At 39.3% G+C, this 123,658-nt stretch overlaps 3 protein-coding genes across 7 annotated transcripts; all 3 read right to left on the reverse strand.

The window, feature by feature from the left end:
- Positions 1–2,313: 2,313 nt before the first annotated feature.
- Positions 2,314–53,901, reverse strand: osbpl5 (oxysterol binding protein-like 5). 3 transcript variants are annotated; one of them, XM_085166562.1, is made up of 23 exons: positions 53,675–53,901; positions 43,353–43,414; positions 26,481–26,636; positions 26,197–26,270; positions 25,042–25,122; positions 24,701–24,802; positions 23,174–23,377; positions 22,695–22,779; positions 22,429–22,591; positions 15,515–15,728; positions 15,225–15,409; positions 14,185–14,266; positions 13,176–13,274; positions 11,897–11,993; positions 11,629–11,727; positions 9,191–9,288; positions 8,985–9,074; positions 8,340–8,476; positions 7,864–8,043; positions 6,457–6,586; positions 6,115–6,229; positions 5,916–6,018; positions 2,314–4,097 (listed from the first exon to the last, which is right to left on the reverse strand). In XM_085166562.1, the coding sequence occupies exons 3-23, from the start codon at positions 26,614–26,616 to the stop codon at positions 3,962–3,964; spliced, it is 2,610 nt and encodes an 869-aa protein (XP_085022688.1). In that variant the 5' UTR covers positions 26,617–26,636; positions 43,353–43,414; positions 53,675–53,901; the 3' UTR covers positions 2,314–3,961. The 3 variants fall into 3 exon arrangements, with proteins under 3 accessions (XP_085022688.1, XP_085022687.1, XP_085022689.1); XM_085166561.1 differs by lacking the exons at positions 43,353–43,414; positions 53,675–53,901 and having other exon boundaries at positions 26,481–26,742; XM_085166563.1 differs by lacking the exons at positions 26,197–26,270; positions 43,353–43,414; positions 53,675–53,901 and having other exon boundaries at positions 26,481–26,633.
- On the reverse strand, positions 14,273–15,218 carry LOC146515811 (uncharacterized). The gene has a single exon (XM_085166606.1). The coding sequence runs from the start codon at positions 15,123–15,125 to the stop codon at positions 14,364–14,366; it is 762 nt and encodes a 253-aa protein (XP_085022732.1). The 5' UTR covers positions 15,126–15,218; the 3' UTR covers positions 14,273–14,363.
- Positions 53,902–60,954: 7,053 nt separating the features above from the next.
- On the reverse strand, positions 60,955–109,347 carry ptprjb.2 (protein tyrosine phosphatase receptor type Jb, tandem duplicate 2). Of its 3 annotated transcripts, XR_014875114.1 has the most exons (40): positions 109,025–109,346; positions 92,700–92,721; positions 92,368–92,568; positions 91,970–92,227; positions 91,323–91,577; positions 90,690–90,950; positions 89,659–89,913; positions 89,026–89,286; positions 87,995–88,249; positions 87,362–87,622; positions 86,715–86,969; positions 84,916–85,170; positions 84,274–84,534; positions 83,289–83,546; positions 82,624–82,899; positions 79,361–79,630; positions 78,607–78,867; positions 78,214–78,468; positions 77,591–77,857; positions 76,973–77,233; positions 76,633–76,884; positions 76,158–76,427; positions 75,411–75,671; positions 72,879–73,139; positions 72,272–72,532; positions 69,597–69,857; positions 68,989–69,249; positions 65,917–66,177; positions 65,310–65,570; positions 64,625–64,888; positions 64,102–64,359; positions 63,600–63,743; positions 63,263–63,461; positions 62,767–62,888; positions 62,581–62,668; positions 62,426–62,479; positions 62,128–62,215; positions 61,634–61,724; positions 61,285–61,361; positions 60,955–61,083 (listed from the first exon to the last, which is right to left on the reverse strand). XR_014875114.1 is itself a non-coding variant. In XM_085166545.1 (37 exons), exons 1-37 carry the CDS (start codon positions 109,088–109,090, stop codon positions 62,314–62,316), a joined length of 8,196 nt encoding a protein of 2,731 aa, XP_085022671.1. In that variant the 5' UTR covers positions 109,091–109,347; the 3' UTR covers positions 62,235–62,313. The 3 variants fall into 3 exon arrangements, 1 of the variants encoding a protein (XP_085022671.1); XR_014875115.1 differs by lacking the exon at positions 61,285–61,361 and having other exon boundaries at positions 60,968–61,083; XM_085166545.1 differs by lacking the exons at positions 60,955–61,083; positions 61,285–61,361; positions 61,634–61,724; positions 62,128–62,215 and adding an exon at positions 62,235–62,326 and having other exon boundaries at positions 62,435–62,479; positions 109,025–109,347.
- Positions 109,348–123,658: the final 14,311 nt, after the last annotated feature.

Here is a 123,658-nt window from a genome sequence, read left to right on the forward strand (position 1 = left end):
ATCATCCTGCAGGTTCACCACCCGGAGTTGGGTGCAGCCAGGTGGTAGGCAGTACTGATTCCCGGCTATCAAGACTGGCAATTGGGACATGAAATGTCACCGCTCTGGTGGGAAAGGAGCCTGAGTTAGTGCGTGAGGTTGAGAGGTATCGGCTAGATATAGTTGGGCTCACCTCAACATTAGGCTTAGGCTCTGGAACCAGTCCCCTGGAGAGGGGCTGGACTCTGCCTCAGTCTGGAGTTGACCCTGGTGAGAAGCGGCAGGCTGGGGTGGGTGTCTTGGTATCCCCTCGGCTTGCTGCTTGTTTGTTTGTGTTTCTCCCGGTGGATGAGAGGGCGGAGGAGGACACCGGAAAGACCTGGCATGCCAAAACTAATAGTGAGGGTGTGCTGGGAACGCTTAGCAGAGGCCCCCTGGTCTGCGAAATCTTGGCTTCATCAGGTGATGGCCTCCAGCTCACTTTGGAATGGTTCACAGAGAGTTGGAAGAGGAGAAAGGAGAATCAGAACCTCCGAATCTGAGGCCATGGTCTCTTGGCTGGGCTGGGAACGCCTTGGTGTTCCCGTGGACAAGCTGGAGGAGGTGGCTGGGGAGACCCAGCCGGATGGATGGAGCCACTTTTTATTCTAGACTACAGACCTTACTATCTTCTTTTTTTTTAAATTATTATATCAAAAACAAACAGCAACCACAACAATTTGAAGACCATGTATTAGCAAGCACTACAGGCTACAGTGGGAAAGTAAAACTCCCTTTTAACAGGAAGAAACCTCTGGCAGAGCCAGGCTTAGGGAGGGGCACCCAGAGTTTAGTAATTACTATTGGTAAAACATCCTGAGACTAATTATATAGATATATCTATATCAAGGTATAGATATAGATATGTCTCACCAAATAAGTGTCCACTAAGGTTTAAACAATACACCGATTCCCCAAAAGCTCCATGTATGTGTAAAAAAAAAAGAAGCAAATAATCTACAATGAAAAATAAATTATCAAAGTTTGAAATTCATTAGGACATAATTTTTTTAATTGTACTATATGGAATATAATGGCTATAACAGCACAATTAGATGTCGGCTTATCAAACAAGGGGATTTTCAAATGAATTTAATTATTATCATTGACAAAAAGTTTATTTCACATTGAGGCACACCAAATTGTTTTGTCCAGCAACTGAGACTTGTTTTTAAATTGGCATTATGTGCAGTGAATTCAAACGGAATAAATCAAACTAATTTCTGAGCAGTAACCACAACAGCAGTATTAGTATTTTCATACTATTTTAACAAACGTAGTTTCCTTTAAATAAGTAATTGTGCTTAATAATCCTGCCTCTTGAACCCCAAACAATTCAGGTACCCTCACTGGAGAGAGTAACTGACTTCAGTGTGGCAGAGATATAAATACATGTGGTTTCTAGCTGAAGACTTCTACTTCGTCAAGTTGTACTCTCAGGCCTGAGCTCAGGCCTGAACATAGTTAGTATCACAGATGCGACCCAAAGTTTTTGGTACCCCTCCCAAACACAATGAAGCAAAGAATCTCTTAAAGGTGAAACTGAGACCTTGGTTTTGATTTGCGGTGAGATGCATCATTTTAAATATGTCTGTGAAGGTTCTCAGTCATCCAGGTCATCGTAGTCAAAGGAGCTTGCAAAGAAAAGCGTCTGGACTTCTTTAAGTTACTTGAAGTCTCTCTGCCATCTATAATCCAGTTTTGAGTTCCCTCCCCAGACGCCTTAATGCCCACTCACACCCTGGGCCATCTGACCTCAGGAATTCGCATGATAAGGTGGGGCCAGGTTTCACAATGAGCTCACCCGAAACTCTGGCTGATTGGGACCCACACCCAGTTTCACACCTTGGCTCAGGCGATTAGAGGATCATAAGGGGGTCCATTTGTCCCTCTGTGGGGGGAAACTCCCACTAGGTTTATATCTGGGACTCCCCACCATTTGACCTTAGAACTGAAGAAGCTTCTCGGATGAGAGGTGAAACATCTTCAAGTAACTTAAAGAAGTCCAGACGCTTTTCTTTGCAAGCTCCTTTGACCATTTTAAATATGCTTTAGAGTAACAAATTAAAGGAGCTGCGCTCACACAGTCCGCAGTCATTTAAAAGATTAGCATGTAAAAGCTAAATCAGGCTGACAGCTCAGCCTAGTTACATAAAAGGAAGTTGCTTTGCGATACAGTCCCAGTTGAAATTTATTTACCTACATCAACATCGCCCTCTAGTTGGAGAATTGCAAATAAAACTATTTTTGCAACACTGGATATGATTTTAAATATTAACGAGGTAGAAGCAGAGGCAGGGTTAAAACATTTTACTGTAGTGCTACAGTAGTCAACAGGTATGAATGAAAACAGGCAATCATCATGTTTTCATCACATTGTTCCATATGACAAAGAGAAATCTGGCATGTAGAATCCCACAACATGGCAGCAGTGTAGAAAAGAGGATAGTAATGAAAAGAAAAACAAATTAATGTTTAAATAACAGCATTCAAAGAGTCGACTACCTTCTTCTGCTTGTCTGTCATCTCCTGCTGTGCCGATTGGTACTGGTGATGAGGCTCAAATTCAAGGACTAATATACCAGTAAAAAATCAACATCAGACATGGCTTGGTTTAGCGTGGCCATACAGGCGTCCTCGCTCTTGTGTGCTCCATCACACGAACACACGCACATACATGCACTCACACAAATACATATACAAAATGACAAACCTACACAAGCCCCGGGAGATCGATTGTCACCCCTGGTCTCTGTCGTCCAAGCTGATTTAGATTAGGAAAGCCAAAGTTAATCACGCAATAAATACATTCTGAAATCTCTTTTTGAAATAGACAGACAAATATATACAAACTGATTAAAAGATTTAAAAAAAAAGAACAACTCATTACTAAGCGTTTACATCTAAAACAGACACTTGAACATGTTGAAGACCGAGATGCACACACAAACCCCTTCTATTAGGCCAAAGTATTAATTATGTTTTCCTCTCTCTCTGTCTTTACTCCCTCTGTTTCATCCTCTGCATGCTTCTTCATGTAACTGATTGTACACACTAGTGTCATGGTCTAGACCAATAGGTGCTGTCCTATCATCCCTTCAGTTACCGCACTACAGGCACACAAACATAAAGACACTCAGTTTGGCTCTCAGCCCTGCCTCGTTCCAATTCTCCTTCCTACAAACAGAAGCAGTGCTGCCTGTAAACAAGTACTCTTTGTCCTTTCGGATTATAAATACTGTTTTGGTAAATGCATCATCAATAAAAGACGAGACGGAGTGCATTTTAGTGTACACCGATACAAAACACACAATTGCACTGTGAGAAGAGTTTCCTTCTTCATTTGTATTTCTTCTGGTTGGTTTTTTTGTTTCGTTTTTTGTTTTTTTCTTATTTTGGCTTCAGCATTAAGGCCCAAAAATCTGGAGTGTTAGGGAAGAAGTAGTCCAAGTGGTGATCTGCCTGTGCCCAAAGGGCCTATTGTAGGTACAGACAACACGTGTACAGGCACACTCACAGATAAACAGTATTGCAGGGGAATATAAAAGACACTAAGGAATGGTGAAACATCCTCTCTGTCATTTGTTCTTACTAAATCATTCTCAGACTATTCTCAGTCATACATTTCTTCCTTTATTTGAAATCTTCTGAACCGTGCTCGTCCTTCATTCCTCCTCTCCTGTCCAAAGTGCTTGGGTGCCGGTGCTCTTTCAGTCTGGCTACACTAGGGGGTGCCGTTTCTCTCTGCTGATGACTGACAGGCGGTGGCTGTGTTTATTGCTGTAAGGTCCAGGCTCCTTGAAGTGAAAAGAAAGAGACAAAGTTGCCCTCCCAGCACTGATCTGAAGTCCCTGCCCTCCTCTGTTAATTAGAGTTTGTGCTTTTCAGAGGGCTCTGATGCCAGATCAGTGCCAGTGGGAAACTCCTTCGTCGAGGAGCTGGCTCAGGTGAAGACGTAGTTGAGGAGGAGCTGGGAGAGGAGCAGAACGCAGAGGATGAGACACTGACGGCCCGTCAGCGACACGCTGTCGTCTGTTGTCCTCTGACGAGCCATCTGACGACTCAGAGCCACCAGGTTCCTGTAGAAAGACAAGGATCAGGATCAACAACAGTTTGAACGAATTTCAACAGGAATTCATAAAAACAACATGAATCCCAGCCAACATTCCTCAAGATGTCCCAGGGTGACTGAAGTCGGAAATAATACATATTCATTTAATGATTTTTTTCTTAAACATTTGCTTAACTGTGGTTTAGTTTCTAAATACTTTAGGAACACCCAAGTCGCTCTAGTCACATCCTGCATACGTTTTAAGGGCCTTAAAAAACTATAAACTATATCACAGCCAACTATGTTTACAGCTATTTGTTGTGCCTGAATCATCACTACATCTGTCACTACATAAACAGCTACACGAGTGCTCCAGAGAGGTGTATCACGAAACAAAACTAATGGTTAGCAAGCATAAAATCTCAGTTTCTGTGTCATAAAAGTGGCTCTCTTTTCCTGGCTAAATCACCATGGTAATTTGCATGTACTCATTTAGTGATGGAGAACATGTGGAACTGTTCTTAATCCCCGGTTCTAATATGCTGCGGTCTCTTTTATACTGCAGGAATTGCAACTACTAAAGGAAGTTTAGTAAGTTAAAATTAATTTCACTTAAGCTGTAATGTTTAAAGTCGTCGTCGCATTAGAAATAAACACCACCAGTAAAACATAACTTCTACCACTCTGTGTTCTTTCTTATTTTAAGAATTTCTTGTGTATGTTTGCATTTTACTGTAAAAATCAATATAAAAAAACAGAAAACATAATATTATCATCATAAGCTGATAATGTTTGATTGGAGTAGGTGGAAAGGAACAGTTCTGTACGTGGGATTCATTAGATAACACTAAGAAGTGAAACATTAAAAATAGTTTATTAAAGCAAATATTAGACTCCATTAACACAAATAGTTACACAGCTGGACTGGGACTAGACTGTTGCCAAGCAACACATTAATGTTTTCCAGAACAGCAGCTTGCTCCCGACACATTACTGCCAGTCAGCTGCGTTGTATTGTGTGCATTTACGTGAACCTTTCAATTTACTGTGCAAACAGTTCTGCAGCGGCTTCAGATGCACGTGTGCTTCTGATGAGTTACAGCTTCCTCCGAACATGAATTGTTTCATCACTTCCTGAGCTCCTTGGATGGTCTCGCTGTATTCAGCGGTTTTTGTTAACATTTTTTTTATCTTATACATCGCTTTTGTGTTTATTTAAGGCAGCTCACCTATTCTTAATCACTGCTATGAGCTCTGTTGCCTTAAGTCTCGCATCACATCGTTTCAGAGAGCACTGGCTCTGGATTAACATGGTCTTGGCATATGGTGTCCCTTATGCAAAGAGGCTAATGCAGGGGCCCAGGTTCCAGTCTACCCCAGGCTCTTTGCTTTATGTCACTGCCCTGCTCTCTCCCCATTGTCCTATATGCCAGTGGTCCCCAACCTCCAGGCCACGGACTGGTGTTTGGTACAAGGCCACGGGATTTGAGGCTCTCTCTGTGAAATTTATGGTTTGTTTCCCTGGGTCTTTTCCCGTGTGTTATGAATAAATCTTCTTTTTTTGGTAACGGTTTTATTTTGTTATATTTATCCACGACACCTTAACCTCCTAGGACCTGGCCTCCACATATGTGGACATCACAATTTGGGTTATTTAGACCAAAATACAAAATTTTGCTCTACAAGGGCCTGATATCCACTTACGAGGACATTATACTGCCACTGTTCTATCAACATTTAAAATGAATGTCCTCATATGTGGATCTCATTTCTCTCAGAAAGAAAAATCAGGTAAAAAATTTCATCAGGTCCCAATCAGTCCAAATAGTAGTTGGTTTACTCTCACCTCTGGATATCCTGCTGTGTCTTCTTTATAGATGTGATGGAAGCTTCTAACATGGCGATGTCCTTTATCTCTTTACTGCACCGGGCACACTGATTAGAATAGCCTAGGTACATAACAGACAAGAGACCAATGATAAGACACCAGAAGGTTAGATTTATTTAACTATTTTATTTTGGGGAGGGGGTCACATACACCTCACCTTCATTGTCCGAGGACTCGTGTGTGGGTTCCGGCGTAGTGCTGCTGCTCTCAGTGTTCTGGCTGCAGCTCGACGGCTGACTGCTCGCCTTCCTATGCTTCCCGTTAACCTCAGCCTGAGAGGAGAAGTGCAACAAACTTCAATTCGGAAAATTCCCAGCATACTGCACGCTGACACAACACTGGCTATCTGGGTAAACTGCAATGAATATCAAGTGGCTAAAAATAAGGGGCTTATGTCAGTGACATTGCAGCAACAAAGTATTAATATGAAGAAAGAAGCTCAGAGATCATTCTGATAAAATGTCAGTGAAAGGCTCATCAGTAAATATTTCAGTTTAACCTTCTGTTGACTGGCCCAGCTGTGGCTGTAGGAGAGTCCGTTGTGTTGTCTCTGGCTTTTCTCCTGCGTCTGAATCACGCCATCCTTCTCAAACTGAACAAAACAGCGCTCAGGTTCCCACGGCCGCGTGCTGTAAAAATAAACCAGTGGAATTTAAACTTCCTCACATCCTTGTTTGCTTGTCCCCACTTGCTGATACCACAAAAGGAGATATGCATGAGCGTGCATGAAAGCATTTGCGAAACAACAACCAAAGGACTATAAATACTATGAATAAACCATAAACTGCAGTACTGCGTCGTGTCTGAGATATGGTGAGCTAGATCACAGTGACTCATTTGATTTTTTTCCTGTTGTAAAGTTTATTACAGTAATTAGCAACAACCTGTGACTGACCAATAACCCCTGTACCAGTTTCACTACTGGTGTCCTGTATTATATACCTCATAATACTCTTACTCTCATTATATATGTCATCCAGGGAAGGACGGCTGTTGTTCTGCTTTGCTGTGTTTTAATGTGAAATGTGCTTATTTATTTTTTAAAATGCATGTTTTGGTTATATCTTGTGGAGTGTTTTATTTATACTGCATGTTTTGGCTGCATCTGTCAATTTGTCCTGGAGAGACTCCGCCCTTTTCCAGTTTTTACTAATTTGACACACCTGAGAGGAAAGGGAGTGGTAATTTACAGAGAGTGCTCAGTGACACAAGGCTGGACAGGCTGGTGCCGATTGGCGGTTATAAAGAAGCGGCGGGCAGAGTTAAGAGCTCTGCCCACCCGGGGTAAGTCTTTTGACTTGTCCCCTTTTAATGAATGAAAGCTGCCTAAAAGAGTAGTGATTGCCGCTGCCTCCCTTCTTTAGCGCACCGGGGCGCAGAACGCGGAGAAGAAGGCGAGGACGCCGCCGGGTTTCCCTTCTGCACCGCTTCACTGGATTTTTTTATACCGTGGCGGACGCCACTGGACTTTTAGTGTTGTGTTTTATTGATTTTTATTGTGTTGTCCCCTGGCCAGGGTTGTTTTAATTCATTTTACATTTTTAACTATTTAAATATAATAAATTATATTTATACAGTTTTTAATTTGTGTGCTTTCCCTTGGCGGCTCCACTGCTCTGTCCGTTTGGAGGAAGGTTTCCCTCCTTTAAAAAAACACTGTGGAAATAAAATCACCTTCGCTCCGTTACATATATAATATAACTGTTTGTTATATTGGCACAAACTAAAGCCAGCTTATCTCAGCTTTCAGCACCTGACTATTTCAAGTGACATGTATTGTGGCACATCACTATTTATTCTCACACCATTTCTGACCCCTTCCTTCACAGGTCACCTTTTACTACACTTATAACCTGAATAAAAAAGGCCCTAGTATGTTTGTGTGAGACAGAGAGTGTGCTCATACTCCATGTGCTTGTAGGTCCACTCAGAGGTGACAGAGTGCGGATGGAAAAGCTGTGGAACCCAGGGTTTGTCTCCTCTCTCTCTGGTGTCTCTCCGCTGAGCTTCCTCCAATACAAACTTCTCCTGGGTGGCACGCACTTGGTCCCTATCCATGATAGCACTGGTCACATGCCGCCACAGTCTGCCACGAGCATATTACAATCAGATGCAAATGGGGAAAACACACTGGCCAATGAATTGTCACTAAAAAGTCAAAAGCAATTGTGTATAATGAGATATAATGACATCCCAGCCACAACCTGGTCTGGATATCTAATAACGTCTGCAGTTAAAGCTTCTGAGCATTGGGTCACTGACACATGTTAAATGGAAGCCACTATTACAGTTATCAGTTATCATGCTAGCACAAATGTTTTGCATTTGTTTACTCAATAACACTCAAATTAAGAATTAACACAGATGATCTTTGTGCTTTACCTTTCGGACTCAAATTCTCCCTGCTGGTCTAACTGGACCACTTGTCTCTTGAGGCGACCGCTGCGAATTTCTGGACTTGGGTTCCACAAAATCTCCTGCTGGCCTGAGCGCTTCTCGTGAATAAATACCTCGTTGTCCTGAACAAAAGTTTAGCGCTTTTAACGTTTTTTTAAAGTTAATTGACCACAACCATCCGTAAGACTCTACATAAAAATACATTGCCCTTATTTTCAATCCAACCTGGAAACTACCAAGCTAAAATCTTCCCTTTCTGGAAATCAGAACTTTTCTCAGATTATTTTGACATAAAAAAAATATAAAAAAAATATTTAAAAAAATAGCGATTAATTTTTAGCTTCCCAAATTTTGGGATTCCTATTCCCAAAAAGTCATCTAGAAAACAAAATAACAATACTGAATTTCTTTACTTTTGCTTTTTGATGCTCAAAGCCACTGTGAGAGCAATACAGAGGAGATCCTTTACTTTATGCACCTTCCGGCTGCTCCTAAATCTATGATTATCTATTTTGTACTACAGAGTATTACTAATTGCTAAAGAGTGGTGTGTGTGGTAGCAAATGATGCTCAAAGATGTATTCAAGCTCCTTAGACTGCATACGAGATCAAGAGGATTAAGGTTCTTACCCAGTGTCCATCAACAGTGGCCAGTACTTCCTCTCCGGCAAAGATCTTTCCATTGATCTGATTTACAGAACCAGAACCTCCAAGAAAAGGCTGAAGTGAACAGAATGAAAATGCAATACCTTTACTAAAACAGCTGTAGTGCAAACAGTTGACTAGATAAACAACCAGTTAAACAAATGTTTCATTTCTTTTTTCTGAAAATATACCTTCAGTTTAAACTCCAGCTCTGCTACGCATTTGGTTTTCTCACACTCGATGGTAACTTTCCCTCCCAGCTCTAGTGTCATAGTGCCGTACAGAATCCCTACGAGAGAGAGACAATATTGCAGCATCAGACAACAAGTTCAGCAGAAGGAAATTCATAAATTATTGGTAGAGTTTATCATGTAGGCAACTGCAGTGAGTGCATTCCTGGGAGACGAGATGAAGGAAACAATTTTAAAAATCCTGAAGCAGACACAAAATAAAAAACTTAAACCTGCCTTGATTCATATATCTCACCCATCATCCGTCTCGAAATCTGACTGTCTGCCATATTAGAGTTTGTGCTCACAGTGAAGCAGAGCTTCATTTGATTTCCAGTACATCAGACATATTGGCCAGAACAGATGGCTGTAATATTTACAGCCCACACAGATTGTGTCAGTTTGGTCAGATTTCATTGTAAACACGGTAGATGAGCTTGTGTTCTAGCCTCCTGTCATGTGTGTGCTGTTGCAATGATTGGTAAATTATATTGTGAGAATGAGGAGCTCAAACAGAATTGGCTACAATCAGCGTGGTTCAGCAGAACAAACATCAGAAGCAACAAAAAGTATCATTTTCAGACAATACAGATCATTTATTTGTGAATTCCACTTCTGAAACCCGACTTATTAGATGCCCTGCACATTACAGATCCACTAATATCCTCCAGTGCTCACTCATTCACACTATCCCAACTGATCTGTAGACAAAGTTGAGCCTTGAAAAACTGGAGATGATCCAGTATCTGTGTTTACTGCAAAACTATAAATTACTAACATCTCATATCTTCTTTGATTTAACTGCTTATAATTATAATCGCACCATAAGTACCGAACATATTCTAACCATGCACTTGGATGACTCAAGGTTTGTGAAGGTGTTCTTAATTTAAATTATCAATAAATAGCTGGACCCTTTACTAGAGATGGACCGATCTGATATTACGTATCGGTCCGATACTGACGTAAATTACTGGATCGGATATCGGAGAGAAATAAAAAATGTAATCCGATCCATTAAATATCAAAAAAGCACCTCACAAAACTTGCTACACGGCGTAACTCGGCTCATAAACGTAGCACGTGGGAGCTGTGTGCTCACGTGATAGAGCGACTGTGTGTATTTGTAGCCTCGCTACCAATCTGGCATTTCATGTCCGAGGAAGTGATCCCAGAGAGAAGTAAAGCAAGTGTGTAAGTTCATCTCTGAATGTTTGTAAATGTTAAAGCATTCCCACGTTAAGCTTAACAACCGATATATGGAGCGACTGCCTCTTTCTCCCCTTCCTTTCCTGTTGTTACTTCAATCATGAAACTGCTTAATGATCAGCTGATCGTCTCTCTTCTTTGTTTTTGGCCCACTTCTCACCAGAAAGAGGAAACCAGCAGATGAACAACAGCAGCACTATTAAGCTTGATAAGCTGTTGTTAGAATTTATTTAATATTACTTTCTACACCAGGATCTTTTTCTACGTAGCTGACGGCTGGTAACTGTGCAGGGGCGGATCTAGCAAAGTTTAGCCAGGGGGGCCGATAGGGCATGAACAGGGAAAAGGGGGCACAAAGACATACTTTTCTTTCTTATTCTCATTTAAAATGTCTAGCTTTTAATAATTAATTATCTGAATCTTACACCCAAAGTTTTAATCTGATCTAAAATGTATAGAAGTCCATTACTGTATATAGTAACTGTTAAGTCTAATATACCCTAGTAAGCTATACTACTTTTTCCTTTGGGAAGGTACCATCTGTGCAGTCTGCAATTCTGTTGAAGAAAGATGTTGAATCTATTTAATTATTCTTGAAAAATAATTTCTTTCTGTGCATTTTTTTTTTTTTTCACACTGCATCAAATCAAAGTTGATTACGTCGATTAAGCATCATGAGGCAGAGGGTGGGGGGTGGTTCCCTATTTTTTTTTTTGCTGGGAGTTTGCAACCCTATTAGTTAGGTTGCTTAATATTTCTGCTAAGTACTCTTTAAAATCCCAGAATAGAGAGGATGGAGCAGGTTTAAGTTTATTAGATTGATCAGTATTGCTGAACTATGAAATATTTTGGGTGCAGTGTATTTTTTACATACAGGTATAACAGAATAGCTTTAGTGTTGTTGTTTATTTAAACTTGAGTATGAACTTATACAAAATGCAGCAAGATATTAAAAAACCGTTTTATTGATTAACACACTATATCGGATTCATATCAGTATCGGACATAAAAAAGTGATATCGTGCCATCTCTACCCTTTATAATAATAATTTTTGGCACTGAAAACATGTTACTTATTTCCAAAGAGATGTTGCGGTATTAAGAAGATTATGGAAAGATACTGCTCATACTAACATACCAACAAGGACATGGAACAATTAGTGGAGTAGAAAGTAATGCATATTTATTACCTTTGCAGTGAGCATAGGGCATGGTGATGACATACTCCTCATCCCTGCTCAAGAACAGCAGCCGGGCTTTGCCATCTAGAATAGCTGAAAGAGAGTTACCTACAAAAGCAGGAAAACAGAGAAATATGTGGTTAACAATGCTTCTCATAGACTGGGCTTCATTGTGACGCTGTCCTTGCATGCCTTTTTATAACCGTACACATGTACTGAATCCGTACCGATCATCTGGCTGAGACAAATGAATTAGATTGTGAAATATTGACTGTACCATAGAATTTGGACTTGGCCAGGATGCTTCCGCTAATAGAAAATCCATCCTTCCTATTGCAGACATAAAAGGCAGAGATGGGTGGATGGTGCGACACCTGGCAGAGGACAGAGAGAGAAAATGAAATCTGAGCAGCAGAGCAAGGCAAAAACTGTCAGACACTCTCTGGCCAATGTTCCCTCTAAACTGCGCAATTGCGCACTGCTGGCACGGTCTCTGCACACAGAAAATCTGCGTTGCGCACAAAAAGTAATCTAACCTGAATTGAAATTACAATTAAAACTTTGTTTTGCAGTGTTAGTCAGTGAGTGACAGTTGTTAGTGGTTTAGGGAGGGGGAAGTTTTAGGAGTGACGGCGGTGTTTTGAGATGTGAGAGATTTGCGACATTTAGCGCAAATCTTGTGTAGTTAGTGTGTAGTGTAGTCAATAGTTTTGTTGTGTGTGTCAGAACAATGAGGCGACTGCTGAATGTTACAGGTGTTACAGCAGTGATACATCTCCTGTTGTCAAGCCTGCAGGTATCAGGCTGTTGTTCTCCTTCATCTCATAGTGACAGAAATTATTTTTGGAGTGACACAAATAATTTGTGTGGCATCAAATTTGATGCAGAACAGCTGATTGTTCTGTAAATAGTTTGAAATGTTTGTTTAAAAAAAAACACCTTGGCTGCATCTTTAGGTAAACAGCTGCAAAAAACTTTGTTGTTTGCATAACTCAGTTACTTTTTTGAAGAAGTAACTATATAATTAATTGCCCAACATTGGGCATTATTTACTGTATTTTGCAGACAGAGTTACAGGACTCTCTCCCAGACCACAGACTCATAATACAAGTCAGAGCTTTAGTTGTGTTTTCAAAATTGGAGTTCAAGTTATTTTTACTTCCAATAGTGTTAACATGCTACACAGGTCATGAACAAGATTTTCTTTTAATTTTCATTGTAAGTGGGCTAAAGCAGTTAATTAAAAGTAGTCTAACATAAATGTAAATGCTGTAATTTGATTATTTTAATAAACCATGTAACTTGAATGGATTCGATGCTGGCGTGACCACAGTGCACACGTCTGCTGTCGCTCACAGTGGTCCAAGGGTCGCTCAGGGAGTTTGTTCGCTCAGACACATGAAAAATTAGAGGGAACATTGCCTCTGGCACTTATTAATTTTACACTTGCTGCATTTCATAGGTGTTTGCTCAGTATGTTTGTGCAAGATATTTCACACGAGACATGAGGTCATGTCCAGTTCTGGTTCGCCACTTATCTACGAGTCTGATTTAACCTGTTCAGCTATGTAGAAAGTGCAGCTGTTGGTCTCTGGATGGAGCCAGCAGCAGCGAAATGTCTCCCCCAGGATTGGATTGTAAGGTTTTTTCAGACCCTGTAAATGCAGACACACAGAGAAATGTTAGTGTCACTTTAAGCATCATCCAAAACAAAGAAGCTTTATTTCCCAGATTAAACATCAAGCTACTTTAATTTTTTGTTATGCTACTGTTGAGCACAATTCTTAAGTAATAACTTAGCATAATAAGCAATATTATGGAGTGCAGCGCCACTTATCCAGAGAGCTACAACAGACAGTTCTATAGATGTTATGCAATTACTCCAGCAGCGGAGCAAAGTTTTTGTTTGGTAGCCTTATGATGAGAGCTTCTCAAGAATTTATCAGTCTACAGTTTCACAAAAGTAGTCAGCTGAAAATGTGCTGAGCAATGCCAGATTAATCGACACACATTATCTGCTGGCTCAGATTCCCAGAAGCTCTGCTGCCACAGAGGAAATAAATTTCTAACCAGTGGGAAGTGCGTCCTGACATTTTTACAGCACAAATGGACCCTGAACAGAGACATTTGTCAAGCAGCCAAGAAATAAAGCGTTACTGAATGTCCTGTTAGATGATGGTGCGCCCACAAAACTGAAAACTGCTAACACTTAGAAAATCTTCCAGTGGTACTGGTAAAGCCACATGATAGAGGTTGATGGGCTGTGCAAATCTATCACTGAATAAAAAAAAGGACTGATGAGTGTCCATTCAGACTTTAAAAATTTAGGAAACACTAAATAGTTGAAGCTTTAAGTTTTTAGTGATTCTGCTCTGATTCATGGTGCATTTTATTTAATAGTAGTGATGCACTGAAAAGCTTTCACGTTACTTCTAAAAACAGGATGTCACTGTAGTCTCTAACAGGCACTGAATGGATGTGCATCTTGTAATCAGGTTTGTCATACAGTACAGCTAATGTGATAACAGAACTATATAAGCTTGTTTTGGAGTGAACGTAGCTTACCTTGGGCTTCTTGTAAAAACCTGATAAGTACCACCTCAGCACCTGCTTGATCCGACCATATGCACTCTCTTCCAGTGAGGCTCTGTAGTGAAGAAACAAAAAGAAAAAAAAATAAACAAGACATGCATACAATCTATAACTGCGAAACAAAACAGAGAATCAAAAAGAATCACCTGATTTCAAAAGACTATATTTTTTGTAAGTAATGGAAACAGAAGAGTGCAGTAAATTTTAAAATACATGGCTAAATATAAAGCAAACACACCACTTTGCATTATGTGTACAATGGGTATTATAATAAAGCACCACAAAACTTGGTGTTCAATGTGTCTTCCTCTAGATTCAAGGCACGTGTCTGTACTATAGTCAAACTCGGCCCATACTTTTGCAAGCATGTCTGGAATGACTGCAGCCACTGCGGCTGTTATGCTACCTGCAGCGACTGCGGCAGTTATGCTACCTGCAGCCACTGCGGCAGTTATGCTACCTGCAGCCACTGCGGCTGTTATGCTACCTGCAGCCACTGCGGCAGTTATGCTACCTGCAGCCACTGCGGCTGTTATGCTACCTGCAGCGACTGCGGCGGTTATGCTACCTGCAGCGACTGCGGCGGTTATGCTACCTGCAGCCACTGCGGCGGTTATGCTACCTGCAGCCACTGCGGCGGTTATGCTACCTGCAGCCACTGCGGCGGTTATGCTACCTGCAGCCACTGCGGCAGTTATGCTACCTGCAGCCACTGCGGCAGTTATGCTACCTGCAGCCACTGCGGCAGTTATGCTACCTGCAGCCACTGCGGCTGTTATGCTACCTGCAGCCACTGCGGCAGTTATGCTACCTGCAGCCACTGCGGCTGTTATGCTACCTGCAGCCACTGCGGCTGTTATGCTACCTACCTGCATGAAACTCATGCTTGTTCTAACAGTATGTGTTTTGATCATTATAGTTGAACAGCTGCAGAATTAAAGCACTTTGAAATCAGGTGATTCTTTGTGATACACCCTGTATGTTCTTAAGTGAAATCACTAAGATTTACTGACTGTGAGAGCAGATCTGCATGATAGTAGTAGTCAGACAGCTTGTCCAGGAAGGAGCGCGGCTCCAGGATAAAGGTTGGAAGCACCACCTTAGACAGGTCCATGCCTGGCCGCAGCTGCTTCAGCAAGCTCCAGATCAGGCCCTTGTTCTCCTCTGATACAGTCTCCACCTGGGATGCCTCGCCAGCCTAAAGGAACATGCACAGAAGGCAGGTAGTTGTGCGTAAGTAAGATTAGAAAAGTAATCAGGATGGCGAACAGAACTGCAAGGCAAACATAACAATCAGCCTCACCTCAGCCATCTCCTCTGTGCTCTGCTCTACATAGGCTGTGGCCTGTGGCCCGGGGGACAGCTCATCTGATTGGTCCGCATCGCTCTCCTCCGTCAGTCTTCCACCGTTCTCATTGGCTGCACCGTCCCAGTCGTCGTGAGCTTCGCGCTCCGATTTATCTGAAAAGCCGTCATGCTCCATGTGGTGATTTCCCAGCAGCACTGTGTCATTCAACCTAGTGAACAGATAAGCAAACAGGTTACAACTACATTAATAATAATGATAAGCAGCCGTTTTATCGCTGCTGTATGCCGGCTCTTGAACAGCCCTTGCAGAGGAGAAATCTGATAGCATCTCACTGGCTTGATCTTTCACTTGTGCATTATGATGCATAAGATCAAGTGACTTCTCAAAAGTCACTTGAGCCAAAGTTTTGATGACTGCCTTGCTAGTGGAGCCGTCTCTAAAGAACAAGAAATTACCTATGATGTTCTCTTGTATCCTCCTCACGTCTGCTACTTTAGAAACTATGGATGTTAATAACTTTGTTGACCTCAAGGGTTGACAGGACATCCAGATTACAAAGCCTCACGTCCACATATCCCACCCCTTAAACATTAGGTTTGAATTTACGTGGCTACAATAAAGATGCACAAACAAGTTAATATATAAACATGCAAGTATTGTATATACAGACAATACTCAACTACTTGTAGGCTCTGTGCTTCAGCACATTCATTTTAAAACAACAATGGATATTATAGTAAAGCACCACTGCAACTGAATCACGTGCATTTTAACAGCGTGCACAAATTTTAAGGGCCCAAAAGTAATTGGACAATCGCTTACTAAGTATTTGTCAGCGCACAATGTAAAACGATGAGTTTTTAGACTCACTGGGGTTTTGCCAACAAGATCATTTACAAACATGTAAATCAGCAGCACTCTCACTATGGCACACCTGCGCTGACTTCCTTATTGCCGTCGGCAGCAACAGGATGAGGAATGAGGTATACAGGAGATTTGTGTGTGCTCGGATTCACATGGAAAAAACAGGAAAGAAAACAAACAAAAAAATCCACATTATACAGCATTTTATTATCCAAGCAAAAATCCCACATCAAGAAAGACAGATTCTGCTGCTGACTAAGACTGAAGATTTCACACCATTACCGACTACATAATTCCCCCCAAGATAACTAATTTGATTGGTTTTTAAGGGTTAAGGATTACATTTTCCCAACAGTGAAATTCAGTCACAGAACTTGTACATGTACAGAACAAAAACAACATACAACTATCCAAACACATATGGTCTGTGCAGCAAATGCTTACACGAACCCAAAAATAAACTCGAGAAAATAATCATCTTAAACTTCATGTTGTGCCGAGTTAGTGTTTTCAAGCTGTGTGATTTTGCAATCTGCAATAAAAAAAGGCCCAGACCTGAGACCTGCTATCACTTAATCAGAAAAAAGGGAACAAAATATGGAAAACGAAAAAGAAGAAAGTCATACATCAGCTTGTGAACTGTCAAAGAAGGAACGAGGAAGAAGTGAGAGTGAGGAGCGGGAGGGAGGGAGAGATTTATGAGGTTGGTAGCTTAAAAGGAACAGCCTACAGCCATTTTACAATTCAGACAGTGGAAGTCTGTGGAGTGAGACTGCAGAGTCCTACATCGTGCAAAATCAATGCCATCAATTTCCAAAGCTTTGTTTCCTAACAAACATGAGCAACCGTTGGGACAGTGGAAAATAACTGGATTGTGCTGCAAGCTTCCACAAGAACATATTAGGATTGTGGTCACAGCATACAGGGAAATAGCCTGTCCAACAACAAAGATAGTTACAGGTTCAAAATGCCCCAGGGTTTGCCAAACCTGAACAGTCACATTCCAGCTAACGTTAATGTTACTTATTAATCCAAACACACCCAAAGGCAAATAAGCTTAATAAGCTTTCCTTACCTCAAAGTCTTAAAACATACAGACAAACTCTTCCTCAACGATCAAAACACCACCAGTAAATCCAATCACAGATGCAGCCTGTCCTTGTCTCTTCTGTGTGCGTGTGTGAATGTTTTCACTCTACTCCCTAAAAGAAAAAAAGGTGACGCTCTGTTTCTTCGACTCTGGCAAACCTGCTTCCTGAATGCGTGTGCGCTCGTGTGTGTGTGTGCATACGTGTGTCTGTGTGCATGCCTGCAATGGCTGTGCTGCTACCGTCTCTGTCTGGGTGGTGTATGGCTCATATTGTGCTCCATCTTCCTGCTCCTCTGTCAGTCATGTGACTGGTTGGGCTTTTGTGATTGGATGGGAGAGGAATTGGAGAGGAGGTAATGCTGGGATGGATGTCCGGAGGGAGGAGGTAAGAGGAAGGGGAGGTGTGAGGGGAATGAGGCTTCTAATGTTGGATGTAAACCGTACACAAACAGATCAGAATGAGGGCTGCATAACCAATTAAACACACAGGATTTCATCAGCAAACAGGACACTTTATGATTTCAGCTACTGATTAACTTCATACAAAGTCCCAACTCTGCTTTCTTGTTTCACAGCAAATACTCAAAGTTTTATACTGATTACGCTCTATTGTGTGTAAGCTGTGAAATTAAGCCTATCAAGTCCAATGACTGTCTTTCATAGACTTTGATCAAGTCTCAGAATGCCTAATAATCATAGTTACTCTGACAACATAAATGGGAAATGGAAGGCATTTCCCACAATCGTCATTGTGGGAAATTGTGGGGGCGATCGTGGCTCAAGAGTTAGCAGTTCGTCTTGTAATCAAATCAAATCAAATCAAATTACTTTTATTGTCACATCACGTGTGCAGGTACACTGGTACAGTACATGTAAGTGAAATTCTTGTGCGCGAGCTTCACAAGCAACAGAGTTGTGCAAAAATACAATAACGTAAAACAAGCAAAATTTAAGAATAAAATGAAATGTATAACAAATATACAGAGTTGGTTGAGACATGTGCAAAACAGTGGCATTAATTGGAAGGTTGCCAGTTCGAGCCCCGACTCCGACAGTCTCGGTTGTTGTGTCCTTGGGCAAGACACTTCACCCGTTGCCTACTGGTGGTGGTCAGAGGGCCCGGTGGGGTCCATAGAGACTAAGTAAAGCACTATACAAATACAGGTCATTTACCATTTGTATCCTTCCCTTTTCCCCATTATACCCAAATCTCATCAAAACACATTTTTTTAACCACTTTTACAAGGTCAGACTGTATCCACTCACACGAGCAAAATGCCAAAACTTAGCAGAATCCAATTTTCCAGCTTTATAAAGGCTGATAACATGTCAGTCACAATCAGGACATGCTCAACAGACTCTGACATGTCACAACAGAAAACGCAAGGGTGGACTATTGATGGCTGTATGCCATCATATCCTGCTATTGTGTATGCTGGTAATGAGCCAGAATTATCGTTATTAGTCGTGCCCACACTTTTCCTATGGCACAATGCACTGCTTACTAAGCAAAATGTACATTAAATGCAGAGACTGCCACCAACAAAAATACATTTTTATTTTTTTAAAATATAGCTTACACAACAGTTGAAGTCTATTTAATTTTTTTCCTTTTTTGGTTCTGGAAACTGCTTGGTTATGATTCAATGATGATTTAAAAATAAACTGTCCCAAACATTGTGAAGTTATCCAACGTTGGATTCAGCAATAATGTCTCCAGAGAATCGATGTTTCTTCATCCACTGTTCTGAGCTGACCACCAGAAAGCACAGAGGCTGTATGTGACACAGCATGGAAAAAGCCAAAGAGGGTAATGGTAAATGGTAAATGGCCTGTATTTGTATAGCGCTTTTACTAGTCCCCCCTAGGGACCCCAAAGCGCTTTACACACCCAGTCATCCACCCATTTACACACTGGTGGAGGCAAGCTACAGACTGGGGCAGACTGACAGAAGCGAGGCTGCCATATCGCGCCATCGGCCCTTCTGGTCAACACCAGTAGGCGGTAGGTGAAGTGTCTTGCCCAAGGACACAACGACCGAGACTGTCGGAGCCGGGGCTTGAACCGGCAACCTTCCGATTACAAGGCGAACTCCCAACTCTTGAGCCACGATCGCCCCTTGAGAGACCACAAATCCCAGTTGTGGTCAAAAACAGCCAAGCAATGACACATCAACCAGCATTTTATCATCCATGTGATGATGTATAATATCTGCCTCAGTCCAATATTTCCAGTCTCTTCACTGCTTGCAAGTAGCTCTGAAAACCATGTCTGAAAAATGTAGCTCATTAAACAGTTTGATTCAAAAACTAAACACTAAACTAAACAGAGCACTATTTTGCCCCAGGTCCTAGTCCAGCAAACCTCTTATCTATAAGGTGAGATCCTGCCCTCAGTTCAGCCAAGCATACTCAGGGGTATTTGTATTTGGTATAATGTTGTGTGTATTGTGATGAATCTATGGTTTCTTATAAGCCTAGCAGAGTTTTTAAATAAGGTTGATTACATACAAGTGCACTAAAAGTGACTTTTTCCCTAGCTGCATTACAAAACTACGATAATTTAAAGAACAGACAGTTTGAAATTTCCTAGTTAAAAATGTATAGAGAATAGGGCTGCCACAAACGATTATTTTGATAGTCGACTAGTCAGCGATTATTTTTTCAATTAGTGGACTAATCAGATCATCATCCATTGGACGTAAAACTACAGCTTATTGCACCAGCATGCATCTGCTCTTATATAACTATCATTAGCTTACAGCTTTAAGTGTTTAACCACTTAAGCCCCACGGTACTGGGGCAAAAAGGAGGAGATCACGTTTAATCGGTTATAACAGGAGTTGAGAAATATAAGTCCAGACATGTGTGGTATCCACAGAAACCTCAGAATCTCAGCTAAAATGTGATATAAACCATTTCTACAACCACCAAACACACCGAAAAGAAGCCGTGATTAAACGAGCAGATACGTAAATGCGCAGAAGTCCGCTAAACAAACAAAACCCGAACCAGAAATTCTTCAGACTTCATGTAACCTGGTTAGCTTCCAGGGCTATCACTGACTCCACACACCAAGTTTCACCACGATCAGACCAAAATTCACTGAATGAGCCGCAAAAGAAGACCACAAAAACACACAGCGGCGCAAATGCGCTAAGACAGAAATTGGCTTACTGTCCGGATTTCCTCCATTATTTTCACCGGTAGCCACGTGACTAACAGTAGTTACCATGCCTACCTAGTGCATCAGAGCAGTTTTCTGTCAACAACCTCCATTTTAGACCCACCTACAGACACGTGACTGAACAGACGCCACAGGCAGTAAATTTGGGCCCACGTGGGTTTTGGCAAAAGAAACCCCCTCCCATTTAAAGGGCCAGAGGCCAATCAAACGCTCTATGCACGCTGCAGAAAAGGGCCATTGCCATGTAAATGTGTGGTTAATTCTTCAAAAATATATATATAAAAAAAAAAAGCATGTTTAGGCCTGTTAATAAAATTTATTAATTTCTGCTCTTTAATACCTAAAAAAAATCAACTGGCATGGTGTCCAATTGTGTGCCAAAATTGGACATTTTTGTACAACATCTGGATATTCATGTATTGACAGCGCTGTAATTTTTCACTGTTTCACTTTAGAAACATAAATCTTTGCACAGATGATGTTTATATGCTGGTTACTGAATTTCTGGAACCAAATGTGGTCTGAGGCATATTTTTCAAAGGGTTATATGCTAAAAATTAAAAAAAAAATAATTAGGCGAGGATAAAATCTACTTACTTTTTCTGTGTTCCAGTCTCAGTAACTTTGACACAGTAATATCTGCTTCAATATTTACACCTCTGATGAAATTTCCCAAGTGTTAGCTTTATTTTGATACCAAGATTGTAAGGACAGAGTTTGTAATTGCAGAGAAATAATCAATTAAATTTGGGCATTACATTTTCGAGCAGGATGCTCAGAAACCTCCTTGGGGCTTAAGAGGTTAAGGTAAGTGCTAACTAAAAAGCCAAACCAATTTACTCAGGAACAAATAAAATACTAAAAAAATCCAAACAATAACATTTTTAAGTTATCTAAGTGACTTATATATGTTTAACCTGAGTAGCGAAAGACGGCGGTGGATTTGAAAACGATTTGCCGGGAGTCCGGTGTTCTCACTGGTTAGTGAACCTAGCCCCCGGCTAGCTATCGAGCTAGTGGGTAACAGACGTCTCCGAAAACGTCGGAGCGCTTTTGAAAATATGTGGTGTCTTGATAAACTGAGCAGATATTTGAGGTTTACACAGTTACATTGTCGCCTGAAAATATGTTAAACGTTTATTTTGTGACCCAGAAAGAATAATAAGAGTTATATTAAAACTAACTAGCTGCCGCCATTGTTGGAAACTGAGCTGGGCTGCGCTATGAATTCTGGGACAGAGCTACTGCTTCTTCTTCGGGGTTTAACGGCAGCTGGCATCCTTGTACATGCAGTGCTGCCATCTTCTGTTTCAGTCCGTTATTACACTCTTAAATCCTACTACTTATTCCTGCGTCTTTTGGGATCTTACAAAGCTTCAAATGACGTGTCGACTATTAAATCAGTCGTCGACGATTTTGATAGTCGACGTAATCGTGACTAGTCGACGTAATCGTGGCAGCCCTAAAAGAGAATAAATAAAATAAATAAATAAAATCTGGATTTGACATTCTTGGGCTTTAGCCTGAATTTCAGCTGTTTTATCACATAAGTGAGAGTACCACGGGAAATTCTGACAGTGATATGAAAAAAAAAATGGGGCAAATGGTCAACAATCAGAATCGGGATCAGAATACTTTATTAATGCCTAAGGAAATTATGCAAAACGTGAATAAAGGAATCATCGGTGATCCAATAACAACAAATTATAAAAGAAAGACTGAAATCAGTCATATGTCCATGGATCTAGCTGTGAGTTTATGACTTACTGCAGCAGCTCTGTATCAGTGAGTGCCGTGGACTGCAGCAGGTTCAGTATATGGGAGGACTCTGAAGTTGTGCTGATATCTCCTTCTTTCCCAGCTTTGGCCGTCAGCTTGTAGAGGCTGGAGCAGCTCAGAGCCAGCTCCAGGGCATCCATCCAACACCGACCTGGAGAGCAGATTTTTTTTTTAAGGGGAAGAAGGGTTGATCAGTTTGGTTGCATATATAGTTTCATCAAACATGCAAGAAGCTGCACCTTCAGATGCCTCACCATCAGACTCAGATGCAGCTCTGAAGATCAGGTAGTTACTGGGTAGAGGCTGCGTGATGGAGCCAACGTTCTCTCCTTTGGGACCCTGAGGATATGGATCAAATACTGACTCATGCTTCATGTTGTGTATTCATGTTGCACCAATTGAAACAAATGGCTCTCCCAAGGGCCATGAGAATTATGCAGCACTAAACGAGATAATTATCATTTAGAAATAACATTTACGGTGGGAAAAAAAGAAGACAGCCAGTTTCTTTTTAATACAACCACTAGGTGTCACCCAAGACAGATTTTTTTCCCCACACAAAGTAAAATGAAATAAAATTATTACTACACAAACAAAAATAAAATCAGATTAACTGTCTAAATACACAAAATATTAAATTGTCCTAATGCTGAGTGAACTTGTCAATTAAAATCTAACTGTTTTTGATTACATAATTTTAATTGGACTGAATAAACCTACAAATATGTCTGACCTTGACAGCCCAGATTGATTTATCCAGTGGGTGGTACAGCTTGAAGCAAAAGCCGTCCTTCTTGGAGGGTCTCTCGATCAGCTTGCATGCACTGAGCAGGATGGTACCCACCCAGTGATCTGTTTTGGGGGTCTTATAGATCAGAAGAACCCCAGGCTTCAAGGCACACCACAGTCTGGTCCAACTTTTTAAAGAGCCACGGATCTAAAGAAGCATAAGGGATGAGAGTGGAAGCAATTTAGAGTACAACTAAATAAAGTAAAGAAAATGAAATATGTTAATTCACAACTGCAGCATATTAAATATTAAGAGCATTAAAAAGTAAGAGGGAAACTGGGAAGTCAATATGTAATGACATCAGTTTAACATCAAGGTTATTGACTATGTGCACATTAGCATTTGCTACTTCCGGTGCAGAAACTCCTGTGGGGAGCTTTCTTTCCGGTGTCCTATTCGCGCCTGGTTTACGGTCCAAAACAAGTTAAGCAAATGAATGAATCAAGCGGCGATTTACATTTCTATAGATGTCTCGGGCATTTACACAATATATCTGTAAATGATGTTCATCGACTTGTCGATATTTTTCCCCGCGCTTCAGGGCAAAAGAGAAAATAGATTCAAATGTTATATTTCTCAGCTGTCCTTCGTTTATCACGGGTGTTATGTTCTAAAAATAACCAGCGATAAATGAAATCAAGTAGCCAATTTTATTTTTTGACGGTGCAAAACGTTTCGTGGACATCGTGGACATACAGCACTGCACTTCAGAGTCACACTGCTAGTGATTGATGCAGTGATTCTGTACTGTACAGGAGAGACGTCACGGAGGAGATCGTCTGCAGCGATCAGGACGCAGGACACAATGTGACATAAAAAAAAGCATGCAAACTTGCACTAAACAATCTGCGAAACAGCGAGGTGAAAGGTGAACCGCGTTATAGCGAGGGACCGCTGTAATTTTTAAGGTAAGTCACAACATACCCTTCGTAAATACTAATGTATAGAAACCGTTACCAGCAATCGTTCATTTTTTGTGTGGCTTTTTTCACGGTTTGTTAACATGCTGTGTAGGTGTGTACTTGACTAGCTGATCTCGACATAACGGGGGAAACATCTGGTTTGACTATTCTTCACCTGTAGTTTGAATGCTGAACATTTGCCTGTTTAAATCATAAGACCAGTCACTATACAGAGATGTGCTTCTGCTGCAGTGATGCAGTTCTGCTTGTGTTGAGTGATGTAAACAACTGATCATCTAAACTCTTTAAACGTCAAAATTGATCATTAGATTTTTTATGACACAACAGTGGTGAGTGTTCCCACCTTCTGCTCTTTGTAACTTAACGCGATCTTTCCGTTTTCGAGTTTTGGACGTGATTTTGGAGTATATCTTCGCAGTAGCGATTGACCGCAAAGTAAAGCTACCGGAAATGTACAACCCTACATCCGGTCTCAAACCAGGAAGTTAGCATTTTCTCGTGCACAGGGTCAATTATTATCCTGGCTGTTACTGCCATAGTGTCACACCTTTAACCAGTTGGACATGATGATGACGCTGGGGTCCTTAAGTGCAGTGGACAGTTCTTTAGCTGCTCGCTTCTTCTCTTGCCTATAATTCTGCTTTTGGACCTTTAGAACATTATAAAAACAAAAGGAAACAATAATGAACGATCAGAACTGAACAAAGGACTGATATCAAAGTTTTAACACTAGGTGGAAGCAGAGTCAAACTAACTCTAGCATTCAACATTCAAAGACTTCACATCAAAAGTAAACATTTAAATATTTGAATACTGCAACGTTTAAAACGAGCATGCACATGAGTCAACACAGCTGCTGACCATCTCAAGCAAGGATGTGACCTCTACCTTGAGCGACTCCTTCCGGGCCAGCTTCTCGGTGGGGGAGGGGCAGTCCTTCTCAACACCATTAAACATTCTGGACTCAGACTGGAGGCGGGAGTTAAGACAGAAAGGAAAGACAGACTTAAACGATGGACAAATAATCCTGTTGGGAGGGATTTTAGTTTACGTAAATCTGTGGTTAATAAAAGTTTAAATAACCTTATTTGTTTTAGTTGGAAACGGCCCAATATCTTACTGTTTTCAAAGGTTTGTAAAGAGGGGTGGGTGGCCCTTTCAATCAGCAAGGAAACTTGGCAGACAGTCATTTGTGGTGCTTTGACCACACACCCACTAACTTCCTTGGTTAAACAACAAAGGGTGAACTGAAGTAAACAGACATTAGAATCACAGTGGTAAGTAATCTGCAATTTCACTGTGATGTGCAGTTACTTAACCACTTGTTCTATATGCACTAACCCAATATTATCATCGAGCCCACACAGGCGTTCTGTAACATCCGAAGAGAAAGCCATTTTTCAAATGTGGTGCACGACGACAATCCAGGGTAAATGACATCATTCGAGGGGAAGGCTATTCTCAGTATTTTGGGGTGACGCAGCTGTGCATGTGAATTATTGCACATATAAAATGGCAATCTTGCAAGACGAGGCAAAGCGACATGAGGAGAGGAGACGAGACAGGACTATTACCCACTGCCACTGGAAATGTTTATTTACCACTCCTAATTCATATTTATAAGGATGGAAACGGATAGGATAGTTAGCACTAATACAACATAAACAGCACCGGGGCAAAATAGGTCTGGGACTCAAATACATGGCTTGTGGTCCTAAAGCACAGTTCCCACCACTGGCCTGAGATTTCAAATCCCACAGTTTTATATTTATTCTTGTTGTGTTGGTGCTGTTTAAACACAATGTAAAATTTTCACTTCCTTCTATATTTTTTAGTGACCCATTTGTTAACCACCCCCCGAAAATAAGCCTAAACAACTGCTGGATTTCCCTATAATAAAATTCCCACAGATGTCTCATTCTGCTACCACTATGAGCAATCAGAGAGAACTAGTCATCACAAAAGGCAACAATGTGCTCTCACCCAATGAGACATTAATAGTCAACTGTTGAGGACCTGCCCAATCAGGAACTGAGTTCTTACCTTGCTGCCTGGTGATAAGACAGGACTAAGTTCATTACTCAGCATGGAGAGACCGTTCCTGTCTGTCTCACTGCCTGGTGGGAACCCACAACACACAGTCACATATAAATGAAAAAACTTGCTGACAAACAATTAAAGCATGGCAGTGCACAAAGCAGTTAAGAAAGAGCAGCTGAGGTTTGCTGATTAATACGGCATAAGCATGTTTCACCACAGCCAGACGCTGGAATCCGCTATTTCACAAAATATCCCGTTTTGTCACTTGTGACATCTTGACCTTGTACCTGGGCTGAGGTTGTAGAAGTCGTTGTCTCCTCCATAAGAGAGGTTCCTGGTCAGGGTGCGGGGATCAATTTTGGGCGGGGAGGTGGCACTGGGGCACAGCGAATACCTCCGATGAAACAAATTCTCCTCCTTCATCCTGGCGGCCTGCTTCTCCTCTGCAGGGGCGAGACGCATAAAAGAAAAAATGGAGATGTAAAAAGGAAGGAAGAAAAAGATAAAGAAAGAAATCTGTAGCTAGAACAAACGAGAACTTTCAAGTTCTGAGCCTGCATGCATTAGTTCAACCAATAGTGAAATATCCTGTCTTTACAGATCCCTCTCTTTTGAATCGGATCTTCAACCCGTTCCACTGACTCTCAAACTCCATATTTATTCACTTCTTCTCTCCGTCTATGTCAATCCATAAGCGCCCCCACCCTTTCACTTGTCTCCTACACTAACAAAGACCTACTGTACGAGGACATGTAAGCCTGTTCACATAATGCCACTGTGCATGGCAGTGACAAGCAGTTCACACTGTGTATTGTCAGAGTAAATGACAGATGGAAGCCTCAAGAAAGTTCAGTTAGTCTGACCACAGACATCTACTGTGTCCAGCCACACAAACGCTATTCTTATTTGCCCCATTTCAAAAACACAGCTTCATCAGTCCTTCCCTAGATATCCACAAAGAATTATCTTCTACACAGTTGCACATTTCCACCCACAAAAAGGGACAAATGCAGCAACTGCACATGTGTACAGGATCAAGCTGTAGCTTCAAGTCGTTGTAGTGCTGTTGTTAATTTATAGCAGTGAGTGGATGAGTCATGCTTACAGACCACCTAGCCCACATAAAGAAAAAACACACACACACGAATCTATACGGGTGTACACATGCTGCATGCATGCCCTGTTGTCGCCACCACTGAGCTCAGAAACGATTGACAAGTTGCAAACTATTCTTAGCACGTTATTAACGGCTGCCGAGGGTCACAGCGGTTTCCAGAAAGATCGTTATACTCGACCAAAGAGATGTCGAGCAGATCGTAGCGAATCAGAGCGGACTGTAAAACAGGCAGAGCGGAACCACCTGGGTCTGTCTGAGCAGCTACACTCTGTCCCACTCAGATCAATATAATCCCATTCATTTTCTCTCAGTATGCAAACACATACAGTAGACTCCCCACCTACATAGCGGTCTCGCCTACAAGCCTCCAATTACACCACTGAAGAACAACAGATTATATAAAATTCATTCAAAGAATGTTTTCACAGACTGATTCATCTTTAACTCTCCCACGTTATTCCGCTGCGATTAGACAGATGCAGGTGCAACAGGAGAAAATGTACATATAGGTATTACAGACTCCACCGATTCACCTGAATCTATAAAAATGAGTAAAACTGGAAATTAGATTAAGTGCTGGAGAACTACTTGAGGACCTCCCGCTACATTCTCGCACATATTAAAAACACAAACGCATTCACATCCGTGTGCTCGTCAAACCACTCCCTACTTCCCTCTATTGCCTATTCTGCACCACTGACTCATTCCTTCAACCTCTTGACTCCCTGCTGCTTTCTAATCATGCAATCTCTTCTACTCGCTTTATCCCCCACCTTTGCATCATCGCTTTAAAAAAAAAAGCAGGTATGAATGAGCAAGACATGACACAGAAGAAGATCAATTCAACAAGAAGCTTTTTTTGTCCTTGTGGGTCAGAGCTATAAATAGCTAATGTTTTGCTGCAGTGCATGCGTGCATATGTAGTACACCGCTGAACCCTGAGTGGGGTGCAGACTGCATGGAAAAGAGCTTGAAGCTTGAGCATTACACAACAGCAAAACACAATGGCCTGCCAAGCTGCACGGTGATGGACACACACACAGTATTAATACCACTTACAGTACGTCCCCCGAGTCAGACTAACATGTAGGCAGACATGAATACTGACAGGACAAACCGATCGCAGCTAGCTGTCACTGTTGCAGGGAAGGATTAGTTAGGAAAAAGACTTGAGTATGAGGACAGTGGCAGAGCAGACGGAGCATGGGTGTGGCATCCTTGCATGCTTAATGTGTTTGTTCATGTCACCCTGTCAGTGAGGCATATATGAGACAGTAGTGCTAATGTGTGTTTCTTGAATGAAGCAAGTTAAAAAAGAGAGAGAGAGAGAGAGGCTACGCATACGTGACTGCATGCGCGCCTGCCTTACTGCTGCAAACTGAAGGGAGGATTACATCTGCACATGATGTAGTGCCAAAGGAGAGATAAAAGGCTCCTCTCCAACAAGCAACTCGAACACTAACGCTGACGCACTGTGAATTACACAAAGCACCCAAATAAGTTAGGAAAAGCATTGTTTTCATTCACTTGTATAAAAAGACACAAAAGTATCAAACCAAAACACTGACCGTATTCATTCTTTAGAAGGTTCCAGTAAGGGCCTCTCAGACCCCTTTAAGACTGAACACTATCTGAACACAGCAGGAATCAAAGCGTTTATAGTTGTTCTGAGAAGCAGTTGGAGCGAGTCTAGTGAGGTTGGAGTATTCTTCAAAGGGCGTTTATACAATACTAATAATCACTGGGGTTCTCAAGTTACTTCTGGCACGATGACAAAAGTTTACAGAACACATATCAAAACTTCTTTCAATAACAATTTTAAAAACATTGAAGGAAATTATTGCTAAATTCCCTATAAAAATAACAACAAACAAACAAGTGCATTGGGTAGATCTGCCCACTGCCTTCTCAGTGGAAAGAAAGAATGCTTCACTTTATTGTCATTGATATTTATATTTAAAAGTGCAATACTGTAATTTTCTGCTGCTCATTCCTGTGCAATATCCCATCTGCCCTCCCGTCATATTTCTTTACAAGATTTTCTTATTTAAACACTAGTGTACATATATTTATATTTATAGATACATATATATATATATATATATATATATATATATATATATATATATATATATATATATATATATATATATATATATATATATATATATAAATATATATGTATATATATTTATATACATATATATTTAGTCATCTTTTCTCTTTTACCATGTCTCTCTAATATTTTGCTCCTTACTATTTTTCTATTTTATTTTATTATATTTTATTATATTTTCTCCTACTGTATCATGCTGCTGAGTGACTGCTGCTCGTCAAACACATTTCATTGCAATGTTGACCCTGTGCTAACTTGCACATGACAAATAAAACTGAAAACTGAAAATGCAAAGGTTTTTTTGTTTTTCTTTTGGGGTTTTTTTTGTGCGTACACACAGACACACGCACGCATTTGCCATTTACACCGAATGCTCGTTTTATTTTACAGTAAGCTTACCCACTGCTGGTGCACTTCCCTAGTCCACTTCTCTATTCTCATTTCACTTTTTTTCCCCCTCTTTAGTCAACAGGTTGGTATACTTACAAAAAAAAAATCCATGTCAAAACACAAAGACCAAATAAACACCCTCCCAAATGTAACTGAAAAGAATGACAGGAAGAAAACAATCCATTAGTCTGGTTGATGTGCACTTGCTGCATTTCAGCACAAAATGCTGAGCTCTGATTGACATGCGGGCCAGTCTCCCCTTGCCCTTCAGAAGTACTAATGCCACAAAAATATAAGTGTTGCTTACACTGATACAGTATCTCAGAGACAACAGACAAAATGTCACAGGATCAGAACCCATGAGAATACAAAGGCAAAGGGTTTTCTTCACGCTTAGCCTGTTCTAACCCTTGACTGACCTTCATTATACTTGAACACAGCACGCAGCTCACCTCTTAACACTCACCAACGCAAAGTTTGCCAGGCTAAGCTAACATGAGGTTCAGTTATCACAAATGCTACACCGGTGCTAGACTAATATTTACACACTAATATCAACATCTGGAAAAGATAAGAGTAAGGCAACAGCACCGGGCCAGTCAATGACACATATTCCAGTGTCATACATTAACCTTAAACTAAGAGAAGGACAGATTAAAAGAAAACAACAACAACAGAAGAGTCTGACCCACAGTTACCTTGTTGAGATGAAAGCACATGAGGCCTGTTTGTTTTTAGTAATCATGCCTGGGAAGGCAGGGGAGTGGAAGACGTATACATGTTCTAACCTGTATGTTATTAATTTGCTCGACTGATATAACAACCATGAATCGCACATAGAAGTCTCAATGTGCTCACACGATGCATTTTCAGAAATGATCAGCTCGGTTTTCCAGTAGCCACACGCTTTGTTTTTTAAGTGACAAGAGATCCTGTAACTTACTTGCAGTTTGAGAGAAATTGTAAAGTTTAACTTCTTTTATTATGAACCCGTTATTCTTCAATTAAGAAAGTTACTCAGTTGTCATTCTTAGAAAGAAAATCAGAACTGGCAAAAAAAAAACTGTATCGGTAGGTCACACTTTGGAAAAAAACTGGAACTCAGAATTAGCCAAGAAAATTGCAACTGGTCCAAGCTCTAGTTTACGGCATGTTAGAAAAACAGAGTAAACATTCCCTGAGATAGACTGGTGACGTGTGCAGGATGTAACATACCTTTTGAATATGACAACTGGGATAGGTTCCAGTGTCCTGTGACTCAGAACAAACAGAAGTTAATAAAGTGCATGGATGGATGATTGCAAATACTTGAGCTACACTGAGAACTGTATGTCACCAGACACAGAGATACACCTTAAATTTCACAACTTAAGAGTGGCCAGTCAACAACAGCAGCTACATTATTAGAGAAGGAAAAATGTTTCTGGAATTAATAAAATGAAATAGCCAAAATTCAACACAGACACATACAACAGTGGTTCGACCCACTGATGAAGGACAAAACAAGGCTTCTATTTTGGTCCATATAACTTCCAGTAATCGTAAATTGTATTCCAACACCTCAACACACATAAACGCAGAAAGCCAGCATCAAACCAGCTGTTCTTAATACGATGGCACAGATTAAGTCCATACACTCCCCCATCTTTCCATTGCTCTATCCATCCTCCCTTCACTGCCCCCAGCAATGTTAACCGTCATTTTCCTGTAACAACTGGATGACCACGTGACCTAGATATATGAGCCGAACATAACATGCTTTGACCTTTTTTTCTTTTACTCCTGCTTAGGGACTGCTCAAAAAGTTTACATTCCTATTATTTGAAAAGAATATGTATAATTTCTCATCCTCAGCCACATCACGTGAAAAAAAAAAAACACTGCTTAAAAACCAAGTCATGAAAGATGGTGAGGTATAAGGTCACATTTTGTCCAAATTCATTCTGCATATTCAGCAAAAGTGAGAAGAAAAAGTTATTAAAAAAAAAAAAAAACTTCTTAAATGTTGCAAAGCTTAGATTTAAAAGCGCTCTGTAATTTCCATCCTCAACTACAAGCTGACCCGGATATTTCAGCATCAATCAAGCATGTTTAAAAAAACATATATAGTCAGTGGTCAAAAGCTTCACGAACATTTAGAACTTCTTCCTGAATACAAAACACAAGGGTGCCTTAGAAACTGCTGATAACTACACACAGACTCTTTAAACAAACAAGTTTAGCTATTGTGTTTAACAGCACATGAGAAAGGTAGAACTACTGCAGGTCTTCTGTCACTGTAGGAAACAAACAGAGACAGTCTAATTTTGTAACTGTGGGAGGATGTGTGGTTTAGTGTTCTATTCTGAGTGTTGTGGGGGTGCTGGCATATTTTAAGGAACTGAAATGGAGAAAATGCCTCCCAACCAGATTTCCCATCTGATCTTACCTTAAATAGGAAAGTCCACTTCGGTCTACAAAAGACTGGGGTGGTCCCTACCCTATTTTAAGCAGCAAGGTGAACAGCTGCACCCTATGGTAGTATTTTATGTGCTTATATTATTCTTCCCGATCACTTCAGTTTATGTTAAGCTCGGGAAAGCTATCAAACATTATAAGTTATTTCCCTGGCCTGCTAAGGATTTGCCAGTTAGTCAAAGAGTTTCAAATGTTCCCGGTGCTTCAGGTTCGACTGGCAGAACATCAAACTTTCCATGATAAACACAATTTAGAACAGAGGCTTCTGTCATGAAGGAGTAAACAAGACCAGGAGTCCCTACAAAGGGGATGGCAGCAAACCTCAGAGACTTAAGAAAGATTAACCCAATAGATTTATCTGTAAATTGAAATTGAACCACTTTTTTGGTTTTATCAAAACAACTACAGATCCAAAACATATTCAGTGTGAAAAGTCAGACTCAGGTCAACAATCGCTTTCCACATTTCCACTCTTTTCACAGACGTATTATTCTATAGAAAAATGTAACCTCTACCGACCTCTACCTTTCAAAACAACAAGTAAATGAACCCTGTCTTCTTGTTGCTTAGTGTGTATGTGTGTGCATGCACGTGTTTTTAACATGACTGACTAAAAAAATAAATACATTTAAAAGATAATCATTACAATAATTCAAAGAAACGAGGTATCTAAAGAACACTAACTAGCAGTTATTTCTTTTCAGAAACTCCAGACTGACATTATACAAAAACAATTGCAGTTTTTGTTTTTGCTTTCACAGAATAAGTCTGACTAAGAAAGCAGGCCCTAAGACAACACACTGGAGCCATATTTGACCTGGCAGACAGATCAAGCCAGCTGGCTCCATATATGCTGGATCCAGGCCAGGGGATGCAGTGTGTGAGAAGTAGCCTTAGGCCAGCCTAGCCAGACTGAGTTGATGGAGAGAGGAAAAAATGTGGACATCAACAAGCATGCAAACGTATATGGACATGTGCATGTACACAGAGGGCCTAGCTTACTATTTCAACTGTCAGACGACCTCAATAATTGACTGTGACGTGCTGCAGTCTTGACTTTGACTTGTTCTGACACGCTCTCCCTTGCTTTCTTTTTTCTGATGTTCCTCCTCTTGAAGCTCATGTACAATGCTGCTTTAGCATGATTAAGGATGCTGTTGGTGACGGTGAGACTAACCTGACATATTAATGGATCTGGAAGTATGTGAAAATTAACATCTGATTAAGATTTATTTTAAAGAATGAAAGCAATCATAGCATTTTAGAACCGCTAAAAAGGTTCACTTCAAGCCCTCTTTAAGTAGCGTTCAAGTTTTACCGCCTTATGTACAAATCCTTCTGTTCAATCTTGTGCCATTTAGTTTCTGCTGTTTGTAAACACCGAACATTCACTCGTCATACTGTATGCAAAACTAGCGCATGTATTTTAAGATATCTGTGTGTGACCTATTAAAAAAAAATACAAATAACTTAAGTGAGAACTACGCCCAACAAGCAGTGTTGGGAAGGTTACTTTTTAAATGTATTCCACTACAGATTACAGAATACATGCCCCAAAATATATTTTGTAACGTAATCTGTTACGTTACTCAATGAGAGTAATGTATTCTGAATACTTTGGATTACTTAACATATTATCATGCTTTTTACAACTACTGAATGTACTATTGCTGTGATTTATTACTGTTACTGAAGGTTACTCACCATACCAATAGCAACTAGATTTTTAAATCTTAATATAAAATGAGTAACAGTAGGTGGACATTAGGTGAGGCTGCACTTTTTGCAGCGATCTCGTATAGAAAACTGTTTCACGCGTATATAAAACAGGTCCGCGGCTCCGAACCATAGTTAAGGGACCTCTGGCTAATACGTCGGGTTCGTGTCGGGCTCGTGTCGGGCTCGTAGCTGAAAACTAGCTTTACTTTGTTGTCTGGGTCAACTTTGCCAGCGAGAGACAGACAGAGGTGTTGAAAGGCTGCTCCAACGGAACTTATTGTTTTTGGAGAAAAACACGAAAAAAGTGTACAATCGAGTCTTAAGCTTACTTACAACTGGGCTCGTCAGGCACTTTTTTTGGCTGCAGTGGTTATTATTATATTTACATGCTTCCATCTCCCGCTTATGGTCGGTGACAACTCGTACTTTTCCACTCTCCTTTTTCTCCCTCCCTTGCGCTCAAACACATAACAGGTATGGCAGTCCAGTCTCCCTGCTTCACGGACTACACTGCCCATGAAGCTACATTCTTTAGGGCGATGCCTGTAACACTCTGCCTATTGCCTTCATATTAAATCATTTTTGTGAATAACTTTTAAAAATATTTCTTCACGTCATTATGCGAGCCGCAAGTAGGGGTGACATGGGCCACGAGATTGAGACACAGGCATTAGAGCGTCTTAATGCATGTTTTGTTTGGGGCGTGGAAACCAAAAATAGAGAGGGCACAGCCGAACATATGAAACAGGAAAATACCACCGTGTGAGCCCTTTATATCAGCAAAGCAACTGTATTCTAAATACCACCTTTTTAAATGGTAACTGTAACAGAATACAGTTACTCATATTTTGTATTTTAAATACATAACGGCGGTACATGTATTCCGTTACTCCCCAACACTGCCAACATGGGATTGCATTGGTAATCCACAGATGCTATGTGTATTACCTGTGCCTACGTGTTATAGCTGTGTGTGTTGTCACCATATGGCAGTGTGCATATGGAGCTGGTAATAGGTGCTACTTTTGTTGTCTGTGCTGGTGTTGCTACGTTAGCTTGGCCCGTGCTACAGAGAACATCTTTTTAAGTCATAAAAGACAAAGAATCTTTCATTGAGTTAACACTCAACTTCCCAAAACCTCTCTCAGAATAGCCATCAAAGTTCAACAATGAATCCTGCATATCTAGCATAGTTGGGCTGCTAACATGAAACCTGGTGGGTGATGTTTTCAGTCACTGGGAAGATTTGCTTGGGGGAGATACTGTACTGCAGCGGTCTCCAACCTTTTTTGCGTCACGGACCGGTTTATGCCCAACAATATTTTCACGGACCAGCCTTTAAGGTGTCGCGGATAAATACAACAAAATAAAATGAATAAATAGTGTTATGTGTTATGAATAAATAAAAAATTTATTCATAACACACGTGAAAAGACCCAGGAAAACCGAGTTAAGGATAAAAACATAACAAAATAACTCTGAAAACCGATAAAAACCCTGAAAACCATACATTTCACACCTGAGCCTCAACTCTCGCGGCCCGGGAGTTGGGGACCGCTGCTGCACTGTACTTTACCAGCCTTTGCTAGCAAGAGCCATTTCAGGTTGATACAATGCCAGACTATGTCTGGGAAGAAGATGGGTCAACAGCATTTTACTTTGAAACCAACCCCAGTTTTAACTGTCCTAATGTCTTAAGATGGAATGCAAAGCCCAAATGCTTTGTTTTTCTCCCTTCCTAATAAAGCAGGGTGAAATGAGTGAAGTGAAACAATGCTGAATGTTCTTTACCTTGTTGCTAAAGGAGGGATGTCAAACTCATTTTACATCTTTGATCTTAAGTGGTCCAGATTAGTGAAATTCTCCTTTCTGTCAATATCAGTAAGTAAGCTTAATCTCTGAGATATGTTTTGTATAAGAAAAATATGTGCAATTTTAACCTTATATCTCAGTTTTCAACCTAATATAGAAACTGCTATATTTAAAAAAAGAAAAAGAAAAAAGAAATATGTCAGCACAACTCTTTGGGCTTAAATGTTGACTGTAATATAATTATAAAGCATGAAGGTTTTGGTAATTCACAGAAAATAGGCTTTTTAAAAAGTTTTGACCCATTGTAATAAAGATATATTTTTATAGTTGATTATTTTTTCCTGTCATTTAATCTATTACTAAATTCCTCTGGTGTAGTTTGAACAATCATGGGGAGAGAATTTAATTGTAGAGACTGAGCAAGGCAAATTTCACCCCCCGGACCTTATGTTTGACACCCATGGTGTAAAAGCTACAAAAACACTTGAGTGTAGTTAAGTTTAGTGGGCTGTGTGGTAGTAAGTATGATAAAACAAGTAAAAAAAGCAATGGGTGCATAATTACTGATAATAAACGGGATAAGAAGTACAGACAAAAAAAAATGACCCCACATATTAACACATATGTATTCTATATTTAATCTAAACTCTGGCTATGGGAAGCCAAGCCTCCACCACTGCAATCTTATAACCTAGGTCCTTCTTCACATTGTTAAATAAAAACTAAAATTAAAAAAAAAACAAAGTCATGCAGTTCAAATGAGAAAGAATTTATTGTCAGTGGCATTCTAATCATATCTGTCTTTGCCTTCTGTTCGGTTCCAAGTCTCTGCATTTCCATTCCAAAAAAAGAACTAAAGCCATGAAAAAGCAGTCAGTGTGAGCCAATTTTCTTATCCCGTTGCATCTTGAATTAAATATTACTGCACCACAAATTAGATACAGTCTTTTGCTCTACTTCAACTTGCTGTGGTGAATTAAATGCCCTGCGGCTTTAGAACAGCATTTTTATAGCACCAAACCCTTTCCTGTACGAAAAGGTAACGATAAGCTGTAAGAAACCTCAAAAATTAAATGAAGAAAAAAGATAAGCCAGCCTCAGTCGCTAATTTGTGCAAAACAGTGTTCTTATCTTATCTTGCACCCAAAAAACGTGTACACTAACTTTTTTTTGGATTCATTTAATGTGTGCATTGGCTAAATTTTCTCTTATCACTGCATGTAATCAATCAGAATCATGCCAACACATATTTATATATAGGAATCTATTTAGCTCAAGCTGTAACATAGAGAAAGTGGTTAATTTTAGTAGCATCGGATTTTTGTTTCCTTTAATTAATTTCTTGATATGTTATTTATAACAACGGCAGAGTTTGTTTTTGAGCCTAAATGAACCTGTGTGATAAATCCGCACAGGTTATGAGCTTGGCTAAGTGTGGTCCTCAGGGGAGACTGTCTCTCTCTGCTGGAGAGACAGAAGGTGTGAGGGACTGGAACAAAGATGCCTGCCAGCAGAGAGAGGGAGGCTGCGTGGCTTAAGATGTCAAAAGATAACGAATGACAAGGTGTCAGATAGATAACGGTAATGCAAAAAACAACCCAGAGAGCAGATGAGGGCAGAAGCTGATTGCAGATTCCTTGTATTATAATAATCCAAACACCAAATTATGTCTCATACTTTCTGCAATAAATAATCCATTTTCACTGGAATGTCTGTTTTCAGCCTGATAAAACTCTCCTACTTCTGCTGATTTCTTACCAGCTTGGTATGTCATGGCCAAAAGATGAACCGACTGATAGTCAGTACAACAATTAAAAGAAGTGTTAGAGCTACGTGACTTCATCAATGAACAAACAGGAGAAAGCTATATGTACTGCTGTGCAAAAGTCTCAAGCCAAAGGGAAAAAGATGTAGCAATTTATTGAAATGTGCAAACATAAATGGAAATAGCGTGCATAAGGCAAAAACAGAGTTTGTGCAACTCTAACAGACTTGAAAGTCAATATTTGGCACCTTTATTCTTCAACACAGCCTGAACTGTCTTAGGGAAACTTTACTGTCATTTCTTTTAAGTTGTCTTCAGGAAAGGTTCTCCAGACTTCTTGAAGGATATTCCAAAGCTTTTCTTTGGATAGCGGCTTCCTTTTGCTCCATTTTCTGTCAAAATGATCCCGTGTTGGTTCATTAATGTTAACTTCAGGCTCTTGGATGGCTGATTTATTACTAATAGAAAAAGACACAATGGAACACTATCCAAGTATGCTTTTAGTGCATTGGCAGCATGTTTCCATGGCTCCTTCGAAGGTAAATATAAAGAAATGAAGGGTGGCTTCAGACTTTTGCACAGTAGTGGACACATGAAATAAGAGATTTTGTTTACATCTATGAGCCAACTTTCAGGTATTGCATAATTCCTTTTGCTTCAGGCAAAGCAGTTTTTATGTACTTCCCTGTCCTCTACGATAAAACTAAGAAGCAACCTTGCAACCAAAAAAACCAAACAGTTTTTCTTAAACCTCCAACAGTACAAATGCTGAATGAGAGCCCTGTTTAAATGAATCAACACTGAATTTGTTGGAATCATCTTCACAAAACTGAGTTACAAAATCCCTGACCTGCTACCCTCCTCATATCAGCATGGAGCTCCTTTAATTCTTCGTTCCAGCAGTGAGGAACGGTAAAAGAGAACAACAAGCAGAGTTCAAAACAACTTTTACAAGCTGCAAAACTCGTTTTCTGGGACAAAAAAAAAATGCTGCTTGCAGTTCACTCTGTACTGGACCGCTGGGTGATCTTATATGCATACTGAATGGACAGTGCCACAGCTTGTGGTTTGCAAAGCATTTAATGAGAAGTAATTGGGTCAACCTGCTACAAGTTCCTCCCTTTGTCCAAACAGTCACTTGATAGTCCTGTCACATGAGGAATTAAATTAACATAGTGTAATGAGGGCAGACTACACTTCTGTTCATCCTGCCCAGTATTTAATTGAATTGTACTGAGAGACCAAAAAAAGGAAGAAGAAGAAAAAAAGAACAGTGTTGTACAGACGCCATAAATAAAAATGCAATTTACTGTACGAGACCTCATTTAACCAGTTTGTCACGGATAGAAATCCCACATATGACACAAAGGACGGTAAAAAGCAAGACTATGCACATAACTGGAGAAGAACTGCATCATGTTATAGTCAGGAGGTTTGTCCTTTGAAAGACTTCAGGGGAAATCAACACTTCTCACAGATCGTCCATCCACTTTGTTTTCTCGTCTCTCGTCTGTCACATGCCCTCTTTCTGTCTCCCCATCAATCCCACAACAACGAACACTTATGATGCTGGCAGGAGCTCTCAGCTATTCACTGACACAAACAGCCGGAGTACTAATCATATCCTCAAGTCTTTGCTGTAGATACATAAGACTAATGTTTTATAGTAATACTTCAAACTCTTTACTTCGATAGTTTTACACATGCCTTAATTATGTTTAGCCTTGTAAACAGTTTCTGTTTTATTTGCCAATGTGCAAGAACCTCAGCCACTTAGATTTGATTGATTGAATCTTTATTTTGAACATGTTGAAAAAGTACAACAACATAAAATTTAAAGAGACAAATGAACAAAGCGAAACAAAAGGAAAACGAGCAACCACAACTACAAATAACTTTCATGTTCAAAAAGGAGCAGGAAGAAGCATAAGCTTATTTAATCCCACCCCTTTTCCACTATCTAGTAATCAATAGACTACAGAAATACCTCCTTGCAATTACATTATATGTCATGTGTATTTTTTTTATTCATTTTTTTATATATATATACATATATGTTTCTATCTATCCATACATACGTATATACACATACGCACATATACACATTTTCAATAACCCCAGTAACACCTCAAAGGATACACAACCTACAAATATATATACACCCATACCAACATACCCGTGCACCCGCACACACATGAAAATATTGGACAAGAACACCCTATCAAATCTCTACCTCTTCCCTGTACCCTGTAAAAACCATCTCCTTAAACCGCTTTTTAAACTGCGCCATGCTCGGACATTGCTTCATATCTTTACTTAGTCTGTTCCACAGCTTCACTCCACACACAGAGATGCAAAAACTTTTTAATGTTGTACGGATACGAGATGTGTTAAATTTAATTCCCCCCTCAAATTGTATTAGTTCCATTTATAATGGCACTGTAACTGAACTGTGTGCACACAGTGGTGCATCATTTCTGCTCATATTATGCTGTTTCATACCCAGTAGGCAGTTCTTACAGGGCTCCACGTGTCACCAATACTCTGGCCTCTCTTCAAATCACAAGAAGCACAATAAATATACATCACATTTACTGAGTATTGTTCTCATTAACTTAGGTCTTATTTTGTTTATTAAACAAGACTGCCGGGTGCTATTTTCTCTGAATGGTGTTCTACAATAGTCAATGCAGATGCCATTATCAGCTCTCCTTAAATTTATTCTATCTGACAACCAATTTGGATTTTATTTGTTCTTTAATTACTGCAAGGTCAGCTCCTGATTGTATAACTATTCTTTGATGAAATGACTCCAGGCAAACATTGTGTAACACTGAAGCCTACTCTAAGTTAAATTAAGTTGTATTGATCCCTGCAGAGAAATTCATTTGATGCATTTAACCCCTCCTAAGAACTAGGATGAGTTTGGCACCAGGGGACCAACTCTACTTCTCTAGCAAGGTTTCGTTGAAGAGCACTTTGAAAAAATTAATTTTGCTGATAAAAGGAAAGTCACGCAGGAGACTGAAAAAACAAAACAAACAAGAAAAGAACCCACATGCAAACTACATATAGAAAGGATCGGCAATGGATGGTGATCAATCTCAGGACCTTCATGTTTTGAAAGGTCAGTGCTAACCAATAAGTCTGTGAACGCTAATGTAGAACATTAAATCAACCATGTTATGCTAAATCCAGTAATTTGTCGCTCAAAGCAGCTTGTTTTTAAGCATTAAGAAAGCCTAAATATTGATTTCATCCCACTGTTAACAATTTCCATATTTTTTTTAAAAAAGAAAAACATTCATTGTTATGGTCTTTTGTTATTTGGTTGGAAATTTAGACGATTCGATTTTTGTGTGAAAAATCTAACAGGTTAAATGTGCAGCGTTTGGCATTTCAGTACTTTCCTACAACACATCTTCATCATTCAAGCATAATTAACTTTAGATTTGAACTGACACAGATATTGGATACAGAATATTACAACAGTCTGCCTTCTCCCCACTTGAGTAAACAAAAATGTGATCACCGCCCTGCGTTCAAACTGGTGTGTGTGGAATGACTGAGACAAACAAAGCTGAGGTGGCAGAGTGGAAATGTTGAGAAAATTGCATTCATGCTCCACTTCTATGCCATAAAGAGCTCTTGTGTTTCTCTCCTTGTACACTTTACATCTTTACACAGTGTGTATTGTGATGCAATCTGGTGTTAAAATGATAATCATATAGTTTATGGATAATTTAGTATCCACAAAAATAGTTGTCAGAAGTAGGAAATCTTAATTCTACTAAATTATGGTGTAAAAGTGGCTGCATGTGAGTTAATAGATTTCAAATCCAAATTGCAACTGGACTCAATACATGCAATTAAACTGCAAAAGAGCCAAGTAAGTATTTATTTTTTTAGTTTAATTAAGTAACTTGGCCCAATCACATCTAATGTAATAATTTCATGTTTGATTACTCTGTATTCTATGCAAGTCACAAAGACAAAAATAGTTGGTACAATTCTAACCAGTCAGTATTTGGTATGATTATCTTTATTCGTCAACACAGTCTGAACTCTTTTAGGCAAACTTCCTTGCAGTTTCATGAAGGATAAGAAGAAAAATCACTGCTTTTTGTTCCATTCTCTTAAGAAGTCAACACCACACTGTAGGGCTGTGGTACATCATAATGTCTGTGATAACATGGATACATTTTTACATGATATAAAAGTCCCATTTCAAAATATCCATGATATAGCAACACAATTTGATTATTTCCCTAGCATGCCCAACACCACCAGGAATGTCTGACAGCTAAATCCAGGTGTTGCCATGTTTTTGGCTAATAGCTCTTTGGCAATCACCTCACTGTTGCAAAACACTCTTTTCTGCTCGTCAAATTGTGCCATCTTTGGCATTTTTTCACTGAATCAGCTAAAGAAATGGGAACAAATGGGACCACTTTAAAAATTAGAAGAAAGTCTGGCTCCTTGAAAGCAAAATAGAAAGATTGGCTCACATATTATTGCATTACAATGAATACTGAACTAAAGCGTGACTTGAAAAATGCATATATTTCGCAAGTCAAATCATAATTGTGTTATCTGTGAGAGAAATAGTTAAATATTTTCCCGCTGACTGTTCAGCCATGGAGTAAGCTGCTAGGTACCGGATTTGTCTGGTTAATGTGTAATTTGCTGTTAAAGCACACATGCTCCAAGCACATGCCAACGTAAACAACTTTAGCATGGCTGACTCTCTGAGCTTTTCCGTACTGAACCGAGTTGGCCTCTTTTTATAACTACCACCCTGGGGCTACGCAGACACACAAAGCAGTACCTCTAACCTACATAATGACAACACAATTTCAGCACACTGAAAGTAAAGTAAGATTACTGTGTTATTATTATTATTATTATTCCCACAACATCAAAGTGACATTTTTCACAGTAACAAGGCTACATTTGTTAAGTAAATAAAAATCCACGGTCACCATTTCTAGACAGATGTGCAAAAGAGCTAAGTTAAATCTGCAATTTGTACAGCAAACGTGTACAAAGATATTTTTATCCTTCCAGGAGAGACAAAAATACACAGTGTAATACAGAAGACTGAAAAAAGCCAGTAACTAGTAATTACATCCTGCCTCTGTATAAGAGACCACCATGTTCCCCAGGCAAACTGCCTGTTTTAGGGCTTTGCCCATCTCTCAGAAGTATCCATCTGAGGCCAGCTGTCCTTGTGAAACCTCACTTATTCCCCTCTGAACCAAGCGAATCAGACACACCCTGTAACCTGCTGATCTCACTTCTAACGGTTTCTCTTCTTCTAAAGCCACATGGTGTACAAACTCTAGCGCACACAAACACAGAACAAACACAGACTTTACTGCTCTAGCCAACACTTTGATAATTAACTACAAATAGCTGTAGACAGAGAATATTCTACTTAAATGTAATAAAAACTGGCTGAAACAGAGAGTCTGCTTCACACCTTAAGAGATGTGCCCTACTTCTGCTCAGAAAGTGAGTTATCCCTCCTGGCAACGCTGGGTAAAAATGTGCTCGCATTGGTGTCAGATATTGAAAGCAGGGTGATGGACTGAGAAAATCAGTTCACAAATTTAAGTACAGTTAAAGTACTCAAGCACATGTAAGCTTGGACGGTAACATGCTAACAGCACATACAAACCATTTGACTAACTGAAGCTAAAACAGATGGCTATCCAATTTAGCTAAGTGTATTCATTACTAAGAAATTAAAGAGTGGGCCAGCAGCTGAAAGCTCAACTTACCTTTCACCTGAGCCCCAGGAGACACTGCATCCAGAAGCTTTTGTTGAATCAGCCTGTCTCACCTGCAGAGATGCAAAAGTTAGAATAAGGTTTCACTTTAACTCACACAGTACAAACGCTCAAACCTGCCTCACCCCCAACGTCTCTCCCGCTAATGCTCCTCCTGGTCACACCACTGTGTTAGAGCCCCACCCCACTCTTTCCCAGTCCTTACTTCAATAAGTCAGAACAAGCCTGCACCTTTAGCTAAAGTTGACTTGTAATACAATTATGAATCAAATTTCCCCCTCAAAATGAAAAGAATGAAAAGAAAAGAGTCAATGCTGATACTGTCAATCCCATTTTGTTGGAAAGGAGATTGTGTTTACCAGAACATAAGGAAGTAATACTCAAATGTAGACAGTATTTATGGAGAACTACTTCTGTTACACTAGATAAACACACACCTCAGTAGGATGTGAATCCAGGAAGACGTGAGGCAAGATAGCAGGAATATGACTGCAGACAGTTCAATGTCCACATAAGTGAACTTAATTTGATGTTACACATTTACATTCACTCTCATTATTTACAGCTAAAAATTGTGTTTTCACCTCCCATTCTTACATTTGTTTTCCCTTTTAATCACTTGAAAAACCTGTCTATTCACACACAACTGGGACATGTGATAAGCCACAAATCTACAAAAGAAAACACACACAAACATCAGTTTGCAAAGCAGCACTGCACCCCTAATACATGCAATAAAAAACTGAGAAAATGCATGTATCTGTGCAGATTACACCAATGTTAATAGACCTAATGGTAGTGCAACAAGTGAAAAAACAGGGTGGTCAGGAGTGGTGGAATCTGCGCCTTTAAAATCCTGCTGCTTAGCAAACGAGGAAGCCATAACACTTGAGTACATCTAACCTAAATAAGAAGTGAACTGAAAGAGAATCGCTAACAGCACTTGAGGGACAAAGACAAAGAGGGGGGCAGTGCAGGAGAGATCAGGTCAAACACACACAGCCAATACAAATAAAGTTGAAAGAAAAATACACAAGGAATGAGTAATTTAGCTTGCCCCCTTTTTTTTTTGCTTAAAAGACAAGAATCATGAAATGCACAACACGTACAAACAATGCAAACCACAAGTGAAGTACGACACCGTGACCCAGAATGTGTCACGGTTTCAATGGAAGAGTATTTGTTCTCGGGACCAATTCACAGTGCAATAAAGTTAACTGCATAACACATAAAAACGACACTATTACAACTTGGGATTGCACTTAACTCATGACCAAAGGCCAAGAGAAAAGTGTAAAGAACGGACAGTTTAAATGCAACACTCTTACTAAAGAGACTCACAGTGTACAATGTACTTCTTTGTTTGGCGCATATCACATTCATACATAGTGGGCCAAATATAAGCCAGAAAGAGAGCAATCACTATCCCTACAATTACAAACAAACAGTGCTGAATAGAATCTAACCAGCAAATTGCATGCTAGTCTTCACAGAAGCAGCTAATTAACATTTGTTTTAAGGCATTGTTGGGCTCGTAAGCAATGATAGGAAGGTAACATGTGTAAGAAAGAGATTACAGATGAAAATAATGCAATTAGTGATGGATTTGAACTAAATCAAATGATTGTTGTCTTGCTTTAAACATTTTAAACTAAATATTTGAAACTACATTAAAACACCACAGCAACATTCATGCATTTGTCTATGAAAGTCCTCAGTCATCCAGGTCATTGTAATTGAAGGAGCTTGGAAAAGACCTTGACTTGACATTAGAACTGAAGAAGCTTCTCAGATAAGAGGTGAAACGTCTTCAAGCAACTTAAAGAAGTCCAGACGCTTTTCTTTCCAAGCTCCTTAGATTCATGCATTTGGTTTTTACAGCACTTCCCTCAGGAAACAACTTTTACACAGTACAGTGATATTAAGCCTCTGTTGTGATTTTAGAAGGGAATATTTTAAATTTCCCTAATGAAAACTGAAAAGATTTCCAATGACATAGCTGTCTGCTTTGGCAGCTATGTCAAACTGCCAAACTCAAGTTGCTTAGCAACTTGAATTGAGTTGATTGGTTGATGAGGGGCAAAGATCACTGCAGTGCAAAAAGATGCAAAGCATCAATTATTCTGATTCCAGATGCTTTACATTGCACATTAAAAATGTTTGATTCATTGCATTCATCTTGTAATTTCATAGCATAATTCTGTTGCATGTAACCAGTTCTCCAGATCAGCCCGACTTGCTTCAAATCAATATAAAAATAGGAACAGTGTCAATAATAACTAGACTAGAAATAGGTTTTCCAACTTGATATAGTACTGGCTGTAACATTATAGCCAACCCATGAAACATTAACAATGTCTGCCATTCCTGAAAATATTTTATTTATCTTTGCCCAATAAACCAAAGTTCTGGACTTACTGTAACAGCTGTGCTTTAAAACCCTTCACTTCTTCTAGGAGTCTAAAACTCCACTTTTTATCCTGTCACATTGAACTGTCTATCCTGTAACAATCTTGAACAGTTCTTCTGACTTGAGGTCATCATTTTTCTAAAGATTAAATGGATACAAATTGTCCTCACTTGTACTTGTGTTGGTGCTTTTATCACGTCAGACAGCCTTCGTAAGGAAAGCCTCTTATCAGCAGCCTCCTTCAACAACCCTCATCTCTGACCATGCAAACCCACTTAGCTAAACATAAGGCCACGAAGGATTTTGCTGTGACCGTAGCTAGACATTAACAGTCAGATATAAAGTTAGCTTCTGTCTTTTAAGTGAAATGTCAATTTGACAAAGACTTTCACTTAACGTTGAATTTGAGACTATGATCCATATGAGCATCGGGTAATAGAGGCAGGTATTTAAAAATGTTCTTTGGTATACGGGAACTGTCTGTCCAGTGAAGACAGATAGCACAGATAAACAGAACATAACCTTCTATCAACACATAAAAATCAGTCTGCTGAGACACAAAGTGAGGACTCACTGTCTGTTATGGTCACAATTTTAACTCAATGCAAAATTTGGCTCTGGGTCTAAGGCCACTTAACATTAAGTGTATTCATGTCCCTTAAAGACCAATGTACTAATCGCATGCCCTCCTACTTTGGGGTCTATTGTTTGAGCAGTCCGGTATAAATCAGGGGCATCGCAAACTGGAAAAATCACAGTTCAATCCAGCAAAATGGGACCAACAGTGAAGATCAAACTGTCTTTGAATATTGAGCCAAATACGAATATTAGTTGACGGTGATGTTGGGGAGATATGTTAGTATATCTATAAGAATAATGTTTAGTTAAAAACGAAGCAGTCTGTGGGATACTCCCCTTTTGAGTGACTAATCAGTAGGGGTGGGGGAAAAAAATCGATACTGTGTAGTATTGTGATATTTTGTTTGCTAATAATGTATCGATACAGGGACAGCAGAAATCGATATTTTGTTACAAAAAAGGTTTTTGTGCTCTGACTTCAGAGCATGTTGATCCTTTTTCTGAGCAAGAATCCTGACATTCCTTCACTGTCCAAATGTGTTTAACTTTTTTTTTGGCAGCAATAAACATGACAGTTTACTTATTTTAATTTAAGACATGTTTTATTTTAATTAAGTTTAAAACTTTTTTATTTAATGTAAAATTATATTTTGTTTTAATTTACTTTCAAATTCTTCAGTTGCTGAAGGGGCTGCATAGTTTTCATAAACTGCATAGTTCAGAATAGCTATAATTGTACCAGATGGTTGCGTTCAGTTAAGTTGGACTAGACTGTAATACAAACCGTTCAGTTTGTCAACAATAAAACTGAAATGAGAGAAAGACTGAGTGCGAGACTTTGTTATTAGATAAAATGAATATTGATAAAGTTTACCTTTATGTACAGAATCTGAATATCGCAAAATATTTTTAAAAATTACAATAATTTCGTATCGTGCGTTAAGTATTGTGATAATATCGTATCGTGGGATGTATGGTGATTCCCACCTCTACTAATCAGTCCATCTTATTTTCTCTGCTCACAAACCACTAATTTCACAAATAATTGCTTCTTTTTACTACTATAGTAGATGGTCTAGTTTTAAACTCTCGTTCCAACAGTGAAATTCACACTGTTAATAAATGCAAAATTTCTCCCACCAGCAAGTACTGCTCTGACAAAGCCCAATTATTAAATCTTAAATTGTGCTGTGAATGGCAATTCATCCTCACAAGTGAACTGCAGCTGTGGGAGGCCTGGTTTTTAAATGAGAGGCTGTATTCACCACTTTGAGGAAAAGGCTTTAAACACAATAGCAAAGCAACCTGTTGTACTTTGAGGGCGCCAAATGAGGGATTCCAACACCTTTTATACAGCAGATCGACAGTTATGGTCAAAAGTTTACATACACTCATCAAGGGCATGAATGTCATGGTAATTTTTTACTTTTAATGACTTCTGTGAACTGTTCTTTTCCATGGTGGAATGATTATACACCAGGGGCACATGCATAACCATATTTTAGATTTTATCTAATCCACAAAGGGTTAAAAGTTTACATGCACCCCAACTAACAGGAACCTCTGCCAACTAGTCATGGGATATAGGGCTGTGCGATATGACCAAAATCTCATAGCCCGATATAAGACATTTATCGCCCCGGCAACGATATATATCATAAAAACTTTACATTTTCAAGAAATTCTGTGAATCTCGGGCAGCTCAACTTGCGTGAAGTGTTTTCAGCTCAGCGTCGTGTACCTGGAGTCGAGTGTTTTGACAGATGCATGAAACTATACATGTTTAGACATAAGTTGAAACTGCCGTAATTTTCTATGTGAGTATTTATTACACAGCGTGCTGCAGGGAAAAGCCAGTTTTAAGGTTTAGGTTTTTTAGCTTCTTACGGCTCTTTTTAGCTTCTCATCCGTAAACACTGTGCATACTATTTCACGAGATTCAGTTTACTTTGAAAAACCTCAACAGAATCTTCAGCTTTATTGTGAAAGGTTTATGTGGAAAATGAACAAGCGGACGGCGGAGCCACGCGATGGTTTTACCGTCGTTGTTGCTAACGACAACGCATAAAAACAGTCGCTTGTCCGTCCGTAGTGTGGTTATATTAAATATAAAACAAAGAGAGAACTTTAAAAAATTAATTCTACAGTGACCATCAAAACGATGAAAACATATTGCAGTAAACAGTTTATTTTGCGACACCACAAAACAAACGACAGCGATATTGTGTGATCTCAAATTCTTGGAAAAGAACACCCCTTATATTTGAAAGTCTGTGGAATAGTAGAATAATAGTAGGAAAGGCACTTGTAGCTTCCCTAGTTAATGCAAAAATTAGTAGACCAAAGAAAAATATCAACATTTCAGCTGGACATGGTGGATGTGTCACTGTGAAAACGTAAGTATGATTGGAAGACAACACTAATCAATCATTAAATAAAGCCTAAATGTCAAACGTCGCATCAGCAAAAGCTGCTCAATACTTTAGCACAAAAAGCAACTTAATCTGGAATAAAAGAAAAATATTCCCGTACACATAACACGAGTTAGATGGGAGCGTTTATCAATTTAATCTCTGTGCCTTCAACAAAAAGATGAGAGCAAGATTTGTTTACATAAAGACAGAAAAGCGGAAGCAGAGAGGAATGCTAGAAGCAGAGTCACATAAACACTGCAGGGCGTAAGGCAGCACAGATAAAAGCTGCAGCAGGGATCCAACAACCTATGAACAGCATCGATTTTTTTTCCCTGCGTGACACTCAATCACTGTTGGAAACCACTGTAATGGCATAAATCATACTATTCATGATCAATAGCTTTTAAAGCAATCTCTAAAAGTGGGGTGAATGTTAGAAAGACATTCACCCCAGTGTAGTGTAGTGTCACTTTAAGACTGAAATCAGATGATGGTCCCGTGTCATGGAAATCACCCATCGTCTCGGACCCAATGTTACTTTGAAAGGTGAAGGCAATGCTTGTTTTGTTGGAGTGACTTGGCATGTTCATCTACAGATGGATGTCACAAGTTTCCATTTAGTGTAACAGAGCCACTTTCCCCCTGTTAACTACTTCATTAGGAAAACAGACAACTTAGTAACAGACAGAACGCTAACACTACTGATCCCTAAGGCAAAGCTGTAGAATTACATTAACAGCTATTAATGGATTTGTCTGGCACTAATAAAACGCATGTCATGAAAACACCAGGCAAAAGTTCAACACCAATATCATCCTGCCAGCACAGAGGATTGTGATAACCCTATAAAGTGGAATTTGGCAAACTGATGACGTAACCAAGCCTCTCAGCAACACCTCATTTGTAAAAAGAAAAAAAAAATGCTGTGTTAAAAGTATGTCCGAAATCTACAACGGCCCGGCAGTAAACTCAACACAGATGCTTCAGCTTATCCCAGAAAACTACAGATTATCAGCGTCTGACATGGGCAGCGCACAGTGCCAATCGTTTTCAATGACGGAACAAAATCTCCTTACGAGCCCTGCCACTCAGAAACAGCCATAAAACAAACGGAGACTTTTAAAAGGATATTGCATCATAGTTGATGTAGCTCATTCACAAAATCAAACAAAAACATTATGAGCAGAAAGTCTGAATAGCAGTAGCTTAATCCATATGGCTGCTTATTATTTAATAACAAAACAGTGAATGTAATCCATGTCAACAAAACACAACAGCATCTATAATGGACACTTATTTTAAATAAATCAAGTTTTACACCCACAATATCCACACAGCACTAACCAAAGCTGTCAGCATTTACACAACCACCAACTCCATGTAGTAACCTATAGAGAGGTGGATATTGATTGCAGAGGCACTAGCTGCTGCGAGAATACTCGTTGGCAGTCTGTAGAAAGCTGAGTGGTGGATGTATGGTGTCAAATCTGCTCTAAATACAGACACCTGCTGGTCAGTTTCCTTGGAACAAAGTAAGAAGTCACTTTCTAAGGGTCAGGAGGTCAGTCTCAAATGCTTTATTTCTTTGTGTGTGTGTTGGATAAATCAAGCAGGAGACACGGAGAGAGCCCAGAGTTTTAAAATCCTGGCTGTCGGTTGTTAAATCATATAGCAAAATAATTGGAATGCACTGTTTGATACACAATTCATCAGAAAAGAGAAGAATCTAGTTTTCAGTTCCACATTTAAACGTCATGATCGTGGTTTCACAAGCCTTTGCCTCACTCTGCGGGGTTGATTTCAGATCAACACAAAATGCCATTGTTTCCAGATCTGTAGGGTGTTTTACTCAGTGTTAATATTAGAGGAAATAAAACCATAACTGCAGACATTTACAAATTACAAATTTATAACAGAAGTCCCACTGACTTTTACATAATAATATCTGAGCAAACAATGTGTGCATCTGGATAAAAGCGTTACCCATGAGGGAATAAGAAGACGTTAAACATTTCTGTGTTTTTCTGTGCTCACATAAATACTGTTTCTTCTGGGAAAAAGTGATATTCTGTGACAAAAATGGCCTGTTTTAAAACATAAATGTCAGCTAGCATCTGTAAAGCAACTTGTGATGAAAAATTCTGCAAGGGAAGAGAATCTTGGAACAATATGAGCTACTAAAAGTGCGTTCGCTCTCTAGGGGCAGAGAGAAAAATTCAGTATGGAGCAGTATTAGCCTAGATTCCCCCAGTAGATGTCGGGGAAAGCATTTAAATCTCAGAGGAACTGGAAACAGCACTGAGCCACTTATCAGCCCTGGAATAGGACAATTCCACTTTGAAGACCAGCCAGATTCAAAGTAGCATTTTAAAGGGAAGAGTGTGTTTTGGAAAATTGCCATTCAGATAAACAGAGACAATCAGGATCAGACAAAATATCTGATTTCCAAATAAAAACAAATGAAGCAGCGATTGGCATTTAGACTGGAAGACGGAGAGGACCTAGCACCCGTCATCAACGCCTAGCTGGCTTCTCCTGTGGAGACTGATCTACAGGATGCAGTGAGATGTGGTATTTTCTGCATATCCTTCACAGTGCAGCATGGAAGTTGGGACATCTGTTGCTGTGTCTTCCTGCTAGAAAAAGCACTGATAAAAAGCAGGACTATCCACCCACAGAAAATGACTCAAACGGCTCTTTACTCTTTCCTTCTTTCACTGCCACTCTCCCCCATTTGTGTTTCACAACAGAGCAAAGCCACAGTTCTAGTTGATAGGCTTAGGGCCCAACACCATTAAATATCACCACCTGATTAGAGGAAGGTAGACTGTCACATGACGTGTCAAGGCTTTGGGTGTCAACAGATCAGCACAGAAAAGCAAATGTGATTTTTGTTTTTCTAAAGTGGGAAAAATTGTATTAAGCGTCAATCTGATGAGCGGTGTTAGACTCTATTTAAATCAGATATGCAACAAGACGTGGTCTCTGTTAGTAATGATTTCATGACCTAATTCCACTGCCCACGTAATACTAATGACCTTCTCATGCTTGCCATGGTCCTATCTCAGCTATTTCCACCACTCATAGTAGGACACTCTGCAGTAATTCAATATCAGATCAATTTTTTGTCTGATGGTGAATGACGACAGTGCACGTTAGACGTTTATCATTCTATATGACCCTCTTTAAAAGACTGAGTCCAGTGAATGTGCAGACCCAGAAAGGCTGAAGCAACAACGCAAATAAAGAAGTAGAGATGGTGAACAAGTGACACACTTTAAAACTGCCTCTTCGTCAAGCTCTGCAGCAGTTTCCCACATATTATCTATTTTCACTTCAACCAAGGGTGAAACATTCCACTAAACCCTTTAACTATTAACTAAAGTGCACTCCAGCACTCCAGTGTTATTCTCATCACAAGCAAAGCCAGACCCGACATAATACCACACAATTAAAGATGGATGAGACAAAGTGGCAGTGAAAAGCCTCCACAGTTAGTCATCATCTCATCGAGATCAAATGCCACGAGTATCGTTTGACCCGCACGTATTTTTTTAAAAAGCTTGAAGGAACTCATGATCTTCTGTTTGTTAAGCTGCACTTTTTTCACAAACCCCTAACATGTGCACAAATGCCAATGTGGATCTTTTTAATTACTTTTTATTGTTATTGCTGTGGGAGGAACTCCTTTCAGACAATTTAATGAGAACTACATGACGGAGCTGGCAACGTTCTCAGCGTGGTCTTGTAAACAGACAAGATATGCAATGAAGTCTTTTTCTGAGTGACCCCAAAAACACTCTGTTTTGGCATTTCTGCGCTGCAGCATCTGACTTGTCAATGAATGTAGACTGGCACCAATGAAGGAAGCGCTCGTGCATATACTGATAATCACCTGTTTATAGATTTCTGAAAACAAGATGGCATTTTCTAATGTAAGTGGCCAGTATTTATCTGTTGCTTTTTATCAGCTTTGCTTGGGATTACTTTTTAAACTTGCAGAAAGTAGGGCACCTAAACATCTGTTATTATCAACCCCGAATTTGGCAATCACAGCATTTAATTTCTTGTCAAATTAATATGGTCCTATTAGGAGGCTTGTGTTGGTGCTGGTGAACCCATGAAAAAGGTTACACGTTTGGTATCACACTTGCAACAGTGCAGCCGGCCAACGCTGGCGAGGTCTTGGACTGTCCTGCACATATTTGACATTTAAATGTCTGCCAGCCTCGTCGCTCTGCTTTGAATTATCTGCACGCTGCAGTAAAGTCAAAGCAAAACGTCGCAACCCACGTGGCACATAGATGATACAGAGACTTTACAGACTGCTTGATTAATGACTACAGTTAATACTCCTATGATCCTCTGCCGCATGTGCTTAACAGCACAATAACATGCATTTTTCATTTATTTACAGTTTGTAACAAAAGCAAGTGAACGCAACACTGTAACTGATTTAACATAAAAGCAGCACATACAGGTACGTGCACTCGCTTGTTGCAGCCATCCTGGGCATCGGCGGGGATCGTGGTTGCTATGCAAACGAGTGACAGCAAAGCTGCAGCCGCATGGGGCACGGGCTGCTCCGCTAACGTGGCGATGAGGGGTTTACTTGAGGCAACAAGCTAGTAAGGTTAGCTGCTACCCAACGAGACGCCAAACCAAACACTCAGAATGACGTTACTATAACCACTGAACGAATTCCTTCATATGCTGCGACGATGGGAAGACTAAAATTACAGCGTGGATGCCACGAAAAGCGCAATTTTTTCCCTCATTTTGTTATTCAGCGCTATCAGAGCTAACTAGCCGTTAGCTCATAAAACATGGGTTAGTTGTATAGATACAAGTAACGTTGACTAAAAATAGCAAGTTGTGCTTAGCGGTGTGCTGTAGTAACAGAAACTCACTCTTTGTCGATCAGGGAAACGATCATGCACTTGCTCCTAAGCTTCTTTTCCAGTCCAGCGTCATAGCACGGGGCTGTATGGAGACAGCTGGGGGGTTTAGGGGGGCAGTAGGTGGGCTGTGACGGACGGTTGGAGTCGGTTGGAGAACAAGTTGCTCGGTTCCTCTCAACATGGAGAGTGCGGAGTGGACTGGATCCTTCTGCGGATCATCTGCTGCCCGTCACACACAGGGAGCTATGGCGCCACCTGTGGCCGTAGCAGCGTACAACACCAGCTGCATGTGACCTACAAGATAAACACCGGCACACATTTCCGCTTCAGATTCAGTTTCACGTCTGCTTACATTTACTATTGTCGAAAACGCTTCTATACAAACTGGGACCAGTCAAAACGGACAAACAAAACTTCATAAGTGGGAATTTCCTACTGACATATACATTGTGTATTACGCAATGTGAGTTTTTAATGAAGTGTATTACATAATGTGAACATACTCCATGTAGAAAATAAAAATGTACAATCATAAAATAAGTTTACATGCAATATCAGATACTCTTTAGGCAGCACACTGTTCCCTGCCAGTGTATGTAATTTTGCTGTAATAAAATGACAGATGAAGAGTTTTACTTTTGCGGGGTTGATGTGTAGCCAGAGGTGGGCATTTGAAGTTCATCCAGATCACATATTAGGCATATTTTTATAAATAAAAATCTAAATGAAATTAGAAAAAATAAATTATAAGATCTATACATGCTAATCTGTTTCGATCTCAAATCCAGAGTCTCAGTTCATCAAGATGTTGCAGAGAGAATTTTAGCAACAAATATTCATATTAGATAAATGTAGATAAAGACTCTCAGACTCAGTGAAGTGTTCATATAGCTTGGCAGAAAAATTATAAGAGCAAACATTTTCACACAATTTTTTTTATTATAAATGTATAATTCATATTTGCACATACAGTTAGGTCCATATATATTTGGACAGATTTCCCAGAATGAAATTCAAATGAAACAACTCAGATGCACCTTAAGTGCAGACTTTCAACTTAAATTTTTTGGGTTGAATAAAAACATTGCATAAAAGTGTGAGGAATTTTTTAACGCAATCCCTTAGTTTTAGGGTCTCAAAAGTAAATCGAGAAATTAAAAGACCGAGAATAAAAAATTCATTTCTAAAACTCGAAAGCCTTTTGCTGGCATTGACAGCCTGAAGTCTTGAACTCATGGAAATCACCAGATGCTGGGTTTCCTCCCTTTTAATGCTCTGCCAGGCCTTTACTGCTGCAGCTTTCAGATTATTTTTGTTTGTGGGCCTTTCTGTCTGACGTTTAGTCTTCAACAAGTGAAATGCATGCTCAATTGGGTTAAGATCAGATGACTGACTTGGCCATTCATGAATATTCCACTTCTTTGCTTTAGTAAACTCCTGGGTTGCTGTATGTTTTGGGTCATTGTCCATCTGCATTATGAAACACCACCCAATCAATCTGATTGCTTTTAACTGGATTTGAACAGACAGTATGTCTCTGAACACCTCAGAATTCATTCAGCTGCTTCTGTCCTGTGTCACATCATCAATGACCACTAGTGTCCCAGTGCCACTGGCAGCCGTGCACACCCAAGCCCTCACACTGCCTCTGCAAATCTAGCCTAGTCCAACCTAGCCTTTCTATTCTTGAGACTTATGTGTGGCTTGCAATTGCAGTGGAACTTTCTTGCAGTCTTCTCTTTATGTTAGACTTGGATATTGATTGGTCACTTGGTTGTGAAGGGATTTCTCTTGACCAAGGAAATGATTTTGCCATCATCCACCACTGCTGTCTTCCATAGACATCCAGGTCTTTTTATGTTGCTTGGTTCACCAGTGCTTCCTTTCTTTCTCAGAATGTACCAAACTCTACATTTTTCCACTCATAATATTTCTTGTATGTTTTTCTTTTCTTTTCTATTTTTGCATTTGAAGGATGGCTTGTTTCACCTGTACGGAGAGCTCCTTTAACTGCATGTTATCTGTTCACAGCAAAATCTTCCAAAATGCAAGCACCACACCTCAACTAACTAAACCTACTTCCTAAACCCTTCATCCAATATGAATGTGGATACCCTCAAATGAAAGCTGGGAGTCTGCACATTATGTCCATGTCCATTAACTATATTTGGAAAATGTCTTAGTAAACAGGTAAAAAGCAGAACTTGTGTCCAAATATATATGGACCTAACTTTAATCCCTGGTCTTTACATAGAAATGGCCATATTTAAACTGTAGTGAAAAATAGTGGTCTAGTACCTTTGCTTAGATCAGATGACAAATATTTCATTTTCTCTTTACTGTTGTTTTATATTCAATTTCAGAGAAGGTTAGAAAAAACATCCTAGTATAATCCATTATGGTGGATTTGTGGCATATAAGCATTTGAGGTCATTATTAAATTTGGATCACCCAGTTATCTTTTGTTCTATTTTAATTTTCCAATTGCAGGTCAGGATTTATGTTCAAAATGGATAAAAATCCAACTTATGGACCTGAGAGGCATGAGACAGAAATTATGTCGGGAAGTGGGGGAGAAAAAAGTAGAAGCCTGAGAAACTGCAGGCCTATTTAAGCTGACATGCTGAAAAAATCTTACATTTGTAGAAAAACAATGCTGTGTACCAAAAGTGGTCTTTTAAACCACCTCAATACTGTAAAAAGTCTTGCAACAGAAGGCCTGATGTGCTGAGCTGTAAAACTGTCAAAGTCTCCTTGTGAAAAGCTTTTTCCTTACAAAGTAAGAAACAGACATGGCATTATTTATTCATCCGTTGAGGGTGCACTTATCTACCTGCAACCTCAAATTGAATAATTCAAAGGTGTAACACCTCAATCCTGCTCTGTAGCATGCAGTCATGTATTGGTCCTTTTGATCCTTCCATTTGACTCAAACAATTTTGGAAACTATATACATAATGAGTTTATCAGACATGCTGCAGTAGCTGTGACACAGTGTGATGAGCTTTGTAAATAGATCCAAACTCACAATTGTCCAGAGGTAACATTAAAGCAAGCATATGAATCTTTAATCATATTGAAGCTGAGGGATTTAAACAATAAGAGGAGTATTACGCCTCTATTTTCCAGAATTTATAATCCCATTTCATATGACAGGTTAAAATGTATACAAAATTTGAATCCTTGCCTTTTTCTATATATATTTTCACATTGTAGCATCAAGCATCATATAAAATATCCTAAAACCTTAGTAATTATTATACATATTTTTCATTTAAAATCCAAATGCTTAAAATAGCTTTAAATACACTATGATAAAATAAAAATACGTTTTAAAAAATATCGACAGGCGTACTCTTTTATTGAATTATCTTTAAAAAAGTAAAGTATCTGCCTCATGGAAAATCCTACCCTTTGAGCCTGCACTTCTCTGGCCATTTTAACATCACAGTATTTCCATACAAGGATCGGATATGTAGCAGGAAGTGACATAACATTACAGTTTCTGTGAGGAATGCACAACGTAGAAAATAAGGAAAAAACAATGGACTAAGTTCATCAAAGTACAAACACCATAGATGCTAGGAACATGTTTAGTTTAATTGAGTTCCTGAGCTTTTTATTGAGGCAAGTAAAATTGCAAAAGTAAAATTGTAATAAAAGTATTGTACGTATAAAGAAATAATCCTAACAGTCTACAAAGCACTGGTCAAAATATTAATGTTACAGATAAAAACATCTCCATAGTAGACAGTGTAGAAGACAAATGCATCCAGTGCATTATTCACAATACAGTGCATACATGTGCAAAAGGCTCCTTCATTTAAACACATTGCAGAGTTCATATTGGCTTAAAATATGCACAAACAGACAGCTGAATTTCAGATGTCTGTCTTTTCCATTTGAAGACATAAGAGTGCCACCTATTGGTGAACTGGTGGAAAAAACTCTTTAAAAGGCACACAGTCTTCATAACAGCATTTGTTTTATACAAGGCAAAGGTTATTATAAGTTTTTCCTGATCAAAAATACCTGTACAGCATCCATCACACTACCTGAGCAAAAAGATCTAATCATCAGTGAGTCATATACAGTATTAAGAAGCATTTATAAAACATCTGAGCAATACAAAAATATACAATTATAGCAAAGTGTCCAAGACACATAATCCATATTGCAGCTCTACGTACAGTTTCGTCCACTGTCAACATTCATAAATCTTAACAAATAAATATCAAATAATCTGAGTTTGAATCCAGGAAGCTAGAAGACTGTTATCAAAAGCCTAAAAGGTATAAAAATAAATCCGGGAAAATGTGCTCACAGCCTCTCCTTCACAGATATTTGCTCAGTTTCTTTCTAAAAGTGAAGAGAGATGGAAGAACTGATGGACTTCTGGGCCTATGCGTTGTGGTATCCGTTTTTGGGAGCCCCCTTTTTTGGGCTTATATTTTCATAGATTGCCGCGGTGTTTTGGTAGATTAGATCCACATTGGTCCCCGTTCTCGACCGGATGATGTCCAAAGCACACTGGTTTAAGAACACATACTGGTCCTGCACATATATCAAATGCAAAGGTTCATTGAGATATGGCATATCACTCATCACGTCAAACAACACACTACAGTGAATGTGAACATTCCTACCTCTGTCTGCACCATAAGTGGTCGGTGCATGCGCAGATCATGAACAATGCCGAACACATCCACTGTGTTTTCTCTTTCAATCTGGAAAAGCAGTCTGTCTATGGCTATAAAGGTACCTGTGCGCCCCACACCAGCACTAATCATAAAGAACATAGAAACACAGATATATAAATATATATATATCTAGTTTTGAAAACAGGTCACACTGGATAAATACAAAGTTGTGGGTGTATTTGCATGTGTGCTCTGTCAAACCTGCAGTGGACCACTGTGGGCGAGTGTCTTGAGTACTGGTTCATGTGCTCTCTGACTAAATGTCTGAAGCTGATGAGGAGCTCTGTGGTTTCTGGTACCCCGTGATCTGGCCAAGCTGTGAAGTGGAAGTGACGAACTGCTCGGGTTTCTGCTGTTTTCACCTGAAGGACAAAACAGCGAAGCACCTCAAAACAGCTGAAGATCCTCAAGACACAATAACACATACTAGTGATGGGAATTCCAGCTCTTTTTAGAGAACTGGCTCTTTCAGCTCGGCCCACTACAAAGAGCCAGCTCTTTCGGCTCCCAAGCGGCTCTTTAGGTTGTTTTGTTGCTTTAATTAATTTATTATCAATAACAATATAAAGTTATGCACAAAATGAATTACTAATGTAAAAAATAGTGTTTTTTATTTATACATGTTTATTATATAAATATGCTTTTATTTATTCACTTCACATAAAATGTAAAAAATAAATGTTAAAACATATAAAACATATTACAAAAAACAACTATTTACAATTCAACTTTTAACTATTTAAATTTTCAGCTTTTTCTGTTTCAACAAATTTAAAGTGAAACAACACAAAACACTTCAAACCACAACACAATAAAATAGAGAAGATGCCGTCATTGCTGGAAACTGGAATTGGCTGGGCCGCGCTATGAATTATGGGATAGGCTGGGCCAATTCCAGTTTCCAACAATGGCGATAGCTACTTAGTTTTAATATTACTTTCTGGCTCACAAAATAAACTTAAGATAAGGCAAGAATGTAGTTGTGTAAACTTCAAATATCTGCTCGGTTTAACAAGACATCACATATTGGCAAAAGTGCTCCAACGTTTTCGGACACGTTCTTGCACCAGTTTGAAGTTTTGCGAGTTCATCTTAATTTTTTTTCTCCCATGTCCCTCGCAGGGCTCGATAAGAGAGAGGGAGGGTAAGAGAAAGGAAAAAAATGAATAAATAAATAACACGGCTCGCGACAAGGAGCCGGCTCCCATCGTTCACTTCAAAGAGCCGGCTCTAAGACCCGATTCATACTGGACTGATACATCACTACCACATACCTCAAATGGTAACTGGACAACATGACAAAAATGTGTTGCAAGGATTTATGTTTTAAAGCAAAAGCAAAAGTGCCTTTTCACGACCCTCAAAGATACAAAGTATTAGTTATATAGATGTAAACAGAAAGAACTTCAGTCAACACTGACCTTGTTATTACCATAGATTTGTTAAGATATTGGAAAGTTTAATAGGTAGTCTATTTTGGTTGCAGGAAGCCTACTAAACATGTTAAATATTCAGGGACCATAGGATTTTCCAATCTTAAGGTCTTTCTCGCTTTCCTAAAAATACTTCTGAAAAATTATAAATATTTATTACAAAAATAATTTACAAATATGGATATATGCTGTATGAAGTATGCTTCCTTCCCATTGTTACCAAATGCTTGGTGATAGGGGGTCGTGTAATTGTTGGGCTTTCTTCTATTATTGTAGTATATTTATCTTTAGCACTGACACTATATAGACAAAACAATATTGAAACCAATGTGAAAACCACTCACATTTTTAATGTCAAAGTCCCTGAGGGTCCAGTCCTCAAGTGTTATTTCAGAGGTTGCTTTTACAATGATGTTGTCACACCGCTTGGTACCAGAACTCCAATACTGCTCACATTTTACCTGGAATGGAAATGTTAGCTTTAAAAAAAACCTGCAAACATTGTAAAAAATAACATTTACATTAAAAAAAACACTGTAAAAACATCTATTGTTTCATTTTACGCTATCATTTATTTCGTGGTGTCGCAAAATAAAAAGTTTAAGGCAATATTTTTTCAACGTTTTGTGTCACTGCAGTGGCTATATTAATTTCTTAAAGTTCTCTCTTTCTCTTATATTTAATATAACCACACTACAGACGGAAAAGACCATGTTTTTACGCGTTGTCGTAGCAACAACGACAGTAAACCCATCGCGTGTCAGCTTGTTTATTTTCCATACAAACCTTTCACAAGAAAGCTCAAGATCCTGTTGAGACTTTTCAAAATAAACTGAATCACGTGAAATAGTTTGCAGAGTGTTTACGGATGAGAAGCTAAAAAGAGCCGTCAGAAGCTAAAAAATAAACCTTAAAACAGGCTTTTCGCCGCAGCACGCCGTGTAATAAATACTCACAAAGAAAACGGCAGCCATTACAACTTATGACTAAAAATGTGTAGTTTTATGCATCATTTTTTTATTTCTCTACGATATTTGATACAGTAATTTAGGTCAGTATTGGACCGATTCAGATACGTAATATCGGATCAGTCTATCCCTACTGTCAACATGCTTGTCCTGCTGGTTGTGGTGTTTTTGTTAATACTCACTCGTCCCTGTTCATTACAGCGTGTCAGCATGACCAGAGTCTGCACATTCTTCTCCCAGATCATCCTCCAGAAATCGTTGACCGTGGTGGGTAAAGGACCTTGAGCTGCAATAAACTCCTTCCTCGAGTTGTAACCCTGCCAAATAAAATGTGAGCTCAACCACATGAAACAGCCAGTTGGATTTTTCCGAGGCGTTTTTCAAAGCAGAGTTTACATGAAGGCAGAAATGTTTAACAAATGGCATGTCAAGAAGCAAAGTTATATTGCTCAGTAGGATGCTTGCTGATGGTGCAATGACTGTGGCAGAGAGCTGCTTCAAAAAGTGTCAGTACGCACCGGCATGTAGTTAGCATTGATGTAATCATCAGACGGACTTCCATGGAGAATGGAAAGTTTCACCCTAGAAGAGTCATCTAGGAGGTGAACAAGAGGGTAAATGAAATGTAAGAGATGAAATTAAAGGGAAATCTAATGAGGATGAAAGGAATTAAAAAATATTATTGTTAAAAAAAGTATTAGAAATTATTTTCCTACACTGTTATGTATTAATAGATGCATGCTATTTTTTTGGTTCAAGGCACAAAGTAAAATGGTAGCAGATGATGTAAGGCAGGCAATGATATTGTTTAAAGAGTGAGGGTGTTATGGTCAAAGCAGCAGAGATGGATTTGTTAAAGTGACTCACATGGAAGCACATTGTTGTAGCGATTCTTAGGCTTGTTCTCCACATTCAGTGCATGTAACTTTGACTGAGCTGTGCCAACAACCTTCAGGTCCTTTAAAATACAGAAAAAAAAAGTTGGTGTCTACATGCAGAGTACCAGAGAAGCAAATGAAACTTTTTCCAGGTAGTTTTTCTGTTTTTTTGCCCTTTGCTCTTTTACATTACACTTCAGTATTATTTTGGCTCATTCTGGTAACAGTAATTACATTTGATTTTGTTTCAGTTGCACCTCTCCAAGATGTCTCTTTTCAAGCAGCAAAAAGCTTTTGGAGCACTGTAAGTAATACTGTAAAGCTGTACCAGGAATGATTTATTACTGTTATACTGACATTGATACTGGTGAGTGTGTCTAGAACACAAATGGTTAAAATTAGAAATCAAAATAAAAACGTTCTACTATGAATAAGTATATTTACAAATTAAGAGTCAATGGATATTCAGTTTTGGGGATTTACCTCAAATTCTTCTGCAAAGCCACAGTTGGAGTCTGCTCTCTGCTTCTTGTAATAAGCCTCAAAGTCCTCCACACTCACGGCCACACTTCTGCTCAAACCAAAGTTTAGGCAAGAGTGACAAGGTTCGTTCAGGAAAATATTAACATTTGAAAGATCTGCTCATGTTGTGAGTTAAAGAATTTGTACTTACACTTTGGCTCTATAAAAAAAAAAAAAAAAAAAAAAAAAAGTAGCAATTAGAAAAACAGTTGTTGTCTAGGTATATCATGGATACATTACAATAAAATGACAAACATACAAATTTTACCTCAAAGATTGAATCTGGATGTCTGGTGATTCTTTTTTGGCTAGCCTACAGGAGTAGATAAAGTATATAAATTGTAAATTTAGAATATATTCATATACATGGAGATTTAATTATCTTTTTTTTTATCACTGGTGATAGTGGCAAACCTTTTCCAGTAGATAATAAAGCCGATGAGGACACTGAAGAGAATGAGAAAAACGGCTACCGATACACCAACAGCAATACTAGTGATAGCTACAATGGTTGTAATGGAGAGATGAAGGAAGATGTCATGAGACATTTGTAAAATCACCTTATACGCAAAACAAAAAAACAATACTGTAGTACTGTACCTGGATCCTGAGGGAGTTTAACTGTGTAAGAAGAGCTTTCTATTACTAAAAGTAATGAACCGTGAATCTCCACAAGGTTTGATTGCTGCAGGGTCAGGTTGGTGAATAATACAATGGCATAGCTGCAGGATTAAACAAATCACTAATTTAAAAGATTTAAAATGATTGTGAATATACAAATATCTGTCATTTTCAGTAAAGGTGCATTTTTGTGTTTATAATCTCTCTTAGCAATTACCAAAGGAACTGTACTGTAATATTTTCTAGAACATCAGCATATAGCGTCACTCTAATGCGTCCAAAATGATAAAAAGTCAGTTCATGTATAAACTAGTGTGACACAAGTAAAAAGATCAAATTTAAATCATAGTTTAATGAGATTTTGATAATAATTACACTGTTCTGTATTTGTGTTGTCCAGATTCTGTAACACTAATAATGTTATTTTTGTGTGTTTGCATTTTTTCTATACATAATCAGTTTTTTGTGTTCTTACCTGTATTTTTCATTGGCATCCAGAGGACCATTTCTGTAGCCCTCCCATTGGGATCCATTTCCTATTCCTATAGACAGGGCACCTTCACTACGTAACTGTGGTATATTTCTGCCTACAACTGTAGCCAAGTATGCTGGAGCGCCATTTTTCCAATTATTGTAAGTATTATTTAACCATTGGGTCCAACTAGAGGGGGCATCTGGAAAGAGAAAAACACTAAAAATAGTAACTGGCTTTTGACAGAAAAACAGTTGTCATAAACAAAATAGATTATAACAGCACAACAAATACTACTCTCCTTTGTGTTCAGATAAGGAAAATAGAAGGAAAAACCAACCATTCTTTGACACCAGCACACCAACATTTCTGATTGGTCCATTAGAGTCGTTAAACATCCTGGAATCAATCTGTAGTATGAAACTATTGTATGTGACACCAATCGATTGCACTAAGCTGCCAGAATTTACTGGCATGGGCGGATCTTTGATAGGAAAGAAAGTAAAAAAGAAAAGTATACATAAATATAAGACTGCTGTATAAAGATATACTTTTATATATAAATATATAAAAGTATAACATGTATATATACAAGTCCTACAAAGATTAAGCAGGAACTTTTTACATTTCTGTTTGTACAGTGTACTATCAACTACAGATCAACCAACAAAACAGCCATAGACAAGTGAATGCATAGATGTTTTTGAGTACCATTAAGGAAAAAGGATTATATTAGCAGGTGGTATTTTCTGTAAAAGGCTTCTCTATGTATCTCAAACTGTAGTTCTGAAGTACGTTACAACACTAATATATTCTACATTGTGAAAAGCACAAAGCCTTACCTGTTATGCCTGTCAAGCACTTGTAATACACAGGAATGCTGGGATTTCCATAGCTTAGAGTTATTACAGTCACATTATAATTAGTATAGTGGTTAAGGCCAGAAATTGTATAGTTGCAAGAGTTGTTAGTGATGTTTCTTCCATTTACAGTCATTTGGAAGCCAGTGTATTGGCCACGGGGTGTGGAGCACGACAAAATAATTTGTGCATTTTTGGTGTTTGGACCTTGACAGCCTAAAATTGTCACTGGGCTTGCATCTGTAGGATGAAACAGAAATAAAGAAAAGAAACAGCGCATTTAAAATGAATTGATCTGTCAATTCTATTGAAGTTGAGCAATAATATCAAATATCTAAAGAAAATACAAAATCCGGGCTTATTTGTCAAAAAATGATTTTTCAATTTATTATCTTGGATAGGTTTTGGTCTGAGTGGATTTTAAAAAAAAAACTTTCATATGTAAAACACAGATCAAAAAAAGAGGATAGATGACAAAACTTAAATTAATATCTAGTGTCCGTACTTGTGCATCCGGTGATCATTACTGGTGCACCCTGTGTTTTATCACAGGTCTCTGTGGTGACTTCGATACCGTAGCACTGACCAGGATCCAGATCAGTGATATTATACACAGTTTGTGTAACTGTGAGGTTCTGCATTTGGGATTTAGTTTGATTCCAGGACAAAAAGTATTTATAGCATTCCTTGTAGTGAGGTGGATTTTTCCAATTGACTGTGATGTATGTCTCTCCTGGAATGGCCATGAGCTCCTGCACTGCCAGTGGTCCTGTCAAATATTTGAAAGATGTAAAAGTTAATCAATAAAGAAAAGATGGACATGTCAGTGAAATTGTAACACTAACGATCATCCATCCTGGATGAAGATGAAAGTGATTAGTAGTGACCACTGACTATGTAAACTAAGATATAAGAGGACTGAAAAAAGTGTGACATCAGATGACACACCGCTAACATCAGTCTGACTCAAAAGACAAACATCATCTGAATATCAAAAACATTTTAAACTTATTAATTGTGAGGAAAATGCCACAATATAAGTAATTGTTTCACCTTAAACAATGAAATAAAATTAAACAAAGAAGAAATCAAATAGATTCAAAGAAAAAAAGTGTTTTGTTTGTTGTTGTTTTTTTTAAAAAGGCATGAAAAACAGTCTCGGTCAGCAAAAATAATAGTTTTCATCTTACTTGTGCATTGAGAAATCTGTGCCATGTTACTTTCTGTTCTGTGATCTCCAGCCACTGCTATGACAGTGAAAGTGTAGCACACTCCAGGAGTCAGCTCAGTGACATTTACTTTAGCTTCAGTCACAGTCTTATTCATTTTTGTTGTTCCATTTGTCCACTCTACTCTATAGAACGACCTTTGACCCACTGGGTGAGTCCAGTTCAAAAATATGGAGGATGTCCTGATTTCACTGACAGTAAGATCCCTGATTACTTCAGGCTCTGTGAGTGGAGAGTACATGCATGAGGATGAACATGAAAGCGATTAAAAGTGACCACTGACTATGTAAACTAAGATATAAGAGGACTGAAAAAAGTGTGACATCAGATGACACACTGCTAACATCAGTCTGACTCAAAAGACAAACATCATCTGAATATCAAAAACATTTTAAGCTTCATAATTGTGAGGAAAATGCCACATTCTTCTTTCAAAGTAAATGTTTCACCTCCAGCAATGAAATAAAATTAAACAAAGAAGAAATCAAATATATTCAAATGTAAAAATGTTTAAAAAACAGGGCATGAAAACAGTCTCAGTCAGCAAAAATAATAGTTTCCATCTTACTTGTGCATTGATAAATCTGTGCCATGTTACTTTCTGTTCTTTGATCTCCAGCCACTGCTACGACAGTGAAAGTGTAGCACACTCCAGGAGTCAGCTCAGTGACATTTACTTTAGCTTCAGTCACAGTCTTATTCATTTTTGTTGTTCCATTTGTCCACTCTACTCTATAGAACGACCTTTGACCCACTGGGTGAGTCCAGTTCAGAAATATAGAGGATGTCCTGATTTCACTGACAGTAAGATCACTGATTACTTCAGGCTCTGTGAATAAAGTGTAAATACATGAGTGGCACGCCCCTGTGCAGCCCCTAATCCCATCAGTGTGTGCTGTTGCCAATGGCTGGTGCCAACTGACCACACCTAGTCAGGTGTGGATACAAGCATACCTGAAGCAGGCTTTCAAAAAAGCTCACTAGTCTTTGCCTTGGTGGCACCAGACATTTTAGCCAACTTGCTATACCATTTTAAGATAAAACCTCTTAAGGAGCGATGTGGCTTTAAATGACCAAACGAAGGTATCAAGTATTTAGGAATTCAAATTCCTCACTCATTATCAGACTTGTTTAAAGTAAATTATGAAGTTATAGTTGCAAAAATAAAAAAAGATTTAGAGAGATGGACAGTCCTGCCTCTGTCTTTCTTAGGTTGGATCGAGAGTATACGTATGAATGTACTGCCAAGACTTCTATACCTTTTCCAAATGCTGCCTATTAATATTCCCAACTCTACATTTGATAATTTAGATAAACTTTTTTCCAAATTTATATGGCAAGGCAAACGCCCAAGGATCAAGTTCCAAACATTAAAACTGTCAAAACTGCAGGGGGGATTGGCTGTTCCAAATCTGAAATATTATTTCTGGGCAGCTCAGATGAGACCCCTGACTGCATGGGTGTGGGATTTGTCTGAAACTCAGTGGCTAAACATTGAGAAGACAATGTGTGAAAGATCATTGGAATCCCTGCTTTTTTCTAACATTTCAATTAAAAATTTGCACATGGGGGAATGGACGAGGGTCACACTAAAGATTTGGCGTAGAATCAAACAATCATTTGGTTTTCCAAAAGAAATTTCAATTTTATCAAGCTTTTCCTCCCTGCAGGGTTTTTCTCCTATTGTGGAAGACTCTGGCTTTAGAGCGTGGTTAAATAGCGGGCTTCATAAACTTTGTCATGTTGTGAGGAATGGGCACCTGAGCTCATTTGAAGAGTTGAGAGGTCAGTTTCAGCTTCCTTCTTCTGACTTTTTTAGATTTCTGCAGCTAAGAAGCTTTTTGACAAAACATAAAGAATGGAGGCAAGTTTTGGAGCCCTCACCCACTGAGGAAATATTTCTAAAAATATTTCAAAGTGCAATATGGCAGCACGGTGGCACGGTGGTTAGCACTGTTTCTGCACAGCAAGAAGGTCCTGAGTTCAATTCCACCATCAGGCCGGGGTCTTTCTGTGTGGAGTTTGCATGTTCTCCCCGTGTTTGCGTGGGTTCTCTCCGGGTACTCCGGCTTCCTCCCACCGTCCAAAGACATGCAGCTTGTGGGGATAGGTTAATTGGATAATCCAAATTGCCACTAGGTGTGAATGTGCGAATGAATGTGAGTGCGAATGATTGTCTGTCTCTGTGTGTTGGCCCTGTGACAGACTGGCGACCTGTCCAGGGTGTACCCCGCCTCTCGCCCTATGACAGCTGGGATAGGCTCCAGCGCCCCCCGCGACCCTGAAAAGGATAAGCGGAAGCGAATGGATGGATGGATATTTCAAAGTAATTCCTCCCCAAAATTAATCAGTAGTTTTATAACGCATTCATGAGTTTCAATACAAATGCAACTTTGGATATTAAGGCGAGGTGGGAAGCTGAGACTGGCACTCAAATCTTAGAGGACACCTGGGAAGAGGTGTTTGGTGAAGCCCATCTGGTGACTAATTCTGGGCTGTGGAGAGAATTTAAATGGAAGGTGGTCATGAGATATTTTAGAACCCCAGAGATAATGGCCAAAATGAAGCCTACAAATCCTGACACCTGCTGGCGAAATTGTGGTACTTATTTAGGAACCCACTCACATATATACTGGTCATGCCCAAAACTCTGCTCATTTTGGAATGACATATTTAAAGTTCTCAATACAGTTTTCCAGCAACCATTAACAAAAGACCAACAGCTAGCCATTTTAGGAGTATTACCAAATGGTTTTGCGGGAAACAATAAAAAGTATCTCTTAAGAATCTTGCTTACAGCAGAACTAAAGTGTATTACTATTAAATGGCTGAATCTTGACCCACCTTCATATAATATGTGGATTGATAAAGTAAGAGAAATTTACCAGATGGAGGAAATAACATATGCTTTGCGGATTCAGAGAGAATTGTTTACTGAGCGTTGGCGACCCATACAGGCTTTACTCTTTCAATAATTTAGCATAGGTCTGTTTCGTTTTGTTCATTTATGGCTAGATTTGTCACATGTTATTAAATATTACATAAAGTTTTTGTTTTGTTTTGTTTTTGTTGTTGTCTGTTTGTTTGTTTGCTTGCTTGGGTTTTGTGCTTCCTATTTGCAGTTCTTATTTTAATCTACATTTCTGCATTGCGGTTCCTGTGACTGTCCTACTTGTGAACATTGACAAGTAGCAATGTTGTAAATTATAATAAAAATTGAGTTTAAAAAAAAAGAAAGATAAAACCTCTTCTCACTGGAATTCCTGGGGTTTCATCTCCTTTCTTATGTTGCGGGTTTTGAGCCGGGTTGTATCAATGACAATTAAATAGAAAACTATAAAAAGTGATCACTGGCTTTGGAAACTAAGATATAAGAGGACTGGATGAAGTGTGACATCAGATGACACACTGCTAACATCAGTCTGACTCAAAAGACAAACATCATCTAAATATCAAAAACATTTTAAGCTTCATAATTGTGAGGAAAATGCCACATTACTCTTTCAAAGTAAACGTTTCACCTCCAGCAATTGAATAAAGTTAAACAAAGAAAAAAATCGAATAGATTCAAATATAAAATTGTTTAAAAAGGGGAAGGAAAAACAGTCTCAGTCAGCAAAAATAATAGTTTCCATCTTACTTGTGCATTGAGAAATCTGTGCCATGTTACTTTGTGTTCTGTGATCTCCAGCCACTGCTACGACAGTGAAAGTGTAGCACACTCCAGGAGTCAGCTCAGTGACATTTACTTTAGCTTCAGTCACAGTCTTATTCATTTTTGTTGTTCCATTTGTCCACTCTACTCTATAGAACAACCTTTGACCCACTGGGTGAGTCCAGTTCAGAAATATAGAGGATGTCCTGATTTCACTGACAGTAAGATCCCTGATTACTTCAGGCTCTGTGAGTGGAGAGCACATGCATGAGGATGAACATCAAAGCGATTAAAAGTGACCACTGACTATGTAAACTAAGATATAAGAGGATTGAATAAAGTGTGACATTAGATGACACACTGCTAACATCAGTCTGACTCAAAAGACAAACATCATCTGAATATCAAAAACATTTTAAGCTTCATAATTGTGAGGAAAATGCCACATTCTTCTTTCAAAGTAAATGTTTCACCTCCAGCAATGAAATAAAATTAAACAAAGAAGAAATCAAATATATTCAAAGGTAGAAATGTTTAAAAAAACAGGGCATGAAAACAGTCTCAGTCAGCAAAAATAATCGTTTCCATCTTACTTGTGCATTGATAAATCTGTGCCATGTTACTTTCTGTTCTGTCATCTCCAGCCACTGCTACGACAGTGAAAGTGTAGCACACTCCAGGAGTCAGCTCAGTGACATTTACTTTAGCTTCAGTCACAGTCTTATTCATTTTTGTTGTTCCATTTGTCCACTCTACTCTATAGAACGACCTTTGACCCACTGGGTGAGTCCAATTCATAAATATAGAGGATGTCCTGATTTCACTGACAGTAAGATCCCTGATTACTTCAGGCTCTGTGAATAAAGTGTAAATACATGAGTGGTACGCCCCTGTGCAGCCCCTAATCCCATCAGTGTGTGCTGTTGCCAATGGCTGGTGCCAACTGACCACACCTAGTCAGGTGTGGATACGAGCATACCTGAAGCAGGCTTTCAAAAAAGCTCACTAGTCTTTGCCTTGGTGGCACCAGACATTTTAGCCAACTTGCTATACCATTTTAAGATAAAACCCCTTCGCAGTGAAATTCTGGGGTTTCACCTCCTTATTTATGTTGCGGCTTTTGAGCTGGGTCGTAACATAAGCGGGGGCTCGTCCGGGATATTTGGACATTTTTGTGGAGACTGAATATCAGTGTTTTGTATTAGTTTTAAGTGGGTGACTGATGGTGTTCGCTGTAATTGGGCAGACTCCCTTTAGTAAGTGTGTTTCAGCTGGGTGGCTGTGCTGCCCTTCAATCGAAGCACTTTTTTGTTGTTTTGCTTTGTTTTAATTTGTTGTGTTTGGTGGTTATCCTGGGTAGGGGTACGCTTCAGGGTTTGGAGGGAAGCTTTACCCCTGGTCTGCTGCCTACCCTTGAGTTTGCATTTAAAGTTGCCTCAAGCCCGGTACACCACTGAAGACTAGACAGGTAAAGTGTTGTTTTTAGCATTTTAGGTTGGGAGTTGCTCAAAGTGAATCAGTGGCACCAATCTTGACAGGGGATTTAAACATTCGTTAACTATGGTCTTATGGGTGAGGCAGGTAGGCCGTTTCTAAGTTGGCATAGTGTGTACACCGTGTGTGCATCTAATATGTCAGTGTTGATGGATGCAAATGAGATTCTCGTGTGGTGAGTGTTTTGTGCTGTGGCCTTTCGTGTTGCGGAGAATGTGGCTACTTTGGTTAGATCACTTTTGATGTGATCATTATGTAGCCATAGCTCTCCATTTGTGGTCGGTCACTAGCATGCTTGCTTTACTGAACTTTGGAGATTAAAGTAACTTGTTGTTGTTGAGAATAGATTCCTGTACATCAAAGTTAAAGAGAATATAGTTTGTGATTGCTTGCAACATTATAATATTGCAGTTAATGAGTGTAAGAATACAAAATAGAAAAAAAGGCCTGGGATGGGAACAAAGAACTGAGGTACAGGGCAGGAGGACAACCAACCCCCACCCCCAGGACAGTAGCAAGACTTACTAAGGGTGAGGAGCAGACAACGGGCAAACGGGCACTACCATAAAAGGAGATGGGGGTCAGGGTGTCAGCACCCTTGGCCACTGTACTAGTGTATTTCCATTGTGGGGGTGTTTACTGTAGGGGGGAAGAGACCAGAGGTTATAACTGTAACTGTTGTGTGGAGTTCTTTAGATCAGCCTTTAGCATAGGAATGCAGTGTGCTGATCTCCAGATGCATCTGTAAGAATAATGGGTAATAAAAGGATTGTGTAAAACATGGAAACATCTCAGCGTGATCTCTACCAGGACCAAAAGAATCACAGAGACTGGCGTTGTCTCAACATTGTGGTATAGGGCCACTTGTATGTGACCATTTGTGTGGTGGAGACAACAGATCACTTGGTTGTGGTTATTTTTTGCTAGTTTTGGTTTTGTGTTGTAGCAGGTCAAGTAATCATTTTGGGTTTAACTGTTGTGCTCCTTTGTGTTGGGTCACGTGTTAATTTTTGTGTGTTCAGTATGGCAACTTCCAGTCCTTGTGCAGGGGCATCCATGCTTAAAGATGTAGTAATGAGAACACTGTGCTTCTGCTAGCTTTTACTTTTCTTTTAAGTTTGGAGATCAGGGACCAGAAAGCTTCAGAGTGGCTTGTAATTCATTTTAGGGGTCCTGGAGGAACCCTTTTGAGGGAGGAGGTGTTGCACCCCTCTGCAGCCCCTAATCTCCTCAGTGTGTTCAGCTGGTGCCGATTGACCACACCTAGTCAGGTGTGGATACAAGCATACCTGAAGCAGGCTTTCAGGAAAGCTCACTAGTCTTTGCCTTGGTGGCACCAGACATTTTAGCCAACCTGCTATACCATTTTAAGATAAAACCTCTTCTCACTGAAATTCCTGGGGTTTCATCTCCTTATTTATGTTGCGGCTTTTGAGCCGGGTTGTATCAATGACGATTAAATAGAAAGCTATAAAAAGTGATCACTGACTATGTAAACTAAGATATAAGAGGACTGGATGAAGTGTGACATCAGATGACACACTGCTAACATCAGTCTGACTCAAAAGACAAACATCATCTAAATATCAAAAACATTTTAAGCTTCATAATTGTGAGGAAAATGCCACATTACTCTTTCAAAGTAAATGTTTCACCTCCAGGAATGAAATAAAATTAAACAAAGAAGAAATCAAATATATTCAAAGGTAGAAATGTTTAAAAAACAGGGCATGAAAACAGTCTCAGTCAGCAAAAATAATAGTTTCCATCTTACTTGTGCATTGAGAAATCTGTGCCATGTTACTTTGTGTTCTGTGATCTCCAGCCACTGCTACGACAGTGAAAGTGTAGCACACTCCAGCAGTCAGCTCAGTGACATTTACTTTAGCTTCAGTGACAGTCTTATTCATTTTTGTTGTTCCATTTGTCCACTCTACTCTATAGAACGACCTTTGACCCACTGGGTGAGTCCAGTTCAGAAATATATAGGATGTCCTGATTTCACTGACAGTAAGATCCTTGATTACTTCAGGCTCTGTGAGTGGAGAGCACATGCATGAGGATGAACATAAAAGCGATTAAAAGTGACCACTGACTATGTAAACTAAGATATAAGAGGACTGAAAAAAGTGTGACATCAGATGACACACTGCTAACATCCGTCTGACTCAAAAGACAAACATCATCTGAATATCAAAAACATTTTAAGCTTCATAATTGTGAGGAAAACGCCACATTACTCTTTCAAAGTAAGTGTTTCACCTCCAGCAATGAAATAAAATTAAACAAAGAAGAAATCAAATATATTCAAAGGTAAAAATGTTTAAAAAACAGGGCATGAAAACAGTCTCAGTCAGCAAAAATATTAGTTTCCATCTTACTTGTGCATTGATAAATCTGTGCCATGTCACTTTCTGTTCTGTGATCTCCAGCCACTGCTACGACAGTGAAAGTGTAGCACACTCCAGGAGTCAGCTCAGTGACATTTACTTTAGCTTCAGTCACAGTCTTATTCATTTTTGTTGTTCCATTTGTCCACTCTACTCTATAGAACGACCTTTGACCCACTGGGTGAGTCCAATTCAGAAATATAGAGGACGGCCTGATTTCACTGACAGTAAGATCACTGATTACTTCAGGCTCTGTGAATAAAGTGTAAATACATGAGTGGTACGCCCCTGTGCAGCCCCTAATCCCATCAGTGTGTGCTGTTGCCAATGGCTGGTGCCAACTGACTACACCTAGTCAGGTGTGGATACAAGCATACCTGAAGCAGGCTTTCAAAAAAGCTCACTAGTCTTTGCCTTGGTGGCACCAGACATTTTAGCCAACTTGCTATACCATTTTAAGATAAAACCTCTTCTCAGTGAAATTCTGGGGTTTCACCTCCTTATTTATGTTGTGGCTTTTGAGCTGGGTCGTAACATGAGCTGGGCTCGTCCGGGATATTTGGACATTTTTGTGGAGACTGAATATCAGTGTTTTGTATTAGTTTTAAGTGGGTGAGTGACGGTGTTCGCTGTAATTGGGCAGACTCCCTTTAGTAAGTGTGTTTCAGCTGGGTGGCTGTGCTGCCCTTCAATCGAAGCACTGTTTTGTTGTTTTGCTTTGTTGTTTTAATTTGTCGTGTTTGGTGGTTATCCTGGGTAGGGGTACGTTTCAGGGTTTGGAGGGAAGCTTTACCCCTGGTCTGCTGCCTACCCTTGAGTTTGCTTTTAAAGTTGCCTCAAGCCCGGTACACCACTGAAGACTAGACAGGTAAAGTGTTGTTTTTAGCATTTTAGGTTGGGAGTTGCTCAAAGTGAATCAGTGGCACCAATCTTGACAGGGGATTTAAACATTCGTTAACTATGGTCTTATGGGTGAGGCAGGTAGGCCGTTTCTAAGTTGGCATAGTGTGTACACCGTGTGTGCATCTAATATGTCAGTGTTGATGGATGCAAATGAGATTCTCGTGTGGTGAGTGTTTTGTGCTGTTGCCTTTCGTGTTGCGGAGAATGTGGCTACTTTGGTTAGATCACTTTTGATGTGATCATTATGTAGCCATAGCTCTCCATTTGTGGTCGGTCACTAGCATGCTTGCTTTACTGAACTTTGGAGATTAAAGTAACTTGTTGTTGTTGAGAATAGATTCCTGTACATCAAAGTTAAAGAGAATATAGTTTGTGATTGCTTGCAACATTATAATATTGCAGTTAATGAGTGTAAGAATACAAAATAGAAAAAAAGGCCTGGGATGGGAACAAAGAACTGAGGTACAGGGCAGGAGGACAACCAACCCCCACCCCCAGGACAGTAGCAAGACTTACTAAGGGTGAGGAGCAGACAACGGGCAAACGGGCACTACCATAAAAGGAGATGGGGGTCAGGGTGTCAGCACCCTTGGCCACTGTACTAGTGTATTTCCATTGTGGGGGTGTTTACTGTAGGGGGGAAGAGACCAGAGGTTATAACTGTAACTGTTGTGTGGAGTTCTTTAGATCAGCCTTTAGCATAGGAATGCAGTGTGCTGATCTCCAGATGCATCTGTAAGAATAATGGGTAATAAAAGGATTGTGTAAAACATGGAAACATCTCAGCGTGATCTCTACCAGGACCAAAAGAATCACAGAGACCGGCGTTGTCTCAACATTGTGGTATAGGGCCACTTGTATGTGACCATTTGTGTGGTGGAGACAACAGATTACTTGGTTGTGGTTATTTTTTGCTACTTTTGGTTTTGTGTTGTAGCAGGTCAAGTAATCATTTTGGGTTTAACTGTTGTGCTCCTTTGTGTTGGGTCACGTGTTAATTTTTGTGTGTTCAGTATGGCAACTTCCAGTCCTTGTGCAGGGGCATCCATGCTTAAAGATGTAGTAATGAGAACACTGTGCTTCTGCTAGCTTTTACTTTTCTTTTAAGTTTGGAGATCAGGGACCAGAAAGCTTCAGAGTGGCTTTTAATTCATTTTAGGGGTTCTAGAGGAACCCTTTTGAGGGAGGAGGTGTTGCACCCCTCTGCAGCCCCTAATCTCCTCAGTGTGTTCAGCTGGTGCCGATTGACCACACCTAGTCAGGTGTGGATACAAGCATACCTGAAGCAGGCTTTCAGGAAAGCTCACTAGTCTTTGCCTTGGTTGCACCAGACATTTTAGCCAACCTGCTATACCATTTTAAGATAAAACCTCTTCTCACTGAAATTCCTGGGGTTTCATCTCCTTATTTATGTTGCGGCTGTTGAGCCGGGTTGTATCAATGACGATTAAATAGAAAGCTATAAAAAGTGTTCACTGACTATGTAAACTAAGATAGGTGGACTTTGTTTAATCATAAAATTAAACAAAGAAGAAATCAAATATATTCAAAGGTAGAAATGTTTAAAAAACAGGGCATGAAAACAGTCTCAGTCAGCAAAAATAATAGTTTCCATCTTACTTGTGCATTGAGAAATCTGTGCCATGTTACTTTCTGTTCTGTGATCTCCAGCCACTGCTACAACAGTGAAAGTGTAGCACACTCCAGGAGTCAGCTCAGTGACATTTACTTTAGCTTCAGTGACAGTCTTATTCATTTTTGTTGTTCCATTTGTCCACTCTACTCTATAGAACGACCTTTGACCCACTGGGTGAGTCCAGTTCAGAAATATGGAGGACGTCCTGATTTCACTGACAGTAAGATCCTTGATTACTTCAGGCTCTGTGAGTGGAGAGCACATACATGAGGATGAACATAAAAGTGATTAGAAGTGACCACTGACTATGTAAACTAAGATATAAGAGGACTGAATGAAGTGGGGTATGAAAGGACATGTCAGACTGAGGACAGCGTGGCTTTAGCTCAGGAGGTAGAGCAGACCATATACTGATTGGATGGTTGGTGGTTTGATCCCTGGCTCCTCCTAGAGTCGTGCAAGTTAATAACCCTGAGTTGTTCTCTGATGCAGCTATCGGAGTGTGAATGTTACTTGGTAAGCAGTTAAAAATCTTCAAAAAACAAGGTGAGTGTGACATGTTGTATTACGTGGTACCCTGGGAGATTAGAAAAGTGCTCTTCTTGGTCAAATTGTTGATTAAAAAATAAATCATTTGAATATCAAAAGGTGTTTCAAATTGAAAGACTAAAAAAAAAGGAGGAGTTTGGCAAGATTTGTACAATACATCTTTACAGAAATGAAAGCCTTACTTGTCGTGACCATGTCGACGTGAACCGTCTCACTCTGAAATCCCAATTCCCCCACAGTTGTCACAGAAATGTTGTAGGAAGTCCCAGAAGACAGGGAAGAGAAGTTCCAACTGGTGTTTGTGGTATTTATATTGTTGGATTGCTGGGATGATGTGTAAGTCAGCAGGTAGTAGAAATTAGCACCAGTCATCAGAGGCGCCTCTGCCCATTGAGTTTCAATGGAACTGGTTGTTTTATTCAGGATCTCAATCCTCCCAGGAGGGTTAGGGACTGGAGGAAGGGGGATGCAACATATTATCTAATGTAAGTGCTCACAGTTTTAATAATTTTGTTTTACAGTTTGTTAGTGTAGTGTCAAATTAAACTTTATCAGTAACAGCTCAATTCTCAAAACCTGCTGAAGTAAATAAAAACATACATACATATTAACATAAATGTGACTACACTCAAAATTGAAGAAATGTATTCTACTCACGAGTGGCGTTAGTAACAAGTTCAGATGATGCATTGAAGGGTCCACTTATTGTGGTTAACATGACGCTGTACGCCCGTCCAGCTGACAGGTTTTCAAACTGGTACGATGTATTCAAAGAGTTCAGGGATTGAATAGTTGTATTACGTATTAGCTGCAAACTGTAACGCACCACATTTCCTTTAGGTTTCGTCCATGTCACTGTGATGGAACTATTCGAATGACCTGAGATAGTGGGCTTTACTGTCTCGGGCTCTGTTGATGTGATGAGAGAACAAAATATTAAAACGTGTCAACAATGACAGTCTGATAAATAAAACTTGAAATGGCAGCTGAGTCGTACTCGTGTACTGAGAAGTGCAGATGGTTTGTCCTTCAATGCCATTTGCTGCCACGACAGAAACACAGAAGGTACAGTTGGTCCCAGGGTCGAGGCCTGAGATCTGTATGGTTTCTTGTCCCAGGGTGTTGTTTTTGTAGGCACAGCCTGATGTAGCAACTCGATATTGATAGTCATCCCTGTACTCAGCTGGCTTCATCCAGTTCAGATTTATAGCAGTTGTGTTTATGGTTTCAGCCTTCAACTCAGTAATACCATATGGCCCTACAAACACAGGGGGAATTATTATTATTATAACAACAGCAGTATTATAGGTACATGAACAGCACTTTTCTTATAACTCTCCAAAAGTTGATTCTGTTCATCTGGACGTAGCGTTTTCTCCCAGAAAACGCTACGTCCAGATGAACAGAATCAACTTTTGGAGATTTATTTTCCTGGATGATTAAGAATGCATCAAGACGTTTTCTTATAACAACTCTCTTTCACTGGAATAATGATAAACTACCCAAGCTCAGCTTTTGATGGTAGCTGACTGGTTCTTTTTACTGATTTAGTTTGAGTTTAGAATTGTGGATTTCCAGGAGAAGCAGAGATTCTGACAACATATACTGTACATACGTGTGAAGTAAGACTTTGTCACAGGATCTGCCTGAGTGCCATCTGCTGTCAGTGTAGTGACAGTGAAGTTGAAGTTGCTCCCAGAACGAAGATTTATGATTGTTGCATTTTTTATGTTCACATTTAATTTGTTTACAATAACATTGGACTTGTTGGTGACCTGCACCCAGTAAGAGTAGCTTAATTTGCTCTCCTGCTGTGCCCACACCAAGGTCACTGCATTTGTAGTTATTTCTGTCTGAGTCAGATTGGATACAGGAAATGGTCCTGAGAAAACGAGACAGATGAAAAACCTGTGATTGCTGTTACATGTTCCTCACACTCAGAGGAAAAAGAAATACGATAAATAGTATTTGTAGTATAGTATATGTCTTTTAAAACATTATCACGTTCATACACAGAGAGATTCCAGATATTTTAAAATGTGTCTGGGTGACATTTTGTTGTCACTACATCCAAAAAGCAAAACAAAACAAAGAAAATCAAAGAAACAAAAGTCAAGTATAGCAGTAAAAATAAATTCTGTCAGAGTGAAAGAAAAAAAGATAAACTCAATAAAAAAAAAAAAAATCAGGAAAATCCACCATAACAATCACAATCTCATCAGCTGTACGTCTACTCACTGGTATAGTTTACTGTCGTCACTGATGTACTTTTATATCCCATCACACCCACAGTAACAACAGAGATAGTGTAGGGGCTTCCAGATGGGAGGTTTCCCAGCAGAAACCAGTTGTCTTTTGTCACAAAGGTGTTGTTAGTGGTGGTGACACTAAAGTTGTATTGCTTGTGGTTCATGTTCTGTGGGAGGGCCCAGGTGAAGTTGATGGAATTAACCGTCTGAGATTGCACTGTGATGGGGCCAGGAGGGTTGGGAACTGAAGAAGGAGAAGGATTTGATTATTTGATTGATTAATTCGATTAATTCAAACAATACATGCATTTTAAAAATAGGTGTTGATCAAAATGCTGAATATACAATTTGAGGTAGAAGTCAGATTGTCAATGAAACTCACAAGTTGCGTTGCAGACACGTGAACTGTTACTCTGAAAAGGTCCACTTTTGGTGATCAACTGGACATAGTAAATTACTCCTGGTGTCAAGCCCCCAAAGACTGTGTTTTTAGTTTGATTGTTTACATCCGTGCTGTTCACTAACTGTCCAGCACTATTTAGCACAACACTGTAACTGGAGACCTTCCCTGTCACCAGTGTCCAGCTCACTAAAAGGCTAGTTGTGGTTCCTACGGCTATAATGTTTGAGACTGCTTCAGGCACTGGAAAAAGAAGAAGATTCAAATTAAATGAACATTAATATTGGACTAATAGGGGCTGAGCAGTAACACAAAGAAAATGTTGACCAAATTTACTTATATTCTGACCAAAAAATGTTTAACGATTTGAATCAGGTTATATTTTGGCTCGGGGTTGAGACATTTAGAGAAAGGTTAGAAACTAAAGAGCAAAGGTATCAAGCTAATAGCTGCTGATTGTTAAACAGGGAGGACAATTTTTTATGGAAATTGTCAGCTTCAGCTTTTCTGAAGCTAATATATCTGCCTATAGTGCCTGGAATTTGGCCATTTTTCTCTGTCTCTTTTCTCTTATCAATTCCCTAGTATGAAAAAAGCAATGCTGTATATATAAAAATACAATATCACATATTGCCAGGCTCTGACAGTCTGTTGGAGATCACTATAAATTGCAAGATGAATTAAGAATACTTGACTTTGGCCACATACAAACATAAGTTCACATGTTAGTTCTTACTTGTGTAACTGAATCCCTTCTCCACCGTAGATTCACTTCCTTCTGCAGCTTGTGTTCTGACTGTGACTCTGTAGTTAGTTCCTGGGTTTAGATTCGGTACAGAAATGCTGTTATTGGTGATGTTTGTTGAGTAAATAAGTCCTCCTGTGTCATCGTAAGTGTCAACTAAGTATATATAATACGATTTGACCCCCAGCGGGTTTAACCAGTTCACATTTAGTGAAGTAGTAGATTCAGGGATGATTATTAGATTCCCCACTGGGTTTGGCACTAAAAAAGATGACAAATTAGGAAACAATGTTAAACAATGGAAGTTAAATAAGTTGCACTCATTACATCAATATCCCCGATTTGATGGCAAGCAAAGACCCATGTTACATGTCATACCAAACTTTTTCACACCATATTTCCTGTCTAAGCTTAACTATAAACTGTCCAACACTGACACTGATAAGATAAGATAGGATAAGAAGAACTTTATTTATCCCGAGGGAAATTCTTTTTGTCATCCACATGCTCAGTGCAGCATGAGAGACAGAGGAACAGTGTAATAAGATATACAATATGTACAATAGAATACAAGTATACAGTAATATACAGTAGGATAGTGCAAAATTTAATATCGAATAACTGTAGCAAGTAACAGTATAACTATATCCATCCATCCATCCATCCATCTTCATCCGCTTTATCCGAGGCCGGGTCGCGGGGGCAGCAGCCTAAGCAAAGAGGCCCAGACCTCCCTCTCCCCAGCCACCTCCTCCAGCTTATCCGGGGGAACACCAAGGCGTTCCCAGGCCAGCCGAGAGATATAATCTCTCCAGTATGTCCTGGGTCTGCCCTGGGGCCTCCTCCCGGTGGGACATGCCTGGAACACCTCACCCAGGAGGCGCCCAGGGGGCATCCTTGTCAGATGCCCGAACCACCTCAGCTGGCTCCTTTCGATGTGGAGCAGCAGCGGCTCTACTCTGAGCCCCTCCCGGATGGCCGAACTTCTCACCCTATCTCTAAGGGAGAGGCCAGCCACCCTTCGGAGGAAGCTCATTTCTGCCGCTTGTATCCGTGATCTCGTTCTTTCAGTCACTACCCACAGCTCGTGGCCATAGGTGAGGGTAGGGACGTAGATCGACCGGTAAATTGAGAGCTTCGCTTTTACACTCAGCTCCCTCTTCACCACGACGGACCGGTGCAGTGTCTGCATTACTGCAGCTGCAGCCCCAATCCGTCTGTCGATCTCCGGCTCCCTTCTCCCATCACTCGCGAACAAGACCCCGAGATACTTGAACTCCTCCACTTGGGACAGGAACTCATCCCCGACCCGGAGTGGGCACTCCACCCTTTTCCGGCTGAGAACCATGGCCTCAGATTTGGAGGTGCTGATCCTCATTCCCGCTGCTTCACACTCGGCTGCGAACCGCGCCAGTGCGAGCTGGAGGCCCTCACCCGATGAAGCCAACAGAACCACATCATCCGCAAAAATCAGAGATGAGATTCTGAGGCCACCAAAGCGAAAGCCCTCCGCCACTTGGCTGCGCCTAGAAATCCTGTCCATAAAAATTATGAACAGAACCGGTGACAAAGGGCAGCCCTGGCGGAGCCCATCACCCACCGGGAACGAGTCCGACTTATTGCCGGCAATGCGAACCAAGCTCTTGCAACGGTTGTATAGGGATCGAATGGCCCGTAGCAATGGGCCAGACACCCCATACTCCCGCAACACCTCCCACAGGACACCCCGAGGGACATGGTCGAATGCCTTCTCCAAGTCCACAAAACACATGTAGACTGGTTGGGCAAACTCCCATGCACCCTCAAGTATCCTTGAGAGGATAAAGAGCTGGTCCAGTGTTCCGCGACCAGGACAAAAACCGCATTGTTCCTCCTGTATCCGAGGTTCGACTAGCGGACGAACTTTCCTTTCCAGCACCCTGGCATAGACTTTCCCGGGGAGGCTGAGGAGTGTGATCCCCCTGTAGTTGGAACACACCCTCCAGTCCCCCTTCTTAAAGATGGGGACCACCACCCCGGTCTGCCAGTCCACGGGTACTGCCCCTGATCTCCACGCAACATTGCAGAGGCGTGTCAACCAGGACAGCCCTACAATGTCCAGAGCCTTCAGGAACTCGGGGCGGACCTCATCAACACCAGGGGCTCTGCCACCAAGGAGTTGTTTAACTGCCTCAGTGACCTCGCCCCCGGAAATTGGTGGGTCATTCCCCTCATCCCCAGACTCTGCTTCCTCCTCGGAAGACGCGTCAGTGGGATTAAGGAGGTCCTCGAAGTATTCCTTCCACCGCCTGACAATTTTCTCAGTCGACGTTAGCAGCGCTCCGCCAGCACTATACACAGTGCAGGAGAGCACCGCTTTCCCTTCCTGAGACGTCTGACGGTTTGCCAGAATCTCTTCGAGGCAGTCCGAAAGTCTTTTTCCATGGCCTCTCCGAACTCCTCCCACACCCGAGTTTTTGCTTCAGCCACTGCCCGAGCCGCATTCCGCTTGGCCTGTCGATACCTGTCGGCTGCCTCCGGAGTCCCACAGGCTAACCAGTCCCGATAGGACTCCTTCTTCAGCCTGGTGGCTCCCTTCACCTCTGGTGTCCACCATTTGGTTCGGGGATTACCACCACGGCAGGCACCAACCACCTTGCGGCCGCAGCTCAATGCAGCAGTTTCGGCAATGGCAACGCTGAACATGGTCCATTCGGACTCAATGTCCCCCGCCTCCCTCGGAATGCTGTTGAAGCTCTGCCGGAGGTGTGCGTTGAAGATCTCGCGGACTGGGGCCTCTGCTAGTCGTTCCCAGCACACCCTCACTACGCGTTTAGGTGCAATATATATATATATATATATATATATATATATATATATATATATATATATATATATATATATATATATATATATATATAACTATATCCTGAAAAATAAATAGCTTAGCTTAGCTATCAGTGCAGGTGATTCTAAAAGTCACATAGTATTGTGCAAATGGATACGAGAGTAGCAGCATATGATTGGGAGATGAAACAAACATTCAATGAAAAAACTGTTGGGTAATATTGCATGGTCTGAATGGGAACAGAATAGCTTTGTTATTAATCCTCAGCAAAATCACCTACAGAGTGAGGAAGAGTTGTACAGTTTTATTGCCACCTGCACAAAGGATATTATATGTTGATTAATATGAAGTGTTCTTGCTGGCCAATAAAACCATGCATTAAAAACAGACAGTCTGATGGCTTTGGGGTTTTTTTTGTTGTACTTACAGGTGAAAAAAGAATTCTGAACAACCGTGCTGCTTAAATTTCCAGGTCCAGTAGTTTTTACTGTTACATTGTATTTGGTTCCAGAGTCAAGGAGTGAAAGAAGCAAAGTGTTATTTTGAGTGGAAGTTGTGTTTTGACTGAGACCACCCACAGCCTGATAGGTGATACTGTATATGATGTCTGGAGCTCCGATCATTTCATCAGGTGTTGCCCACTGCAGCTGGAGTGAGGAGTTGCTCCGGGTACTAAAGATGACGGACCCAGGAGGTTTGGGAACTAAAGGGTACAAATAACACCACATTGACATCTTAAAGTCATTTTGCTGTTTTAAAGAAGTACAAAACAGTTTAGTCCCATAAAAATGTAATAAAATAAGTATACTCCTATGTTTCCAGATAGGATGCCAACCTTTATCTACACAGTTACAAAAGGGATCAATTAATTTCAATGTGATGTTTTTTTTTTTGTTGTTGTTGTTTTTAACTGTTTAGGTGTTTCTGCATAACGCATTTAAAAACAGCAATTGAATTTAATATTTTTGTACCCAATTTAACATTTATTATCACAAGAATCTCATTATTCATGTTTCTAATGGTATCCACAGTTGTTCTCAGGGTCTTAAAAAACATGGCGATGAAGAAAAGAGATTAGTTTGTTGGGCTTACCAGTGGCAAATGACACCTGGTCAGATGTATTCCAGAAGTTTCCAGCAAAAGCAGTCACTGTGATATTATAGAGTCTCCCGGGTTTTAAATAGGTAAAACTGGTTGTTGTGGCCATTGTTTGACTGGAGTTTGTAAACACTAAGTTTTCATTGGATATATTGACCTGAAAATAACTAATGTTTCCTCGAGGCAAAATCCAGCTGATGCTTAAGGTGTTGGTTCCTTGTGTAACACTAATGTTCCCAGGCTTTTCAGGCCCTGTAGAATAAAGATGTAAATGCCATTTTAATAACACAACAAATGCATTATTAAAAACCAAAACATTAAAAACAATATTACAAGCTTCAGTCTGTATATAGATTCACAAATGTTTGGACAGCTATACTGTAAATATATTTTAATTTCCTTCACTATTCAAAATTATGGATAGGGCATAAAGTGTAGAGCTTTAATTTGAGTAGGTTTATATTAACAATTAAAGAAGTAGTTGATTGATTTTAGTTGTTTCATTGTTTATGGGAGTTTAAAAGTAACGACACAAGCGGCTACTTGACTTTGCAGTTTAAGCTTCACCTTCATTTAAGTCATAAAAATTAGATAAAGACAATCTGACTAAAGATCAGCACTTGTACAATCTCATCCTCTGTATTATTCAGTCTTTTTTATTTTTTTCTAATCTATATTACAACAAATGTCAATATAGAAGTTTTAAAATATCACCCTATTAGAGATAAAACTATAACCATTATTGGAGCTGTTACTCAAACACAGAGTGAGCACAACTACAGCTGTTATATGAGGACACATCGGTGAGAGATCCAACCTTCTCACTTCAAAGGGCTTCTTCTTCTACATCTGGATTTCTTCTTCTACTTTCCTTTGAATTTAACTTATCTTATGATGAAAGAAGACTCCTTATTTTACCAGATATCCTCAGCAGACAGTCACTAATTCACAGTATGAAAACATTTAAATGCTCGCTTACTTGTGTAGATGGTGACAGTAGCATTCTGTCCTTCAGTAGAACCATCAGCAGCCACTGCAGTGACAGTTACTCCATACTGGACACCAGCAGTCAGGTTAGTAAAGTTCTTAAACGTGTCACTGACATTTACAGAGGCACTTGTTCCTCCACCTGTCCACTGTACTTTATAGAAGAAGCTGTTTCCCACTGGTTTAGTCCAGCTCACAAACATAGACGATGTTGTGACGTTAACAGCAGACAGACTCGTGATTACTTCAGGCTCTATGAGTGGAGAGTACATGAGGAGGAACAAGAAAACAAAAGAACTGTTAGAACAAGAACAATAAGCAGTGACTGCAGCAGGTAAGAATCAAGAGGACTGAATTAAGGAGAACCTGAGAGGATATGTGAATAATTCAAAAACTTAATTTGGTAAAAAAAACAAAAAAACAAACATGTCACTCGTGGATAAAAAGTGTTTTTAGATTTGAAGTCTTCCTGTAAAAACGATTTCATTAATTTTTGAAGTAACTGCTTCACTAGAAAAAAAAATATCCTAAAAAGTTGACAAACAAATAATAAACTACAAGATAAAAAATGAAACAGTGACACAGTACAGAGCACGAGACCCCAGATCAGAAATCGTCATACTCTTCATCTTACTTGTGTATTGAGAAAGTGTTGCTACGTCACTTTCTGTTCTGTTATCTCCAGCCACTGCTATGACAGTGAAAGTGTAGTTCACTCCAGGAGTCAGCTCAGTGAAATTTACTTTAGTTTCAGTCTTATTCATGTTTATTGTTCCATCTGTCCACTCTACTCTATAGAATGACCTTTGACCCTGTGGCTCAGTCCAGTTCAGAAATATAGAGGACGTCCTGATTTCAGTGACAGTAAGATCATTCACTTTCTCGGGTTCTGTGAGTTACAGAGAGGTAGATGCAAAAAAACAAAACTAAGATAAATATATGTTAAACTTAGAAAATTACACCATCAAATATGCTGCAAATTTAGTAAGGAACACCTAAGGGACAGCGTTTGAAAAACATTGATTACAAATTCATTCAGATGTTGAATTCCTGCATATCTTATGTGTATACAGTAAAATTAACTCTGCAGCTCTCATAGTTTTTCATTTCAGTGACAATAAGAACCCTGACTAATTTAGGCTCTGTGAGTAGAGGGTAATTGCATGAGAAGTCAAGTCTATTCAATTTTATTTTCTTTAAATAGAGCCAAATTAGTTACCTCAAAGCACTTTAGTAAAGACCCTACACTAAAAGAGAGAAAACGGCAACAATCAAACAGCCTCCTTTGTGCACTTGGCGACTGTAGGGAGGTAAAACTCCCTTTTAACAGGAAGAAACCTCCAGCAGAAACAGGCTCAGGTAGTGGCAACCATCTGCCACCTTAAAGGCCTGTGTTACATACAACACTAATAGAGACAGATTGATCATTTTTTAGACTGAATCATTAATTCATTGTAGAATTTATTAGAGCAGAAAATGCATGGGATCTAAAAAGACACATTAATGCTTTGGAAGAAGTGATTCATGGAGTTAACTCAGAAGGATCAGTCGGAGAGCAAGCGTCTAAATAAATATCAGAAGCATTGGAAGTAGCTGTACATAATAATACATCAGTCAGACGGTCATGAGTCATTTCTACTCTAAACATTACAGTTTTCTTTGTGGAAAAAATACATGCAATCACCACTAGTTAAGGTTAAAGAAAAGCTCGCTTCAACAGAGCACTCATACGTTACCAGCCCAGCCACAGTAAAGAAGAGAAACATGTGGCTGTTTCTATTTTTCATCAAATGAGTAGCTAAAGATCTGACACACTGAGTAGGAAGCTGCAGGAGAGACAGCTGAAGATGTCAGGGTGATAGCGACTCGGCTACCAGCTAAGCTAAACTAGCAAATACCTACAGTCAAAATGAACAAATACAATTAGTTGGTGTTTTGGCAGAGGGCGTCCTTTGGAAAAGGTGTGTGAAGATTCTGTAATGAAATAAGTCTTTACCTAAATCTCTTTGATTAAATAGGCCACTGAGATAAGTTACACAAAACATCACTGTGTGTTACAGCAGGAATAGGAAGTGATTCTATATCCCAGAAAGAGCTAACACCAAGTGTGAAAACCAAAAATATGACCAATGGCTGTGGCGAATAAGCAACACGAGGACTGAATGAAGTGGGACACGTTAAAAATCAGTTAAAGGTAAAATGTTCATCCTGTTGATTAAAAATCACATCACTGGGATATAAGAATTTTTTTTAAAAAGTTTTGTGTTGAAGACTTTAAAAAACGTTCCACTATTAGAGTTTAAGAAACTGTTACAAGAGAAGAAATTGAAGAAAAGTGCAGTATGAAAATATAAAGACTTCAATGAAGAAACCTAAAGCAAAAATGGTGCCATGATCATTTGGAAGAGAGAAAACTAACAATCTTCATCTTACTTGTGTATTGAGAAAGTGTTGCTACGTCACTTTGTGTATTGTTATCTCCAGCGACTGCTATGACAGTGAAAGTGTAGTTCACTCCAGGAGTCAGCTCATTGACATTTACTTTAGTTTCAGTCTTATTCATGTTTATTGTTCCATTTGTCCACTCTACTCTATAGAATGACCTTTGACCCTGTGGCTCAGTCCAGTTCAGAAATATAGAGGACGTCCTGATTTCAGTGACAGTAAGATCATTCACTTTCTCAGGTTCTGTGAGTTACAGAGAGGTAGATGCAAAAAAACGAAAACTGACATAAATATATGTTAAACTTAGAAAATTACATGCTGACCCTGTAACATTTCATGCAGTTGGAAGTTCAGAGGAAGATCTAAACTAGACGTACAAAAGAAATGCAAACCATTATTGGAGCTGTTACTCAAACACAGAGTGAGCACAACTACAGCTGTTATACGAGGACACATCGGTGAGAGATCCAACCTTCTCACTTCAAAGGGCTTCTTCTTCTACATCTGGATTTCTTCTTCTACTTTCCTTTGAATTTAACTTATCTTATGATGATAGAAGACTCCTTATTTTACCAGATATCCTCAGCAGACAGTCACTAATTCACAGTATGAAAAACATTCAAATGCTTGCTTACTTGTGTACTTGGTGACAGTAGCACTCTGTCCTTCAGTATAATTATCATCAGCCACTGCAGTGACAGTTACTTCATACTGGACACCAGCAGTCAAGTCAGTAATGTTATAAAATGTCTCATTGACATTTACAGAGAAAGTTGTTTCTCCACCTGTCCACTGTACTTTATAGAAGGAGCTGTTTCCCACTGGTTTAGTCCAGCTCACAAAAATTGACGATGTTGTGACGTTAACAGCAGACAGACTCATGACTACTTCAGGCTCTATGAGTGGAGAGTACATGAGGAGGAACAAGAAAACAAAACAACTGCTGAGCCAAGAAAAATAAGCAGTGACTGCAGCAGGTAAGAATCAAGAGGACTGAATTAAGAAAGACCTGAGAGGATATGTGAATAAATCAAAAAATGCTTTTTAACAAAAAACCCATGTCACACATGAATAAAAAGTGTTTTTAGATTTGAAACCTTCAAGTAAAAATTATTTCTATAATTTTTGAAGTAACTGCTTCACTAGAAAAAAAAAACTATCCTAAAAAGTTGACAAACAAATAATAAACTACAAGATAAAAAATGAAACAGTGACACAGTACAGAGCACGAGACCCCAGATTAGAAATCGTCATACTCTTCATCTTACTTGTGTATTGAGAAAGTGTTGCTACGTCACTTTCTGTTCTGTTATCTCCAGCCACTGCTATGACAGTGAAAGTGTAGTTCACTCCAGGAGTCAGCTCAGTGAAATTTACTTTAGTTTCAGTCTTATTCATGTTTATTGTTCCATCTGTCCACTCTACTCTATAGAAAGACCTTTGACCCTGTGGCTCAGTCCAGTTCAGAAATATAGAGGACGTCCTGATTTCAGTGACAGTAAGATCATTCACTTTTTCAGGTTCTGTGAGTTACAGAGAGGTAGATGCAAAAATAACAAGATTGAGAGAAAAACACTAACGGACAGCAAAACATTGATTACAAATTCATTCAGAAGTTGAATTCCTGCACATCCTGTTTGTATACAGTGAAATTAACTCTGCAGCTCCCATAGTTTGCTCATCACCAGCCACTGCAGAAACTCTAAATCTGTACTGCATACAGGCAGTTAGTGCACTGATGGTTATTTATGTGTTATTCACACTGTGATTCTCATTTAAATGTCTATCTGTCCACTCTACAAGATAGAAGCAGCTGTTTCCCTCTGCTTCAGTCCACTTCAGTGACACAGAGGACGTTGTGAAAGCAGTAACACTGAGTAATCTGACTACTTCAGGCTCTGTAAGGGAGAAGTCATTACATGGGTAAGAATTTAAAAATCGGCTCAAGTCTTCTCTGTCTCAAAGTTACTGTAAAAACACCCGAGCAGCAACATGCTGACCCTGTAACATTTCATGCAGTTGGAAGTTCAGAGGAAGATCTAAACTAGACGTACAAAAGAAATGCAAACCATTATTGGAGCTGTTACTCAAACACAGAGTGAGCACAACTACAGCTGTTATATGAGGACACATCGGTGAGAGATCCAACCTTCTCACTTCAAAGGGCTTCTTCTTCTACATCTGGATTTCTTCTTCTACTTTCCTTTGAATTTAACTTATCTTATGATGATAGAAGACTCCTTATTTTACCAGACAGTCACTAATTCACAGTATGAAAAACATTCAAATGCTTGCTTACTTGTGTACTTGGTGACAGTAGCACTCTGTCCTTCAGTATAATTATCATCTGCCACTGCAGTGACAGTTATTTCATACTGGACACCAGCAGTCAAGTCAGTAATGTTATAAAATGTCTCATTGACATTTACAGAGAAACTTGTTTCTCCACCTGTCCACTGTACTTTATAGAAGGAGCTGTTTCCCACTGGTTTAGTCCAGTTCACAAAAATTGACGATGTTGTGACGTTAACAGCAGACAGACTCATGACTACTTCAGGCTCTATGAGTGGAGAGTACATGAGGAGGAACAAGAAAACAAAACAACTGCTGAGCCAAGAAAAATAAGCAGTGACTGCAGCAGGTAAGAATCAAGAGGACTGAATTAAGAAAGACCTGAGAGGATATGTGAATAAATCAAAAAATGCTTTTTAACAAAAAACCCATGTCACACATGAATAAAAAGTGTTTTTAGATTTGAAACCTTCAAGTAAAAATTATTTCTATAATTTTTGAAGTAACTGCTTCACTAGAAAAAAAAAACTATCCTAAAAAGTTGACAAACAAATAATAAACTACAAGATAAAAAATGAAACAGTGACACAGTACAGAGCACGAGTCCCCAGATCAGAAATCGTCATACTCTTCATCTTACTTGTGTATTGAGAAAGTGTTGCTACGTCACTTTCTGTTCTGTTATCTCCAGCCACTGCTATGACAGTGAAAGTGTAGTTCACTCCAGGAGTCAGGTCAGTGACATTTACTTTAGTTTCAGTCTTACTCATGTTTATTGTTCCATCTGTCCACTCTACTCTATAGAATGACCTTTGACCCTGTGGCTCAGTCCAGTTCAGAAATATAGAGGACGTCCTGATTTCAGTGACAGTAAGATCATTCACTTTCTCGGGTTCTGTGAGTTACAGAGAGGTAGATGCAAAAATAACAAGATTGAGAGAAAAACACTAACGGACAGCAAAACATTGATTACAAATTCATTCAGAAGTTGAATTCCTGCACATCCTGTTTGTATACAGTGAAATTAACTCTGCAGCTCCCATAGTTTGCTCATCACCAGCCACTGCAGAAACTCTAAATCTGTACTGCATACAGGCAGTTAGTGCACTGATGGTTATTTATGTGTTATTCACACTGTGATTCTCATTTAAATGTCTATCTGTCCACTCTACAAGATAGAAGCAGCTGTTTCCCTCTGCTTCAGTCCACTTCAGTGACACAGAGGACGTTGTGAAAGCAGTAACACTGAGTAATCTGACTACTTCAGGCTCTGTAAGGGAGAAGTCATTACATGGGTAAGAATTTAAAAATCGGCTCAAGTCTTCTCTGTCTCAAAGTTACTGTAAAAACACCCGAGCAGCAACATGCTGACCCTGTAACATTTCATGCAGTTGGAAGTTCAGAGGAAGATCTAAACTAGACATACAAAAGAAATGCAAACCATTATTGGAGCTGTTACTCAAACACAGAGTGAGCACAACTACAGCTGTTATATGAGGACACATCGGTGAGAGATCAAACCTTCTCACTTCAAAGGGCTTCTTCATCTACATCTGGATTTCTTCTTCTACTTTCCTATGAATTTAACTTATCTTATGATGATAGAAGACTCCTTATTTTACCAGACAGTCACTAATTCACGGTATGAAAAACATTCAAATGCTTGCTTACTTGTGTAGATGGTGACAGTAGCATTCTGTCCTTCAGTATAATTATCATCAGCCACTGCAGTGACAGTTATTTCATACTGGACACCAGCAGTCAAGTCAGTAATGTTATAAAATGTCTCATTGACATTTACAGAGAAACTTGTTTCTCCACCTGTCCACTGTACTTTATAGAAGGAGCTGTTTCCCACTGGTTTAGTCCAGCTCACAAAAATTGACGATGTTGTGACGTTAACAGCAGACAGACTCATGACTACTTCAGGCTCTATGAGTGGAGAGTACATGAGGAGGAACAAGAAAACAAAAGAACTGCTGAGCCAAGAAAAATAAGCAGTGACTGCAGCAGGTAAGAATCAAGAGGACTGAATTAAGAAAGACCTGAGAGGATATGTGAATAATTCAAAAAATGCTTTTTAACAAAAAACCCATGTCATACATGGATAAAAAGTGTTTTTAGATTTGAAACCTTCAAGTAAAAATTATTTCTATAATTTTTGAAGTAACTGCTTCACTAGAAAAAAAAAACTATCCTAAAAAGTTGACAAACAAATAATAAACTACAAGATAAAAAATGAAACAGTGACACAGTACAGAGCACGAGACCCCAGATTAGAAATCGTCATACTCTTCATCTTACTTGTGTATTGAGAAAGTGTTGCTACGTCACTTTCTGTTCTGTTATCTCCAGCCACTGCTATGACAGTGAAAGTGTAGTTCACTCCAGGAGTCAGCTCAGTGACATTTACTTTAGTTTCAGTCTTATTCATGTTTATTGTTCCATTTGTCCACTCTACTCTATAGAAAGACCTTTGACCCTGTGGCTCAGTCCAGTTCAGAAATATAGAGGATGTCCTGATTTCAGTGACAGTAAGATCATTCACGTTCTCAGGTTCTGTGAGTTACAGAGAGGTAGATGCAAAAAAACGAAAACTGACATAAATATATGTTAAACTTAGAAAATTACATGCTGACCCTGTAATATTTCATGCAGCTGCAAGTTCAGAGGAAGATCTAAACTAGACGTACAAAAGAAATGCAAACCATTATTGGAGCTGTTACTCAAACACAGAGTGAGCACAACTACAGCTGTTATATGAGGACACATCGGTGAGAGATCCAACCTTCTCACTTCAAAGGGCTTCTTCTTCTACATCTGGATTTCTTCTTCTACTTTCCTTTGAATTTAACTTATCTTATGATGATAGAAGACTCCTTATTTTACCAGATATCCTCAGCAGACAGTCACTAATTCACAGTATGAAAAAAATTTAAATGCTCACTTACTTGTGTACTTGGTGACAGTAGCACTCTGTCCTTCAGTATAATTATCATCTGCTACTGCAGTGACATTTATTTCATACTGGACACCAGCAGTCAGGTTAGTAATGTTCTTAGACGTGTCACTGACATTTACAGAGAAGTTCTTTCCTCCACCTGTCCACTGTACTTTATAGAAGGAGCTGTTTCCCACTGGTTTAGTCCAGCTCACAAACATAGAGGATGTTGTGATACTAGTGACTGTTAAACTGACCGTTTCTGGCTCTGTGAATTAGAGATACGCCAACAGGAAAAGAATCAGTTCATCATATTCTCATTATTGGCTATAAAAGAATATTAACATCACTGTCATCCAACTCACAGAATCATTAGTTTATATATTTAAGAAAAATAAAATGACTTACTTGTTGTGATTTTTGACACATCGCAGGAGCCTGAACAGTTTAAGACAATTTGATAGACAGCTCCAGGAGTCAGACCAGTTATTAAACCTTTTTCAGACGTATTACTGCCACCTGTTAAGCTGCAGTTTGAGTCAAGTGGAAAGGTGACATATGCTGTTGTTTTGGTGGTTGTTATATTTAAGGTTCCTGTTGCACAATTTGCTAAAAAGAAGAACAAGAAAACCAAGACATTCAGGACAACAGTGAGAAATTCACAAAACTTCAGTTTTGAGCTATAAAAAGTCAAAATATTAAACAGAGAGCACATGAATAAATGAGGAACCAGTACTTACAGATATTTTGTGCTTGGGTGCTCTGCAGAGATTAACACAGAAAAAAAACAAGGTAAATCACTTTTGCACCAGCAGAGGTCAGCATTTAGTTTTGAACAGATTCAAAGCATCAAAACCAACCAGCTGTTCAATGTCACAGGTCACTGCTGAAATTCAAAGCTGGATATGTATGCAGGATTTTTTTGTTCCTTCTGCGTGAAAGGAGAGTGAACCTGCTATCAGGTCAAACCAGCCGAAACTTGATTTGACCTGATGGCAGCATCAAGCTGTTTCTCGAACAGAAATCCTTGCAAATCACACTCATGTACATGTAAACTCCATACAGACAAAGAGGGGAAGGGGTGAAAGGTGGCTTTAACGCACCTACTGATTAATTTAGTAGGTTCCCATCAGTTTATCGCAGGGGTGATTCTAGGATCAAAGCTTTGGGGGTGCTGAGGGCATCCAGTCAGCTAACTAGTTAGTACCATGGGTCCTTCTCTCACCCCAACCGGTCGCAGCAGATGGCCGCCCCTCCCTGAGCCTGGTTCTGCCGGAGGTTTCTTCCTGTTAAAAGGGAGTTTTTCCTTCCCACTGTCGCCAAAGTGCTTGCTCATAGGGGGTCATATGATTGTTGGGTTTTTCTCTGTATCTATGAAGCGCCTTGAGGCGACTTTTGTTGTGATTTGGCGCTATATAAATAAAACTGAATTGAAAATTGAATTGAATGTGGGGAATTATTTAATCTGTACATTTTCCTACACATAATGTGTAACTGTTCATTGACCAGAAATTAAATTAGAAACCTCAAAATGTTTACACACAGATTTGTTTAGGTATCACATTTTCTATTTTGATGGTTAAAAAAAACACACAAAAGCTCAGTACCGTGTGATAAAGTTTCACTGTAACAGCTGAAAAGAACACGATTTTGTGCTAGTTAGTACAAACAAGGAAGTAGACTCCGCTAATAACTAACCATCTGTTATCCTTCAACAGCCCTGAAGGCACGAATAAATGTGGGGAACTGCTGTTCTGAATATTGTTCTTCCTCCTCCTTGGATTTCATGATGATATCTGATTCCTCGGGGATAAAGTAAAGCTGCTCACAGCATATATAAATACAACGTGCACTTCAGCTTTGTATTTCATCTGTATCCTGGTACACACATACCACATACCAAGCTTTGATTCCACATTACTTATTAGCCAAAATTTAAATAGCTCACAGTTACTTGCTGATATGTTACCTTTCAAACTGTTTCCCACTCAGCTAAATATTAAACTCATGGCATCATAGCTCAAACCTGCATCATTTTCTCCCTCACAAGGTTCACAGATATGGCCAATTATTAACTTCTAACAATGGCGGAACAGACCTTACAGCACAATGTTTTAGTGTTCGGTTTAGCAAGTTTTTCAGTCAACTAGTGACAATTTTGGAAGCCATAATGCAATGAAATTATATTGTTTTAACCTAGTTATGAACTACACTAGTAAACTTACTAATTTAAACATTCAGATGCTGAAAGCAGAGGAAATTTGTTTGGTTTTTTTATTCAGTTAAAGAGGCTTTAGATTTGTTTTTTGTGTTTGTCGTCTGTTTATTTGGTTTGATTTGTGAACAGTGTTGGGAAGGTTACTTTTAAAATGTATTCCATTACAGAATACAGAATACATGCCCCAAAATGTATTCTGTAACGTATTTCGTTACGTTACTCAATGAGAGTAACGTATTCTGAATACTTTGGATTACTTAATATATTATCATGCTGTTTACAACTACATGAATGTACTATTGCTGTGATTTATTACTGTTACTGAAGGTCAGCGGCTCCGAACCGTAGTAAAGGGACCTCTGACTAATACGGTGGGTTCTGTGTCGGGCTCGTAGCCGAAAACTAGCTTTACTTTGTTGTCTGGGTCAACTTTGCTAGCAGAGACAGAGAGAGGCGTTGAAAGGCTGCTCCAACAGAACTTATTGTTTTTGGAGGAAAACGCAACAAGGTGTACAGTCGAGTCTTAATAGCTTACTTACAACTGGGCTCGTCAGGCACTCTTCTTGGCTGCAGTGGTTATTATTATATTTACATGCTTCCAGCTCCCGTTTTTGCTGGATGACAGCTCGTACTTTTCCTTTTTCTCCCTCCCTCGCTCACAGACACATAACGTGTATGTCAGTCCATTCTCCCTGCAGCACGGACTACACTGCCTATGATGCTACATTCGTTAGAGCTATACCTGTAGCATTCTGCCTATTAGCTTAGCACAACAACAACAAAAAGGCCTCTCTCACCCAGGAAACACGCGGAGAGAGAGCGTAACCCTGTAACCATGGCAACCGTAACGCTGCCACCTGTAACAACAGAACGTAGCTGTCAAACAAAACCCAAACAGTCCTGACCCGCCACAATATGAAACAGGGAAGTACCGCCGTGTAATCCATTTATTTCAACAAAGTAACTGTATTCTAAATACCACCTTTTTAAACGGTAACTGTAACGGAATACAGTTACTCATATTTTGTATTTTAAATACGTAACGGCGGTACATGTATTCCGTTACTCCCCAACACTGTTTGTGAATATATTGTTCTTGACTGCACAATGAACCTATTTGCTTTTATGTTTTTCTTCATTATGTGAATATTTACCCTGCAAAAAAATCATAACAGTTTCTGTTTTCACAGATCGTGACCCTTCATTACATTACATTCAGTCCAATAATGAGCACAGCTGTATAGGTCTCGTGATCTTTGGTTCTTGGTCACTTGAACAACTTAAAATGATGACTGACTCCAAACATGATTATTTGAGAATGAAGTGGCTGATAAAACACACAGGAGAAAATTGAAACTACTCATTTCCAAGTTCCAGATACTCAGTAAAATGCTGGCAAAATGCTACATGTTTTACAGAACAATTTAAAACCAGACAGACTTAACCAGAAAGACTTTATTAATCCCAGAGGGAATCTTCACAAAGATAAACACGTTCTAAAGACATACTGTATAACCTGATCACAGGTCTTTCTTTAAACTACAAGCTTTGTTCAGCCGATCATACACACATTTATACAAGCACTTTTCTAAACCATTCACGCACAAACTCACACCCCGATAGATGCATTAGAGGCAGGCTCAGAATAAGGTTCTTTCATAATTGTAAACGACAGACAGTCATGGTCGCTGCAAATCATTTCAGCAAGTATTTTATTGCATCTGCCACAGAATTATGAGGTGAATTTTTGTGGTTTTGATATGATAGTAAAGGTTTGTTAAAATATTTACTAACTGTAGCCACAAGTCACATGTAAAAGTACATTTATAGTAGCAAAGTGGGTAACTAAAAAAATGATTAGATCACAAACAAGAGAGGCAAACGACAGTTTTGCGTTTGTCTGTCTCTTCAACATACAACGATATTTCTTTACTACCTATCATCTAAATTATAAATGTGTCTGTGTGAGTATTTCCTTATTTATTCAAAAAAAGCAGTTGTGCCATAAAACTGATAAACATCTTTGTAAATGTTTATCATATAACACAAGATAAATATTTAGGTTTTATCTTAGAAAAGAAATCACATTAAAAAGATGGGTTAACGTACACAAATTCAGTGACTGTTACAACATTAAAACCAATCAAATCCCTTTATATTTAAAATTCCAAATCCCTTTGTGATACCGTGACATTTTCATCCTTGTGGTATTCTTGGTAAATAAAATATTTTAAGTTTGGAGAACTCACTTCTCTAATATTATACAGTGGCTTGCAAAAGTATTCGGCCCCCTTGAACTTTTCCACATTTTGTCACATTACAGCCACAAACATGAATCAATTTTATTGGAATTCCACGTGAAAGACCAACACAAAGTGGTGCACACGTGAGAAGTGGAACGAAAATCATACATGATTCCAAACATTTTTTACAAATAAATAACTGCAAAGTGGGGTGTGCGTAATTATTCAGCCCCCTTTGGTCTGAGTGCAGTCAGTTGCCCATAGACATTGCCTGATGAGTGCTAATGACTAAATAGAGTGCACCTGTGTGTAATCTAATGTCAGTACAAATACAGCTGCTCTGTGACGGCCTCAGAGGTTGTCTAAAAGAATATTGGGAGCAACAACACCATGAAGTCCAAAGAACACACCAGACAGGTCAGGGATAAAGTTATTGAGAAATTTAAAGCAGGCTTAGGCTACAAAAAGATTTCCCAAGCCTTGAACATCCCACAGAGCGCTGTTCAAGCGATCATTCAGAAATGGAAGGAGTATGGCACAACTGTAAACCTACCAAGACAAGGCTGTCTACCTCAACTCACAGGCCAAACAAGGAGAGCACTGATCAGAAATGCAGCCAAGAGGCCCATGGTGACTCTGGACGAGCTGCAGAGATCTACAGCTCAGGTGGGAGAATCTGTCCATAGGACAACTATTAGTCGTGCAGTGCACAAAGTTGGCCTTTATGGAAGAGTGGCAAGAAGAAAGCCATTGTTAACAGAAAACCATAAGAAGTCCCGTTTGCAGTTTGCCACAAGCCACGTGGGGGACACAGCAAACATGTGGAAGAAGCTGCTCTGGTCAGATGAGACCAAAATGGAACTTTTTGGCCAAAATGCAAAACGCTATGTGTGGCGGAAAACTAACACTGCACATCACTCTGAACACACCATCCCCACTGTCAAATATGGTGGTGGCAGCATTGTGCTCTGGGGGTGCTTCTCTTCAGCAGGGACAGGGAAGCTGGTCAGAGTTGATGGGAAGGTGGATGGAGCCAAATACAGGGCAATCTTGGAAGAAAACCTCTTGGAGTCTGCAAAAGACTTGAGACTGGGACGGAGGTTCACCTTCCAGCAGGACAACGACCCTAAACATAAAGCCAGGGCAACAATGGGATGGTTTAAAACAAAACATATCCATGTGTTAGAATGGCCCAGTCAAAGTCCAGATCTAAATCCAATCGAGAATCTGTGGCAAGATCTGAAAACTGCTGTTCACAAACGCTGTCCATCTAATCTGACTGAGCTGGAGCTGTTTTGCAAAGAAGAATGGGCAAAGATTTCAGTCTGTAGATGTGCAAAGCTGGTAGAGACAGACCATAAAAGACTGGCAGCTGGAATTGCAGCAAAAGGTGGTTCTACAAAGTATTGACTCAGGGGGCTGAATAATTACACACACCCCACTTTTCAGTTATTTATTTGTAAAAAATGTTTGGAATCATGTATGATTTTCGTTCCACTTCTCACGTGTGCGCCACTTTGTGTTGGTCTTTCACATGAAACTCCAATAAAATTGATTCATGTTTGTGGCTGGAATGTGGCAAAATGTGGAAAAGTTCAAGGGGGCCGAATACTTTTGCAAGACACTGTAAACAATGTGTTAGTTGCAAATTGTTCTGAATATTGCACCCTCTGAAAAACTTTATTCAGCTTTGCTGACAACAAACCACCAGATCTGTTGAGACTAATTTGCAGCGTTTGCAAAATTATTAATATTTTAAACATTTTCTGTCTTGACTATGTCCATCAGACTCAGTCAGTCCTTAGTGTCAAAAGTTGTATTTTACATTCTCATAAACTGCTAGTTAAGTGCACACTTTTATTTTATTAGCCACGACTTGATATATACTAATCTCTTTCTTAAATTTGTAAATATTGAATCATAGTATGCTAATAATGGGTCTAAAAATCAAAAATCATCAGACTAGGAATCTTAGAAAAATCCATCCCAGTTTTCAAAGTCGCCCCATTCACCTGCCGATACACATCAGCAACCCACCCATTAATGTTTCCTTTTCTATTCACAGTGACCCTGCCCTTTTTCAGTCTTCTTTGCTAGTGTTCTTCTTTCTGAAGACCAAAGGTTTCGCACACTGACGTCAAAGTTAAAGGTTTCAAAAGCCTCACGATCAGATGGAGGGTGTTAACGTATTATTAAAGCTACTTTTGGCTGCTCCCTTATTCACAAAGGGTCGCCACATGTGGATGTTTGATTTTTACGCCAGATGGCCTTCTGGCGCACCCTAAAAAGGATTTGTGTTTCAACCCAGGATCTAATATATAAACATTCAGTAAAGTCTGACTTGCCTGATGTTCTTTTATTTAGTTAATTTTTTTACAATGCTCAGTAAACAATATTTTAAAGCTGCAACTATTTTCTTTTTGACCTAAACCCAAAGACTAACTACCCAACCAACCACTACACTATGTCATGTAGTGTGAAATGAAAACTCAAGCTGGGTGGATTTTGCACTTTAACAGGAAGAACAGAGTGTACGAGGAAGTATATATATGTGCATGACTACACTGTTTCTGCCTAACAGGACAAACACTCTGAGAGAGTGTTAATGTTTTAAGCATCTCTAATTTAGTGACATTTTTCCACCACAGGTAGTTTGTTAGTAATGGAAAAGCATTCCACACCATGCTAATGTTGGGGTTGGGTTTGGACAACCTGTTTAGATAAACGCTTTAGATAAACAGTGATCTTGTGCCAACACTGAGAGTCTTTTAACTTTGTATCTTTCTGTACAGTTACCATGACTTCAAGTTTATACTGAAATGTTTCTTTTCCTGCCATCCTACATGTTAGGACGCCATGAAGAATCTCTAAAGTCTGTATTCTCTGGATGTACTTCATAATGCCACTGGGGGTCACCAAAGTTACACATTAACAGATCGCCTTAAAAATGATCTTAGAATAAATTTGAGTTTTAATAGCTTTATGAATTAGATTTAGATAAGATCATTTGAATTTGGCATGTTACCATGGTGCTGTTGAGGGGTGGGGATTACTGACTAAATGTCCCACTTGGAGCTCATGTTAAAAACCAAGTTTTTAATGTTAGTAACCCAAAAAAGTTCACTTTTAAAAAAGACATTGAAGAGAAGGAAGAGACCCTTAAGAACAGGAACACGTAGAGTTTTATAATAGTGGGTGAAAGCCCTTCAGCTGTTTTAGATGGACACCAGAGATGCTACAAATAGGACTTTGTGGTACTTTTGAAAAGGCAGTTTGTACTTTAAAATATGTTTTCAATGCCCTGGTACAGTAAGTAAATGTAGCAAACACATGTTAAACAGTGCTAAGTAAAACAAAAACGAAAAACTGAACTTCTTCCAGCATCAGAAGAATATGGTAAAGGTCACATACCATTGTGTAAGAGCTGCATCTTAATACTATGACAATCTCACGTTTTCATGCAAAGCTGACCTCGGGGGATGTGACTTTTCTAAGCTATGACTCCCTGGAGTTGTATTTCCCTTGGCCCTCTTCCTAAGAATCACTTATTTTCTCTTGAGTAAATAAACAAAGCATCGTCTTAAGCAATTATGCCTTGACACTGACTCAGAGAGCAAAAATAACCAAAGCTCCAAGTCCCGTTTGGGAAATAGTGCCCGAGAAATGGTTCATTTTCCTTTTGAATCCACAGCGACTCCACCTATCTCAGGTTTGTTTTTCATTATTGGTATTATTTGTGGCTCTTCTATGTGAAAAGTGTAAGAGAACTGTTGTGCAGAAACAGTAAATTTGCTGTTTAAGTCTTTTATTCTACTCATATTACATTTGATGGGTGTTTTAAAACAACTCCAGTGCGACGACAGACTGCCGTTTGAAACCATCTTCAGTTTCTTCTTGTAGTTCTCCATGTGACAATGACCCTTTCACCATGTACACTATCTAGGCCCTTTGACTGGGCCGTCCTGCAGGAGGAGGAAATGGCTGTACTGACCACTGTGTAAACATTACATCACCCCTAAACACGCCCTACCACGTTCTGATTCCTTATGATTCCTTGTACCTCCTGATAACGTCCGAGTTCCTTCCTGCATAATAAGAAATCACCTCTAATCCTGTTTGTTCAAGAATCAGCCTTTTAACACTATACGCTCATAATACTTCACTACTTTACATAATACTGCACAATACTTTGTTTCTACTTCTCAAATTACACAAACTATTAAAAATGGGTCTTGTGCCCTTGCTGACCTGCTGAGTGGAGAAAGTCGATTCCTCTCCAGCTGTAAATTCTGCAAAATCACGTTATCTGACTCTAACGATTATGTGTGCAGGTCTGTGTGTGTTGAAGATTAGTATTAGGTGTTTCGATTGACAAGGAACAAATTAAATATTGATAGTTTCCTCTGATTTTGCTCCTTCTCTGTTTGACCTTTTCCACTCTTGTGTTTTATCAGTTTTTTAGAAAGTGATCCTTCACTTTATTCTTTCTTTTAAAATTATTTTTTCTTCATTTGATATCTCCTGTCCTTAACTGTATTATTATTTATCACAGGCAGGGGTACGCTAACTTCTTGGTACTTAACATGTGCTCTGATTATGTAGTCCTAACAGTATGTGTGAGTTAAGACTTACTATAGAGCAAGTAAGCCAAGCAATGCTTGCCCTATTATATTACAAATTAAAACCTACCTTAAACTGATCTCTTTTTGAATTCTGTCCTATAAAAGATGTCCAATTGCATGATTACAGCCAGTAAATAAATTACTTTGACCTGTTGAACACAATTGGCAATAATAAATATATTGTGGTCATTTCATTTAATTCTGTGAGATCAGATTTTTTTTTTCTTTATCCCAGAGTGTAATAATCAAATCTTCTTCTTATGTGACTGAGCTTGACCTGTAGCTCCCAATACCTTGGTTTGTTGTGTCTGGTAAGGTGAGACAAAGTGCATCCATTTACCATTGTTATTGAATAATAGGTTTGAGTGTGATCTGGTATTTCCTATTATAGCACCTCTTAACCTGAACCTGAGTAGAGGTCTGATTATCCAGAGTAATTTAAAACCTCTGTGTATATAGTGTGTTAGTGGATTGTGATATTAGCCGTTTTTTTGTGATGCAAACATTAAAGTACAGCATGACGTGGACGAGTTTTGTTCAAGCTGCTATTCTAGCAATAAGTTGGCAGACTGTTCTCTATTTAAAAGGTCATTGCCTGCATATGAGTGACCTGCTCATTGTTTCTGTTCTAATGTAACTTCCTGAGCCCACCCAGAGACGCCTGATAACACATTTAGACCATATTAAGGGAGGTCAGGCGTTTGGCTTTACTTCATACCTACAGCTTGTTTAGTCAAGCAAAAGTCTAGAGCCACGGCACAACAGCCAATAAATCAAAACTTCCCCGTGTCTACTTAAAACCAGAGCACTGCTGTTGCCAAAACATCACTTACTTGTGTCGACTAATAGCTTTGTCAAAAGTCAGCTTTATTGTCAATGCCCATATGTACAGTCATACACGGGAATTTGACATTGCAATGCTGCCATGGCCCTCAGTGTACACTAAAACAATATAAAGATTAAAAAGTTAAAAAATTAATTCCTATATTAAACTTTTATTTTTTTCATCCTTGGGATACATATTTTTCAATCACCATAAAAATAATTCAGTTTATCACCATACATACGAGTGACTAATTTTGCCTGCTAACCCTGAACTGTGGTGGGGCGTGGTCTGCGGTGCCGTGCAGGGAGGGCGGACGCACCTGCACGGCATGCAGTGCAGGTGCCTTATTCACGCCACATGAACGTTTGCTGTTAATTCAGCAAAGCTGTAAGTTCACCAACATCCAAAGCACAACATACCTTTAATGAACACTGCTCTTCTGTAAGACTGCGAGATACTTCATTTAACTCTATATAAAACCACAAGTTAAACATTTATAATAAAGATCATGATCCATCAAATTTCGTTGATATAAATGAAGAACAAATGTAACATGCTATAGCTCATGTCAGGGGAACTGATAACCACACTACTTGCCTAATAATATAAAGTGAGATATCATATCATGTGGGAACTAGGCCCACAACATAGCTCAACAAGTAACAACATCTGATGCGCTGCTTATTCTATTCTTTTCCTACATAACTATGATCCTTTCAGACAATATAGGACGATGAATCATAAAATAATGCTGAATGCTGCGTCTAAAATTAGCCGCTGTCTTTTGCTATCAGTGGTGTTTGTCTCCAGGTACCAGCCTCCCACACCGCTGTTTAGCAGCTCCTATCAGAAGCCACATCAGAATATACGGAAATGAGTTACGCAGCATTTACTGTGCTGCACTCTCCCAAGTGTGGAGCTGCCAGCTGCAGATACCCATCTGAGCACAATGCTCTTACCATTAGAGCTTCCTCGTAATGCAACAGGAGGAAACTGTGCATGAATGCATACATACCCACACCCACAGATGCTGGGCACAGAGGGCCAGTGCGTTACACTCATCACACCAGTGTGTGTGAGCAGTTTGATATTTGAAATGTGTGAAAGTGAAACATTGGGTGTAAAGAAACACTTTCTGCGGTTTATTTTATTAGCAAAAGTCTCCTTTTGTGGTCAGCAGTTATCACTTAACAAGCCCTTTTAACCTGTTTAATGGGCAATCCAGTCTATGCACGACAGTAGTTGAGTAACTGACTGACTTATTAAACACTTTAGAGTTCAATAAGTCATGATGCTGATGAACAGCCTTAACTGACTGCCAAAAAACAGGCATCTGTATAGTATTTTCATTTTAATCACTTTTCTGGAAAGACATTATGATGCAAAAATTAAACAACAGCAAAATAATCATATTTTTGTCCTCCGACAGCCTTGTTTAGTTATAACTTGCTCAAATGCCAATGATAAAAAGATAGTTATCTGCTGACAATAAGGCCTTTCAGGCTCGGATAGGAGCCTGCGTCTCATTTACATGGACGGGGAACTGTGACTCTTTGTAATTCAAATTGTACAAGCTGCACTTCGACTCGCAGTGCTGGCTGAATGCAGAATGTCTGGGGATGTCAATTTGAAACTGGACAGTCTCGATGCAGATGAAGGGGCCTGAGAGTGGGTGGAGGGTGCACCATTCTACAAAGGAGGGTTTGATTTGTGACTTTTGCACTTTAGACCAATAATGGGACTCAAAACACTGGAAGGCTTTCTAATTTGTATAAAGCCAGCAAGATGCATCAGGAGAAGGAAACTTATCAGACGTCATTGCGATACCGCGCGTCATCAAACGTCACCCCAATTTCAGGCATAAGGCTTGCAGCTTGCCGGAAAGACAGCCCTCCTCACGCAATGTCCACAACCACAGACGAGCCAGTTCTTTTAGAGTGTTAAAAAACATCACATTTCCTTGTTCCAAGACATTTCTAACTAATAGTAATGCCACAATTCTCTGGTAAGCAAGCCAAGAAAGAGAGTGAGAGACGCAGATGCAGGACATGGGGAGGACAAAGAAATGATGCACACAACCATATACACATGCAAAGTATTATACTTTTCCTGGTTCAGCCAGACTATGACCTCAGATGCAGTCTATATGGAGCAAACCACCTAAAACTATTTTGAATCTCTTTTTACTTCCGTTATAGTTATAAATTAAATTAATAACAAATGATTGCATATTATATATTTTAAGCCCCCCCTCCCAAGATAAAATAAATAAATAAAAAATGTAGGCCCATACAATGACAATGCAATAGTTTGTTAACACACATGCAGCCCGCTTTTACCGAGGCTACCCAAAGATATTTCAGCATTAGTGGGTTCAGATACCTCATATGGTTCAATCAGTAGTTAAACCAAAACTGACACTAGACATAGCTACGGTGGAAATATTAAGTTCCACTAATGGAAAATATCTGTATGCAAAAAAAGTTACAGGGAAGAACAATATTTCCCTTTTTCTACTTTGCCTTTCCCTTCTCTCTTTAGAGGGATTATGTGTCTGAATTTACATTTTTTTACTGTGACTTTTTAATTTTTACCCAGCGCTGCCAGACATGATCATCATTACCACACATTTAATGGAAACGTCATGTAGTTCATGTAACTGCTGATGGAGACGAGGATGGAGACAGATGGAGTCTAGTATTTGATTGTGTGGTTATAGTTGTCTAATGTATGTAAACATACTAGCCTCAGTTACATAATCTTAAGAGCCACTACTCAAGTATGTGCATACATACTTTACATTCCCGATATGTAAACATAAACACAGAGACACGGTACAAATGTAAGTGATGAAAGCTTGTTTTCCCTTTTAACAATAAATAGATAATGAATAAGGTTAGCAAATAATTAAAATAACTGTCAGCATGTGAGTGGGTGTTGTATGTTTTTTTCTTTTATTGTTCATGTAATCACACCTTTTTAAAGGTGTCATACGTAGCATAGGGTTTGACCACACCTTGTGACTTTCAGACCTTTCTTTGCCCATAAACAAGGCCCAAAAGTCATAGCTTAGAAACGTCACATCCTCCGAGGCCTCTGACAGATGAAGTGGGCCTTCATCTGTCAGAGGATTCTTAAAATGTTTGTGAACACGGCCCCAAGTTTATACCGCTGATTCATCAAAAGACCAGGGGCTATATTTGCAATCCTTCAAGCAAAAAAGTTAGTCCTAGTGGCAACATTTCTATGAAAGTTAAAGTTAGGACTAAATGTTGGTACAGATCAAAGATATTATAAAAGCATCATAAGAGTAGATACTTAAATACTAGATACTGTCAAAGTCATCTTTTATCGAGGGCCTCATGCAGCTTACTTTGATGTCTAGCGCACCGGACAAGTGAAACTCCCCTTTCTATCTGATGGTTAATTACACATTAAATCTTTGAGATATCTTAGGATATTAAATACCTACAATTTCAAAATTTCATCTCATGTGTTATATTGCTGGGGTGAATGAAAGACATCTGTGTTTGGGTTTAAAATGTAAGAAATTAAAGACACAGTTCTGCTAACTCATTTCCCAGACTATCCTGTCATTATAAAAACTGATTTATTTTTTGTTGTTAAAATACAGCTAAAAATCCACATTTTTAGCCCTCCTTCACATTTTTCAAAGTCATCCACTGGGCCTGATTGGAGTCCTTGCTTGGCCGATTTTGTCCTCTGACCCTTATGCTTCATATGTTCCAGTCAAGTTTTTAAAAAAATACACAGAATGGTTAAAATTGTAATATCTATATTTGGATGTTGTAGTAAAATGTAAGAAAACTGTTCTAATGGAAGTTGCCAGCAGATGAAGAGAGTCAGACAGAGATTTCGATAATAAACTTTTATGTCTTTTTTACATATCTGTGCTGTGGTCATGTATACTGTATAGGCTTGCCATAAGAACCACAAGTATATCTCATAAAAGTGAAAACAAGGGTTGATATTTTAAATCATGCAAGGATTTTTTTAAAAAAGACTAACTTTTGTGAATTTTTCAATTAATAATAAAAAAATATAATTATTATTATTTTTATTAAACCAACTGGGGAATTTTCCAGCATCACACCTAAGCTAGGAATTACTTTCTCTTAGATTTCTTTGTTCTGTGGAGTGAGGAGCACTCTTAGTTTAGCCACGGAGGTATCAAACGAAACATGTTTTGAGCGAGAATGAGAAGATTTCCGTGTCTCTTATCTTTGGAAAGAATTCCAAATTGAGGCATAGTATTCACAAATATTAAGTTAAACACGTTTCTGGCCTCAAGAAACTGACAACAAATTTCTAAACTGATGCCCATAGTTAAAGCCTTATGTAAAGCCTGCCTTTCTCTTTAGTCTACGGAAAACAACTGTATTCATGTCAGGGTTTCATTTGCATGTGTAGCGTGCAGACAGTGTTCATCGCTGCTCAACCTGTGTACTCAGCAGCACAGAAGCTGACTTGGTTAACAGGTCTCTGTACCTTTACTTCCCCAATGGAAATAAGAGATATCATGTAATGTGCTAACAGAACATTTGTGTATTTCAACAGGACACTTCAACAAGCTGCATTTAATTATTAACAGGGGAAAATGTTAAGCAGTGGTGATTTCTCATAACCAGAGATGGGCAGTAACGCGTTACTGTAATCCGATTACTTTTTTCAAGTAACGAGTAAAGTAAGGGATTACCGTTACTTTCCCGTAGGAACGCTGCGTTACTGCGTTACTAAAACCGTGATTTTCTTGCGAGAATGTCTCATGACAGTGACGTAAGCGAGTGCGATGTTCGTGACAACAGCTGTGTGCAGATCAACAATGGATAATATATCGAGTGCGGAGAGAGTATGAGCGTGCAGCGTTTAAAGCGTGGAAGTACTGACCTTATTTTGAGTTTGATTCCGTAAAAAGTGACAAAAAAAAGTGTCCGCTGTGCGTGGGAAGAAAACTTCTTTTTACAGCGAAAAAAAAACCCCCTAAACTTCCAAGCAAGCACCGAGTAGCTACGACGTAATGGGAAACTCACAGAGAAACTGCGGTATCCTTCCACTGACCGCTGCGGCACACCTGCACCAGGATAAACCTCCGCCTAACCCCACTCCTGCTTTACAGGTGAAAATAGAGCAAAAGGACCGCTAGTCTTTGACTTTATTTATTTTCAACAAAACAAGTTTTAAAAAGAGACTTTTCCATTTGATTACATTTTGTATGATGGATTATGTAGAAAAAGTAGAATTGGGCTGAAAGATCTATCGCTTTATCACCTATTCAGGTTGTAAATCATGTTTTTAAAAAGTAACTAAGTAACTAAGTAACTAAGTAATTAATTACTTTTGAAAATAAGTAATCAGTAAAGTAACGGAATTACTCTTTTGGGGAAGTAATCAGTAATTAATTACTGATTACTTTTTTCAAGTAACTTGACCAACACTGCTCATAACTGAATACAAAAACAGGGTGATGATGAGGTTTTAATCAGAACATCTATGTTAAATTTAAGCGATCGTGGCTCAAGAGTTGGCCATTCGCCTTGAAATCAGAAGGTTGACCGGTTCGAGCCCCGGACAGTCTCGGTCATTGTGTCCTTGGGCAAGACACTTCACCTGCCGCCTACTGGTGTTGGCCAGAGGGGCCGATGGCGCGATATGGCAGCCTCACTTCTGTCAGTCTGCCGCAGGGCAGCTGTGGCTACAACTGTAGCTGCCTCCAGCGCTATATAAATGCAATCCATTATTATTATTAAGGTGTTGCCAATATATTGAGTATCTAAAAAATAAATAAATAAAAAGATACTGTTGACTGCTGATGGGAAAAGTGAAAACAGTTGCTATCTCTGGTGTGAAACACACATAATCTATCCACCCATGCTTTTCTATCCACCTCCTCTTTCAGAAGCACAAAACCATCATGTCACTTCTGCTGATCTGTCCAGTAAATAAAAGGGTGTGTGTGTGTGTGTTTATTTTATTTTCTATTACTTGCTTAGTTACTTACAGAATGGGCTTACAGCTCCACCCTTCAAAAAAAAAAAAAAAATTCCGCAGTTTATCAATCTAAATGTGCATCGGCAACAATGTCACAGATAAGCATTTAAAATCATCCTCCTTCTCAGTATAAAACTTTGCTCTGTTGTCGTTTGATCGGTGCTGACACAGCTCCACATTAATCGTTGGTTCCATGTTACTTTACACTGAAAAACGGTGAGGATCACATACGGAAAAGAAGCGAGCCGGGGTGGCAGAGGTATCAGATCAGGTCCTTTGAAGTGTATTAATAGAGTCAGCATCACGGCACCATGGAATAAATATTTGCATAAAGAACATGCCTTTTCATCAAGCACTGATATCAAACTTGGAATATGCAACACAGCTGTTCAATTGTCTTCTGATTCTAAACAAAAAAGTAGTTAAGCCACTTAACTACTTTTTTGACTTGATCACTTATTAGAGATGAACAAATAACTGGGCAAGTCCCTGGGTCTGTGAAGTGAAGGGGACACTGAGCTGCACCACATTCCTTTCCTGACCCCTTTGTGTTGGCCACACACATCCTCGCATGCCATTCTCAAACTCTCTCATCTTTTCTCCCCCTCTCTCTGGGCAGACTGATCAGTGGGACACGGGACAGGTGGATCTGTGGATGCCGCAGTCTATCCGTTAGTTGAGCCTCTTTTCAGGGGATTTCAGACTACAGGTCAGGTCACTTGAACAAACAGTTTACCAATAAAGAGAGTGAGTCATTTAGTATTTAGCATTTTAATATTGCTGCACTGTTAAAACTCTCTAGCTCAAGTCCGACATATTAATTACCCATCGTTATAATTTTTTATGCAGTTGAAACTTTCAAAGGACCAAGTTTTATTGTACTATTACATCTTTGTTGGCATCAGCACAAAATTAATGTGTTATAACAGCAGAAATGTTTTCAATAAACTTTCCCTTTAAGCGTGAGGTACACTCCACCGATTCCTGACTTAGGGGACGTATAGTACCTGCGCAACAGGTGCAGGAACCACGAACTCCTGAAAACCGTGCGCATCACCGAAACAGAGCGTAGTGCAATAGTTGGAAAAGTGCAGTAGTGTCGTGTTTAATTTCGCTCATATTGTAAAAAGGATGAAGTTTTTCTTACCTTGAGGAAGGCGCTGAAGACCAGAAGAGTCCACAGAGGGACGCTGAAGCGCATTAAGAGCTTCATGATGCCGCACGCCGGGAGAACCGATTCTAGTGCTTTTTCTCCCCGCTGCACACTTTCATGTCCAAACTTCCCTTTCGCTTGCAAAAAACAACAGAAAACAAACAACGACTGGACTTTCTTCTAACACCTGAGTCAAACCGTTGCTACATCAGGAGAGTTTAAAGTGAGAGAATGAAACTTTTTCCTCTGAATTCACGGGGAGGAGCAGCGGCGAGAGGCGCGTCATTCAGAGTAGTCCGCCTCTCTTCAGTTTTTCCTCACTTCAGCTCGAACTACTTCCTCGTCAACTAAAAGTCTGCCTTCCCTCTTTCCTCGAAGAAATCCAACATTTTTCCCATAAATTTGCCACGCAGGTCGAAGGAATGCAGTGTCCCGTTTCTAACACGACGGAAATCCCATTTTCCAAAGCCAATGTTACTGGGAAACATCCCTAACATCACTGGCCTGGTTTCTCCTCTTTAAAGCGGTTCAGTCATTTCACAACAAAACAGAGTATTAGGCCAAAGATAAGGGGGACTACAGTGAGAGGGATATTTCATGCCTGAAGACTCGAGACAAAAGAACAGCTTAGTTTAAAGAACTAAAAAAACAAATAAACCTGCAATTTCAAAACCCGTTTATAATTTAATATATTCACTCATGGCTTGACCTTGTCTTGTTGTTCTAGTCATCTTTGGCCACAAAAGTGACTTTATTTGAATGAGCGTTGAGTCCTAACTTATTAGCCAACGCCACTAATACAGTCTAAGGATGTGCATTTAGCCTGCGGATAGCTGTTATAGTTGAAATTTCCATTAATAATACTGAAAAAGACATGGTCAACAGTTCAGTTATTTATAGTCTATACAGATAAAGTCTAAAGTATCTAACTAGTGGGTCCCACCCACATAGTGAGACACACAGTTGTCATGACACAAAATTGAAGAGTTCCGGAAGAAAGCTGGAAAATGTCAATTGGTTGGCGATTCCAACTTACAGTATTCCCACATGTGCAGTAAGTATGTTGCCACTGTTATTACTCACTTGTTTAAATAATCTTTGACTTAGTGACTTAATGCATTTTGTTGGTGTTTCAGTCAGGGATGGTGTTCAGACTAGGAAAGCAATGATGATAATTGTTGTGACAAAAACATCTTTATTTCAGCTGTGAAACTGTGAGCATCAAGATCAACTTTGTCTCCAAATCATTCAGCCTGAGCTGACCCTCTGATAATTTGGTCACTCCCGATGAAAACCTGAGTACCTTCAACCCTTTCACTTCCAGCTCGGCCTCATGTCTTCTTGTCAGCACCATCTCCAAACCATAAACCACATCAGGTCTCATTACCATCTTGCTGCTATCTTGCTGTCACAAAACACCCTTGACACTCATCCCCACCCTGCACTGCGGTCTTCATCTTTCTTCTGCCCTGTTCACTGTTTTGGAGGGTTCACCCTATCTCATTAGCCTTCACTACCTCTGCTCTATGTAGAGTCACTGCTACAAACACTGGAACCAGAGCAGAGGTAATATTCAAAATGAAAACTAAAACAAAGTCAAACAGAAACAGAGAGTCTGAAAATAAAACACTGCAGACAAAACGCAGAATCACGACAAAATAAACTTTTTTATTTACTTTTTTGCTGAAGGACTAAATGGAAGCTCTGGCTGCTGATATATTTCTGCATGTAATCTCAATTCAAATGAATGATAAAAGAAATAAACTACATGGTATGAATGATAAGGGCCAGTCTTCATGTAAAGCTTATTTATAGCCTATTTTATCAGCTTTGTTTTTCTTGTTAGTGCTGGATGGACAGGAAACAGTTTATAACAGTGTGTGTGTGTGTGTGTGTGTGTGTGTGTGTGTGTGTGTGTGTGTGTGTGTGTGTGTGTGTGTGTGTGTGTGTGTGTGTGAAAAAAAACAAGCCTCCTTGTCACACTATTTAGGATGAATAATTCCTAAATAAATAAACATTTAATACTTAATTCTTGAAAATGAAACTCTTTTCTAGTGTGTAAGTTATGAATATGCACAGAAACCCATATTAAAAAAATAGAATAGAAAAGCTACTTTATTGTAATTCAGAACATACACCAGTTACTGCACATCAAAATAACATTTCAGGCATGTAACTTCACTGCCCTAAATATACATTCTTAACGTGCCTTGTGCATATATGAATATACATCCTTTATGTTGAGTGCAGACATGTTTACGCATCCTGCGTGTTCATCCCGTGTTGAATTTTATGCTGCTGTCTTGGGCTTATCTTGCTCATCTTTCATTGAGCAGAACGCATTCTCACAAGTGCGTTTTGAACTTTTTTGAATGTGTCGTTTATCACCTTCACACTTTTACACGTTAAAAAATATCCTGTTACTTGTCAGCACTCACTGTGTAACGTTGTAGAAGGTTCTCATATTCTATAGAAATACTGCTAAGTTGCACTTCCTAGAAACAAACTTGGAACACAGAAGAAGACAGACGTTTAGTTTTGTGAACACCAGAGGCTGGTCGGGTTTTACTGGTTGAAAATAATAATGGTAGATTTTTGCTACAACTTAACAACATAATTTAAAATAAATGAATACTGATGGGCGACAGAAATGTTGCAGCAACTTCCTGTTTGTTTCCCGTCTCTAAAAAGCTCTTCTGAGTGACACAGACTGGCCTGATGTATGACAATGTTGTACAGTGTGTCATAGTTTTATTTGGCACTGAGAGGACATGCAAACAAAGGTTCCAGCCAACGAGGAGGTTTAAACTAGGAACCCTCCGCATGTTGCGTGTTTAGGTTGTTTAAATGCATCATTATGCCAGGAAATGTTGGGTCCTGACATAACAATTCATGTAAATCACATGGTCTCTATATCCCCACCTGGCTATTGACCAAGCATGATCATTTAGAGACCTTAAGCAAAGAAGTCCTTCTTCGCTTAAACAAATGCGTTCATAGCTAAGTGAGTAAAACAAAAATATTTTGCATGTTAATAGATTTATTTTTAACTAGTACAGATTAACACTTGTTTGTGGATATAAGATAAGAAGCCTGCTCTATAAACACACAAAAAAAGGAAAAAGCTTTCTAAAGTGGCACTTTCCTGATGAGGCTTCATGTAAATTGTCTGCTCAAAGTTGACTGACTACTTTATTTTGTGCACCTTGTTAGTGCTGGGTTAGCTGCTTTAATTCTTCATGCCATAGCTATATCAAAGTGTTTGAAATATACTAACATGCTGCTGCATCTCTAAGGTGCTGTGTTAAATTGAGATCTGGCGACTGTAGAAGTTAGTTGAGTAAAGTGATCTCACTGTCAAAAAAACAAAAACAGTTTGAGACAAAGTCTCAGTTGTGTCGTTGAAAGGTGGCTTTCATAACACCCCTGTTTCACCATTTTCCTCGGGCCAGCTTTATAATACCTTTTAGGCCTTCACAGCACATGTGAAGTGAACATTCTGAGTTAAAGTGGCATAGCTGGGAGGTCACTTCACAGTTGAAATGTGAATTATGCGTTGTTCAGCGCAAACCTTATTGCATTCTGATGATTAGAACACAGAAGAAGACACAAGCAGGAAATTTGTCTTTTTTCAGTCAACCGTGGTCATAGACTGAAGCTGAGTACAGCCTATGTCATATGTGAGCAACACGTAAATCTCCTTTCTAGTACAGCGTTAGAACTCATTACTCAAAAAACACATTTTCAGTTTTATGTTATTTTAAAGTTGCCAAAATTAGGAAATCCTCATTTTCATTACTCCAGAATAGCTGGCTAGCCATGAATCGCTCTCATGTGTACGTGTGTAATTAACGCCTCTTTAATACTGGTGCTTTTAAAGACGTGGGTGATTTTTTTGACCTCTTAGTACACTGGATGCCAAAGCCGCTTTTTGACAGACAGTTTTATACTGGCTGTTAAAAGAGCCCAACTAATGATGTCTAATGGAGATAGAGAAGATGTGAACTGGTCACTGTGACGTATTATTGTCAGTGTTACATAATGCTCTCGGATTGATGCAATTTGTATTTTTTAAAGCCGCACCTTCCTAATGTTCTTCCTGTAACCAAATTTAACTAATATGTTGTTTTTCTTTCTAGCCTGCTCCTCTTTTCCTTTTTGTGCTCCGTCAGGAGATCAAGACTCAGATGTTTTCTTTTTGAGAGATGTTGGTGATAACATTTGACCACAGGGACAGAAGGAATCTTATCTGCATGCATTCATAAAAAAGAAACATGCATTAGACTTAAATATCTCAGTCTTAGTGACCTGAAGTCAAAGTGCAGTCGTCAAACATGCAATGTAACTCTGGTGTAGACTATACTACCGTTAGTAGCGCCTTAACTCTGCCGATCATTGCATAACCAGCATGCGCCCGAGTCTTATTATTTTACATTCAACATAAAGTGATCTCTATTTTCGACACAGAGAGTTGCAGAACATTTGCAAATCATCCTGTAGTTTTTTAACGAAGCACCTTAAGCTTTGTGTGTAAGAATATGCAACTCTTAGCGATGACATTCTATTATCCCTAAAAGGCCTCTCAACTCTTCATCTTCCTGGTCATCATCATCGATTCATGCAACACAGAGTATTCAGGCATCTGATTTGACTAAATACTAACAGAAATTAACTGTTCATTAAGACACTGACATTTTTTATACAAAAAGATTAGTGTATGTGTAACAGTTTAAAACAATTAAATTATAGTATTGTAAAAAAAATATTTAAAAGATATTGTAACAAATCATTATTGGGTTGATGGACTGACAGAAATTGAAACACTCTTTTAGCTCCTTCATAGATTTAGACACCAAAAATTGTGCAACGTACCAACACCATGTGCAGCAAAACAGTCACAGAGAATATGCATTTAAGCTTCTATGTATACTTTTGACCCTGTGTAGATTAGAGAAAATCCACCATGAATTCAAACACATGCACATTCATGCCCATGATCAGTGCATGCAAATGTCATATATACAGTTGTCACAAACCTGTCTTATTATAACTTAAGCGCATCAGGCTCAGATGGTAAAAAACACCTTCGGTGTTATTTGGAGAGGGCAGCAGCTTCTTAAAATATGGCAGAATTTGATGCTCTGAAAATGAGAAGTGGGTAGAATTACTCAAAGAAGTGTTTCCAATTTGAAAACAAGCAACAAAATCTGCATAAGAATGTTGGAAGATTTGTGTAGCACGAGGCTTATGACTCTCAGCCAGGAGAGTCTCATGTGAGACAATTACTATTTAGAAAGCTTCATCTTCCAGGTTGCCAGGGTGATAGGATAGGTCCAAAGTAGATTTTACATGCACTTACCACCTACTCAATGTTGCATTCTCAATCTGTAAAAACAACTTTGACCTAAAGATAGACACAGCACCTCTGAAACTGCGCTATGGTGTCTGGTATGAACATGAACATGACAATGAGTTCACTGTACTCAAATGGCCTCCACAGTCACCAGATCTTTATCTCCAAGAGCACCTTTGGGCTGTGGTGGAACAGGATATTTGCATCATGGGTATGTAGCCAACAAATCTGCTGCAAATGTGTGATACTATCATGTCAAAATGGACCCAAATCTCTCAGGGATATATCCAGGACTTCGCTGAATCTATGGCATGATGAATTAAAGCAGCCAAAGAACTTTGAAGAACTAGCAAGCCGAGCCTAATTAAGGCAGCCGGTCCCATCTTTTATGTGAGGCCTCCTTTGGCAAAGTTTCACTTGAGACAACTTTTTTTTATCTTCTTATCTTGTTTCTGCAAACAAGTGTTAACATGTACTTGGTAAAAAATAAACCTGTCAACATGTAAAAAAAAATTGTTAATTTTACTTGAAAAATTACAAATGCATTGGGTAAAATGGAGAAGAGCATCACACTCGTCTTTGCTTCAGGTTTTTCGATTGCTGTGCTTCGTCAGCAGCAAGTAAAGCCAGCCGTGTGAATGCCAGGGTGCAACGTTTCTTAGCACAACAATGCCTTTTAACAACTGCACCTAACTTCTGTGAAGGTTCTCAGTCATCCAGGTCATCATAGTCTAAGGGGTTTGGAAAGAAAAGCGTCTGGACTTCGAGAAGTTTCTCGGATGAGAGGTGAAACGTCTTCAAGCAACTTAAAGAAGTACAGATGCTTTTCTTTCTAAGCTCCGCTTAGACAACTGCACCTAACCTAAACATATAATCCTCTCTTTAGAGTTCAGTATGGTGCAATCAGTGTGTGATGGGACCCACACATGGTAAGCCACACCTCACCACTAGTTGCTTCACTCTCGTTTACTTTGCAGTCACTACTTTAAATATATTCTACTTACTGTCCAATGTATTGTTTCTTTACTAAATTTATTTTTTTCTATCACACCTTCCAGTGTTTATATGGAGTGCACACACATTAACACTACAAGGTCAAAGTTCTGTTTTATGTTATATTAATACATCTTTCTTTGTTTGAGTTACCTGGGGTTTGGCTTCTCCTTGCTGGTTGGCAAAAGGTGTGGCAAAGGGCTGGGAGATCTGAAGTACTTAGCCTGATAGGGTGAAGGACACTGTCTCAGCTAAAGTATGGACACGCACACACATACACTTACACTGATAAGCACTCACACATCCCCCCTCCCCTTCCAATGCCTTCGATGCTTGTTGCCTCCTGGGAACACGAGGCGGGTCTGGGCCCGCGCTGGAGAGTCGGCGCAGTGGCAGGATGGCTGCTGTGTTGCCTGGGATTACTCCTTATCCCCCACCCAACCCTGTTGCTGGTCACGTGCTCTATAATGTTGTACTGTGGACATTTATGTGCCTTCTGTGCAGAGGAGTTTTCTTGTTTCCTGTTCTCATGCTGTCCTCCTGTAGCCCAGCATGAGTAGAGGTCTCTTTTTTTCCTCTTGTACTTTCCCATTGTAGTGTACATTTCAGTGGTTTTTCTGTAATGCACCCGTTCTCTGACTTGTATCCCCATGTGATGTCTGTGTCATGTGTGTAAGGTCGGGGGGCGGGTTCATTCCACTGCAGGGCAACCTGCCACTGCATGTGGCGAATAAAATTTGAACTTGAACTTGAACTTGAACTACTGCTGACAGCCTAATTGGATGAAATCACATGATTCATTGCCTGGGGGTGTTTCAAGATTGTTTAATTATTTTGTATTTTCACAGGCGACCTTTAAGGTGTCACAGATAAAAACCCTGAAAACCATAAATTTCACACCTGAGCCTCAACTCTCAACTTGGGTGTTCTTTTGGACAGCTCCTTTAAACTTGATAAACAAGTGTCCTCTGTGGTACGGTCTAGCTTTTACCAACTATGACAAATCTCTGAAGGCTAAGCTTTACATACCGCGAATGGATCTGGAAAAACTTATTCATGCATTTGTTACCTCAAGATTAGATTACTGCAACTCCCTTTACCTGGGCCTCCAATCTGCCCTTCTCCATAAACTACAACTTGTTCAAAATGCAGCGGCATGCCTTTTAACTGGTACTAGAAGGTTTGATATTCATGCGTCGGAATCTATTCAATCTTTTAAAACACGATTGAAAACTTATTTATTTGATCTTGGATTTTAGATTAGTTAGTGATTTATCAGATGTGCACTTTGTATTTTTAGTGCATTTGTATGTAATTTTAACCTATTGTGTTACTGGGTTCTTCCAGTTGATATTTCTGTGCTGATTTTATCTAACTTTTACACTAGGCGTGAAATATTTCTTTTAGCATAGTACTCACGGGTTAATTAGTGCTTTGTTTTAACTGGGAATGTATGTATCTGTATCCATGTCTAATTAATTTTATTTCATATTTTATTATTGAGAAGCACTTTGGAGTACCTCTGGTCTTTTAAATGTGCTATATAAATAAAGTATTGATTGATTGATTAAATTATACATCATTACAAGGAAAGTCACCTGCCGTCTTTTTCAGATAACTTACTGAAACTTCATCACATCCACTGTGATGGTGCAGAGTACGTAAATGCATTTAGAATTTATCTGAGCAGATTCATTAGCTGTTGGCATTTTGTAATCTTTGCTCCTTTACTGTAATAATGGTCCACTGACAGTCTGTCACGGTTCTGGGTCGGTTCGACCAGTTTTGGGTTTATTTTTGCATTATGGAGTGTTTTGGGGTTCTCTGGTGTTTTGATTATTTACAATAGATTATATTACTGTGGTTCTGGTTTAGGGTTTTGTTCACAGGGTTCGTGTTCTCATGTTTTGTGTGGGTTTAGTTCTGTGTCTGGGTCTTTGTGTAGTGATGTCTTGTTCCTGTTTTATTGTGAAGGTCTGCGTCTCATGTGGGTGTGTTCAGGTTACCTCCCTTGTCTCGTCTCGTTAATTACTCCCAGCTGTGTCCCCCACCTGTGTGTAATCTCCCTGTGTAGTGTATTTAAGTTGTGTCTTCTGCTGTAGTAGTCGCTGGTCTGTCTGTGTTTCTACCATGTTCCATTCGTGTGTTCTCCCTGCTGTCACCATCATATACCATCGTCTATCTTCCTTCATGTTCTGGTTTGTGTTCAGTAGTTAGTTGTTCCCAGTATCGTTTAGTTCATTCTCCGTTTGCCGTTTGTCTATTCTTATTTGTGTTTAATAAACCACCTTCACACCTTTACAAGTGCCTGCGTTTGGATCCTCCTTTATTACTTCCACACGGCTCATCTCACTCGCCGTGACACAGTCAAAGTTATTGGAAAGAGCTTCAAGGAACTGCAAAAGCAGAAAAATGCTCCTTGGTTTAAGTTCAAAACTTAAACAAATATATCCTTTGAATGTTTAATTTAGCTGAAAAAGTTACAGGCAGCAGGAAAGAAAGCAAAGCACTTTGATTTCCAGTCCAAATAATGAAGACAATGGATGGATTTCCTATAGGCTGGAGTTGTTACATACTTGTCTCTTAGCCCAAAACTTATACTGAAGATCTTCACCAGAGATAAAGAGAAGAAACTGTATTTACTGTAGAAGTGACGTCAGTTCTAAGAAGTTGTAAGAACAATCTTTTGACTTTATTCACAGTTTTGAACTGGGAGTGAGCCCCTGAGTGAGCCGCACCTCTTCCTTAGCCCTCTGAGTGATAAAACATCTCTTTGATATGGATGATCTTTGAAAATGCCAGAAGAAGAAAAAAAAAGATCAAGTGTTTGAAGTTTGCTCACACAATCTTCTACCAACTGAGATAATGTTTCTCTTTGGTTCCATGGGAAACACCCAAGGAAATGACCGATGAATTCTCCTTTTCCAGATGTGTTTTACTCCTCTTACCCTTTGCTGTTCCAGTAACAACATTGCCGTGTTCTATAGCTTATCGCTGAAATTGATGCAATGGGGATGGAGAAAGTCGGTGCCACGGTTGACTGTGAAGGCCAGGAACAAAATCAATTAATCAAATATACTGTGAGGGTTACAGTACAGCTACTCTGTGCAAATATGCATGTTAGAAGAAGGGAAAACAAACAATGAGCACATCTTTTGTGAAAGATTATAATTGTGCTATGCACACACACACACACACACATTTGCAAAATGATTGTGATTTTTTTGCTGAATGTAAAGGCAAACAGTAACATTGCTTCATCTTTGCAAAAGAGCTTCTCTTTGAGCCTTTACCTAACCCACTCTGTCCTCTGGTTGCAAAGAAAAATATTTATAGTGTGAACAAATATGTCTTTTAACTGCTTTAGGTAAAAAGCAAAAGAGATGGTTGCATGGTGTAATTGAAAAGATCCACATTGTGCTGCGTGCAGAATGCTTTCATGGTTAAAATAACTTAATTTGTTTATTTACTTCCTATATTTAGGTGACCATACTTGATGTGGTCAGACCTGTTTAACAACACACAAGGATTATAAAGTCAGCATCAGTTTGAATTACTCACATCTTCAGTTCCAAGATTCCCAAACAGCGGTCCTTGCAAGTGATAAAAAATTAAGGGAAAATGTGACAAAGTTTGTTCTTCCTGTTAAAAAAGGCATTTTTCCTTTCCACCAGTGGCTGCTCACAGGGGATCATCTGATGGCTTTCTCTCCAATACTGTAGGGCCTTTATAGTGATTTGGCACTACAGAACAAAAGGTCAATCAAATTGAATTAAACACTACATCCAGGATAAGCCCTAGTGTCCCCACTCTTACAGTTAAGAAAACGGATAAATATATAAATACCTGAATTTAAATGTGACATCAACCTTGATGTCAGAGAATATGGTAAAACTAGACAGCAGAGATGTTTAATAAGTGACAGACAAATTTTAAATTTCCAGCTATTGCTATTAAAAGGAACAGAAATCGTTTGCTATAGGCTGAAATAGTTAACTAAAAGCAATTGACAAATACTTTTCTTAAATCTTTGAGATAAAATTCTATAAAAAGGTTGCTTGACAATATTCACAAAGTTAAATAAACTGCTAGTTCCTTCATATCAGGTGAAGGTTTGTCCTTGTGTTCAGTAACAGCCAGCTGATTTCTAACTTATTAAATGTCCCTATCTTCTGTTCTTGTGATATTTTTAGGACTGTATACAGAAACATAACACTTCTCTATATTATAGTTTAATTCCAGTTATGAAGCCATGCATAAGTCTAGATCTGCTCACTAAGATTAGTTCTCAGATCTTAACACTAGCTGTGTGTGCAGCACTGCTGCCCGACAGCAGGAAGGCCATGGGTTTAAACAACTGGAACCTGTGTATGTGCAGTTTGTGTTGGCTCTTCAACATACAGGTGATCTTTCCATGTCTCTTTCTGTGACACCCTATGACAGCTGGAAAAGGCTCCAGCTACTCTAAACTGGATAAGCAGGGAAGAAAATAAATGGTTAAATGGTTCTGAAAAATACACAACAAAAAATAAGTTTTATAAAACTTACGTTTTAAACTGTGTTAAATTTTATAAAGGCTCTGTTGTAGAGCACTTTTGTATTGCTTTGTTGTTGAAAGGTGAGGTGCAGTTAAACCTTCTTTTCTTTGAAATATCTGCCCGTTGCTTCTGCCAACAGAAATACAAATACAAACTTTCTCAAGCTGACATAAACATATTTGTAATGCTTTTTTTTTAAAAAAGAAAAAAAGCAATGGACAATATGACGGGTAGCGAGTCTTTTGTTTGCACTTCCCCTGATACAGTCCACCTTCTCATTTTCCATTACATTTTTGGTTTGAACTAACCAGTTCAAATAACTTCCTCTAATTCATACTGTATAAAAAGTAAACAGAAACACAATGCAGTGACAAACTGAAAACATGTCAAACATTTGAACACAGACAATGTACAATTTTCAGAAAAATATTTTAATATGCAGAAACACACATCAAAAGTTGTCATTGCAGCTCAGCTATTTGACTGTATTGCAGTTAATTAGAGTTAATGGCAGTAGGTCAAAAATATCACTGTAAATAGCTCCTCAGCTAAAGCACGATGTCATTAAAATATTTAAAGAATGTGGAAAGACCAGCAGCTGTTTACAGTTGGTAAAGGAAATGGGAATGGCACATAGTGTAAACATGATCCCATCCCAACTTTTTTGACATGAGCATTTTTTTTAATGGTATATTTGGATGCTGTATGCAAAGCACTAATAAACTACACACCATAGCTCTAATATTTGACTGTGCACTGTTTTATCCAAAGCATTCAACTCTCCTCCACATCCTTCTATCTCTGCATTACTTGTTTGTTTGTTTATGTTGAGTAAATGGACATAATTGAGGTTGTGGTCATGAACTAGTGGTTGTCCATCTCTACTGTCTGGGCGTCTTGAGATTTGAACCCTAGAATAAACATAGATTTCTAATCTAACATCCAATCTGACGTTTAGCAGTGATGGTGCGGCTAGGTTGCTGTGACCGGGCCCTGCAGCGAGGGTGGAGACGCACTGGAAAAACATAATGTTTGCACACCCCATTTAAGGCTCATCAAAGACATTTGATTTTACTATAATTCCTTTCAAGATTAATGTCTCTTCTTTCTCTCAAAAATGCTCATGTTAAAACAAATCCGTGTACAAAACACATTTTGCATCCAACGTAAATAACCGACTGAGCACGTACACACAGATCCACATTCGGTGTTTAACAGATAAACAAAAACCTCCCATGAGGCTCATTTCCCATATAGCATTACATAAACGAATGAAAAAACTGAGGTCCTCTGCAAGCACTGGCAGACAACTAGCAATGGTTTATTTTTTCCCCTAGTCTAAATGATTATGAGTGGAATAACACTTTCATTTTGGTAATACTGAAGGTTATGCTGCCGCTGTCATTTTCATATCGCCAGTCCAGGCGACACAGATGTGTTAAAGTTTTTTTTACATAGCTGCTCAGGAACTGGGAGGAGGTGTTTTTCTCACTATTTACTGTCACAAACAGCATTAAAAATAAGTCTTCTGGGTAAATTCCTGTGAATAATGTCATTTGCATCAAATGGTCATATTTTAACGAAATATCTGAAGGGCAAACCTGGAAACGAGTGACCACCCGGTTAGGAATAAATTGCTATCTGAAGGCAAAAGTTAAAGTATAACCAAGTCGAGGACTACTAGCACTGAAAGATCGGTTATTTATAAGCAGATTTCTCAGTACTGTAAATCTACAAAAAAACAAAAAAACAAAAAACCCTGACTTTAAACCAATAGCAAATTATTGCCAAATTTCACATATTATACTTAATCAATTTTTTTTCTGTTTTTTTTTTCTAGGAATGGGATGCATCATATCATTCAGGAAGTACTTCAGCATTTTAGTAGAATTTCAGTAAAACCGAGCTGCAAAGTACAAAAATTATTATTTATTTCATGCAGCCGATCAAACACTAAAAATACTTCCCTTAAACGTTTTATACTGCCCTTATTCGTTAAACCTGCTCTGCCTGGTAATAGTCAGTGTTGGGGAGTAACGGAATACATGTACCGCCGTTACGTATTTAAAATACAAAATATGAGTAACTGTATTCCGTTACAGTTACCGTTTAAAAAGGTGGTATTTAGAATACAGTTACTTTGTTGAAATAAATGGATTACACGGCAGTACAGGGTCAGGACTGTTTGGGTTTTGTTTGACAGCTACGTTCTGTTGTTCCAGGTGGCAGCGTTACGGTTGCCATGGTTACAGGGTTACGCTCTCTCTCCGCGTGTTTCCTGGATGAGAGAGGCCTTTTTGTTGTTGTTGTGCTAAGCTAATAGGAAGAATGCTACAGGTATAGCTCTAAAGAATGTAGCATCATGGGCAGTGTAGTCCGTGCTGCAGGGAGAATGGACTGCCATACACGTTATGTGTCTGTGAGCGAGGGAGGGAGAAAAAGGAAAAGTACGAGCTGTCATCGAGCAAAAACGGGAGCTGGGAGCATGTAAATATAATAATAACCACTGCAGCCAAGAAGAGTGCCTGACGAGCCCAGTTGTAAGTAAGCTATTAAGACTCGACAGTACACCGTGTTGCGTTTTCCTCCAAAAACAATAAGTTCCGTTGGAGCAGCCTTTCAACGCCTCTCTCTGTCTCTCGCTAGCAAAGTTGACCCAGAAAACAAAGTAAAGCTATTTTTCGGCTATGAGCCCACACAAACCCGAAGTATTAGCCAGAGGTCCCTTTACTACGGTTCGGAGCCGCGGACCTTCAGTAACAGTAATAAATCACAGCAATAGTACATTCATGTAGTTGTAAACAGCATGATAATATATTAAGTAATCCAAAGTATTCAGAATATGTTACTCTCATTGAGTAACGTAACGGAATACGTTACAGAATACATTTTGGGGCATGTATTCTGTATTCTGTAATGGAATACATTTTAAAAGTAACCTTCCCAACACTGGTAATAGTCATCTCTGATTTGCAACAGATGCTATAAACCAAAAAAAAGTGCAGTGTTCATGGACAAGTTAGTCCATGAACGCTGCACTTTTTTTGGTGCAAGGTCTCGTGAGATTGCAGTGTCAGAGAGCACATTTGACCCTGCACATTTCAGCTGTGTTTCACAAGCTCCGTAATATTTCCTATGGCGAGATCAGCAAGCTCATCTCTCAACAGACGTCCTTTGCTTTTTTTGCTCCAAATTTAACTTGGATGACTGACTACAGACTGTTTATTTAACTTACTGTGTAGTGTCACCATCATACAATAAACAAATAATAAACAAATATTTGACAATAAACAAATATTTTCTTTAGAATTTCTTTAGATTTGATTTACCTAACCCTGTGACATTACAACAAATAATGTGTCTTCTTTTATGAAACAGGAAGTGAGCCTGCTGCAGGCTGCGTTCATCAGATGAGCACTTTATAGCTCCCTGATTCTCTCTAATGCAAATGTGCAGCAAGATTATCCTGCCGGTTTGTGTTGGGCTGTGTTTTATGGCTGGAAACGGCTGCATTCATCTGAATGCGACACGATGAGTCAGTCAAATCTGAGTTTGGCATCTGTTTGGTAACAGACAGGAAGGCTTTAAACCCAATTAGTGTGCTAAAATAAATAAATAAAAATAAACTCCCCACACAAAATACCACTTGGCTAAATGTTCCAGCAAGTATTAATGAGACAGAGTCTACTGGGTGCGTTTATGAAGACACCAGCAGTGAGTCACTAGGACCACTAGATGCCTCCA

Source organism: Neolamprologus multifasciatus, chromosome 7 (assembly GCF_963576455.1).
Source record: "Neolamprologus multifasciatus chromosome 7, fNeoMul1.2, whole genome shotgun sequence".
NCBI lineage: Eukaryota > Metazoa > Chordata > Actinopteri > Cichliformes > Cichlidae > Neolamprologus > Neolamprologus multifasciatus.

What these genes read in the sequence shown, in the direction of transcription:
- LOC146515811 (XM_085166606.1), bottom strand. Translation starts at nt 15,125, where the DNA reads ATGATCAAAACACATACTGTTAGAACAAGCATGAGTTTCATGCAGGTA.
- osbpl5 (XM_085166561.1), bottom strand. Translation starts at nt 26,655, where the DNA reads ATGCGTCTCGCCCCTGCAGAGGAGAAGCAGGCCGCCAGGATGAAGGAG. An exon ending in GTTTTTACAAGAAGCCCAAG is followed by an intron (nt 13,275 to 14,184) that starts GTAAGCTACGTT and finishes CTGCATTTACAG; the next exon opens with GGTCTGAAAAAACCTTACAA. An exon ending in GGAGAATTTGAGTCCGAAAG is followed by an intron (nt 8,044 to 8,339) that starts GTAAAGCACAAA and finishes TGCTCGTGGCAG; the next exon opens with ACTGTGGCGGCATGTGACCA.
- ptprjb.2 (XM_085166545.1), bottom strand. Translation starts at nt 109,090, where the DNA reads ATGAAGCTCTTAATGCGCTTCAGCGTCCCTCTGTGGACTCTTCTGGTC. An exon ending in ACAGATTTATCAATGCACAA is followed by an intron (nt 72,533 to 72,878) that starts GTAAGATGGAAA and finishes CTCCACTCACAG; the next exon opens with AGCCTGAAGTAATCAAGGAT. An exon ending in TTTATTATCTACTGGAAAAG is followed by an intron (nt 62,480 to 62,580) that starts GTTTGCCACTAT and finishes CTACTCCTGTAG; the next exon opens with GCTAGCCAAAAAAGAATCAC.